At 47.3% G+C, this 144,179-nt stretch overlaps 2 protein-coding genes and 1 long non-coding RNA gene across 5 annotated transcripts; 1 reads left to right on the top strand and 2 right to left on the bottom strand.

Annotated features, from left to right (window-relative positions):
* Positions 1 to 51,901: 51,901 nt before the first annotated feature.
* Positions 51,902 to 113,231, bottom strand: LOC138350749 (BRCA2-interacting transcriptional repressor EMSY-like). The gene is made up of 15 exons (XM_069301961.1): positions 113,154 to 113,231; positions 108,063 to 108,150; positions 102,735 to 102,909; positions 101,588 to 101,772; positions 98,285 to 98,438; positions 95,584 to 95,803; positions 94,281 to 94,397; positions 92,597 to 92,759; positions 88,180 to 88,266; positions 84,445 to 84,558; positions 71,897 to 72,057; positions 68,213 to 68,273; positions 64,255 to 64,506; positions 56,770 to 57,017; positions 51,902 to 52,703 (listed from the first exon to the last, which is right to left on the bottom strand). The coding sequence occupies exons 1-15, from the start codon at positions 113,154 to 113,156 to the stop codon at positions 52,101 to 52,103; spliced, it is 2,631 nt and encodes an 876-aa protein (XP_069158062.1). The 5' UTR covers positions 113,157 to 113,231; the 3' UTR covers positions 51,902 to 52,100.
* On the top strand, positions 64,370 to 87,101 carry LOC138350750 (uncharacterized). The gene is made up of 2 exons (XR_011222250.1): positions 64,370 to 64,509; positions 85,414 to 87,101. It is a non-coding gene; the product is annotated as an uncharacterized lncRNA (long non-coding RNA).
* A 3,359-nt stretch (positions 113,232 to 116,590) lies between the features above and the next one.
* Positions 116,591 to 141,530, bottom strand: LOC123774170 (uncharacterized). 3 transcript variants are annotated; one of them, XM_045768299.2, is made up of 3 exons: positions 141,375 to 141,530; positions 135,194 to 135,269; positions 116,591 to 119,861 (listed from the first exon to the last, which is right to left on the bottom strand). In XM_045768299.2, exon 3 carries the CDS (start codon positions 119,808 to 119,810, stop codon positions 117,066 to 117,068), a length of 2,745 nt encoding a protein of 914 aa, XP_045624255.1. In that variant the 5' UTR covers positions 119,811 to 119,861; positions 135,194 to 135,269; positions 141,375 to 141,530; the 3' UTR covers positions 116,591 to 117,065. The 3 variants fall into 3 exon arrangements, with proteins under 3 accessions (XP_045624255.1, XP_069158060.1, XP_069158061.1); XM_069301959.1 differs by having other exon boundaries at positions 135,053 to 135,269; positions 141,375 to 141,529; XM_069301960.1 differs by lacking the exons at positions 135,194 to 135,269; positions 141,375 to 141,530 and adding an exon at positions 127,745 to 128,153.
* Between the last annotated feature and the right edge of the window lie 2,649 nt (positions 141,531 to 144,179).

The raw sequence follows: 144,179 nt of genomic DNA, 5'->3' as shown, positions 1-144,179 counted from the left end.
TCTGGGGTGTGAGTTTTCAGTTGCATATTGTCCTGGGGACCATTCAGGCTTGTTCGCATATATATATATATATATATATATATATATATATATATATATATATATATATATATATATAATTTATATATATTGTGACGATAATCTCCTTCAAGAGATTGAGCCTGCTCTTCCCTCCAAAAATACGTTGTTACAAATATATAAAACTACTATGGAAGAAATGTCCAACAACGACAACAACATCTCCAAGGTTTGCCAGAGAGCAAAACGTATGCAGCCAGGAACACCTGCTCAGCCTCAAACCGCCAAACTACCTGTCTTGTTGCCGGCTCCTCGCTGATTGGCCGCCGGTCTGGCTGCAACTGCACTCCACCCACCATACTACTTGATGTCTGGGGCCGCCACGACCTCAGTCCTCAGAATATTCAGTGCTTTCATACGGTTAACACTTCTTCCTGGTAGACTAAGCTTTGGCTTACGTGTACTAAGAGAGGTGATAGCTTAAAGCCAATATTCCTGCACCTCTCATTTTATTGTATATTGCACAGCTTGTTATTTCTCACTTGTCTTAACGTAACTTTTCATTTTGTCATTTACTTATTCTTATTATTTTGATTGATTGATTTTATTATACGAATTTGTATGTCCATTTTATTCATGTTTTGTTTATCAAACGTAATTAAAATTCCATTGTTAAAATTTACTTGTGTTTTGTGTGTCTTCTCCTTACCTTACCACAGACGAAGTTCCAGATTTTCTATTTTTTTTTTATTCTATGTGACGAGGCCATACCCCTAGCTTTGAACAGCCGAACACCAACGCGTTACCGACACATATTATATGGGGGCCTGTCCTAGGAGCTTCACTCAGGTACTGGTGCCAAGTGGTAATTAATGGTAAGCGTATTTAACTTTGTTAACGTAGCTTTTACTATTTCTCATATTCAATTTCATTTTTTATATGGTGCGGAGTATTGTGCATTACGAGAGTAACATATGGTGAAGGTGAGACAACTTTGGATTACGTGGTGACTGTAGGCCTCAGTCATACTCTTAATTGGTCATCTCTCCCTCCGTGTTATTACTCGTGTTTACCATCTTTGTCCCTTGGATATTTCTCATTTTGACAGATCATCATGTTGGTACCCTGGTACTGTGGTCTGCCCCGGGTCAAGAGCACCCAATCTTCTGCAATCTGACTGTAGGAGGACAAAGAGGGCCATAGTTCCTCTAGCTCGAACTTTAGTTGCTGAATTGGGACCTCAGCAGCAGTTCTCGTCACCAGTTGATACCTCGCACCCCTACACGTCAGTCAGAGATGATGATACATACAACGGTAGGGAATTAGCTTACTTTTTCAGAGCACAAAAGTTCGCTAATTCTGTAAGTATCATATTAAATTCAGTAGGAAAAACTTGCTTTATGTCCTATAGAGACTTGGCAAGGTATGCCTACATCCTTGGACTACCAATTTTACTTTTGAGGCAATTAACTGTTTCATTTGTTTTCGAAACTCTTGTTTCATTTGTTAGTAGGATTTTCTTGCCCTTATCCTCTTACATGAGTACCGGGTACAAGATTTCCTGCGCCCTTGATTTAAATTAATCATTTAACATCTTTTACTTAACTTTAATTGTTAAAGATCCCACAGGATAGGTACCAGTTGCCACGTTGTCCTGTTTCTGACATTCACTATAACTGAATATTCGTTATACATTTATTTGCTAATTTCACCATGTTTCGTCTCCAAGCTTTCCGTGCAAATCCAGCAGGTGAAATAGGGACTTTAAGTCGTGCCAAGAGGACTGAATTACAAACTCTTGCACATGAGTATCAACTAGAAGTTCCCTACCAAGCCAACAAAAATGACCTACACAACCTGTTGCTGGATTACTATTTAGAGCAAGGTAAGATAGACTCTGAAACTCATGAAACTTACTATATTGCAGATAAAACTGATTTGGCAACGATGAAACTCAAATTGGAGCTGGCCAAGATTGAACGTGAACAGCAAAGGGAAGCAGCTGCCATACGAAGGGAAGAACACGAACGTGAGACTGCTTTGAGGAGAGAAGAACACGAACGTGAGGTCGCATTACTCCGTGAACGTGAACGAGTACAGCTTGAAACCAAACAACGCGAGTTGGAGATGCAACGTGAACATGACAAGCAACAAGCAACTCTGGCTCTAGAGTGTCGTCAACGAGAATACACGTTGGAAACTTCACACCTCGCTCAACGCCAGCAAGCTACTGCCAATCTTCCCGTCAGTTTTAATATATCACATGCAAGTAAGTTAATGCCATCCTTTGTAGAAGCAGAAGTTGATGTGTTTTTTACCACCTTTGAAACCCTTGCTAATCAACTCAGTTGGCCTGTCGACCAATGGGCCACACTTCTCAGAGTCCATCTTACAGGTAGAGCTGCAGTCACACTCAGTACTTTGGCGTCTGAGAATGACTACCACACTCTGAAACAAGCAGTGTTGGACGCCTACCTCCTCTCTACGGAAAGTTATAGAAGGAAATTCCGTGACCACCTGAAGACAAGTACCACTTCCTTCCTCGAGTTTGCTAACACAAAACGGAGATATTTCATGAAATGGCTGGAAGCAGCACATGTCTCTACTTTTACAGAACTCGTCAACCTGATGCTAGTTGAAGAATTCTTGAGGCGTGTGCCGCCTCCTGTCCGTCTCTACTTAGCAGATAAAGAAGAAACCGACTACCTGAAGTGTGCTAAGTCGGCTGACACTTACAGCCTCATCCACAGGCTGACACCCCGAACCATCCTCCAGTAAGAAGTCGTGGTACAGTTACGAGAAAGTGAGCCCCGATCAAGCTGGTTCGCAACTGTACTGCAAGTATTGTAGACTCTATGGACATACCATAGACAAGTGTGGTAAGTCTCAATACAAGGGAACCACTGACCCACAGAAACCCAAACCAACTCCTCCTAAGTCCGGTAAGCCTGTGATGAATGTTGGTGTTAATGTTAATGATCTTTCTCTTTTCAGTAACCACCTGTATACTGGAACTGTCTCTGCCAACGGTTCAAATCCGGAGGGACGTTTCAAATTGAAGATCTTGAGGGACACAGCGGCTCTTCAATCGATCATCTTGAAGTCGGCTGTGCCCAACATCGTCTACACCGGAGAAACTGTCTTCATCACTGACCTCACTGCTACCACTCCATACCCTCTCGCCAGAGTCCACCTGGATTGTCCCTACGTGAACGGAGAAGTCCAAGTCGCCGTCAGGGAAAAGCCTTTTCCCATGCCTGGAGTGCAACTTCTCCTAGGCAACGACTTGGCAGAAGACCTGCAACCGACCAACCTGATCGTCATGGACAAACCCCAGGTGTGTAACTCTGTGCCAAGTAACCCTATTCTAGCGTATGTTCCAGCAGAGGTTCAAGAGAGTGATGAAGTTTCTACTCCGGTTCTCGTGACCACCCGTGCACAAGCCGCACGTCCACAGCCAGCTGACTCTACTGCTACCGCTGTCCCTCAAGACCCTCAGAAACTACCCCCGCATCTGACCTAGTTGGAGTTCCGTAAGTTGCAGAGGGAAGATCTTACTTTAACACCATTGTTTTTCCAGGCTGAGACTCAACCCGACAGTATTCCTGGGTTCTTCCTAGAGAACGACTTGCTCTACCGCAGATATAGACCCAGTAAACTGAAGGAGGAGGACGATTGGGCCAACATCGAACAACTTGTGATTCCTACCAGCCTGCGGCCCACTATTCTACACCTGGCCCACGGAGCACTCTCACACTACGGCTTAAACAAGACTTACCATGGAATTCGTCAAGACTACTACTGGCCAGGTATGGTAAATAGCGTCAAACAGTACGTAAAACAGTGTCATACATGTCAGATGGCAGGCAAACCGAACATCTCCATTCCCAGAGCGCCACTGATTCCCATACAGGTGCCTGTGGAACCTTTCCACAGACTCATAATAGACTGTGTTGGTCCTTTACCTCGGACCAGTTCGGGTAACGCCTATATCTTAACCATCCTGTGTCCTACCACCAGATTTCCCATAGCAGTTCCAGTGAAGAACATCACGGCTGCTACGGTTGTAAAACATCTATTGAAGATCTTCACTCAATACGGATTTCCCAGGGAGATTCAGAGCGACTGTGGTACCAACTTCACCAGTGATCTCTTCAAAAGGACACTGGAGGAGTTCAACATCAAACAGGTATTGTCCAGCCCCTATCATCCTGCTTCACAGGGTTCTCTTGAGTGTAGTCATCAGACTATCAAAGCACTCTTGAAAAAGTTTTGTAGTGAAACCTCTAAGGATTGGGATAAGCAAATCGACCTTATAATGTGTATTTACAGAAGTCTCCCCAATGAGTCCCTTGGAGTATCTCCTTATGAGATGCTCTACGGCCGTAAGTGCCGTACTCCCCTTAAGGCTTTCAAAGACTCTCTCAGAGATGCCACCCTCAGTGAGCATCAGAATGTGCCCCAGTTTCTTCAAAACCTTCAACACATTCTAGAGAGAGTCCACCGTTTTGCCCATGATAATCTATTGAAAGCCCAGGAGAGGATGAAGACTCATTACGACCAGACCAGCAAAGTACGAAAATTTAAGCCGGGAGACTTCATTCTAGCATACTTCCCTATCCCAGGTTCACCTTTACAAAACAGGTTTTCAGGACCCTACCGCGTCAAAGAGTGCAGAAATAACAACAACTACGTCATAGAGACTCCAGATAGGCGGCGGAAGACCCAGCTGTGCCACGTCAACCTCTTGAAGCAATATAATGGTACTCCTCCCACTGTCCTAATTAATTATTCCACCTTCACAGAACCCTACATCCACACTGAGACCTTCCCAGCTTCTCCTCCCGAAAGCACTGACAAGGAGTCAGCGCTTTCTAATTCCGAAATCCTTAATGATCTTCCCAAATACTTTCAGGATAATAATAGTGCTCCTTTGCCATATTCTAATTCCACTCTCACCTCGTCAGATAAGCCCTTCATCCTCCATGTCGACGCCAGTGGTACCGACGTTGGTGGTGTCGTGATGCAGCAACGAGGCGAGGAGAATACACCTGTCGGCGACTACTGCTACAAGGAACTACGGAACAATTGGCAAGGAACTACTCTTCATCATCCTGAAGCTCCAGCACTTCACTCCACACCGGCAAAGTGCTTGGTCTACCATCAACACGGACCACACCACCCTACACCTCCTGCAGCACGCCCACTTCTCATCTCAACGTCTTCTACTATGGGCTTGCTAACTGCAGAAATTCAACCTGGAGACACGCTATACCAAGATTCCGACAACATCTTAGCCCATGATCTCTCCAGAGTTTATGAAGTAGAAGCGACTCCATCTATTACTCCACCACATAACGACGTACTTCTTCCAGAACCGCAGGCTTCGGGGGAGAGTTGTGACGATAATCTCCTTCAAGAGATTGAGCCTGCTCTTCCCTCCAAAAATACGTCGTTACAAATATATAAAACTACTATGGAAGAAATGTCCAACAACGACAACAACATCTCCAAGGTTTGCCAGAGAGCAAAACGTATGCAGCCAGGAACACCTGCTCAGCCTCAAACCGCCAAACTACCTGTCTTGTTGCCGGCTCCTCGCTGATTGGCCGCCGGTCTGGCTGCAACTGCACTCCACCCACCATACTACTTGATGTCTGGGGCCGCCACGACCTCAGTCCTCATAATATTCAGTGCTTTCATACGGTTAACACTTCTTCCTGGTAGACTAAGCTTTGGCTTACGTGTACTAAGAGAGGTGATAGCTTAAAGCCAATATTCCTGCACCTCTCATTTTATTGTATATTGCACAGCTTGTTATTTCTCACTTGTCTTAACGTAACTTTTCATTTTGTCATTTACTTATTCTTATTATTTTGATTGATTGATTTTATTAAACGAATTTGTATGTCCATTTTATTCATGTTTTGTTTATCTAACATAATTAAAATTCCATTGTTAAAATTTACTTGTGTTTTGTGTGTCTTCTCCTTACCTTACCACAGACGAAGTTCCAGATATTCTATTTTTTTTTTATTCTATGTGACGAGGCCATACCCCTAGCTTTGAACAACCGAACACCAACGCGTTACCATCACAATATACATATATATATATATATATATATATATATATATATATATATATATATATATATATATATATATATATATATATATACATATATATATATATATATATATATATATATATATATATAATATATATATATATATATATATATATATAATATGTATATATATGTATATATATATGTTTATATATATGTATATATATGATCGATTTTCCCTTCGGGAATCTTATAAATAAGAAGTTTCACCCATCGTGTAGGATTACTACAGTGGAAAGGGATCTTAAATATATTAAATTACCATTTTATGGCAGTATTAGCTTTTCTGTAAGGAGTCGTTTGAGGAGACTGTTGCAGCAGTGTTATCCTCAAGTAGACTTTAGATTTATTTTTGTCAACACAAATACCATAGGCTCTTATTTTAAATTTAAAGATAAAGTGCCTACCCCCTTGTGCTCAAATGTCGTATATATGTATAATTGTTCCAGCTGTAATGCTGGATATATCGGGAGTTCCACTCGGAACTTTAAGATTAGGATACTTGAGCACCGGGGATTATCTTTTAGGACTGGATTACCATTGTCTAAACCAGCATTTTCGGAGATTAGAAACCATTGTTATGAGTTTGATCATTCTCTGCTGGAATCTGGTTTTAAAATTCTGGACACTTGTATGAATGGCCAGTCAGATTTGAGAGTAATGGAATCCTTATATATAAAGGAGCTGCAGCCTCTGTTAAATAGCAACCTTTCAGCTGTTCAATTGTACACTGTATAGTGCACAGTAGGCCCTGTAATTTGATTTATTGTTCATTTTGGTAGTTTAATTTTATTATAATTTTGTTTAGTTTACCATGTCTTTGCCCTTTCTTACTTATCTCAAGTCTTGACATTGTACATTAATATAATCTTTTATTTAGGATATATAATACATTTTTTGGTATTTAATTTTATTTAATATTTGAGTTTTTTATAAGATTTTGGTTAGTACTTTATAATTGTCGTTTATTCTGTTTGTATTTTACATATATTTTTTGTAGATTTGTAGTCATTATATAAATATTTGTTATAGTGTTTAGTATCTATGTGTTAGGTATCAAGTTTCACTTTTGATCACTTCACGTAAGTTTAATAGAATGGTTTGTTTTAGTAGTTATAAAATTCATCTTGTAGTTTAATGGATTTTTAAATAAGCTTTAATATATGTGACAGTTAATAAGTTTTATTTGTATTGATCACTTTAAGTGCGCTTAAGTGTTTTGTTTTTTAAGCTTTTTCCTTTCTTTGATAGGCAATTATATTCAGTATGAGTTCTTTGTTTACCAGTTATTTGATTGTGATTTCTGTTTTTCCTTTTAGATCTGATGATGAATACGAGAAGTATTCGAAACGTTATGCATTTTAAAGTAAAGAATCTGAAACAAGATGTTCAGTATATCCCTGGTTTTCCTATATGTATATATATATATGTATTAGTATATTTTGGTAGCAGTCTTTCCTGTAGACATATATTATTAAATATGACCGAAAAAGTAAGATTAATAATTCTAACACGAATTTTCTCTATCTTTCGTACATTTCTTTTCACTGTTGGTGGTAATTCAAAAATCAATTCTCCAATTCATTTTTATTTCTAGTCTGACGCGACACTTGAGCGCGTTTCGTAAAACTTATTACATTTTCAAACACTTTAGTTTACACATACACAACTGAATAGAACTTACACATCTCCAATTTGTTTATATCTACATTTGAGTGAGGTGGATTGGGTGAGGTGGCATTAATAGGGTATTAATTTCATCTACACAAGACAGAACACGAAACAATGGGTATTGAATGGAAGTGATTGTAGAAAGCCTATTGGTCCATATTTCTTGATGCTTCTATATTGGAGCGGAGTCTTGAGGTGGGTAGAATATAGTTGCGCATTAATTGGCTGTTGATTGCTGGTGTTGACTTTTTAATATGTAGTGCCTCGCAAACGTCAAGCCGCCTGCTATTGCTGTATCTATCGATGATTTCTGTGTTGTTTACTAGGATTTCTCTGGCGATGGTTTGGTTGTGGGAAGAGATTATATGTTCCTTAATGGAGCCCTGTTGCTTATGCATCGTTAAACGCCTAGAAAGAGATGTTGTTGTCTTGCCTATATACTGGGTTTTTTGGAGCTTACAGTCCCCAAGAGGGCATTTGAAGGCATAGACGACGTTGGTATCTTTTAAAGTGTTCTGCTTTGTGTCTGGAGAGTTTCTCATGAGTAGGCTGGCTGTTTTTCTAGTTTTATAGTAAATCGTCAGTTGTATCCTCTGATTTTTGTCTGTAGGAATAACGTTTCTATTAACAATATCTTTCAGGACCCTTTCCTCCGTTTTATGAGCTGTGGAAAAGAAGTTTCTGTAAAATAGTCTAATAGGGGGTATAGGTGTTGTGTTAGTTGTCTCTTCAGAGGTTGCATGGCGTTTCACTTTCCTTCTCATGATGTCTTCGACGAAACCATTGGAGAAGCCGTTGTTGACTAGGACCTGCCTTACTCTACAGAGTTCTTCGTCGACTTGCTTCCATTCTGAGCTGTGGCTGAGAGCACGGTCGACATATGCGTTAACAACACTCCTTTTGTACCTGTCTGGGCAGTCGCTGTTGGCATTTAGGCACATTCCTATGTTCGTTTCCTTAGTGTAGACTGCAGTGTGGAAACCTCCGGTCTTTTCCATGACTGTTACATCTAGAAAGGGCAGCTTCCCATCCTTTTCCATCTCGTAAGTGAAACGCAGCACAGAACTCTGCTCAAACGCCTCCCTCAGCTCCTGCAGATGTCTGACATCAGGTACCTGTGTAAAAATGTCGTCAACATACCTGCAGTATATGGCCGGTTTCAAGTTCATGTCGACTAGGCCTTTTTGCTCGATGATACCCATGTAGAAGTTTGCAAACAGGACACCTAGGGGAGAACCCATGGCGACCCCATCTACTTGCTTATACATGTGCCCATCCGGGCTCAAGAAGGGTGCCTCATTAGTACAAGCTTGGAGTAGTTTCCTTAGAATATTTTTTCGTATGTCAAGAGGAGTACAGGCTGGATCACGATACACTCTGTCGGCTATCATCCCGATTGTCTCGTCCACAGGTACGTTGGTGAACAGTGATTCTACGTCCAACGAGGCTCTTATCCCTGTGGCCCGTGTGCCCCGCAGTAAGTCAACAAATTCCTTTGGAGACTTCAGGCTGAAGGCGCAAGGGACATAAGGAGCCAGCAGGCCGTTGAGTCGCTTCGCCAGTCTGTACGTGGGTGTGGGTATCTGGCTAATGATTGGCCGAAGTGGGTTTCCAGGCTTGTGTGTCTTGACATTTCCATACGTATATCCAGGTTTATATTCCCCAATAATCTTTGGCAGGTGGAGTCCAGATTTCTTGGCGTTCACAGTTTCGATCAGTTTGTTGACCAATATGGACCGATAGGCTTTCTACAATCACTTCCATTCAATACCCATTGTTTCGTGTTCTGTCTTGTGTAGATGAAATTAATACCCTATTAATGCCACCTCACCCAATCCACCTCACTCAAATGTAGATATAAACAAATCGGAGATGTGTATGTTCTATTCAGTTGTGTATGTGTAAACTAAAGTCTTTGAAAAAGTAATAAGCTTTACGAAACGCGCTCAAGTTTCGCGTCAGACTAGAAATAAAAATGAATTTTGGAGAATTGATTTTTGAATTACCACCAACAGTGAAAAGAAATGTACGAAAGATAGAGAAAATTCGTGTTAGAATTATTAATCTTACTTTTTCGGTTTCCGGCTCAGTTGAGTTAACTAAGCCTATTTGCCTCGAGAGTGTTGGCAATGGGATAGGCCGCTTTTCGACATCAATGTGCATTGAACTGTCACGAGGGGGGGAGGGGGTGTTGGGTCAACCAGGAAAGCCACAAACCCCGGCTTAGATGCAGATTACAGGTGAATGGTCTGTTGAGTTCTCTGTACAATTTGTAGTTCCATTATCCATGGCTCTACGATTGGATGTGATATTAGCCTAGGGATTAATCTATTTTTTGCACTATTAATACAGTTACTGTTAATCATTTCTCTGTTGTATTTGATATATTTTCTATTATATATTCTGAGTCATTGATCTAGGAGTGCAGTGGACATCATCCAGTGATCTGAGGAGCATTCTTATGAGTAAACATAGTTTCCCCCTTTTTTTAATTCTCCTAAAAAATTCCAGAATTTTCATATCCAGAAAGTATTGAAAGTTTAAAAGTTCCCATCACTCGGTATTAATTGACTGGACTCCTCCCGAGTCACTTAATCTATAATCAAAGTTACAGGAGGAGCGGCGGCTGTATTACTTATTTATGAGTTACCGGATCTTACCATCCAGTGCTGTGAGAACTGTAGAGATGTTTCTAACATCATTGGCCAACCCCCCCCCCCCCCCCCCCCGCCCCCTTCCCCGATTCCCCCATCAAAGCCATCCCACCTTTCTCCCTCCCCCCCCCCCATTCCTCCAACCCCGCCTCCTCCCTATTCCCCCCTTCACGAGATAACTGGATGATAATGTTCTGTTGACATGGGACTCTTCCAGTTCTCTGGGGTTATCTTGAGGTTATCTTGAGATGATTTCGGGACTTTTAGTGTCCTCGCGGCCCGGTCCTCGACCAGGCCTCCACCCCCAGGAAGCAGCCCGTGACAGCTGACTAACACCCAGGTACCTATTTTACTGCTACGTAACAGGGGCATAGGGTTAAAGAAACTTTGCCAAATGTTTCTCGCCGGCGCGTGGGATCGAACCCGGGACCGCAGGATCGCAAGTCCCGACTGCAGTCCGCTCGGCCGACCGGCTTCCCCGATGATGGGTGATGTCAGTTCAATTACTACAGCGTAAAGGGTTACCAGTTATTGGCAACCATTACGGTGAGTGGCTATCAGCAAAGGTTATAGTGGTAACATTGGGCTCACGTTACAAATGTAGCAGCAGTGATAGTCACGGTACAAATGGCAGCAGCATGATGAGAGGCAGTGCTGGGGTGAGAGGCAGAGCTGGGGTGAGAGGCAGAGCTGGGGTGAGAGGCAGAGCTGGGGTGAGAGTCAGAGCTGGGGTGAGTGTCAGAGCTGGGGTGAGAGTCAGAGCTGGGGTGAGAGGCAGAGCTGGGGTGAGAGGCAGAGCTGGGGTGAGAGTCAGAGCTGGGATGAGAGGCAGAGCTGGGGTGAGAGGCAGAGCTGGGGTGAGAGGCAGGGCTGGGGTGAGAGGCAGAGCTGGGGGGAGAGTCAGAGCTGGGGTGAGAGTCAGGGCTGGGGTGAGAGTCAGAGCTGGGGTGAGTGTCAGAGCTGGGGTGAGAGTCAGAGGAGGCAGAGCTGGATTGAGAGTCAGAGCTGGGATGAGAGGCAGAGCTGGGGTGAGAGGCAGAGCTGGGGTGAGAGGCAGAGCTGGGGTGAGAGGCAGAGCTGGGGTGAGAGGCAAAGCTGGGGTGAGAGGCAGAGCTGGGGTGAGAGGCATAGCTGGGGTGAGAGGCAGAGCTGGGGTGAGAGTCAGGGCTGAGGTGAGAGGCAGAGCTGGGGTGAGAGTCGGAGCTGGGGTGAGAGTCAGAGCTGGGGTGAGTGTCAGAGCTGGGGTGAGAGTCAGAGGAGGCAGAGCTGAGGTGAGAGTCAGAGCTGGGGTGAGAGTCAGAGCTGGGAAGAGAGGCAGAGCTGGGGTGAGAGGCAGAGCTGGGGTGAGAGGCAGAGCTGGGGTGAGAGTCAGGGCTGGGGTGAGAGTAAGGGCTGGGGTGAGAGTAAGGGCTGGGGTGAGAGTCAGGGCTGGGGTGAGAGGCACAGCTGTTGTGAGAGTCAGAGCTGGGGTGAGAGTCAGGGCTGGGGTGAGAGTCAGGGCTGGGGTGAGACGCAGGGCTGGGGTGAGAGTCAGAGCTGGGGTGAGAGGCAGAGCTGGGGTGAGAGGCAGAGCTGGGGTGAGAGGCAGAGCTGGGGTGAGAGTCGGAGCTGGGGGTGAGAGTCAGGGCTGGGGTGAGAGGCAGAGCTGGGGTGAGAGGCAGAGCTGGGGTGAGAGTCAGAGCTGGGGTGAGAGTCAGGGCTGGGGTGAGAGTCAGAGCTGGGGTGAGAGTCAGAGCTGGGGTGAGAGGCAGAGCTGGGGTGAGAGGCAGAGCTGGGGTGAGAGTCAGAGCTGGGGTGAGAGTCAGAGCTGGGGTGAGAGGCAGAGCTGGGGTGAGAGGCAGAGCTGGGATGCGAGGCAGAGCTGGGGTGAGAGGCAGAGCTGGGGTGAGAGTCAGAGCTGGGGTGAGAGTCAGAGCTGGGGTGAGAGTCAGAGCTGGGGTGAGAGGCAGAGCTGGGGTGAGAATCAGAGCTGGGGTGAGAGTCAGAGCTGGGGAGAGTCAGAGCTTGGGAGAGAGTCAGTGCTGGGGTGAGAGTCAGAGCTGGGGTGAGAGTGAGACCTGGAGTGAGAGTCAGAGCTGGGGTGAGAGGCAGGGCTGGGGTGAGAGGCAGAGCTGGGGTGAGATTCAGGGATGGGGTGAGAGTCAGAGCTGGGGTGAGAGTCAGAGCTGGGGTGAGAGTCAGAGCTGGGGTGAGAGTCAGAGCTGGGGTGAGAGTCAGGGCTGGGGTGAGAGTCAGAGCTGGGGTGAGAGGCAGAGCTGGGGTGAGAGGCAGAGCTGGGGTGAGAGGCAGAGCTGGGTTGAGAGTCAGGGCTGGGGTGAGAGTCAGGGCTGGGGTGAGAGTCAGAGCTGGGGTGAGATTCAGAGCTGGGGTGAGATTCAGAGCTGGGGTGAGATTCAGAGCTGGGGTGAGATTCAGAGCTGGGCTGAGATTCAGAGCTAGGGTGAGAGGCAGAGCTGGGGTGAGAGGCAGAGCTGGGGTGAGAGGCAGAGCTGGGGTGAGAGGCAGAGCTGGGGTGAGAGTCAGAGGAGGCAGAGCTGGGGTGAGAGCCAGAGCTGGGGTGAGAGGCAGATCAGGGGTTAGAGCCAGAGCTGGGGTGAAAGTCAGAGCTGGGGTGAGAGTCATTGCTGGGGTGAGAGGCAGAGCTGGGGTGAGAGTCAGCGCTGGGGTGAGAGTCAGCGCTGGGGTGAGAGTCAGCGCTGGGGGGAGAGTCAGAGCTGGTGTGAGAGACAGAGCTGGGGTGAGAGGCAGAGCTGGGGTGAGAGACAGAGCTTGGGTGAGAGTCAGAGCTGGAGTGAGAGTCAGAGCTGGGGTGAGAGTCAGAGGAGGCAGAGCTGAGGTGAGAGGCAGAGCAAGGGTGAGAGTCAGGGCTGGGGTGAGAGTCAGGGCTGGGGTGAGAGGCAGGGCTGGGGTGAGAGTCAGAGCTGGGGTGAGAGGCAGAGCTGGGGTGAGAGGCAGAGCTGGTGTAAGAGTCAGAGCTGGGGTGAGAGTCAGAGCTGGGGTGAGAGTCATGGCTGGGGTGAGAGTCAGGGCTGATGTGAGAGTCACGGCTGGGGTGAGAGTCAGAGCTGGGGTGAGAGGCAGAGATGGGGTGAGAGGCAGAGCTGGGGTGAGAGGCGGAGCTGGGGTGAGAGGCAGAGCTGGGGTGAGAATCAGGGCTGGGGTGAGAGTCAGAGCTGGGGTGAGTGTCAGAGCTGGGGTGAGAGTCAGAGCTGGGATGCGAGGCAGAGCTGGGGTGAGAGGCAGAGCTGGGGTGAGAGTCGGAGCTGGGGTGAAAGTCGGAGCAGGGGTGAGAGTCGGAGCTGGGGTGAGAGTCGGAGCTGGGGTGAGAGTCGGAGCTGGGGTGAGAGTCGGAGCTGGGGTGAGAGGCAGAGCTGGGGTGAGAGGCAGCCCTGGTGTGAGAGTCAGGGCTGGGGTGAGAGTCAGAGCTGGGGTGAGAGGCAGAGCTGGGGTGAGAGGCAGAGCTGGGGTGAGAGGCAGACCTGGGGTGAGAGGCAGACCTGGGGTGAGAGTCAGAGCTGGGGTGAGAGTCAGAGCTGGGGTGAGAGGCAGAGCTGGGGTGAGAGTCAGAGCTGGGGTGAGAGGCAGAGCTGGGGTGAGAGGCAGAGCTGGGGTGAGAGGCAGAGCTGGGGTGAGAGTCAGCGCTGGGGTGAGAGTCAGAGCTGGGGTGAGAGGCAGAGCTGGGGTGAGAGGCAGAGCTTGGGTGAGAGTCAGAGGAGGCAGGGCTGGGGTGAGAGTCAGAGCTGGGGTGAGAGTCAGAGCTGGGGTGAGAGTCAGAGCTGGGGTGAGAGGCAGAGCTGGGGTGAGAGTCAGAGGAGGCAGACCTGGGGTGAGAGCCAGAGCTGGGGTGAGGCGCAGAGCTGGGGTTAGAGCCAGAGCTGGGGTGAAAGTCAGAGCTGGGGTGAGAGTCAGTGCTGGGGTGAGAGTCAGCGCTGGGGTGAGAGGCAGAGCTGGGGTGAGAAGCAGAGCTGGGGTGAGAGTCAGCGCTGGGGTGAGAGTCAGGGCTGGGGTGAGAGTAAGGGCTGGGGTGAGAGTCAGGGCTGGGGTGAGAGGCAGAGCTGGAGTGAGAGGCAGAGCTGGGGTTAGAGTCAGAGGTGGGGTTAGAGTCAGAGCCGGGGTTAGAGTCAGAGCCGGGGTTAGAGTCAGAGCTGGGGTGAGAGTCAGGGCAGGGGTGAGAGTCAGGGCTGGGATGCGAGGCAGAGCTGGGGTGAGAGGCAGAGCTGGGGTGAGGGGCAGAGCTGGGGTGAGAGGCAGAGCTGGGGTGAGAGTCGGAGCTGGGGTGAGAGGCAGAGCTGGGGTGATAGTCAGAGCTGGGGTGAGAGGCAGGGCTGGGGTGAGAGTCAGAGCTGGGGTGAGAGTCAGGGCTGGGGTGAGAGGCAGAGGTGGGGTGAGAGTCAGAGCTGGGGTGAGAGTCAGAGCTGGGGTGAGAGGCAGAGCTGGGGTGAGAGGCAGAGCTGGGGTGAGAGTCAGCGCTGGGGTGAGAGTCAGAGCTGGGGGGAGAGTCAGAGCTGGGGTGAGAGGCAGAGCTGGGGTGAGAGGCAGAGAGTGGGTGAGAGTCAGAGGAGGCAGAGCTGGGGTGAGAGACAGAGCTGGGGTGAGAGTCAGAGCTGGGGTGAGAGTCAGAGCTGGGGTGAGAGTCAGGGCTGGGGTGAGAGTCAGGACTGGGGTGAGAGGCAGAGCTGGGGTGGTAGGCAGAGCTGGGGTGAGAGTCAGAGCTGGGGTGAGTGTCAGAGCTGGGGTGAGAGTTAGGGCTGGGGTGAGAGGCAGGGCTGGGGTGAGAGTCAGAGCTGGGGTGAGAGGCAGAGCTAGGGTGAGAGGCAGAGCTGGGGTGAGAGTCAGCGCTGGGGTGAGAGTCAGGGCTGCGGTGACAGTCAGGGCTGGGGTGAGAGTCAGAGCTGGGGTGAGAGGCAGAGCTGGGGTGAGAGGCAAAGCTGGGGTGAGAGTCAGGGCTGGGGTGAGAGTCAGAACTGGGGTGAGTGTCAGAGCTGGGGTGAGAGTCAGAGGAGGTAGAGCTGGGGTGAGAGTCAGAGCTGGGATGCGAGGCAGAGCTGGGGTGAGAGGCAGAGCTGGGGTGAGAGGCAGAGCTGGGGTGAGAGGCAGAGCTGGGGTGAGAGGCAGAGCTGGGGTGAGAGGCAGAGCTGGGGTGAGAGGCAGAGCTGGGGTGAGAGTCAGGGCTGGGGTGAGAGTCAGGGCTGGGGTGAGAGTCAGAGCTGTGGTGAGAGGCAGAGCTGGGGTGAGAGGCAGAGCTGGGGTGAGAGGCAGAGCTGGGGTGAGAGTCAGGGCTGGGGTGAGAGTCAGAGCTGGGGTGAGAGGCAGAGCTGGGGTGAGAGTCAGGGCTGGGGTGAGAGTCAGGGCTGGGGTGAGAGTCAGGACTGCGGTGAGAGTCAGAGCTGGGGTGAGAGGCAGAGCTGGGGTGAGAGTCAGCGCTGGGGTGAGAGTCAGGGCTGGGGTGAGAGTCAGGGCTGGGGTGAGAGTCAGGGCTGGGGTGAGAGTCAGAGCTGGGGTGAGAGGCAGAGCTGGGGTGAGAGTCAGCGCTGGGGTGAGAGTCAGGACTGGGGTGAGAGTCAGAGCTGGGGTGAGAGTCAGGCTGGGGTGAGAGTCAGAGGAGGCCGAGCTGGGGTGAGAGGCAGAGCTGGGGTGAGAGTCAGAGCTGGGGTGAGAGTCAGAGCTGGGGTGAGAGGCAGAGCTGGGGTGAGATTCAGAGCTGGGGTGAGATTCAGAGCTGGGGTGAGATTCAGAGCTGGGGTGAGATTCAGAGCTGGGGTGAGAGGCAGAGCGGGGGTGGGAGGCAGAGCGGGGGTGGGAGGCCGAGCTGGGGTGAGAGGCAGAGCTGGGGTGAGAGTCAGGACTGGGGTGAGAGGCAGAGCTGGAGTGAGAGGTAGAGCTGGAGTGAGAGGTAGAGCTGGAGTGAGAGTCAGAGCTGGGGTGAGAGTCAGAGTTGGGGTGAGAGTCAGGGCTGGGGTGAGAGGCAGGGCTGGGGTGAGAGTCAGACCTGGAGTGAGAGTCAGAGCTGGGGTGAGAGTCAGGGCTGGGGTGAGAGTCAGGACTGGGGTGAGAGGCAGAGCTGGAGTGAGAGTCAGGGCTGGAGTGAGAGTCAGAGCTGGGGTGAGAGTCAGCGCTGGGGTGAGAGGCAGAGCTGGGGTGAGAGGCAGAGCTGGGGTGAGGGGCAGAGCTGGGGTGAGAGGCAGAGCTGGGGTGAGAGTCGGAGCTGGGGTGAGAGTCGGAGCTGGGGAGAGAGGCAGAGCTGGGGTGAGAGGCAGAGCTGGGGTGAGAGTCAGAGATGGTGTGTGAGTCACGGCTGGGGTGAGAGTCAGGGCTGGGGTGAGAGTCAGAGCTGGGGTGAGAGGCAGAGCTGGGGTGATAGTCAGAGCTGGGGTGAGAGTCAGGGATGGGGTGAGAGTCAGAGCTGGGGTGAGAGTCAGAGCTGGGGTGAGAGTCAGAGCTGGGGTGAGAGGCAGAGCTGGGGTGAGAGTCAGAGCTGGGGTGAGAGTCAGAGCTGGGGTGAGAGTCAGAGCTGGTGTGAGAGGCAGAGCTGGGGTGAGAGTCAGCGCTGGGGTGAGAGTCAGAGCTGGGGGGAGAGTCAGAGCAGGGGTGAGAGGCAGAGCTTGGGTGAGAGTCAGAGGAGGCAGAGCTGGGGTGAGAGGCAGAGCTGGGGTGAGAGTCAGAGCTGGGGTGAGAGTCAGAGCTGGGGTGAGAGTCAGGGCTGGGGTGAGAGTCAGGACTGGGGTGAGAGGCAGAGCTGGGGTGGTAGGCAGAGCTGGGGTGAGAGTCAGGGCTGGGGTGAGAGTCAGAGCTGGGGTGAGAGTTAGGGCTGGGGTGAGAGTCAGGGCTGGGGTGAGAGGCAGGGCTAAGGTGAGAGTCAGAGCTGGGGTGAGAGTCAGAGCTAGGGTAAGAGGCAGAGCTGGGGTGAGAGTCAGCGCTGGGGTGAGAGTCAGGGCTGCGGTGAGAGTCAGGACTGGGGTGAGAGTCAGAGCTGGGGTGAGAGTCAGGCTGGGGTGAGAGTCAGAGGAGGCCGAGCTGGGGTGAGAGGCAGAGCTGGGGTGAGAGTCAGAGCTGGGGTGAGAGTCAGAGCTGGGGTGAGAGGCAGAGCTGGGGTGAGATTCAGAGCTGGGGTGAGATTCAGAGCTGGGGTGAGATTCAGAGCTGGGGTGAGAGGCAGAGCGGGGGTGGGAGGCAGAGCGGGGGTGGGAGGCCGAGCTGGGGTGAGAGGCAGAGCTGGGGTGAGAGTCAGGACTGGGGTGAGAGGCAGAGCTGGAGTGAGAGGTAGAGCTGGAGTGAGAGGTAGAGCTGGAGTGAGAGTCAGAGCTGGGGTGAGAGTCAGAGTTGGGGTGAGAGTCAGGGCTGGGGTGAGAGGCAGAGCTGGGGTGAGAGTCAGACCTGGAGTGAGAGTCAGAGCTGGGGTGAGAGTCAGGGCTGGGGTGAGAGTCAGGACTGGGGTGAGAGGCAGAGCTGGAGTGAGAGTCAGGGCTGGAGTGAGAGTCAGAGCTGGGGTGAGAGTCAGCGCTGGGGTGAGAGGCAGAGCTGGGGTGAGAGGCAGAGCTGGGGTGAGGGGCAGAGCTGGGGTGAGAGGCAGAGCTGGGGGTGAGAGTCGGAGCTGGGGTGAGAGTCGGAGCTGGGGAGAGAGGCAGAGCTGGGGTGAGAGGCAGAGCTGGGGTGAGAGTCAGAGCTGGTGTGTGAGTCACGGCTGGGGTGAGAGTCAGGGCTGGGGTGAGAGTCAGAGCTGGGGTGAGAGGCAGAGCTGGGGTGATAGTCAGAGCTGGGGTGAGAGTCAGGGATGGGGTGAGAGTCAGAGCTGGGGTGAGAGTCAGAGCTGGGGTGAGAGTCAGAGCTGGGGTGAGAGGCAGAGCTGGGGTGAGAGTCAGAGCTGGGGTGAGAGTCAAAGCTGGGGTGAGAGTCAGAGCTGGTGTGAGAGGCAGAGCTGGGGTGAGAGTCAGCGCTGGGGTGAGAGTCAGAGCTGGGGGGAGAGTCAGCGCAGGGGTGAGAGGCAGAGCTTGGGTGAGAGTCAGAGGAGGCAGAGCTGGGGTGAGAGGCAGAGCTGGGGTGAGAGTCAGAGCTGGGGTGAGAGTCAGAGCTGGGGTGAGAGTCAGGGCTGGGGTGAGAGTCAGGACTGGGGTGAGAGGCAGAGCTGGGGCGGTAGGCAGAGCTGGGGTGAGAGTCAGGGCTGGGGTGAGAGTCAGAGCTGGGGTGAGAGTTAGGGCTGGGGTGAGAGTCAGGGCTGGGGTGAGAGGCAGGGCTAAGGTGAGAGTCAGAGCTGGGGTGAGAGGCAGAGCTAGGGTAAGAGGCAGAGCTGGGGTGAGAGTCAGCGCTGGGGTGAGAGTCAGGGCTGCGGTGAGAGTCAGGGCTGGGGTGAGAGTCAGAGCTGGGGTGAGATTCAGAGCTGGGGTGAGATTCAGAGCTGGGGTGAGATTCAGAGCTGGGGTGAGAGGCAGAGCGGGGGTGGGAGGCAGAGCGGGGGTGGGAGGCCGAGCTGGGGTGAGAGGCAGAGCTGGGGTGAGAGTCAGGACTGGGGTGAGAGGCAGAGCTGGAGTGAGAGGTAGAGCTCGAGTGAGAGGTAGAGCTGGAGTGAGAGTCAGAGCTGGGGTGAGAGTCAGAGTTGGGGTGAGAGTCAGGGCTGGGGTGAGAGGCAGAGCTGGGGTGAGAGTCAGACCTGGAGTGAGAGTCAGAGCTGGGGTGAGAGTCAGGGCTGGGGTGAGAGTCAGGACTGGGGTGAGAGGCAGAGCTGGAGTGAGAGTCAGGGCTGGAGTGAGAGTCAGAGCTGGGGTGAGAGTCAGCGCTGGGGTGAGAGGCAGAGCTGGGGTGAGAGGCAGAGCTGGGGTGAGGGGCAGAGCTGGGGTGAGAGGCAGAGCTGGGGTGAGAGTCGGAGCTGGGGTGAGAGTCGGAGCTGGGGAGAGAGGCAGAGCTGGGGTGAGAGGCAGAGCTGGGGTGAGAGTCAGAGCTGGTGTGTGAGTCACGGCTGGGGTGAGAGTCAGGGCTGGGGTGAGAGTCAGAGCTGGGGTGAGAGGCAGAGCTGGGGTGATAGTCAGAGCTGGGGTGAGAGTCAGGGATGGGGTGAGAGTCAGAGCTGGGGTGAGAGTCAGAGCTGGGGGGAGAGTCAGAGCAGGGGTGAGAGGCAGAGCTTGGGTGAGAGTCAGAGGAGGCAGAGCTGGGGTGAGAGGCAGAGCTGGGGTGAGAGTCAGAGCTGGGGTGAGAGTCAGAGCTGGGGTGAGAGTCAGGGCTGGGGTGAGAGTCAGGACTGGGGTGAGAGGCAGAGCTGGGGTGGTAGGCAGAGCTGGGGTGAGAGTCAGGACTGGGGTGAGAGTCAGAGCTGGGGTGAGAGTTAGGGCTGGGGTGAGAGTCAGGGCTGGGGTGAGAGGCAGGGCTAAGGTGAGAGTCAGAGCTGGGGTGAGAGGCAGAGCTAGGGTAAGAGGCAGAGCTGGGGTGAGAGTCAGCGCTGGGGTGAGAGTCAGGGCTGCGGTGAGAGTCAGGGCTGGGGTGAGAGTCAGAGCTGGGGTGAGAGGCAGAGCTGGGGTGAGAGGCAAAGCTGGGGCGAGAGTCAGGGCTGGGGTGAGAGTCAGAGCAGGGGTGAGTGTCAGAGCTGGGGTGAGAGTCAGAGGAGGTAGAGCTGGGATGAGAGTCAGAGCTGGGGTGAGAGGCAGAGCTGGGGTGAGAGTCAGGGCTGGGGTGAGAGTCAGAGCTGGGGTGAGAGGCAGAGCTGGGGTGAGAGTCAGGGCTGGGGTGAGAGTCAGGGCTGGGGTGAGAGTCAGGACTGGGGTGAGAGTCAGAGCTGGGGTGAGAGGCAGAGCTGGGGTGAGAGTCAGCGCTGGGGTGAGAGTCAGGACTGGGGTGAGAGTCAGAGCTGGGGTGAGAGTCAGGCTGGGGTGAGAGTCAGAGGAGGCCGAGCTGGGGTGAGAGGCAGAGCTGGGGTGAGAGTCAGAGCTGGGGTGAGAGGCAGAGCAGGGGTGAGAGTCAGAGCTGGGGTGAGATTCAGAGCTGGGGTGAGATTCAGAGCAGGGGTGAGAGGCAGAGCGGGGGTGAGAGGCAGAGCGGGGGTGAGAGGCCGAGCTGGGGTGAGAGGCAGAGCTGGGGTGAGAGTCAGAGCTGGGGTGAGAGTCAGGACTGGGGTGAGAGGCAGAGCTGGAGTGAGAGGTAGAGCTGGAGTGAGAGTCAGCGCTGGGGTGAGAGTCAGAGTTGGGGTGAGAGTCAGGGCTGGGGTGAGAGGCAGAGCTGGGGTGAGAGTCAGACCTGGAGTGAGAGTCAGAGCTGGGGTGAGAGTCAGGGCTGGGGTGAGAGTCAGGACTGGGGTGAGAGGCAGAGCTGGAGTGAGAGTCAGGGCTGGGGTGAGAGTCAGGGCTGGGGTGAGAGTCAGAGCTGGGGTGAGAGTCAGAGCTGGGGTGAGAGGCAGAGCTGGGGTGAGAGTCAGACCTGGAGTGAGAGTCAGGACTGTGGTGAGAGAGCTGGGGTGAGAGGCAGAGCTGGGGTGATAGTCAGAGCTGGGGTGAGAGTCAGGGCTGGGGTGAGAGTCAGAGCTGGGGTGAGAGTCAGAGCTGGGGTGAGAGGCAGAGCTGGGGTGAGAGGCAGAGCTGGGGTGTGAGTCAGCGCTGGGGTGAGAGTCAGAGCTGGGGGGAGAGTCAGAGCTGGGGTGAGAGGCAGAGCTGGGGTGAGAGGCAGAGAGTGGGTGAGAGTCAGAGGAGGCAGAGCTGGGGTGAGAGGCAGAGCTGGGGTGAGAGTCAGAGCTGGGGTGAGAGTCAGAGCTGGGGTGAGAGTCAGGGCTGGGGTGAGAGTCAGGACTGGGGTGAGAGGCAGAGCTGGAGTGAGAGTCAGGGCTGGAGTGAGAGTCAGAGCTGGGGTGAGAGTCAGCGCTGGGGTGAGAGGCAGAGCTGGGGTGAGAGGCAGAGCTGGGGTGAGGGGCAGAGCTGGGGTGAGAGGCAGAGCTGGGGTGAGAGTCAGGGCTGGGGTGAGAGTAAGGTCTGGGGTGAGAGTCAGGGCTGGGGTGAGAGGCAGAGCTGGAGTGAGAGGCAGAGCTGGGGTTAGAGTCAGAGGTGGGGTTAGAGTCAGAGCCGGGGTTAGAGTCAGAGCCGGGGTTAGAGTCAGAGCTGGGGTGAGAGTCAGGGCAGGGGTGAGAGTCAGGGCTGGGATGCGAGGCAGAGCTGGGGTGAGAGGCAGAGCTGGGGTGAGGGGCAGAGCTGGGGTGAGAGGCAGAGCTGGGGTGAGAGTCGGAGCTGGGGTGAGAGGCAGAGCTGGGGTGAGAGGCAGAGCTGGGGTGAGAGTCAGAGCTGGGGTGAGAGTCAGGGCTGGGGTGAGAGGCAGAGCTGGGGTGAGAGTCGGAGCTGGGGTGAGAGTCAGAGCTGGGGTGAGAGGCAGAGCTGGGGTGATAGTCAGAGCTGGGGTGAGAGTCAGGGCTGGGGTGAGAGTCAGAGCTGGGGTGAGAGTCAGGGCTGGGGTGAGAGGCAGAGCTGGGGTGAGAGTCAGAGCTGGGGTGAGAGTCAGAGCTGGGGTGAGAGGCAGAGCTGGGGTGAGAGGCATAGCTGGGGTGAGAGTCAGCGCTGGGGTGAGAGTCAGAGCTGGGGGGAGAGTCAGAGCTGGGGTGAGAGGCAGAGCTGGGGTGAGAGGCAGAGAGTGGGTGAGAGTCAGAGGAGGCAGAGCTGGGGTGAGAGGCAGAGCTGGGGTGAGAGTCAGAGCTGGGGTGAGAGTCAGAGCTGGGGTGAGAGTCAGGGCTTGGGTGAGAGTCAGGACTGGGGTGAGAGGCAGAGCTGGGGTGGTAGGCAGAGCTGGGGTGAGAGTCAGAGCTGGGGTGAGTGTCAGAGCTGGGGTGAGAGTTAGGGCTGGGGTGAGAGGCAGGGCTGGGGTGAGAGTCAGAGCTGGGGTGAGAGGCAGAGCTAGGGTGAGAGGCAGAGCTGGGGTGAGAGTCAGCGCTGGGGTGAGAGTCAGGGCTGCGGTGAGAGTCAGGGCTGGGGTGAGAGTCAGAGCTGGGGTGAGAGGCAGAGCTGGGGTGAGAGGCAAAGCTGGGGTGAGAGTCAGGGCTGGGGTGAGAGTCAGAGCTGGGGTGAGTGTCAGAGCTGGGGTGAGAGTGAGAGGAGGTAGAGCTGGGGTGAGAGTCAGAGCTGGGATGCGAGGCAGAGCTGGGGTGAGAGGCAGAGCTGGGGTGAGAGGCAGAGCTGGGGTGAGAGGCAGAGCTGGGGTGAGAGGCAGAGCTGGGGTGAGAGGCAGAGCTGGGGTGAGAGGCAGAGCTGGGGTGAGAGTCAGGGCTGGGGTGAGAGTCAGAGCTGGGGTGAGAGGCAGAGCTGGGGTGAGAGTCAGGGCTGGGGTGAGAGTCAGGGCTGGGGTGAGAGTCAGGACTGCGGTGAGAGTCAGAGCTGGGGTGAGAGGCAGAGCTGGGGAGAGAGTCAGCGCTGGGGTGAGAGTCAGGGCTGGGGTGAGAGTCAGGGCTGGGGTGAGAGTCAGAGCTGTGGTGAGAGGCAGAGCTGGGGTGAGAGGCAGAGCTGGGGTGAGAGGCAGAGCTGGGGTGAGAGTCAGGGCTGGGGTGAGAGTCAGAGCTGGGGTGAGAGGCAGAGCTGGGGTGAGAGTCAGCGCTGGGGTGAGAGTCAGGACTGGGGTGAGAGTCAGAGCTGGGGTGAGAGTCAGGCTGGGGTGAGAGTCAGAGGAGGCCGAGCTGGGGTGAGAGGCAGAGCTGGGGTGAGAGTCAGAGCTGGGGTGAGAGGCAGAGCTGGGGTGAGATTCAGAGCTGGGGTGAGATTCAGAGCTGGGGTGAGATTCAGAGCTGGGGTGAGAGGCAGAGCGGGGGTGAGAGGCAGAGCGGGGGTGGGAGGCCGAGCTGGGGTGAGAGGCAGAGCTGGGGTGAGAGTCAGGGCTGGGGTGAGAGTCAGGACTGGGTTGAGAGGCAGAGCTGGAGTGAGAGGTAGAGCTGGAGTGAGAGGTAGAGCTGGAGTGAGAGTCAGAGCTGGGGTGAGAGTCAGAGTTGGGGTGAGAGTCAGGGCTGGGGTGAGAGGCAGAGCTGGGGTGAGAGTCAGACCTGGAGTGAGAGTCAGAGCTGGGGTGAGAGTCAGGGCTGGGGTGAGAGTCAGGACTGGGGTGAGAGGCAGAGCTGGAGTGAGAGTCAGGGCTGGAGTGAGAGTCAGAGCTGGGGTGAGAGTCAGCGCTGGGGTGAGAGGCAGAGCTGGGGTGAGAGGCAGAGCTGGGGTGAGGGGCAGAGCTGGGGTGAGAGGCAGAGCTGGGGTGAGAGTCGGAGCTGGGGTGAGAGTCGGAGCTGGGGTGAGAGGCAGAGCTGGGGTGAGAGACAGAGCTGGGGTGAGAGTCAGAGCTGGTGTGTGAGTCAGGGCTGGGGTGAGAGTCAGGGCTGGGGTGAGAGTCAGAGCTGGGGTGCGAGGCAGAGCTGGGGTGATAGTCAGAGCTGGGGTGAGAGTCAGGGATGGGGTGAGAGTCAGAGCTGGGGTGAGAGTCAGAGCTGAGGTGAGAGTCAGAGCTGGGGTGAGAGTCAGAGCTGGGGTGAGAGGCAGAGCTGGGGTGAGAGTCAGAGCTGGGGTGAGAGTCAGAGCTGGTGTGAGAGGCAGAGCTGGGGTGAGAGTCAGAGCTGGGGTGAGAGTCAGAGCTGGGGGGAGAGTCAGAGCAGGGGTGAGAGGCAGAGCTTGGGTGAGAGTCAGAGGAGGCAGAGCTGGGGTGAGAGGCACAGCTGGGGTGAGAGTCAGAGCTGGGGTGAGAGTCAGAGCTGGGGTGAGAGTCAGGGCTGGGGTGAGAGTCAGGACTGGGGTGAGAGGCAGAGCTGGGGTGGTAGGCAGAGCTGGGGTGAGAGTCAGGGCTGGGGTGAGAGTCAGAGCTGGGGTGAGAGTTAGGGCTGGGGTGAGAGTCAGGGCTGGGGTGAGAGGCAGGGCTAAGGTGAGAGTCAGAGCTGGGGTGAGAGGCAGAGCTAGGGTAAGAGGCAGAGCTGGGGTGAGAGTCAGCGCTGGGGTGAGAGTCAGGGCTGCGGTGAGAGTCAGGGCTGGGGTGAGAGTCAGAGCTGGGGTGAGAGGCAGAGCTGGGGTGAGAGGCAAAGCTGGGGTGAGAGTCAGGGCTGGGGTGAGAGTCAGAGCAGGGGTGAGTGTCAGCGCTGGGGTGAGAGTCAGAGGAGGTAGAGCTGGGGTGAGAGTCAGAGCTGGGATGCGAGGCACAGCTGGGGTGAGAGGCAGAGCTGGGGTGAGAGGCAGAGCTGGTGTGAGAGGCAGAGCTGGGGTGAGAGGCAGAGCTGGGGTGAGAGGCAGAGCTGGGGTGAGAGTCAGGGCTGGGGTGAGAGTCAGGGCTGGGGTGAGAGTCAGAGCTGTGGTGAGAGGCAGAGCTGGGGTGAGAGGCAGAGCTGGGGTGAGAGGCAGAGCTGGGGTGAGAGTCAGGGCTGGGGTGAGAGTCAGAGCTGGGGTGAGTGGCAGAGCTGGGGTGAGAGTCAGGGCTGGGGTGAGAGTCAGGGCTGGGGTGAGAGTCAGGACTGGGGTGAGAGTCAGAGCTGGGGTGAGAGGCAGAGCTGGGGTGAGAGTCAGCGCTGGGGTGAGAGTCAGGACTGGGGTGAGAGTCAGAGCTGGGGTGAGAGTCAGGCTGGGGTGAGAGTCAGAGGAGGCCGAGCTGGGGTGAGAGGTAGAGCTGGGGTGAGAGTCAGAGCTGGGGTGAGAGGCAGAGCAGGGGTGAGAGTCAGAGCTGGGGTGAGATTCAGAGCTGGGGTGAGAATCAGAGCAGGGGTGAGAGGCAGAGCGGGGGTGAGAGGCAGAGCGGGGGTGAGAGGCCGAGCTGGGGTGAGAGGCAGAGCTGGGGTGAGAGTCAGAGCTGGGGTGAGAGTCAGGACTGGGGTGAGAGGCAGAGCTGGAGTGAGAGGTAGAGCTGGAGTGAGAGTCAGCGCTGGGGTGAGAGTCAGAGTTGGGGTGAGAGTCAGGGCTGGGGTGAGAGGCAGAGCTGGGGTGAGAGTCAGACCTGGAGTGAGAGTCAGAGCTAGGGTGAGAGTCAGGGCTGGGGTGAGAGTCAGGACTGGGGTGAGAGGCAGAGCTGGAGTGAGAGTCAGGGCTGGAGTGAGAGTCAGGGCTGGGGTGAGAGTCAGAGCTGGGGTGAGAGTCAGAGCTGGGGTGAGAGGCAGAGCTGGGGTGAGAGTCAGACCTGGAGTGAGAGTCAGGACTGTGGTGAGAGAGCTGGGGTGAGAGGCAGAGCTGGGGTGATAGTCAGAGCTGGGGTGAGAGTCAGGGCTGGGGTGAGAGTCAGAGCTGGGGTGAGAGTCAGAGCTGGGGTGAGAGGCAGAGCTGGGGTGAGAGGCAGAGCTGGGGTGTGAGTCAGCGCTGGGGTGAGAGTCAGAGCTGGGGGGAGAGTCAGAGCTGGGGTGAGAGGCAGAGCTGGGGTGAGAGGCAGAGAGTGGGTGAGAGTCAGAGGAGGCAGAGCTGGGGTGAGAGGCAGAGCTGGGGTGAGAGTCAGAGCTGGGGTGAGAGTCAGAGCTGGGGTGAGAGTCAGGGCTGGGGTGAGAGTCAGGACTGGGGTGAGAGGCAGAGCTGGGGTGGTAGGCAGAGCTGGGGTGAGAGTCAGAGCTGGGGTGAGTGTCAGAGCTGGGGTGAGAGTTAGGGCTGGGGTGAAAGGCAGGGCTGGGGTGAGAGTCAGAGCTGTGGTGAGAGCCAGAGCTAGGGTGAGAGGCAGAGCTGGGGTGAGAGTCAGAGCTGGGGTGAGAGGCAGAGCTGGGGTGAGAGGCAAAGCTGGGGTGAGAGTCAGGGCTGGGGTGAGAGTCAGAGCTGGGGTGAGTGTCAGAGCTGGGGTGAGAGTCAGAGGAGGTAGAGCTGGGGTGAGAGTCAGAGCTGGGATGCGAGGCAGAGCTGGGGTGAGAGGCAGAGCTGGGGTGAGAGGCAGAGCTGGGGTGAGAGGCAGAGCTGGGGTGAGAGGCAGAGCTGGGGTGAGAGTCAGGGCTGGGGTGAGAGTCAGGGCTGGGGTGAGAGTCAGAGCTGTGGTGAGAGGCAGAGCTGGGGTGAGAGGCAGAGCTGGGGTGAGAGGCAGAGCTGGGGTGAGAGTCAGGGCAGGGGTGAGAGTCAGAGCTGGGGTGAGAGGCAGGGCTGGGGTGAGAGTCAGGGCTGGGGTGAGAGTCAGGGCTGGGGTGAGAGTCAGGACTGCGGTGAGAGTCAGAGCTGGGGTGAGAGGCAGAGCTGGGGTGAGATTCAGCGCTGGGATGAGAGTCAGGACTGGAGTGAGAGTCAGAGCTGGGGTGAGAGTCAGGCTGTGGTGAGAGTCAGAGGAGGCAGAGCTGGGGTGAGAGTCAGAGCTGGGGTGAGAGGCAGAGCTGGGGTGAGAGGCAGAGCTGGGGTGAGATTCAGAGCTGGGGTGAGATTCAGAGCTGGGGTGAGATTCAGAGCTGGGGTGAGAGGCAGAGCGGGGGTGAGAGGCAGAGCGGGGGTGGGAGGCAGAGCTGGGGTGAGAGGCAGAGCTGGGGTGAAAGTCAGAGCTGGGGTGAGAGTCAGGACTGGGGTGAGAGGCAGAGCTGGAGTGAGAGTCAGAGCTGGGGTGAGAGTCAGAGTTGGGGTGAGAGTCAGGGCTGGGGTGAGAGGCAGAGCTGGGGTGAGTTCAGACCTGGAGTGAGAGTCAGAGCTGGGGTGAGAGTCAGGGCTGGGGTGAGAGTCAGGACTGGGGTGAGAGGCAGAGCTGGGGTGAGGGGCAGAGCTGGGGTGAGAGGCAGAGCTGGGGTGAGAGTCGGAGCTGGGGTGAGAGGCAGAGCTGGGGTGAGAGGCAGAGCTGGGGTGAAAGGCAGAGCTGGGGTGAGAGTCAGAGCTGGTGTGTGAGTCAGGGCTGGGGTGAGAGTCAGGGCTGGGGTGAGAGTCAGAGCTAGGGTGAGAGGCAGAGCTGGGGTGATAGTCAGAGCTGGGGTGAGAGTCAGGGCTGGGGTGAGAGGCAGAGCTGGGGTGAGAGTCAGAGCTGGGGTGAGAGGCAGAGCTGGGGTGAGAGTCAGAGCTGGGGTGAGAGTCAGAGCTGGGGTGAGAGGCAGAGCTGGGGTGAGAGGCAGAGCTGGGATGAGAGTCAGCGCTGGGGTGAGAGTCAGAGCTGGGGGGAGAGTCAAAGCTGGGGTGAGAGGCAGAGCTGGGGTGAGAGGCAGAGCTTGGGTGAGAGTCAGAGGAGGCAGAGCTGGGGTGAGAGGCAGAGCTGGGGTGAGAGTCAGAGCTGGGGTGAGAGTCAGAGCTGGGGTGAGAGTCAGGGCTGGGGTGAGAGTGAGGACTGAGGTGAGAGGCAGAGCTGGGGTGGTTGGCAGAGCTGGGGTGAGAGTCAGGGCTGGGGTGAGAGTCAGAGCTGGGGTGAGAGTTAGGGCTGGGGTGAGAGTCAGGGCTGGGGTGAGAGGCAGGGCTAAGGTGAGAGTCAGAGCTGGGGTGAGAGGCAGAGCTAGGGTGAGAGGCAGAGCTGGGGTGAGAGTCAGCGCTGGGGTGAGAGTCAGGGCTGCGGTGAGAGTCAGGGCTGGGGTGAGAGTCAGAGCTGGGGTGAGAGGCAGAGCTGGGGTGAGAGGCAAAGCTGGGGTGAGAGTCAGGGCTGGGGTGAGAGTCAGAGCTGGGGTGAGTGTCAGAGCTGGGGTGAGAGTCAGAGGAGGTAGAGCTGGGGTGAGAGTCAGAGCTGGGATGCGAGGCAGAACTGGGGTGAGAGGCAGAGCTGGGGTGAGAGGCAGAGCTGGGGTGAGAGGCAGAGCTGGGGTGAGAGGCAGAGCTGGGGTGAGAGGCAGAGCTGGGGTGAGAGTCAGGGCTGGGGTGAGAGTCAGGGCTGGGGTGAGAGTCAGAGCTGTGGTGAGAGGCAGAGCTGGGGTGAGAGGCAGAGCTGGGGTGAGAGGCAGAGCTGGGGTGAGAGTCAGGGCTGGGGTGAGAGTCAGAGCTGGGGTGAGAGGCAGAGCTGGGGTGAGAGTCAGGGCTGGGGTGAGAGTCAGGGCTGGGGTGAGAGTCAGGACTGGGGTGAGAGTCAGAGCTGGGGTGAGAGGCAGAGCTGGGGTGAGAGTCAGCGCTGGGGTGAGAGTCAGGACTGGGGTGAGAGTCAGAGCTGGGGTGAGAGTCAGGCTGGGGTGAGAGTCAGAGGAGGCCGAGCTGGGGTGAGAGGCAGAGCTGGGGTGAGAGTCAGAGCTGGGGTGAGAGGCACAGCTGGGGTGAGATTCAGAGCTGGGGTGAGATTCAGAGCTGGGGTGAGATTCAGAGCTGGGGTGAGAGGCAGAGCGGGGGTGAGAGGCAGAGCGGGGGTGGGAGGCCGAGCTGGGGTGAGAGGCAGAGCTGGGGTGAGAGTCAGAGCTGGGGTGAGAGTCAGGACTGGGGTGAGAGGCAGAGCTGGAGTGAGAGGTAGAGCTGGAGTGAGAGGTAGAGCTGGAGTGAGAGTCAGAGCTGGGGTGAGAGTCAGAGTTTGGGTGAGAGTCAGGGCTGGGGTGAGAGGCAGAGCTGGGGTGAGAGTCAGACCTGGAGTGAGAGTCAGAGCTGGGGTGAGAGTCAGGGCTGGGGTGAGAGTCAGAGCTGGGGTGAGAGGCAGAGCTGGGGTGAGAGTCAGGGCTGGGGTGAGAGTCAGGGCTGGGGTGAGAGTCAGGACTGGGGTGAGAGTCAGAGCTGGGGTGAGAGGCAGAGCTGGGGTGAGAGTCAGCGCTGGGGTGAGAGTCAGGACTGGGGTGAGAGTCAGAGCTGGGGTGAGAGTCAGGCTGGGGTGAGAGTCAGAGGAGGCCGAGCTGGGGTGAGAGGCAGTGCTGGGGTGAGAGTCAGAGCTGGGGTGAGAGGCAGAGCTGGGGTGAGATTCAGAGCTGCGGTGAGATTCAGAGCTGGGGTGAGATTCAGAGCTGGGGTGAGAGGCAGAGCGGGGGTGAGAGGCAGAGCGGGGGTGGGAGGCCGAGCTGGGGTGAGAGGCAGAGCTGGGGTGAGAGTCAGAGCTGGGGTGAGAGTCAGGACTGGGGTGAGAGGCAGAGCTGGAGTGAGAGGTAGAGCTGGAGTGAGAGGTAGAGCTGGAGTGAGAGTCAGAGCTGGGGTGAGAGTCAGAGTTGGGGTGAGAGTCAGGGCTGGGGTGAGAGGCAGAGCTGGGGTGAGAGTCAGACCTGGAGTGAGAGTCAGAGCTGGGGTGAGAGTCAGGGCTGGGGTGAGAGTCAGGACTGGGGTGAGAGGCAGAGCTGGAGTGAGAGTCAGGGCTGGAGTGAGAGTCAGAGCTGGGGTGAGAGTCAGCGCTGGGGTGAGAGGCAGAGCTGGGGTGAGAGGCAGAGCTGGGGTGAGGGGCAGAGCTGGGGTGAGAGGCAGAGCTGGGGTGAGAGTCGGAGCTGGGGTGAGAGGCAGAGCTGGGGTGAGAGGCAGAGCTGGGGTGAGAGGCAGAGCTGGGGTGAGAGTCAGAGCTGGTGTGTGAGTCAGGGCTGGGGTGAGAGTCAGGGCTGGGGTGAGAGTCAGAGCTGGGGTGAGAGGCAGAGCTGGGGTGATAGTCAGAGCTGGGGTGAGAGTCAGGGCTGGGGTGAGAGTCAGAGCTGGGGTGAGAGTCAGAGCTGGGGTGAGAGGCAGAGCTGGGGTGAGAGTCAGAGCTGGGGTGAGAGTCAGAGCTGGGGTGAGAGGCAGAGCTGGGGTGAGAGGCAGAGCTGGGGTGAGAGGCAGAGCTTGGGTGAGAGTCAGAGGAGGCAGAGCTGGGGTGAGAGGCAGAGCTGGGGTGAGAGTCAGAGCTGGGGTGAGAGTCAGAGCTGGGGTGAGAGTCAGGGCTGGGGTGAGAGTTAGGACTGGGGTGAGAGGCAGAGCTGGGGTGGTAGGCAGAGCTGGGGTGAGAGTCAGCGCTGGGGTGAGAGTCAGAGCTGGGGTGAGAGTTAGGGCTGGGGTGAGAGTCAGGGCTGGGGTGAGAGGCAGGGCTAAGGTGAGAGTCAGAACTGGGGTGAGAGGCAGAGCTAGGGTAAGAGGCAGAGCTGGGGTGAGAGTCAGCGCTGGGGTGAGAGTCAGGGCTGCGGTGAGAGTCAGGGCTGGGGTGAGAGTCAGAGCTGGGGTGAGAGGCAGAGCTGGGGTGAGAGGCAAAGCTGGGGTGAGAGTCAGGGCTGGGGTGAGAGTCAGAGCAGGGGTGAGAGTCAGGGCTGGGGTGAGAGTCAGGGCTGGGGTGAGAGTCAGAGGAGGTAGAGTTGGGGAGAGAGTCAGAGCTGGGATGCGAGGCACAGCTGGGGTGAGAGGCAGAGCTGGGGTGAGAGGCAGAGCTGGTGTGAGAGGCAGAGCTGGGGTGAGAGGCAGAGCTGGGGTGAGAGGCAGAGCTGGGGTGAGAGTCAGGGCTGGGGTGAGAGTCAGGGCTGGGGTGAGAGTCAGAGCTGTGGTGAGAGGCAGAGCTGGGGTGAGAGGCAGAGCTGGGGTGAGAGGCAGAGCTGGGGTGAGAGTCAGGGCTGGGGTGAGAGTCAGAGCTGGGGTGAGAGGAAGAGCTGGGGTGAGAGTCAGGGCTGGGGTGAGAGTCAGGGCTGGGGTGAGAGTCAGGACTGGGGTGAGAGTCAGAGCTGGGGTGAGAGGCAGAGCTGGGGTGAGAGTCAGCGCTGGGGTGAGAGTCAGGACTGGGGTGAGAGTCAGAGCTGGGGTGAGAGTCAGGCTGGGGTGAGAGTCAGAGGAGGCCGAGCTGGGGTGAGAGGCAGAGCTGGGGTGAGAGTCAGAGCTGGGGTGAGAGGCAGAGCAGGGGTGAGAGTCAGAGCTGGGGTGAGATTCAGAGCTGGGGTGAGATTCAGAGCAGGGGTGAGAGGCAGAGCGGGGGTGAGAGGCAGAGCGGGGGTGAGAGGCCGAGCTGGGGTGAGAGGCAGAGCTGGGGTGAGAGTCAGAGCTGGGGTGAGAGTCAGGACTGGGGTGAGAGGCAGAGCTGGAGTGAGAGGTAGAGCTGGAGTGAGAGTCAGCGCTGGGGTGAGAGTCAGAGTTGGGGTGAGAGTCAGGGCTGGGGTGAGAGGCAGAGCTGGGGTGAGAGTCAGACCTGGAGTGAGAGTCAGAGCTGGGGTGAGAGTCAGGGCTGGGGTGAGAGTCAGGACTGGGGTGAGAGGCAGAGCTGGAGTGAGAGTCAGGGCTGGAGTGAGAGTCAGAGCTGGGGTGAGAGTCAGAGCTGGGGTGAGAGGCAGAGCTGGGGTGAGAGGCAGAGCTGGGGTGAGAGTCAGACCTGGAGTGAGAGTCAGGACTGTGGTGAGAGAGCTGGGGTGAGAGGCAGAGCTGGGGTGAGAATCAGAGCTGGGGTAAGAGGCAGAGCTGGGGTGAGAGTCAGAGCTGGGGTGAGAGTCAGGGCTGGGGTGAGAGTCAGGGCTGGGGTGAGAGTCAGAGCTTGGGTGAGAGTCAGAGCTGGGGTGAGAGTCAGAGCTTGGGTGAGAGGCAGAGCTGGGGTGAGAGTCAGAGGAGGCAGAGCTGGGGTGAGAGGCAGAGCTGGGGTGAGAGTCAGAGCTCGGGTGAGAGTCAGAGCTGGGGTGAGAGTCAGACCTGGGGTGAGAGGCAGAGCTGGGGTGAGAGTCAGCGCTGGGGTGAGAGTCAGGACTTGGGTGAGAGGCAGAGCTGGGGTGAGAGTCAGCGCTGGGGTGAGAGTCAGCGCTGGGGTGAGAGTCAGCGCTGGGGTGAGAGTCAGAGCTGGGGTGAGAGGCAGAGCTGGGGTGAGAGGCAGAGCTGGGGTGAGAGTCAGAGGAGGCAGAGCTGGGGTGAGAGTCAGAGGAGGCAGAGCTGGGGTGAGAGGCAGAGCTGGGGTGAGAGTCAGGGCTGGGGTGAGAGTCAGAGCTGGGGTGAGAGTCAGAGCTGGGGTGAGAGGCAGAGCTGGGGTGAGAGTCAGCGCTGGGGTGAGAGTCAGAGCTTGGGTGAGAGGCAGAGCTGGGGTGAGAGGCAGAGCTGGGATGAGAGTCAGCGCTGGGGTGAGAGTCAGAGCTGGGGTGAGAGTCAGAGCTGGGGTGAGAGTCAGAGGAGGCAGAGCTGGGGTGAGAGGCAGAGCTGGTGTGAGAGTCAGAGCTGGGGTGAGAGTCATAGCTGGGGTGAGAGTCAGAGCAGGGGTGAGATTCAGAGCGGGGGTGAGAGGCCGAGCTGGGGTGAGAGTCAGAGGAGGCAGAGCTGGGGTGAGAGGCAGAGCTGGTGTGAGAGTCAGCGCTGGGGTGAGAGTCAGAGCTGGGGTGAGAGTCAGAGCAGGGGTGAGATTCAGAGAGGGGGTGAGATGCCGAGCTGGGGTGAGAGGCAGAGCTGGGGTGAGAGGCAGAGCTGGGGTGAGAGTCAGAGCTGGGGTGATAGTCAGGGCTGGGGTGAGAATCAGGACTGGGGTGAGAGTCAGGGCTGAGGTGAGAGTCAGGGCTGGGGTGAGAGTCAAGGCTGGGGTGAGAGGCAGAGCTGGGGTGAGAGGCAGAGCTGGGGTGAGAGGCAGGGCTGGGGTGAGAGTCAGGGCAGGGGTGAGAGTCAGGGCTGGGGTGAGAGTCAGGGCTGGGGCGAGAGGCAGAGCTGGGGTGAGAGGCAGAGCTGGGGTGAGAGGCAGAGCTGGGGTGAGAGTCAGAGCTGGGGTGAGAGTCAGAGCTGGGGTGAGAGTCAGAGCTGGGGTGAGATTCAGAGCTGGGGTGAGAGTCAGAGGAGGCAGAGCTGGGGTGCGAGTCAGAGGAGGCAGGGCTGGGGTGAGAGTCAGAGCTGGGGTGAGAGGCAGAGCTATGGTGAGAGGCAGAGCTGGGGTGAAAGTCAAAGCTGGGGTGAGAGTCAGAGGAGGCAGCGCTGGGGTGAGAGTCAGGGCTGGGGTGAGAATCAGCGCTGGGGTGAGAGGCAGAGCTGGGGTGAGAGGCAGAGCTGGGGTGAAAGTCAGCGCTGGGGTGAGAGGCAGAGCTGGGGTGAGAGGCAGAGCTGGGGTGAGAGTCAGAGCTGGGGTGAGAGGCAGAACTGGGGTGAGAGGCAGAGCTGGGGTGAGAGTCAGCGCTGGGGTGAGAGTCAGAGCTGGGGTGAGAGTCAGAGCTGGAGTGAGAGGCAGCACTGGGGTGAGAGTCAGAGCTGGGGTGAGAGTCAGAGCTGGGATGAGAGTCAGAGCTGGGGTGAGAGTCAGAGGAGGCAGAGCTGGGGTGAGAGTCAGACTTGGGGAGAGAGTCAGGGCTGGGGAGAGAGTCAGGGCTGGGGTGAGAGTAAGGGCTGGGGTGAGAGTCAGGGCTGGGGTGAGAGGCAGAGCTGGGGTGAGAGGCAGAGCTGGGGTTAGAGTCAGAGCTTGGGTTAGAGTCAGAGCTGGGGTGAGAGTCAGAGCTGGGGTGAGAGTCAGGGCTGGGGTGAGAGTCAGGGCTGGGGTGAGAGTCAGGGCTGGGGTGAGAGTCAGAGCTGGGGTGAGAGGCAGAGCTGGGGTGAGAGGCAGAGCTGGGGTGAGAGTCAGAGCTGGGGTGAGAGTCAGAGCTGGGGTGAGAGTCAGCGCTGGGGTGAGAGTCAGGGCTGGGGTGAGAGTCAGGGCTGGGGTGAGAGTCAGAGCTGGGGTGAGAGGCAGAGCTGGGGTGAGAGGCAGAGCTGGGGTGAGAGTCAGGGCTGGGGTGAGAGTCAGAGCTGGGGTGAGTGTCAGGGCTGGGGTGAGAGTCAGAGGAGGCAGAGCTGGGGTGAGAGTCAGAGCTGGGATGCGAGGCAGAGCTGGGATGCGAGGCAGAGCTGGGGTGAGAGGCAGAGCTGGGGTGAGGGGCAGAGCTGGGGTGAGATTCGGAGCTGGGGTGAGAGTCGGAGCTGGGGTGAGAGGCAGAGCTGGGGTGAGAGTCAGAGCTGGGGTGAGAGTCAGGGCTGGGGTGAGAGTCAGAGCTGGGGTGAGAGGCAGAGCTGGGGTGATAGTCAGGGCTGGGGTGAGAGTCAGGGCTGGGGTGAGAGTCAGGGCCTGGGTGAGAGTCAGGGCTGGGGTGAGAGTCAGGGCTGGGGTGAGAGGCAGGGCTGGGGTGAGAGTCAGAGCTGGGGTGAGAGTCAGAGCTGGGGTGAGAGTCAGCGCTGGGGTGAGAGTCAGGGTTGGGGTGAGACGCAGAGCTGGGGTAAGAGGCAGAGCTGGGGTGAGAGGCAGGGCTAGGGTGAGAGTCAGGGCTGGGGTGAGAGGCAGAGCTGGGGTGAGAGGCAGAGCTGGGGTGAGAGGCAGAGCTGGGGTGAGAGGCAGAGCTTGGGTGAGAGGCAGAGCTGGTGTTGTAATCCACAAGTGTTGTAGTAATGATCCTCTAGCTAATAATTCCTACTAACTTGTGAATTACAACCCTGGGGTGAGAGTCAGAGCTGGGGTGAGAGTCAGAGCTGGGGTGAGAGTCAGAGCTGGGGTGAGAGTCAGAGCTGGGGTGAGATTCAAAGCTGGGGTGAGAGGCAGAGCTGGGGTGAGTGGCAGAGCTGGGGTGAGAGGCAGAGCTGGGGTGAGAGTCAGAGGAGGCAGAGCTGGGGTGAGAGTCAGAGGAGGCAGAGCTGGGGTGAGAGTCAGAGGAGGCAGAGCTGGGGTGAGAGTCAGAGCTGGGGTGAGAGGCAGAGCTGGGGTGAGAGGCAGAGCTGGGGTGAGAGTCAGAGCTGGGGTAAGAGTCAGCGCTGGGGTGAGAGTCAGAGCTGGGGTGAGAGTCAGCGCTGGGGTGAGAGTCAGTGCTGGGGTGAGAGTCAGCGCTGGGGTGAGAGGCAGTGCTGGGGTGAGAGGCAAAGCTGGGGTGAAAGTCAGCGCTGGGGTGAGAGGCAGAGCTGGGGTGAGAGTCAGCGCTGGGGTGAGAGTTAGAGCTGGGGTGAGAGTCAGCGCTGGGGTGAGAGTCAGTGCTGGGGTGAGAGCCAGCGCTGGGGTGAGAGGCAGTGCTGGGGTGAGAGGCAAAGCTGGGGTGAAAGTCAGCGCTGGGGTGAGAGGCAGAGCTGGGGTGAGAGTCAGCGCTGGGGTGAGAGGCAGAGCTGGGGTGAGAGGCAGAGCTGGGGTGAAAGTCAGCGCTGGGGTGAGAGGCAGAGCTGAGGTGAGAGGCAGAGCTGGGGTGAGAGGCAGAGCTTGGGTGAGAGGCAGAGCTGGGGTGAGAGGCAGTGCTGGGGTGAGAGGCAGAGCTGGGGTGAGAGTCAGAGCTGGGGTAAGAGACAGGCTCTGGAGAGAGGCAGAGCTCTGGAGAGAGGCAGAGCTCTGGAGAGAGGCAGAGCTCTGGAGAGAATAATAGAGTTCCTCTCTCTCAGTTGAGAGTTCCTCCAAGTTATTTTGTGATTTCTCTTCTCCTCCTGCTTCCATCGTTGCAAAGGACTCCCTTAAGATAGAAAACGTGCCAATTGCCTCTGCCAGGCACAACAGGTGAATAAATCCCAGAGATGTGGTTTTTTACGGCGTTATCTTGTGATAACAGGACCTCACAAGGCGCTAGTCTGGGACAACTCTGCCCTGCCAGCTGTCACCACCGGCAGATTCGGCCACAACGCGAATTTTCTTCACAGAAAACAGTTCTACTCTTCAGAGTTCACGAAATTCCCAGCTTCCAGCGTTGTTGAACACTTCAGTGGCACTCGCTGAGATGTTGGCTCGGAAAATGGGTCGCTAGAACTTGTTTGTCCAACCAAAACGACGCTAAACCGGTCTTATGGTCTTAAGGTCGGTGGGAGCTGGCATATGTGTATGTGGGTGTGTGGGGGGGTTGTGTATGTGTGCGGGGGGGGGGGTGTTTTGTGTTTGTTTGTAAGGGGGGGGGGGATTTTGTGTGTGTGTGTGTGTGTGTATGGGGGGGGGGGTGTGTGAGGTAGGAGGGGTGTTTTCTGTATGGGGAGGGGGTTGTGTTTGTGGGGAGGGGTGATTTGTGTGTGTGGGGGTGTTTTGTGTGTGTGGGGGTGTTTTGTGTGTGTGGGGGTGTTTTGTGTGTGTGGGGGGGGGGGTTGTGTGTGTTGGGGGGTTGTGTGTGTGGGGGGGGTTTGTGTGGGTGTGTGTGGGTGTGTGTGTGTGTGTGTTGATCACTGTGTGGTGACTCCGTTCAGTTGGCCACCGTGTGATTGCTCTGCTCTCTAGACAAACGTCAGCTCTACTACTCTGGCAGCCACATGGCGGCAGTGTTCAAGGAAGGCTCTAAAACAGTAAGCCAACACAGTTGGCCCTCACGTACACCTGTGTTAATCACTGGCCTTAAGCCCAGGGTTTGCTGGGTAAAGCCTGGCGCCCCCAGGAGCTGGCAGTGGGAGAGAGAGGAGTTTGTGGGAGATTACGGAGCTGTGGATGATGGGCTTTGTCAGGGGCTTAGGGATGGGGTGTTGGGCTTAGGGTTGGGGTGTTCTGGACCACTATCCGGGTTGTTGGGCCCCGGCTTAACCCGCCACCGGTCCTCCACCACCAGGGTTGGGGAGGGTTGGGGAGGAGGGGGTTATAAGGGAAGGGGGGGGGGTTAACGATAGCTTTGACTCGAATGGTTTGTTGCTATGCCAGTTATATTTTGTGTGAGTTATTATGTTGTAGTTAATTCACAGGTAAATGAAGTCTTATTATTTGTTTATTGTTTTACTCACAATATATTTAACTCGAAGTGTAGTTTACTCACAACGTATTTTTAAATTTATTTTACTCGCACTATATTTTACACTGTATTTACTCACAATGTATTTTACAATGTATTTTACTCACAATATATTTTACATTGTATTTACGCGCAATGTATTTTACAATGCAATTTGCTCAGTATTTTACAAGGTATTTACTCACATTGTATATTACAATGTATTTACTCACATTGTATTTTACAATGAAGTTTACTCACAATGTATTTCATATAATAGTTTACTCACAATGTATTTCATATAATAGTTTACTCACAATGTATTTACAATGTAGTTTAGTCACAATGTATTTTTACAACGTATTTTACAATGTATTTTGCTCACAATGTTTTTCTACAATGTATTTTATTTACAAAGTATTTTACAGTCTATTTTACTCACAAATGTATTTTACTCACAGTGTAGTTTTACTCACAGTGTAGTTTTACTCACAAGGTAGTTTACTCACAATGTATTTTTACTCTCCACTCATACATTCACCATGTATTTCAAGCCACTTTTGAAACTATGTAACAACGAGCAACTTCCCATACCTCATTATCTCATAAAACCTCAAAATGTCTCATTCTCAAACTTTCTGAGAAAAGCTGGACTTTAATACAGCTGCTAGCAGCAGCATCGAACAGCCTGGTTAATCAGACCAGACCAGACCAACCAGGACGCTCAGGTCAGAGACCGGGCCGCGGGGACGTTGATCCTCGGAAATATCGACAGATAAAGCAGTCTTCACTGAAGCTGTAGAAAATCATCTCCTAGCATCCACAGACTCTGCAACACTTCACAACACTTTCAAATCTCTCACCACACTTCCCTGTATCCTGACACAGGAGGATACAGGAGGATACTTGAGGATACATGTAAGGTCCTTCAGAACTTTCAAGTTCTCCTCCTTCAACGGTGCTATACATTCCGAGGCAGTTTACTAACTAGCAAAGGTGGTTCTTCATATCATTCACGTTAACTTTTAGAGGATGTTGCAACTCTTAATTTACAATGTATATCTTGTACCTCTTGTGTAGTCTACCTCTTTTGTAGAAATTCCGCACTTTACATCTCTTGTAGACCCTCTGGCGTTCTCCCTCTCTTGTAGCACCTCTGGCGTTCTCCCTCTCTTGAAGCACCTCTGGCGTTCTCCCTCTCTTGAAACACCTCTGGAGTTCTTCCTCTCTTGTAGCCCCTCTGGAGTTCTTCCTCTCTTGTAGCACCTCTGTACTCTTCCTTAATTATAAACACAATTACCGTCTATAGGTAGTTTTAGAGCGTCTGCTTCAGCAGACTCAGGTAGTCTGCTGAGCGTCTGCCATCAATTCACAAAAAATAAAATTATTATTCTTCCAAGAATTCCAAACCAGTGTCAGGTGTTGGTTAAATCCTTCACACATTTCTCAGAACTATAAACTCTCTTCCACCCAAACCTCTTCTACTTAAAATTATTTCTCAAATTAGTAATTACCTCCCTAAAAATAAAGCACTCCACCCCAGCAGTTACGTCAAAATCTGTATCTAAATCTATATCTAAAATCTAAATTTGTTCATCGTGATATATTGTTGTAATACAGAAAGACGATCTCTTCATTACTCAACTTCAGGGTTTGCAATATATTTATTGACAAACTTTATTCCTCAAACGCAAAAGCCATTCGTCTTCATCTTGAACACCATAGACTAATAAATGATTCACAACATGGTTTTACTAACGTTCCTGTTTAACAATTTTGCAATCATTCTATTCCAGCATAGTTGAGGCAGTTGATGGTGAAAACGTTTGACGTTGTTTACCTTGACTTTAACAAAGCTTTTGATGCAATGCCTCATGATAGATTGATTACAAATATTGAGGCTCATGGTATTGGGGGTGCTATATTAAGTTGGATTAGGGCATGGCTATACCAAAGGAAACAAAGCGTTAGTATAAATAGGGTTAAGTCAGACTGGGTAAATGTTGTAAGTGGAGTGCCTCAAGGCTCTATCCTGGGACCTCTGTTATTCATAAAATATATAAATGGTTTAGATTCAGGTTTGAGCAGAAATATTTGCAAAAATATTGAGCAGAAATATTTCTAATTTTGTCGACGCGAAAATCGAGAAGGAAATAAACACTAATAACTTATAACACTTGTACATTTATGTCTCTCCTACTTTGACAGGGTAAAATAGTTGCTATAGAAACCAGTGTGTTGTTAAGCACTTAACAACTGAAGGTGGTTAAGATACTTTTGCAAGCTTAGGTCATAGTTACATCACATACTTTATATAACTAATACATTACATAGTCAATCTTGGGTACAAGTCCAATATATCATAAAGTGTTCCAGTATTCATATAGTAGTTACAGAGTTGAACATACCTCAGCTCAGGAGGGCGAAAGTCAGTCAATATGGGACATTCTACAATATAATGTTCAAGGGAGTGAATGTTTTATCTTTCACAAGGTTGACACATGGTGTATTCCGACACTTTCACAAAGTTGACACGTGGTGTATTCCGACACTTTCACAAAGTTGACACATGGTGTATTCCGACATTTTCCCAAAGTTAACACATGGTGTATTTCGACACTTTCACAAAGTTGACACGTGGTGTATTCCGACACTTTCACAAAGTTGACACATGGTGTATTTCGACACTTTCACAAAGTTGACACATGGTGTATTCCGACACTTTCACAAAGTTGACACATTGTGTACTCGACATTTGGGTTGTGAGAAGGCTACCAGATGCGTCTATATCCTAGGCGTATTCTGGCCACTATAACATCTCATTGCTGAGTTCTTGCTCAATTAGTCCAATATGTAAATGTCTCCTCAGGATATTTGTCATAATGTTTAATGCTACAACTCTCAGGTCATTGTGAATTTGTTAGGTCAGTAAGATATTCATTAGATATTTGTTTAAGCATTATCTTTGTCACTGCTAATGAAACACCCATATCAATTTCTACAACTGGTTTTCTACAGGCTGACTTTGCAAGCATATCAACAATTTCATGCTTTGAGATGCCAACATGTGATGGTATCCATAAGAATTTAATTTCAAATCTGTTTTCCTTCGCAGCTAAAACATTCATTCGTATATCACTGACTATTTTCTGGGTGTCACTACTATGTACGTTCAGTGTCAGGAGTGCACTCTGCGAGTATATAAGTCCACTGCCTTTGTCTTTTAAAAATTCAGTGGCAAGGTATATATCTGCAAGTTCGGTTGGAGTTGTACTTGCCCAGTCATTGACGCGCTTCATTGCTGTAGGTACGAGAGAAGATTGTTCAAATATATTACATGTAAATCCGGTACATCGTCCACCTTCTTCTACAGAACCGTCGGTATAGCACTGATACACGTCGTTACCCATACCCTGAGCACTTTCAGTGATGCTGCAGTGTTAACTTTTGTAATAATGTAGAGTGTACACTATCTTTCCTAGGTGCATTTACAAAACCAACTGATAAATTCCAGTTATCCCATGGATTAACTGGTTGATTAATCATTAATTGAGTTGGGTACGTATTTAATATTTTGATAAAGTTGGCGCTTCAGATGAGCTGAGGTAGGATAACAGCTCCTGCTTGCAGTTTCACTATGTAGGTCATTTGGCAGCCCTTAAGAACCCTAGTCTTAGTTAAAAAAAATCATGGAAACTGCAAAAACTATTGGCCCATACGAGGCAGCTCCTATTTATATCAACCCAAACTCATTCATATATATGTCTAACCTACGCATGAAACAATCAAGGGACCCTATTATGTTACCCGGCAATTGGTTCCACAAATCAACAACCCTGTTACCGATCCAGTATTTACCCAGGTCTTTCCTAAATCGAAACTATTCCAAGTTATACCCATTGTTTCCTGTTCTGTTATGTGTTGATACTTTTAATACTCCATTAAGGTGGCAAAAGCCACAACCTCAGCCCTAGATAAATGCACCCCATCCCGTGCAAACATATCATTTATCCCATACAAGTGTTCCCAGTTATCAATAAATGAACTTTCAATTGATTTACGATACGTGTCCAGTCGGCATTTGACACAAAGTGCCCTCGACAACCATTCCATTCCACCTACCCCTTTCTCAGAAGAAGTCCACATATAACACAACTCCCTCCCTCGCTCCTAACTAATTCCATAGTTGCCTTAAAACTCTGCATTAGTACCTCCTAACTCGTCCTATATAGATTCTAATTCTGGTAATACTAATGACTACTTCCTGTGATGATGTTGTACTGACTCTTATACAATGACTCTACTATGATTGGTATGAAAGCTTTCTCAATTACAAATGCATAATTATTTATGAATAAAGTTTTTTATTTAATTCAGGACTAAATTATACTTGTTGTGGTCAGAAAGATCTTGTTGTGGCCTTGAGACGTGTATTGGCCATCGGAAAGTTGCAATAAATGTATAGACGAGACATACAAGCGCAATACCTGTGTGAGTGAGGCACTCCAGTACGATACCTGAATATGTCAAATTCTCAGGCAAGATACTGGTATAGACATCGAGACACTCCAACACGATAACAATACGAAAGTATACAGAATGAAGTCATGACAATCATTCTTGGAGTTCCAAGAACTGCCAAATCGTCTGATCTACGAGAGGAATTTTCCCTCTCCAGTGTTAAAAGCAGAATTAAGAAACTGAATGCTAAGCTTGCAATTAGCATAGCCAGAGATCCCCATTGCAATGATATTGACAAGAAAAACTGAGTTCTGTGTTACTTACAGGAAGAAACAGGAGAAGCAAAAAATGCCATCACAGATCAGTCTGCTACCTCAAAGAACTTCACCTGCTTGAGCAAGCCCGTGAGCTCATGCCTGTAGAGAGGTTACCTCCCTGGGAAGATGACTCGTGCAGGATTATCATCAATGAAATGGCATTGATGATAATAAAAAAAATCCAACATGATACCACAAGAAATGACGCACAAGTATCTCGGGGACATTTATAAAGAAGCCGGAGATGAACTAGATCAAATTTACACTGATGGGTCATCCAATCCAGTCAATGGCAGGGCTGGTGCAGCATACACTGTAATTATGAATTATGCCTTTTAACGCAGAAGTGAAGAAAAAACACGCATTGAAAACTATGCCTCTTCAACGCAAGCGGAGCTAACTGCCATTGTTATCTCGTTAAGATTCCTTGAACGGGACACTAATGGTTCAGTGATCTGCACTGACTCAAAAGCAGTGCTACAAAGCCTAAGTAAAAATCGGCCAGAAAATCATGCGATAGTCGCTAAAATTAAGAGAGCTGTGAGGGTACTAATCAACCAGGGAAGAGTCGTCAAGTTCCTGTGGACCCCCTCCCATGTTGGAATATGTGGGAATGAACGAGCAGATGTGCTGGCTGCTGAAGGCGCTGAAGGAGACCATATTGAATACTTCATACCCAAGAATATACTACAAATTAGAGGTATTGTCAGGCAACATCACCGTGACAAGGTAACTGAGGAAAGGAGAATAGAAGCACAAACCAGTGAATCTGTGCGATGGTACAACAAGGTTGCAGCTGGCAACCCTAATCATTATGGACGAAGAGGAGGTGGCCGTGGGAGAGAACCAGTAATACCGAGAATCCGTCTTGGATACAAATATCCATGGCGATTCGGAATGGAAACAACAGCTAAGCAGTGGAGTTGCAGAATCTGTGATGAGAGTGATGGACACCACCTTGACCACTACCTGAAAGAATGTGAACACCTGAGAGACATTAGAAATATGTATAGAATAATAAACTCCACATTGTTTGAGTTAGGAAAACACTATTTGTCAAATATTGATACTGTTTTTAAAAGATTCCCCCATTTTGCACCCGCAAGTTAATGTAAGCGTTTAAGGGTTGACAGATGTTAATCTTCTTGTTTAAGGAACTGTTCACTTGAGACAGTTAAGCAAGTCCCAGCTGTGTCTGGGTACAAGTGACCGAATGAACTACCCAGCGGGTTTTCTTCCTATTGGGGAGTGTTGTACATGTTGCAATGGCGGCATCTCCATTCACAGGATGAGTGGCGCTGCCCAATAAACTCGCCCTCGGGGCAAAATTTAAAATTTGAATTTAAAATACGTCGAGACACTTCAACACGATAACAATACGTCGAGACACTTCAACACGATAACAATACGTCTAGGCACTTCAACACGATAACAATACGTCGAGACACTTCAATACGTCGAGGCACTCCAACACGATAGCAATACTTATCTCGGTGAATTAGAAGACCATATATTAACCAGGTAAACAATTATGTGGCTTGAATACTCGACAATTTTACCAAGATCTTCATATAATTTTTCAATAAAAACTAGTCAGAAATGAATGTCCGCTAAAATGACTAACTTGTGTGAACTGGTATGCAATAGTTGATATTATTATACGCGAGACCTTACTAGCTTCCTCAGGTATAGCTGGAGCCAAATTAGTGTTTATCTAGTATTCTTGAAATGCCTAGAAATTCAACAGTGGAGGTTACTTAAATGATTATCATATCGTAACTCTTCGCAGGGCCAAATATATATGTCAATATGTTTCTTTTAAAGCTTTTTAAATACTTGTATAGATAAACCTCAAACTGAGACAGAAGAAGTAAACCCTTTTAAAATTCCTAGTTACCAATTCTTCACTTTCCAAGAATAAAAATACAATGTCCAAAGGAACATATTAATTGGTAGAGGTTCAATCAATTTTTGTTATAACATGCTTCTCAAATTATGTCTCCCCTTTCATAACTTGACTAGTCTTTATTTTGAAGACAGGCAATGTCCCATCTACTGACAGGTTTCATTCTGAAAGGCCATTTGTAAAGCTGTTGTTCTTGAGGTTATCTTGACGTTATCTTGCGATGATTTCGGGGCTTTTAGTGTCCCCGCGGCCGGGTCCTCGACCAGGCCTCCACCCCCCAGGAAGCAGCCCGTGACACCTGACTAACACCCAGGTACCTATTTTACTGCTAGGTAACAAGGGCATAGGGTGAAAGAAACTCTGCCCATTGTTTCTCGCCGGCACCCGGGATCGAACCCGGGACCACAGGATCACAAGTCCAGCATGCTGTCTGCTCGGCCGACCGGCTCCCTGTTCGGAATGCGGAACGAGATCCTCAATGTTACAATAGGGATGCATTCTCAGACCGCCAAAAATCCCATTAAAGCAATATTTTGGGGAAACAGTGCAAGAAACGTGGCATATTAGTCATCAGACTGGAAGAATTATCCTGCTTGTAAACGTCAGCTGTTTTTGAAGAGTGAAGAGATCTAATTCCATGAATAAATAAATGAAAATACTGTACCTGAACTGGGATATCCAAACCACACCATCAGAAAATGAAGACATTACAAATTTCAGTCCATCCCGAACCATTATCAAGTAGTGTAATGGAAAGAAGGGTGGAAACGATAAGCAATAAGATCCTTTCTCCTGCCCTCCGTCATCACTTTCCTCCTACTTTCCTCATCTCAAGAAGATCACTCTCAGGACTTCATTGAAAGATTGTGCCTACAGTCCTCCAGTACGAGACTTGATGATGATTCTTTTTTTTTTCACTAATGTTCCCCTTGATGATGATCTCTCTTTCCTTAATCAGAAGGTGACTGAGGGCCTTCTTCATTGCCTGCTTCTTACCGATGTTTTTTCGTGAACTCCCCAGACTGTGCTAACAAGCTGGCTCTTATTAGTTTTTAAGTTTAAAGAGAATCTAATGCTCACTTTTTTGGGGAATCTAATTACTGTAGCTCCTTCCTTTCCTAGACATTCATGTTCACAGCTCTGTCTCGTTTCTCTTTCTGTGTTTACTGCATGCCTATGTACAGTGGTATGTACATTCACTTCTTTTCCTTCCATGCACCTTTCACCCTATGCCCACTGTTACCTAGCAGTAAAATAGGTACCTCGGTGTTAGTCAGCTGTCACGGGCTGCTTCCTGGGGGTGGAGGCCTGGCCGAGGACCGGACCGCAGGGACACTAGAGCCCCGAAATCATCTCATCTCAAGATAACCACCTTCATTTAAGGAAAGTGTTCTTGTCTCTTTTCCTCCAGCTCCTACACATCAGTCACCCTCAGTTTCTTTATTCTCATATTTCTATTATTTACAAGTCTTTCTTTCACCTTGGTTACCCCTTATATGTTGTAAGCTGTGCCTATTCCCAGGATAAAAGAAATTTCCATTATCCCAAACGTGTTTCCAATACTGACACTGCTCTGCTTTCCATTCATATCTGAACTCTAAAATCTCACTAATACTCATGATGCAAAACTCGCCTTTCGACAAACTAACAAACAATGTAGTAATCTGGTTCACACATCTCCTCCTGCTTCCAATGCTGTTGGTGTCTACTCTATTTCCTGTTCATCTTAGTCTCTCCAATACTCTGGTTATCAACAAGCAGAGAAATGAGGTAAACCTTTCTATGGGTGTTCAAGAAACAAGTGTATGCATCTCAGACAACAAACAGATGATAAATGATGATAACCACAGCTTACGATCAGTAGAATCTTGTCCCACAGAGATGAGGGGTCAATCCTACAGCCGAACACCCAAGATAGCCACCAGTGGCAGACTCTGGCTCAGAACTCGTCAGAGTAGCTAACACAACCCAACTACCAACGTTGCTGGTTGACCAGTCCAGCAACGAGGAGGCCTGGTCGACGACTGGCCGCGGAGTCGCTAAGCCCCAAAATCACCTCAAGGTAACCTCAAGGTAATGAGAAACAACCTTACCGGTACTAGGGAAATGAATATATGCGGCCCAAACCACACACACTGATAAGAAACCCAGTTATATAAATGATGCACAGAATACACACTACAAAAACAGATCAACCTTTCACATCAACAGAGAAGGGCAAAGGTGCCACAGGTTAAAGACCACTATGCAGCAATCTAGTGAAACCTCACCAAAGGTGCCGTTCTCCATCCCTATGATGTGATCTCAGTCACTGTACAAGGTTGTGGTCTTATTTGTTCCGAGCAAAAAATTCAGTGGTCACCTCTTATCGGGCCATTACTACATTGACCACCACCTGGTTAAAGATTAATGGCTGTTTGCATCATTAATAGTTTTGTTTGGCGATTCAGCGTTTCCAATTTTTCTTCATATGAGTTTTGAGGAGTTTTTAAATTTGTAAAGATGCTCTTAAACATTTTTGTGGTAGGATACCATGGTAGTGGGTCTCTAATCCTTATGAGCTCCCTGCTCTGTTTGAGGTCAGGATAATTTGTAGGGGTAACTGTTTTCAGCAAGTTAGATAATCACCAGGGGCCAGAGTCACGAAGCAGTTACGCAAGCACTTACGAACCTGTCCATCTTTTCTCATTCTTTGGCAGCTTTGTTTACAATTATTAAACAGTTAATGAGCTCCAAAGCACTAGAAGGCTGTTTATAACAATAACAACAGTTGATTGGAAAGTTTTTCATGCTTGTAAACTTTAATAAATGTAACCAAAGCCGTCCAAGACTGAGGGAAGATGTACACGTTCGTAAGTGCTTGAGTAACTGCTTCGTGAACTTGGCCCCTGGAGCCTGGCATATTCGAGATGTACAGTTTTGTGCTCGTGACATAAGCTCAGATGAGCTGCTGAGGGGGCTTGACAAGAGAAAATAAGTGCATTGAGGCAAGAACTAGTACCAGTTGGGAAAAATATAATTATTGTTCAATTTTTGAATTTACATATTTCTTTAGTCATTTTCCACTTAGGAAGAAGGAAAGGGAGATGCATATAACAGAAGCAATACCCTGACAAGTTGTGATTTGCATCCTGTAAATGATAAAAGATTAATTTACAAATGCTGTCCATCACGTGCAGTGACAACAAAAGTATTAGTAAATTTATGTGCAAAGAAACAAGTAAAAAAACCAGTGTTGAATGTAATGAAACTCCATTTTGTGGGAGAGCCCCGGAGGCTCCCTGGAGCTTATCGGGCTAATGTATGTTATATTAGACCGGGACATTAGCTAAGGAGTTCAGACCTACCAGGGACCAGTGCCAGAATCTGGCCCCTTCAGAGAGGTTTCAGGGAGCAATGGCCCTGGAAAATCCCCTTGTAGTTGGGGTTTTTCTTATCTGCCATCGACCGGGGTCAGGCACCCAGAAAGGTAGGCATAACAAAACAAATCCCACATGGTAAAAAACTAAAACAAAAAACTGAACAGAGAGATAGAAACTCCTTACAATCCCAAGGAAACAAGCAAACATCACACTTTACTGCCGCACCGATCGTCCGCGCAGCCCTTCCCGCCCCAGGAGGGGGAGAGGGGAGCCCCGGACCTACCGCGCCGGCTGCCTAGCATCAGTTCAGAAGCTAAGCTTCAACCAATGCGAAAAAACAACTGACCGGTGGGAGGGAGGGTTGCCAGGGAGCCTCCGGGGCTCACCCAGAAAATGGCGTTTCATTACATTCAACGCTGGTTTTCTGTGGGGAGCCCCTACGGCTCCCTGAAGCTTCATACTCAAAGAGAAGGAAAAGAAAGGGCTGACCCGGGAGGCGGCCGCCACAAACTTTGCAACGCGAAGCCAAGACAATAGGCTGCAACCTGCGACCCAAGTTAACAAGAACGCACAGGAGCACACGCGCATAAAGAATGGCTGGCCAAGAACCTGTGCAACCCTCAAATAACTGCACCCAAAATGAGCCCTAGACATCACCAACACAGCAGCAAAAGCTGCAAACGTCCAAACAGCACGGGCACAAAGACAGACCGCAGGCTGGAAGACTTAAAAAGTCTGCGGACGACCTGGGAGACCCGAGCCCTGAAACAGGGAACAAGGGGAACCGGATCAACCCAAAGCGCATCCCCAGACACGGTACGCAGGTAACGGGAAAAAAGTGCAACCAGACAATACAGGACGCACCCCCCGGCGAACCAATCAAGCATCAATAACCCAAGAACCCCTCCAGAAAGCAGCTGTCTCGACCGTTGCCAGAAGGACGGAGAAAGGCTGCAAACGTACAAACCTACCACCAGTACCAAAGAGCAGAAACCTGAACCGAAAGGGCTACCACAAACTGAGGAGAAGATAAGAAGGCACCCTGATCAAGGACCAGGATGGCTCAAGCGACGCATGAGTAGGCCGGAGGTGAAACAAAACACGAGAAAGCATACGAAACGGGGCAGGTGTGACATCCACCCCGAACACAAGACAGAGCGGCTCCACCAGCGCCGCACAAAACGAGGCGACAGTAAGAAACATCAAAACTGTAATCCTGAAAACCCAAGAAAGGACAAGACAACCCCATGCAAAAGAGAAGACAACCTACGAAGAGCAAGAAAAAGTGCATAGAAACACCAGGAACGTCATACTGTCGCCGAGACGAAGCTCGCAGGTGGGACACCATCAATAAAGCCACCTGATCACCACAGAGATGGTGATACCCGCGTCAAAATACCAGACGCGAAGAGCCGAGGAGAAGTCCGAACCAGTCACGTAAAGGACCGGTCTAACCTGCTGAAAGAGGCGGAGCCGCGGGAAAACGCCCCGGGTTCGGACACCTATCAAGCAGTGTCTGAAAATAAAACTGGGCCGGCTACCAAGGGACCATAAGGAATACTCTCGTGGGAATGAGCTCCAACCGAGCCAGAACCCGAACCAACAGCTGGACCGGGAGAAGAGGAACAGGTACCCCCACCTCAACCAGTCCTGCCGAAAGGCATCCACCGTGAACGCCTCGCAGGTGGGTAAGGGCGTCACATAGAATGGGCGACGCCTAGATCACGTCGACTCGTCCATGGCCAAGAGTCCATACGTCCGGCAGAGCCAACGAAACGAGTCGGCGACGACTGGCCAACCCGCGAACAGAGGAATTAACAGAGATAGCTGTCCACCGGGACGCAGGACACACCCCGGACATGAACCTCACGGTTAGCCAAACCCCAAGAATCCAGCAAACGAGCCACTCTAAGGGACCAACCCCAAAGGTCAGCAACACCTAAGAGAAACCCTGTGGGTCCGGCAAAGAACCGCCAGAGAACAGTCCGAATGGAGCTGAATGGTAGAGCACCGAGTGACCCAAACCCTCCGAAGCGCAAACCAAACAGCCACGAACTCCCGAACCGTGCTGTTAGCCCAACGGACGGACAGACCCTACCATCCCCGACCGACCTGGTGAGCACTGGTCACAAAGCCCCAGCCGAGAGATGACCCGTCCGTGAACACATCGAGCGAAGGCTCTGGGAGGTGCCAAGGCATGGAACCCAGAAAACCCCCAAGAGGAAGCTGGTGACGCAGCACCAACACAAGATCCTCGGAGGAACGAACCCAACGATTGCAAGAGAGGCGGAAGGGAAGTCTCCGAAGGAACCAAACAGACACCGAAGCCAAACCCGACTCTGCGGGCAGACCAGCACGTCGAAGTTCAGACTCCCGCACAACTGCTCGAGCAACCGCCGAGCAACCCGGGACCCCCTCATGAACTGCCGAAGGCTGGACCACAGCCGCAGCAACACTTCTGGAAGGAAAGACAAAGAGTGGCCCAAGAGCCCTAAACAAGACCCAGCCAGGTCCGAACCCGGGACGGAAACAAATGGAACGGCCTCCAGATCACCAGGAAACCAAACCCGGCGATCTGGAAAGAACCACACCCCTGGCGAGCAGACAAGCGGACTGACTGGGAGCCCACACCAGCCAGTCATCGAGGTGGGCCAGACATAGAATCCCAAGCAGACTCAGACAGGGCACTAAGATCTGGTAAAGATGCATAAATACACCAAGTGCCAATTACAAAATAGGGAAGGCAACAAAAGCAGTAAGCCTGAAGCCCCACCACCAACTGTGCCAGTCCTGGAAAACTGGAGAGGAATGTGCCAAGAATTGACCTGGAGGTCCAGGGCCACCATCCAGGCACCCGGCCCTAACAGAAGCCGGACAGGAGACAACAGTCCTCCAATGAGGGAATAGAATCCTGGGCGCAGACTGAAGAAGTTCAGAAGAACCGCAGATTCAACAGGCCCATGTCTGCATACAGCAGACGGGAACCCCAGAAGGATGGGGGCGGATCGACCACGTCCAATGCACCCACGAAGATGACATGACGAAGCACAGGGAAAGAAGCCCACCCCGCCAGCCCTGAACCCCCCAAAGGGCAAGAAGCCGTCCACCGCCGCCACCAGAGGCAGGAAGACAACCAAAAGCGCCCACTAACTGCGGGACCATGCGAGAGTCAGCAGAGCAAGCTGCTCCCCCAGCGCCCCATCAACAGAAGGGAACAGAGCCCCTTCCGAAAGAAAAAGTATACATACACATATACAAATATATACATATATATTATGTATATACACATACACATACATATACACATACACACAAGGTATGTTACACACATGTGCATATGCACACACACAGTATACACATGTACATGCACATGTGTACACACACATACATGTGAAAAGAAAATTACAAGCCGCTGACCAGTGGCCAGAGAGCACCACGCCGGCCAGGCGAAGAAGGCACAAAACTGCAACAAAAGGCCCACCTCGACAACAAAACCCCAAAGTCCCAGCACGACCACAACACGTGCCAAGACCCAAAAAGATCAGTCTGCAAGCCAGGAAGACCCCCAGAACCCCAGAAGGCAGAACTGGGTCACAAACAAGGGCCCAAAGCCCCAGCTGGCCCCAAGGGCAAGGCAAATGCCGAGCAGCAAGAACCTCTACGGGAATGGTTCCCCAATGCCCCAGGGAAGAAAACCCTGTCACGCAGGGGGCACTACACACAGGGCCCTTAGGGAAGGAAGCCCCTAAGTGCATGCAGCCCTGGCACTGATGAAGTACTCCTGGCCACCGCACAACACAACACACGGCAGTGAACGTCACACAAGGCAAACACCGCCTAAGAAACTGAAGCCAGAGAAGCATCTATCCCGGTTGACATTAGCTTACGAACTGATGCTAGGCAGCCTGCGCGGTAGGTCCGGGGCTCCCCCCTCACCCTCCCGGGGCGGGGAAGGCTGCGCGGATGATCGGCGTGGCAGTAAAGTGTGATGTTTGCTTGTTTCCTTGGAATTGTAGGGAGTTTCTATCTCTCTGTTCGGTTTTTTGTTTGTTTTTTACCATGTGGGGTTTGTTTTGTTATGCCTACCTTTCTGGGTGCCTGACCCCGGTCAATAGCAGATAAGGAAAACCCCAATCACAAGGGGGTTTTCCAGGGCCATTGCTCCCCGAAACCTCTCTGAAGGGGCCAGGTTCTGGCACTGGTCCCTGGTAGGTCTGAACTCCTTAGCTGATGTCCCGGTCTAATATAACATACATTAGCCCGATAAGCTCCAGAGAGCCGTAGGGGCTCCCCACAGAAAAGTACCAAGTACTGTATAATTAAGTGGGAGATGATACTGCTGAGAGCATCAACAATTAACTAGTGACAATGGAATATAAAGAAAAGCGTCTTCGTTAAAGCTGTATGGGATGATGGTTCAAATACATTTAGAGTACTAATCAAATGAGAAAAGAAGAATACAAAACATATGGACAGATGTGGAAGAAAGAATTACTACAGTTTAAACCATATCAAGGATACGGAGCGCAGCAGAAGCCTGGATTACCAACCTGTTCTCTTAAAATCACGTCGCTACTTGCCCGTATGCTCGCTATGGCCAAAGATGGATGGAATTTGAGATGAAATCGGCTCGCGAATGTGACGTCCTGTCTCATTTTCTGTTATGGCTCCTTCGGCTTACTTGTTAGGTTAGGAGAGGAAACTTTCGATTAACGGTTTTCTTGATGTTTTGAAACCTTAGGAGAACTTCCTGCTCTCCTAACCTACCAGAGGACCCTTAACTTGCTTTTTTTGGAAACAAAAAATCCAAAATTTATTTTAAATTATTTTTCATTTTCAAATTACTGTAAATCCATTTTCGACCATACAGGCAAATGGCAAAATTAAGGCGTAATTTGCAAGAGAACAGGTTGGGATTACAAGCAGTGTATGGTTAAAAGAGGTTGGGGGACTATCTTCGCAAACGTCAGAGCAGTGGTTTACGTGAGGACAGACATGCGTTTTGTAGTGGAGTACAAAGTAAAGGAAGACCTGATTTTACACTGAACATCAGCGAATATTTATGTGAATTTTCCTCTCAATTTAAAATTTAAAACTGACTCATTTGTGCTTCATGGCATTACCAAAATTACACTGATATATTGACTGTGTGTACAGTAAATGGAATGTCCTTAAAAATTATTCCACGAAGATGTTCAAAATTATGTCCGAGATTTTTACTAGGCATTTGACTGTTGAGGTGATGGTAAAACTATTGAATTCTAATAGAGTAAAATATGATACTTCCAAGATGATCAGGATCTGGAACCTGTTACTGTGCAGAGATTAGATACGTATGCAAATAATGATGCGACTGAATATGCCAGACTACTTTTTGTACTCGTCTTGGTAACTTTGTGTTGCGAGTCATACACTGTTATGCTTCTAGGCATTTCAATGTGAGAAAAAAAATACTGACTGATTGACTGGCAGTGTGAAGTGATGGAAGATTGAGTGGTTGTTGGCACACTCGTGGAAGTGGATACTGTCCGTGACAGAAGAGGAACCGAGCTAGAAGGAGGAGGGAGTCTCGGGGTTGCCCCCTCACTGTTGCCTACTTCACCACCGTCACCACCACCACCAGCACGGATGTTTCCACTATCAACACTACTTGGTCCACCAGTACTCAGAATACCTGTGGCCTGCAGAATGTCAGCCAGAGCATTGTTGTTGCTCACACTGCTGCTCTCAGGACTCAAATCCACCACAATGACATTGCCCTGAGACGTGGGTGTGCTGATTGGAACGACACTCGGAGCTGCGATAGCCCCCCGAGGCGAGGGTAGAGGCTTCTGTAGCATAGTTGTGCTGGAACTCCCACCGAGACTCTTTCCTATGGTGATTTTAGTGGGTCCCTCCTGAGGAAAGTAACAAATATACAATATACTGCTAAGTATTTCCTAAATTGCCACCATGCCATATTAATTAAAATAAAAATTATAACCGTATATTATTAAAAATATTTTCAATTATTTAAACCATTTTAATTAACACTGTACCACAATTCATAGTTTATAAACAAGGGGCACAGCCCATGTAAGAAATAGTCTCACTTTATATTTCATAACATTATGGGAAACAATTGGGAAATGTATTGACTATTTCTAACAGAAATACTTGCAACTAGGCCTAAGCTGGCTGCCAAATTTAAGGTAGAGTGCAACCTCAATTCGGTGAGAAACCAACCACAATTAATTGGAGTGCGGGATTCATTGCATCCTAAGATGCATTCAGGAGTCATTTGTGAGATGTAATTTTCTGGAATCCTCCTCTTGTAGCTCTCTGAAGTTATCTTCATGAAATTGCCTGGTCCCAGCTCCCAGCCGGCTTCCCTCATCAGTTCTGTTTCTGATGTAGGTGTCTCCACACCAACTTAGTGTTTCCAGTCCAATCTGTCCTACAAAGAACATCGTATTTCGCTCGTATGCGTTACATAAGGCCAAAAATTGTCGTACTAGAAAATGAAAGCTGCTCCCAAAAGTGATGTTCTGTCTCGTTTTCTATTTGGATCCTCTAATAGGTCAGAGGAGAGGGAGCCGGTCGGCCGAGCGGACAGCACGCTGGACTTGTGATCCTGTGGTCCCGGGTTCGATCCCAGGCGCCGGCGAGAAACAATGGGCAGAGTTTCTTTCACCCTATGCCCCTGTTACCTAGCAGTAAAATAGGTACCTGGGTGTTAGTTGTCACGGGCTGCTTCCTGGGGGTGGAGGCCTGGTCGAGGACCGGGCCACGGGGACACTAAAAAGCCCCGAAATCATCTCAAGATAACCTCAAGATAGGTTAGGAGAGAACACTTTAAATTGATCATTTTCTTGACGTTGGGAAACCCTAGGAGGACGGGCTCTCCAGTCACGTCAGCATGTGGGTGAACCCCGAAACTTCTAGTCTGTCTGTTGTTTATTCGGGAATCAATGTTCCCACAGCCCAGTCTCTAACTAGGCTTTCTGGCTGTTGGTCTGGTCAACCTGGCTGTTAAATGTTGCTGCTCACATTCTGACTTATGAATCACAGCCCGGTTAATCAGGTATCCTTTGGAGACATTTATCAAGTACAGGGTTCTCTTTTGAATATTGTAATAGGTCAGCTAGTAATGACCCTATGTTTGGAGAGAGAGTGCTGAAAAGTCATGGTCTCTTAACGTTAATAGAATTGTCTTGTAGCATACCTATTGTACCTTTGCTTTTCAATGGGGCTATTTTTGCACTTCCTGTCATGTCTTCTGGTTTAGTAAGGAGTTATTTTAATGTGTAAATTTGGAACCATTAATATTTTCCAAGTGTAAATTATTATATCTCTCTCTTGCTTGTGCTCTAGAGAATACAGTATGGGAAATTTTATTAGTTTTCGGTAATTTAGATGATTTATTAAATAGTTTCGGTCTGTAAAAGAATCCAGCATGTTCTGCAGGTCAGCAATTTCTCCACTTTTGAATGGGGCTGTTAGTATGCAAGAATATTCTTCCCTAGCACACACTAATGCACTAAAAAGTGCCCCTTTTCCACAAGACATGTATCTTCTTGAGGTTATCTTGAGATGATTTCGGGGCTTTAGTGTCCCCGCGGCCCGCTCCTCGACCAGGCCTCCACCCCCCAGGAAGCAGCCCGTGACAGCTGACTAACACCCAGGTACCTATTTTACTGCTAGGTAACAGGGGCATAGGGTGAAAGAAACTGCCCATTGTTTCTCGCCGGCGCCCGGGATCGAACCCGGGACCACAGGATCACAAGTCCAGTGTGCTGTCCGCTCGGCCGACCGGCTCCCTAGTAAGTATATGAATGAGGTTGGGTGGATATTAATAGGAGCTGCCTCTTATGGGCCAATAGGCTTTCTGTAGTTACCTTCATTCTTATTTCCTGTGGCTGCTTCCTCCTGGCGACCCCTTTTGCAACCAGCTGCCTCTCATAGCTGATGCCATTTCCCATCCACTCATCAATGTGCAGCTGCTCTGAGTTTGGTTAGTTCTTGGATGGGTGCTTGCCTTGAAACTCTCATTGTTGCAGGGTTTTCCCTTTCTACGTAGTTTTATCAGTGGTGTGTGGCCCTGCATTGCAGGTGCTGCACTCCATGGAAGTTATAATTAATATGATTAGACTTCTGGCAGCTCTTCTTCTTCCCCTTAATCTGCAGTTGCCATTCTGACCAATGTGTTGGGTAGCTTGCTGTGTTTTTTGACAGTCCTGTTCCATCTCTATCTGGTGTCAAATTTTGGCCATCTTGTGTTCCTCAAGCTGGTTTTGGGGCTGCCTCTTGGCTGTTAATGGCTGCTATTGCCTCTTTTCCATGGCTATTTAATTTCTGCACTTTCCCTTTCCCACTGATGCTGATCATAATATTGGTCTCTCTCTCTTGTCCTCGTTGTCTTTTCTGGCATTATGCTGGTACCTGGAATGTACCTGGATGGGGTTCTGGGAGTTCTTCTATTCTCCAAGCCCGGCAAAGGGCCAGGCTTGACTTATGAGAGCTTGGTCTGACAGGCTGTTGCTTGGAGCAGCCCACAGGCCCACATATCCACCACAGTCCGGTTGGTCCGGCACTTCTCTAAAAAGAAAACTGTCTAGTTTTCTTTTGAAGGTGTCCACGTTTGTTCCGGCAATATTTCTTACACTCACTGGGAGTATGTTGAACAATCATGGACCTCTGATGTTCATGCAGTGTTCTCTGTGTCTATGGCACCCCTGCTCTTCACTCTTCACTTCATTCTTCCATATGCAGGCAATGAGTCACAATAACGTGGCTGAAGTATGTTGACCAGACCACACACTAGAAATTGAAGGGACGACGACGTTTCGGTCCGTCCTGGACCATTCTCACAATCGACTTGAGAATGGTCCAGGACGGACCGAAACGTCGTCGTCCCTTCAATTTCTAGTGTGTGGTCTGGTCAACATTCTTCCATATCATTAACTCCAGTATGTTTTTATTTTACTGTGTAAATTTGGGAAGTACTTTCCTTGTGTGTATTATTTGATATCTCTCTCGTCTCCTTTCTAGCGAGTACATTTGGAGAGCTTTGAGATGATCCCAATAGTTTAGGTGCTTTATCGCCTGGTGTTCGGGGAGGCGACTCTTGGTAGGGCTGGGTAACACTGGCTTTGTGTTCCCTTGGCACTCTGTTCATTGGAAGCAGTGCCCTTCCCTTGCATTCTGCTTGGGATGGTTGAGTGGGTGCTTCATTTTCTTGGACCTGTGCCATTGGCTGCTTGTCTCAGTACCCGACTTTCTTGCTGGCATACTGTGTGGGTTTGCTCACCTTGTTCTACGCATGCCTATTCCATCTGCGGATTGCAGTCTTGTCTGTTTCTTGGCTTTCTGGGCTAAGTCAGTTGTTTGGATTTGTGTTCGTTGATTTTGCTCCCCTTTGCACCACAGTTTCCTCCGTTGATGTTTTCCTTTCTGGGCTAAAATAGCTCAAGGAAGTACAGTGGAAAGCCCTCCCCCAAAAAAGTTAATGCTGCACTATAATGGTGTAGGGTATTTTAGTGGTGGATCAACTTCAAGGTGTCGTATAAAAACAAGTATCAGTGATTTACAAACTGAATAATCGCTAGATTTTTTTTTTTTTTTTTTTTTTTTTTTTTTTTTTTTTTTTTTTTTTGAGATATATACAAGAATTGTTACATTCTTGTAGAGCCACTAGTACGCGTAGCGTTTCGGGCAAGTCCTTAATCCTATGGTCCCTGGAAGGAATACGATCCCCGCCGCGAAGAATCGTTGTTACAACCAAGTACACATTTTACTGTTGCGTTAAACAGAGGCTACAGTTAAGGAATTGCGCCCAGTAAATCCTCCCCGGCCAGGATACGAACCCATGACATAGCGCTCGCGGAACGCCAGGCGAGTGTCTTACCACTACACCACGGAGACTGTTGCATAGATAGGAAGGTTAATAGTCAAATTTTAAATAGCATTACACATGCATCTTACCCTGATTCCCTGAATGCTCATGGGTCTTGTTCCGGGAGAAGGGGCTCCTTTATGCACAACAATCACGTTAGATTTTGTACCACTCAGCACCGGTCGAAGACCAGAAGGACCCTGAGGTGTTACTCGTACTGTTTGTATTGTCTTGGAACCAACAGATACCAGCGTTGCTGGAGCTGGTGTCCGTACTCCACTCACTGAAGCCTTCGGAGCATTTATGGTATTCACAGTTACTACACGTGGACCAGTTCCTGAAAACATGATACTGTATATTGAAAATTACCAGTACTCAAGTACCATACTGTTGAAGCAATGAAAATATTGAAATATCAAGCACCGAAAGTAATGAAACGCTCTTGTTCTGGAGGCGGGCACAGTAGCTCTTAGAGCTGTGTTCGTCCAGCCAAGCCCTAGGGAGATACATCGGGCCATGGCCTGCCAGGACCAGAATGTGCCTCTTTCTATTCCCTGACTTCTAGCCATTTATACCTGGTGCATTAATTACACCTCATAACATTAATGTTTTCATCACATTTCTTTTTAAATTGGTGGATAGAATTGGCTTCAACAACAACGTCCTTTAATGCTTTCCACTGACCAATCATCTGTACAGGGAACAAGAACTTCCTTACATCTCTCTGACTCAACTACAAGTCCAGTTTCCACCGATGTCCCCTAGTCTTGAGGAGCTGGTCAGCCGAGCGGACAGCACGCTGGACTTGTGATCCTGTGGTCCTGGGTTTGATCCCAGGCGCCAGCGAGAAACAATGGGCAGAATTTCTTTCACCCTATGCCCCTGTTACCTAGCAGTAAAATAGGTACCTGGGTGTTAGTCAGCTGTCACGGGCTGCTTCCTGGGGGTGGAGGCCTGGTTGAGGACCGGGCCGCGGGACACTAAAGCCCCGAAATCATCTCAAGATAACCTCAAGATAAGATAGTCCTATTTCTTGAAAAAATTAAGTACCCTAATGTAACCAGATCATTGTAACTTGGTAAACAACCTAACCACAATGTGCCTGACTGCTATTAAGTTGCAGAGTGGGACTCCTGCAAGCCAGGGGTCAGATTCACGAAGCATTTACGCAAGCACTTACGAACCTGGGGTCAGATTCACGAAGCATTTACGCAAGCACTTACGAACCTGGGGTCAGATTCACAAAGCAGTTACGCAAGCACTTACGAACCTGGGGTCAGATTCACAAAGCAGTTACGCAAGCACTTACGAACCTGGGGCCAGATTCACAAAGCAGTTACGCAAGCACTTATGAACCTGGGGTCAGATTCACAAAGCAGTTACGCAAGCACTTACGAACCTGGGGCCAGATTCACAAAGCAGTTACGCGAGTACTGTACTTACGGACCTGGGCCCAGATTTACGAAGCAGTTACGCAAGTACTTACGAACGTGTACATCTTTCCTCAATCTTTGACGGCTTTGGTTACATTTATTAAACAGTTTACAAGCATGAAAACTTGCCAATCAACTGTTGTTATTGTTATAAACAGCCTCCTGGTGCTTCGGAGCTCATTAACTGTTTAATAATTGCAAACAAAGCCGCCAAAGATTGAGAAAAGATGGACAGGTTTGTAAGTGCTTGCGTAACAGCTTCGTGAATCTGGCTCCAGGTTTGCAAGTGCTTGCGTAACTGCTTCGTGAATCTGACCCCAGGTTCTGGCATGGGTCCCTGGTAGGCCTATAGAACTCCACAGCTGATGAGACATGCTAGATGGAATCCATCTCATTGTATAGCTTCAGGGAGGCAGCGAGGTTCATTACAATCATTATAATTGCCGTGTCATTACAATTGCCGTGTCATTACAATTATTACAATTGCCGTGTCATTACAATCAACACTATGCTCTATCGATGGTACAGTATTAAAAAAGAATTCTCCCATTTTCTGTTACAGATTGAACCTTTGGAACCCTGTCTATGGATTAAACAAAGACATTAGCAAAGATATACAATTATTAACCATTGTTCCTCCAGTATTATTGCCTCTATTTCTACATGCACTAGTGAATTTTGAGGATAAAGTTGTATACCTTCATGCCTATCCTAAAGTATATATTTATTAAAAAATCAACAATTATTAACATTTTGAAATGTTCAGATACTGTTACTACCATCCCAGAAATATTTCAAATATTTCAATACTGTTTTTTAAGTTTCTTGAGATTATCTTGAGATGATTTCGGGGCTTTGGTGTCCCCGCGGCCCGGTCCTCGACCAGTCCTCCACCCCCAGGAAGCAGCCCGTGACAGCTGACTAACACCCAGGTACCTATTTACTGCTAGGTAACAGGGGCATTCAGGGTGAAAGAATCTTTGCCCATTTGTTTCTGCCTCGTGCGGGAATCGAACCCGCGCCACAGAATTACGAGTCCTGCGCGCTATCCACCAGGCTACGAGGCCCCTAATTAAGTTAGGGGCCTCGTTAATTAAGTTAACCCTAATTAAGTTAGGGGTAGTTATTATTAACTAAAGTTAATACACAAGATGGTATTACTGTAACATTTTACTATTTAACGAGGCAGAATTTGTTCTACTACTTCATGCTTGAATAAAAAACATACGTCAGGCTGCGAGCAGCCGCGTCCAACAGCCTGGTTGATCAGTCCAGCAACCAGGAGGCCTGGTCGATGACCAGGCCGCGGGGACGCTAAGCCCCGGAAGCACTCAAGGTTAACCTCAAGGTACTAAAATATTGTAAGATCACACCAAAACAATATTTTTTGTGAGTGTAAGTGAATGCAATGTAGGTAGAAAAGAATTCTACCTACATATACATGAATTCGTGAATATATATACTGTACGTGAATTCATAAACACTGGAACTAGGTATAATTAAGGATACCAAACCAAACAAATAAGGCATGAAGTTATCTTCTTCTTGAGGTTATCTTGAGATGATTTCGGGGCTTAGCGTCCCCGTGGCCCAGTCCTCGACCAGGCCTCCTTTTTGTTACACCCCCCCCCCCCCAGGAAGCAGCCCGTAGCAACTGTCTAACTCCCAGGTACCTATTTACTGCTAGGTAACAGGGGCATCAGGGTGAAAGAAACATTTTGCTCATTTGTCTCCGCCTACACCAGGAATCAAACCCGGAACCTCAGGACTACGAATCTGAAGCGCTATCCACCCAGCAGTCATTGGTGCCCGTCATAGCTGAGAGCATTGCAATGTTGGGGCAGTTAGTTCATTTATTATGCACCCCATTCCCATCTTGTGGGCGGTAGTGGAAAGGGTTACAGAGGTACATAATGGGCCTCTGTAACCCTTTCCAGGGCACTAATGCTGCACTTGCTGCACAGGGCACTTGCTGGGGCACTAATACAAATTCTTACATTACATTTAACTTAATTACTAATAGTCTTTATTTAATGATAAGTATACTGCAGCAATGAATCATTCTCAACTATTGCGCAACACTCAATAGATGGTTTTTGAATTCAGCAATATTTTAATGTCTCTCAATTTTTTTTTAACCTTTATTATTTGAAATGAAAATTGTTGAATTTGGCAATATTTTGACATTGTTCTAGTTTTAAAAACTTTTTCAGATAATGTTAATACAGTGGAACCTCGGTTTTCGTATGCCCCCGTTTTCGTATTTTTCGGTACTTGAACTTAATTTCTTCAAAATATTTGATTCGGTACTTGTTGTGTGCCTCAGTTTTCAAAGTTTGTTTATACACGTACGGGTCCACCGAGCACAAGGTGCTTAAGTTTACCTGTCTCCCCCGCCTAGTGAGGATCATGTTTGAATTCTTAGCACAAGGTGCTTAAGTTTACCTGTGTCTCCCGCCTAGTGAGGATCATGCTTGAATTCTTAGCACAAGGTGCTTAAGTTTACCTGTGTCTCCCGCCTAGTGAGGATCATGCTTGAATTCTTAGCACAAGGTGCTGACGTGTACCTGTGTCTCCCGCCTAGTGAGGATCATGCTTGAATTCTTAGCACAAGGTGCTTAAGTTTACCTGTGTCTCCCGCCTAGTGAGATCATGTTTGAATTCTTAGCACAAGGTGCTTAAGTTTACCTGTGTCTCCTGCCTAGTGAGATCATGTTTGAATTCTTAGCACAAGGTGCTTAAGTTTACCTGTGTCTCCCGCCTAGTGAGGATCATGCTTGAATTCTTAGCACAAGGTGCTTAAGTTTACCTGTGTCTCCCGCCTAGTGAGATCATGTTTGAATTCTTAGCACAAGGTGCTTAAGTTTACCTGTGTCTCCCGCCTAGTGAGGATCATGCTTGAATTCTTAGCACAAGGTGCTGACGTTTACTTGTGTCTCCCGCCTAGTGAGATCATGTTTGAATTCTTAGCACAAGGTGCTTAAGTTTACCTGTGTCTCCCGCCTAGTGAGGATCATGCTTGAATTCTTAGCACAAGGTGCTTAAGTTTACCTGTGTCTCCCGCCTAGTGAGATCATGTTTGAATTCTTAGCACAAGGTGCTTAAGTTTACCTGTGTCTCCCGCCTAGTGAGATCATGTTTGAATTCTTAGCACAAGGTGCTTAAGTTTACCTGTGTCTCCCGCCTAGTGAGGATCATGTTTGAATTCTTAGCACAAGGTGCTTAAGTTTACCTGTGTCTCCCGCCTAGTGAGGATCATGTTTGAATTCTTAGCACAAGGTGCTTAAGTTTACCTGTGTCTCCCGCCTAGTGAGATCATGTTTGAATTCTTAGCACAAGGTGCTTAAGTTTACCTGTGTCTCCCGCCTAGTGAGATCATGTTTGAATTCTTAGCACAAGGTGCTTAAGTTTACCTGTGTCTCCCGCCTAGTGAGGATCATGTTTGAATTCTTAGCACAAGGTGCTTAAGTTTACCTGTGTCTCCCGCCTAGTGAGGATCATGTTTGAATTCTTAGCACAAGGTGCTTAAGTTTACCTGTGTCTCCCGCCTAGTGAGATCATGTTTGAATTCTTAGCACAAGGTGCTTAAGTTTACCTGTGTCTCCCGCCTAGTGAGATCATGTTTGAATTCTTAGCACAAGGTGCTTAAGTTTACCTGTGTCTCCCGCCTAGTGAGATCATGTTTGAATTCTTTGTGAAGAATTTCATTACTTTTGTGCTTTTTTTTTTGGTTTCTAAACATAAAAGTTTTATGTTTAGTTTTATGAAACTACAAGGTCTCCTCTGAATACTTTTTATTTTCTTCTCCGAGGCTATGGGTCCCCACATTGGCACCAGAGGTGGTACCCTCACAAAGTTTTATTATATATCATGCCATGAGTTCCAAGAAAGTCAGTGGTAATGTTCAACTTAAGAAAATTGTTGTGGGGATGATGCTAGTGGAATCTCATTCACTTCCTTGCCTAGCAACAAGTCTGTCCAATTATACTCACTAAAAAAATTTCTAAGGTCGCCATAATGTCCTTTCCTGAAGTCAGGTTTTTCAACTGCTTCAACCTCCTAATGTTCTTCCAGATTATAACGCATTGTATACTTTATTCCCAAAAAGACATGGTCACTTTTATCCAAGGGAGGAAGGTACTGAATGCCAAATATCTCTTCCTCCTTCCTGGTAAATATCAAATCTAGCATGGAAGGAATGTCCCCATCCCTCATCCTCGTAGCTTGTTTAACATGTTGATACAAGAATGTTTCCAGGATGAGGTCTACAAATCTACAGGTCCAAAAATCTTCTGTTTTAGCTTCATATGCTTCCCAGTCTATGGATTTCAAGTTGAAGTCACCGACTATCAACAGTCGTGATCTATCGTTATCCGCTCTCGCTATAATCTCTCTCATTATTGTTATAAGACCTTTGCGTTTACTATCCAGCTCCTCCTTTGACCATGTGCTGCTTGGCGGTGGTCTATATGCATTTATTATCATTAGTTTATCATCTTTATGGCAGATCTCTAGTGCTATTATGTCAACTTCTTGTGGATTGGCAGTCATTATTTCCTTCACCTTTAGGTGTTCTTTCACCAGCACAGCAACGCCACCGCCTTTCCTAATTTTTCTGTCCCGTCTCCAAATTGAGTAGCCCCTTGGGAATATGACCTCATTTAAAATAACATCTTCAAGTTTTGTCTCCGTGAGTGCAACAATGTCTGTGGTCTGCAGATGTATTACATCACTTAACTCCAGTATCTTCGATCTCACTCCATCTATGTTGGTGTATGCAATCTTCAGGAACTTGTTCCCCTCTCCTTATTCTTCACTCCCCCTCTCTCTATTGATTTTGTTGGTTTGCCTTTATGTACCACTTTACTGGTCTGCCTACCTCTAACACTTTGTAGAAAAAATAATTGATTTCTTCTTCATTCCTGCTCTCATTTAAACGTTTTGCCTCGGCGAGGTTCAGTTTCAGCTTCTCTCTGTCTTCTTTTGAAAGATCTCGTCTTAACGGCCACACTTTCCCATCCTCATCACTTTGTAATTTTCTAGCATTCCTGAGTACTTCTTCCATCTGTTTGGCACTGTTTAGGGTGATCCTCAAAGGTCGATCTTTCCCTTTTACGTATCTGCCTATTCTCCTGTAGTCGCACACATTCTCTATGGTAGTAACACCTTCTATGAGGCCAACAATTTTATCTACTACTTTCGCATCTTCTATAGCTCTTTCTGACCTAGATGTTATCTCCTTTTCTTTGCAACCAAAAATTATCAAGGACTTACTCCGATCAACTGAGTTTTGCACCAACTTCGGATTAGATGCCAATTCCTTTCTCACTTCCAGCCTAATGTTTGTTTTATCTTGGTTGCTGCAGTGTTTGGCTTCCTTTACAGCTTCTTCAATTTTTTCCTTCTCCTTGGCCACTTGTGCATAGGTGAGTTGCATGTCTTTCTTGCACTGTTCTATTCCCTGTGTAACTTCCTCCATCTGTGCTGACAAAAGCTGTTTCTCCTGTAGAATTTCCTTGCCTAACCTATTGTAATCATTTATGTTTAAATTTACTTTAACTTCTTCCAAAGCTATTTTTAAGTTTATTTTCTTCTTCCATGGCTTTGCAATTTGTTTCCTATTGATTCTTATCCGTGCACAAGTCTTTCACTAAACCCTCAAGACATAAAACTTTGCTATTCAAATGGTCATTACTTTCTTTCAATTTACTAATTATTTCTACATGAGAGTTCACTATAGTATCTAATTTTACCAACTTGTTGTGTAGACTGGTTATATCAATGCTTTCTTCACTGAATCCAGCAAAATCAAGCTCTGTTTTGTTTTTCCTCTTGCCGGCAGCCATCTTGAATGTTCTTCTCTGCACTGGAAACACTAGGGCAACTTTTTCTCATCCAATTTTTCACTTCCCTTAGCACATTCCTGTTATCTCACCTATTCTTCAAAAGCACTATACCTTTATGTTCTCTGGGACACCACTCACTATCATTGTGTGTGTGTGTATGAAAGTTAGGATTAAGAACCTGCCCGAAACGCTATGCGTGCTACTGGCTGTACATGAATGTAACAACTCTTGTATAAATAAATAAATGTATAAAAATAAAATATATTTCCAATATGAACAGACACTGATGCCATACCTTGACCAGCAGCAACAGTGCGCGTTACAACAGTGATGGTGCCGGAGTTGGTGGTGACCACATAGAGTGGTCCACCCGTCCCCTGTGGCGAGTTAGGGGGGATGAGAGGGGTGCGGCCCATCAGTCGGCCCGGACCACTATGACCCAGGCCCACACTACTGCCGGCGCCGACGCTGCTGGGGTTGTTGCTGGAGACGCCAATCCCGCCTCCACTACCACCGACCGAGTGAGTGATGATCTTGGCCCCTGATGCTAGTAAGGAATTACAGAGGTTTTGTTCAAAATGTTCCATCTCATCATGTACATGTACTTATAAACTATAAGAGATTAAAAAATCATTATTTGTACACTAATATTATTAACATTTGTTTTTAATACTGTAATTAAATATATTGTATGTAGTTTCCAGTTCTGTCTGGAAAAATGAGAGCAATAGCTGGTACAAGAGTAGACAAATGGGGTACACTTTTCTCCAGCATTTACAATGAAGCATTATTTCCTGGCATGCAATATTTTCTTCCTTCCACACTGTTCTTCCAACAACTACCTTCTTATTACGTCCTTTACTTTCCCGTAACTTGTGACTTTCAATGGCTCCTTGTACTACAGTATATCATTTGAACCTGCCAAAGAAACCCTTTTCACACTGGGAAGCCGGTCGGCCGTGCGGACAGCACGCTGGACTTATGATCCTGTGGTCCCGGGTTCAATTCCGGGCACCAGCGAGAAACAATGGGCAGAGTTTCTTTCACCCTATGCCCCTGTTACCTAGCAGTAAAATAGGTACCTGGGTGTTAGTCAGCTGTCACGGGCTGCTTCCTGGGGGTGGAGGCCTGGTCGAGGACCGGACTGCGGGGACACTAAAAGCCCCGAAATCATCTCAAGATAACCTCCAGTATATTTATCATTTGAACCTGCCGAGTAAACCCTTTCCGTGCGGTAAATTCTCAGTGCAAGCAATGGGTTTCTGGATTCCCAGAATCAACCTTAACAAGATAGACAAAACAAGATGAGTGTGTGCCTTGTGCACCTTCAACAAATGTTCAGATTTGAAGATGACGATGAAGATGATGATATGTTCAGGTAGGAGTCAAAAGAGAGAACGCTTTTCAGAAGCAACACAAACATCATCGTTCAGAACTTCTCTGGACAACAATATTTTTTAAGCCCGGTTTTGAGTTTTCAGATTTGGACAATTTAAAAAAAAAGATGCCAAGTTAATGCAGAATATTGGAGAAAATTATAACATGTCCCCAGCAGGTTTAATTATTGATGTTATAAATCTCGGAGCTACCAGAGCTGAAATTATTTGGTCTGACCTGTAAAAATCCTTAACTGAACTCATTAGTCAGAGATCGTGGGGTGACCCTTTGGAAATACAGCTGGAAACCTTATTAAAAATAATTGTAAAAAATCTGATAGCAGTGTCTAGGCAGAGATGGGGGAGCAAAACAAGTAATGAAGGGTTCCATTGATAATGGAGCCTGAGAACAGAGCTCCTTTATGCAGTCTATGTGAGAGGAAGGTAAGGGAAGGTGAAAAGACCAGAAAGAGTCTCCTCCTTAAATGTCAATAAATGCAGAATAGATGGGCAGGGTAAGTTCACTTTGAGCTACACAGAGGTGTAGGGTAAGGGAAGACATTACATTAACCACTGCTAACCACTGCTGCGCCACCTAACAAAACATGGGGTATGGTGGAGCGCCATCCGACACGTAAGCGATGTTAGGATATCTTATGGATTCAAAACAAGAGCACAGTAGGTTGGGTATGAGGTGGACGCGTGAGACCTCCAGTGAGCAGCAGCCATCTTGAAAAAAAAATTCCCAGCAAGCCCCAGGGCCACAGGTTGGCTCAGTTCTGAGTGAGCCACCATAGCTGGCACACGCACCTCCGGCTCCCAATGTTGAACGTGGTGTCAAAAGATGGCTCTCTGATGTTGGAATTCAGACCATATTGTTTGAAGAAGATAATGGTAGTGATATTGATGAAGCAAGGCACGATAAAGACCTAATACAAGTGTCATATACAAGTGATGAGCACAATGAGGACAATACAGTGAGTGTATCCAGTACAGGGTGAGCGCCAGGCATGCTGCGGCCTCTCAGATCATCGCCCTTGCCATTATCATCACCACCTGTGTCACCTCCAATTTTTAAAAAAAATGATACTATAGACAAATAGAACAAATCAACAAATCTACAAGAGCCAAAGGGCATAGGTTTGAACCCTCATCAAGGTCCTTGTGGATTTGTTCATAAGATATATCGCGTTATTTTGATTTTTGTGTGTACTGAAGTCAGAGGTAGAACTATTTGGTTGACAGAGTCTGAGTGCACGAGGGGAATTGTGTGAAACCCCGGGTAGTCTTCATTGGAAGCCTCGGGATCCTCATAGGGGCAGCAGCACTCCAGGTTGCAATTCTTTTGACCATGTCATGGTACAGTTGACTAGATCGCATCTGAGAACATCCAGCGCATAGGTTCAAACCCTCAGCAAGGCCCTTGTGAATTTGTTCATTTGACACATCACGTTATTGTGATTTGTGTGTGTACAGATGAATCGTTTCTGAGGTTCAGTGATGCTGCTCCTGATACAAGTAGCATAGATGAACCGAGAGTTAGCGGCTTCCATGGCGGTGTTACTATGGCAGTGGTGGTGATGCCAGTACAAGGAACACGGGTGAATTTGTAAGGGAGGACTGTAACAAATTTTGGACCACACAAACCACAATTTGATGATATTGATGTTGGGGTTGCAGCCACTTTACCATATACAGGTTATCTTGAGTTGATTTTGGGGCTTTAATGTCCCCGCGGCCCGGTCCTCGACCAGGCCTCCACCCCCCAGGAAGCAGCCCGTGACAGCTGACTAACTCCCAGATACCTATTTACTGCTAGGTAACAGGGGCATAGGGTGAAAGAAACTCTGCCCATTGTTTCTCGCCGGCGCCCGGGATCGAACCCGGGACCACAGGATCACGTGTCCAGCGTGCTGTCCTCTCGGCCGGCCGGCTCCCTCCGGCCGATGAAGATACGAGTGAAAGTGAATACTTTATGACTTACAGTATTTTGATTAGTCATTCATGCAATATCTTGTTGACAAAACCATCAGGTGTGCAGTGGAACTTATTGCAGGTGGCTTATTACCTGCTTCACGTACGATACGTTGGAAAGACACCACTGTGGCTGAATTGTGTGTACTTACCTAATTGTACTTACCTAATTGTGCTTGCGGGAGTTGAGCTTTGGCTCTTTGGTCCCGCCTCTCAACTGTCAATCAACTGGTGTACAGATTCCTGAGCCTACTGGGCTCTATCATATCTACACTTGAAACTGTGTATGGAGTCAGCCTCCACCACATCACTGCCTAATGCATTCCATTTATTAACTACTCTGACACTGAAAAAATTCTTTCTAACGTCTCTGTGGCTCATTTGGGTACTAAGCTTCCGCCTGTGTCCCCTTGTTCGTGTCCCACCCGTGCTGAAGAGTTTGTCTTTGTCCACCCTGTCAATTCCCATGAGAATTTTATAGGTGGTTATCATGTCCGTGTGTTCTTAACTCTGTGTCTGCTTAAGAAACGTTCCATGAAACATGTAATACAAGATTATTGGAACAAAGACTGCGCTGTTCTAAGCCCAGTGTTCAACAAGAACATGTGTGAGACAGGTTCCTGATATTTTTACAGTGCCTACACTTTGAAAACATTGCAAATGTTGATAGAAACTATTGACTTTGGAAAGTGCGAAGCGTTCAGTGATATCAGACAAAAATTACTTTAAGAAGATTTGTACGGAAAGATAACCAGATTAAGCATGAACTGCATTTACACTTTGACAATACAAGCAATGATGATTAAAATATGTATCAGAAACCTTAAAACCTTAAACTTTCTACACGTAAATATTTAAAAATAAAGACATATAAAAGTAAACGAACTTCAAAGTTGTCCTTACTGCCTTCCTGTCGAATCTGTATTGCAGCTTTCCCTGCTGCAACAGGTGTACTTGGCCTAACCTGGAAAAAATATATAAAATGTACTTTGAATGTTTATGAGTTTATAAAAACAAAGTATATTAAACTAGAAATTTTAAATAGCCAAAGAGTTCTAAAAAACCCAGCGTTGAATGCAATGAAACTCCTCTTTCTGGCAAAGCCCCAGTGGTTTCGCAAAACACGCTAACATTGTTCCTAGTTACTCGGTCACATCAGTCACGGGAGTTCTAATTGACCTTACGGAAACTGGGGCCAGAATCTGTCCCCTCTAACAGAGGCACTAGAGCGAGTGACATTCCAACACTTCACTGGGAAAGCATCCAGAAAGTTAGTGAAGTATCACAGGCAAATGCAAGTTTCACAGAAAATGAAGCCTATAAAAGGCCAAACAGATCTCCAAAGAAAAGACCAGTCTCCGTGGTGTAGTGGTAAGACACTCGCCTGGCGTTCAGCGAGCGCTTTGTCATGGGTTCGTATCCTGGCTGGGGAGGATTTACTGGGCGCAAATCCTTGGTACCTTAACTGTAGCCTCTGTTTAACGCAACAGTAAAATGTGTACTTGGTTGTAAAAACGATTCTTCGCGGCGGCGGGTCGTATTCCAGGGACCTGCCCGAAACGCTACTCGTACTAGTGGCTATACAAGAATGTAACAACTCTTGTATATATCTAAAAAAAAAAAAATCAAAACTATCTTGAACCCATTAGTATGAATAACCACCCCTAGGTAGCCCAGAGCCCAAGACCCCCTCCTTTCCTAATGCCAACCCTCTCAGGTCAGTTCTGGAGCAGATGAACAAAACACCAACGAACCAACGCAACAGGTAGGGAGGAAGGGAAGTGAGAGAGGGGGGGGGGAATCACCAGGGCTCTACCAGAAAGAGGGGTTTTGTTATATACCAGTCTCTGTGGTGTAGTGGTAAGACACTCGCCTGGCGTTCCGCGAGCGCTTTGTCATGGGTGCGTATCCTGGCCGGGGAGGATTTACTGGGTGCAAATCCTTAACTGTAGCCTCTGTTTAACTCAACAGTAAAATGGGTACTTGGTTGTAAAAACAATTCTTCGCGGCGGGGATCGTATTCCAGGGACCTGCCCGAAACGCTATGCGTACTAGTGGCTCTACAAGAATGTAACAACTCTTGTATATATCTCAAAAAAAAAAATATTCAATGCTGGGTTTCTGAGAAAGCCCCATAATGGTTCCCTAAAGCAAACCATAGAGGGGGAAAACAGGGACTTACCTGTGAGGAGAAAAGATGGCAGGTACAGTACTAAAACAAAAGACAGGTGAAAAACACAAACCAAAGCAATACAGGAATGACAGGGGGGGAGCAGGATAGCGGCCAAATATCAGGCTGCCATGACTTATTAGACTAGCAAAACCCCGAGCCCAAAAACTGATCCAAGATATCTTGGAAAAACTGCAGCAAGAACAGCATATTTACAAATATCATGGGGCCCAAGGGTAGCCAGCAGGCTGGCTAAGCTTAATAACAATGTAGAGAACTTGGGAAATGCGAGCCATGGAACAGAAAACCAACGAAACAGAATCGATCCATAAAGCATACACCGAGGCAGAATCAGTGGTATGCAGCTAGCGGCAAAAAGCCACCACTGGACACAAAAAATTATGCACCCTTCAGTTGAACCAACCATCAATAACTCAAGGACCCCTTATGGAAGCTTCCCAGCTCATGCTTCCCCAGAAAAAAGTAGGCAGCTGCAAGTGAAGAAACTGCTCACCAAGGCCAAAAGAACAGAACTTCCACCTCTGGAGAAAAGCATGAAGCTCCTCAATCTGTAAGCCAGAGGCAAGAGCCTCGAACACGGTCGAACCAATCTCGTCCCATCGGTGGGTGTCTTGGCCGTTTCTGATCCTGAAACAGGATTAGGATGAATTAAAGGTCAGCCCAATATTTTGCATAACCACTTTGGCCCCCCTTAAGACTTAAGACCCCCTTAAGACTTAAGACCCCCCTTAAGTCCAGAGTTCACAGATTCGTGGGAAAGTTGCCATCCATCATATGATAATTTCACTCGGTGAAATTAGCCTACAGAGCTTGGGAAATATTAAGGTACGAATGGTAACTTTATTAATAATGCTAAAATTATGTTTCTAATGATTTTCATAGATGGATGCAACACTAAAAGAAAGCATTGGAGCCTTGGGAAAGCTATCAAGGATATTTTTTTAAACAAAATTCTTTGGTTCGTTTTCATTTCCAGTTGTAGCGATTTTTATTCGCTAAAATATGGGCATTCTCGTTCCCCATCCAAATCCTCTTCAAGAATTTCAACTCCTTATTCCCCCTCCCCTCTCCCCTCTTCCCTGCCTTCTCCCAACTTTTTGGATATTGACCAGACCACACACTAGAAGGTGAAGGGACGACGATGTTTTGGTCCGTCCTGGACCATTCTCAAGTCGACTGACCATTCACAATCAACTTGAGAATGGTCCAGGACGGACCAAAACGTCGTCGTCCCTTCACCTTCTAGCGTGTGGTCTGGTCAACTTACTTTAGCCACGTTATTGTGACTCATCGCCTGTTTTTGGACATTGATTGCAATTGGGCATTCTTCCTGTTGAAATGAGATTTCAAAGTTGGAGCTTGAGATATATGCAAGATGTGATGAAATCACATATTACACAAGTTTCCTTGGTTTTCCCATAAAAAACTTCCTTTGAAAATGAAATTTCAGGAATGGGGGCATGGGAAATATGTTACATGTCGTGAAATCTCTCTACAGGTTCTCTTGGTAGTGGTCCTTCATATATTGGTTTTAAAAATTTCTTTCACTGAAACCAGCCCATAGAGCATCGGAAATATTAGGGTATGAATGGTAACCCTCTTAATATGGCTCCAATTACATTTTTAAGCATTTTTATATATGGGAGCAACATTTGAAGAACAAGACACGGCAGAAACAAGGTTATCTTGAGGTTATCTTGAGATGATTTCGGGGCTTTTTAGTGTCCCCGCGGCCCGGCCCTCGACCAGGCCTCCATCCCCAGGAAGCAGCCCGTGACAGCTGACCAACACCCAGGTACCTATTTTACTGCTAGGTAACAGGGGCATAGAGTGAAAGAAACTCTGCCCATTGTTTCTCGCCGGCGCCTGAGATCGAACCCAGGACCACAGGTTCACAAGTCCAGCATGCTGTCCGCTCGGCCGACCGGCTCCCCGGTCATACCGGCAAGGTACTTTTGTCTTAAAAATTATCTCTTAATTGCCTCCAGAAGGTATCTCCTTTTTGCCTCGAATCCATCACTTCAACGAATCAGGGTTGGTTTCATAAAGTTCGCTAAATCAAGGTTACACTATACTGTATTTAAAGGTCTTATCACCTTGAGTGTAAATTTGTAATACCTGTACGGTAAAGTACACTTATCAAATCATTTTCTCCTCAAATCAAATAAAAAAAAATCAAAATGTTTATTCAGGTAAAAGTACATACATACAAGATGAGTTACAAACATAATGTTGGAATTATAGATAGAGCTAGTACACACAATACCTAAAGCCACTAATACGCACAGCATTTCGGGCAAACTTCCTGTTGAAATTTGTAAAATATGTTCACTACAGAAGAATTGATTAAAGTCATATCTGAACCTCGTATAAAAATTCCATGTGACGCTACTCACCTGGATGGTCTGATGAGTCATCATATGACCAGGAGGCATGACATGAGGAACGGTGGATGGTGGCACCATGCCAGATACACTGCCAGAATATGACGGCACAGAGCTCATGTGGCCACCAGCACCAATGCTGCTGCCTCCGCTACCTCCGCCTCCTTCCATACCTGACAAAATTACACAACCAATAAACTTTTGAATAAATCAGACCAATAACTGAAGTGCAGGCGATGAGTCACAATAACGTGGCTAAAGTATGTTGACCAGACCACACATTAGAAGGTGAAGGGACGACGACGTTTCAGTCCATCCTGGACCATTCTCAAGTCGATAGTCCTGGACCATTCTCACAATCGACTTGAGAATGGTCCAGGACGGACCGAAACGTCGTCGTCCCTTCACCTTAGAGTGTGTGATCTGGTCAATAACTGAAGTTTTTGGTCTTTTTTTTATAAAGACCGATATTATGATGGTTATTTATAAAGACCATATACGTACATCATTATGTAGCTCCTACCAAGAATAAGCACTCAGCGGTTCAAGACACTGTGAAAGTGCGAGTGTTGAGGGAGTTTAGGCACTCCACTTAAGCCCCATTCCATGGGCCAGATTCACGAAGCAGTTACGCAAGTACTTAAGAACGTGTACATCTTTCCTCATTTGGTAACATTTACTAAACAGTTTGCAAGCATGAAAACTTCCCAATCAACTGTTGTTGTTATAATAAACAGCCTCCTGGTGCTTCAGAGCTCATTAACTGTTTAATAATTGTAAACAAAGTAACCAAAGATCGAGAAAAGATGTACAGGTTTGTAAGTGCTTGCGTAACTGCTTCGTGAACCTGGCCCCAGGTTACCAAGGCCTGGCGGATGGCTGTGTGGTGGTGTTGGAAGCCAATTTACACTTATACTATGAAGACATTTCCTTTATGGTGGTGTTCATAAAGGTTTATGGTTCTTATTTATAAACATCATTTAATACGTTATAACTCTTTATAACCTACCTATATTTCACTACACTGTATTCCAAAAAATAACATACATATTACAGTAAAGTATTTAAACGCAACAAGCTCGAGAAGATTTGCTATAATAATGTCAGTCAAATTGTATGACATCTCTGATGCTCTGTATCTGATGGAAATTTCCGTCTCTGGTAAGAGCCTAAAACTGTACTCCCTTGAGCGCAGGCGGGAGAGGTACATAATAATTTACACGTGGAAAATATTAGAGGGGCTGGTCCCAAACCTGCACACAGAAATAACATCACATGAGACCAGAAGACATGGCAGGATGTGCAGAATACCCCCATTGAAAAGCAGAGGTGCAACAGGTACTCTGAGACAGAACTCTATCAACATCAGAGGCCCGAGACTGTTCAACACGTTTCCACTACACATAAGGGGCATAACTGGCCAACCCCTCACAGTGTTCAAGAGAGATCTGGATAAGCACCTCCAAAGGATACCTGATCAACCAGGCTGTGACTCATACGTCTGGCTGCGAGCAGCCGCGTCCAACAGCCTGGTTGATCAGTCCGGCTACCAGGAGGCCTGGTCGACGACCGGGCCGAGGGGCTGCTAAGCCCCGGAAGCACCTCAAGGTAACCTCAAGGTAACCTCAAGGTAACCTCAAGGTAACCTCAAGGTAACCTCAAGGTAACTTCAAGGTAACCTCAAGGTAACCTCAAGGTAACCTCAAGGTAACCTCAAGGTAACCTCAAGGTAAGGGTGATCAAATATATCGTCATATTTGTTAATATTTCTAATGCTTTTGAGTGATGAGGACTTTTGAAGAGACAGTTAATACATTTACCAAAAATTTTAACTGCTACAAGTGATGCAGTCATGTTTTTGCTACAATTGGGAAACGTAAACGCATGGTGAAAACGAGAATTGCCTCGACAAACACACATATACGAGCAGTGTGGAAACTAGCTCACACAAACTCTGGTCCAATAAGAATTTTCACAATACAATGCTAATTGGAGAAACTACAATGCTGCAGTGCTTAAATGAAGGTGATGGAGAGACCCAAAATATGTGAAAGTGTACTAAAAATAAAATCTTCGGATAAAACCTACATCTTTTCTCAAGGTGCTGTATACAATGTTCTAAAAAAAGATTCTAGGAGCTTGCACAATAACAGATGCAGGGGCTTGACAACTGAGTGGACAGCGCTTCGGATTCGTAGTCCTTAGATTCCAGGTTTGATCCCCGGCGGAGACAGAAACAAATGGGCAGAGTTTCTTTCACCCTGATGCCCCCTGTTCACCTAGCAGTAAATAGGTACCTGGGAGTTAGATAGCTGCTACAGGCTGCTTCCTAGGAATGTGTAACAAAAAGGAGGCCTGGTCGAGGATTGGGCCACGAGGACGCTAAGCCCCGAAATCATCTCAAGATAACCTCAAGCAATAGTGATTGTTGCATCTGTCATTGTGGACATCATGTGTTCATCCTCCAGGCTACTGAACTATTTAAACCACTTGCTCATATATACTGTATGTAAAAACTTTAAAACGAACTCAAAGCTGACAAATTGTTATACAAATAATCACGAGGAAAGTAGCCAGAAAGTAGAAGAGACAACACACACACAACTGCACGGTTCACTCAAAACGAAGCACCAGTACAGACAACAGACTCGGAAAAAGATTCACTCGAAACTCTCTTGTTCACTTGAAACTAGGTATGAAACACTTCCTAGTGCAGAGCACCACCAAAAAGAGATGTCCTGGGTTCAAGGCCAATGACTGCTTAGTTTCGAGTCTATAGACCATGATGCAACGTACCTAGTAGCAGCAAATTAGTCAGGGAGCCACGAGGGTTTATCCAATGAGGAGCATTTCATTACATTCAATGTTAGTTTTTTAGGTGGAGCCCATTGGTGGCTCCCTGACAGCTAAGGAGCCTGACAGCTGAGTGGACAGCACTTTGGATTCGTAGTTCTGAGGTTCCGGGTTCGATCCCCGGTGAAGGTGGAAACAAATGGGCAGAGTTTCTTTCACCCCTGATGCCCCTGTTACCTAGCAGTATATAGGTACCTGGGAGTTAGATAGCTGCTACCAGCTGCTTCTTGGGGGTGTGTAACAAAAAGGAGGCCTGGTCGAGGACTGGGCCGCGGAGACGCTAAGCCCCGAAATCATCTCAAGATAACCTCTCTGAAATTAACTAACAACAGAGGAAGTAAACTTGATTATTACCAGGGAGGAAAGGCAGCATCTCATAGAAGAGATGCCGGGCCAGGAAATCCAGCCAAGGGCAACACAAGCCCGATTGGGACCAGGAATATTGACCTAATACCGGGCTGTCAATACCCTGTGAGAACTCCAGAATCCCCAAGCCGAAACATCACTCCTCGATTCAAAAGGTGACACCCCTAGGGTCAACACTTGCAGCAGAGGAGCTCCAGCATATTTCAACAATCCTAAGTATTGTAGTACAGGTTGATGATAGTAAGTGGTGTCCCAGAGAACATTAAGGTATAGTGCTTTTGAAGAATAGGTGAGATAACTGGAATGTGTTAAGGGAAGTGAAATAGTGGATGAGAAAAAGTTGCCCTAGTGTTTCCAGTGCAGAGAAGAACATTCAAGATGGCCACCGGCAAGAGGAAAAACAAAACAGAGCTTGATTTTGTAGGATTCAATGAAGAAAGCGTTGATATAAGCAGTCTACACAACAAGTTGGTAAAATTAGATACTATAGTGAACTCTCATGTAGAAATAATTAGTAAATTGAAAGAAAATAATGACCATTTGAATAGCAAAGTTTTATGTCTTGAGGGTTTAGTGAAAGACTTGTGCAAGGATAAGAATCAATTGGAAACAAATTGCAAAGTCATGGAAGAAGAAAATAAACTCTTAAAAATAGCTTTGGAAGAAGTTAAAGTAAATTTAAACATAAATGACTACAATAGGTTAGGTAAGGAAATTCAACAGGAGAAACAGCTTTTGTCAGCACAGATGGAGGAAGTTACACAGGGAATAGAACAGTGCAAGAAAGACATGCAACTCACCTATGCACAAGTGGCCAAGGAGAAGGAAAAAATAGAAGAAGCAGTAAAGGAAGCCAAACACTGCAGCAACCAACATAAAAAAAAACATTAGGCGGGAAGTGAGAAAGGAATTGGCATCAAATCTGAAGTTGGTGCAAAACTCAGTTGATCGGAGTAAGTCCTTGATAATTTTTGGTTGCAAAGAAAAGGAGATAACATCTAGGTCAGAAAGAGCTATAGAAGAAGCGAAAGTAATAGATAAAATTGTTAGCCTCATAGAAGGTCTTACTACCATAGAGAATGTGTGCGACTTCAGGAGAATAGGCAGATACGTAAAAGGGAAAGATCGACCTTTGAGGTCGATCAAAGGTCGTGCCAATGATCTGTTTGACACCCTAAACGGTGCCAAACAGATGGAAGAAGTACTAAGGAATTCTAGAAAATTACAAAATGATGAGGATGGGAAAGTGTGTTCATTAAGACGAGATTTTTCAAAAGAAGACAGAGAGAAGCTCAAACTGAACCTCGCCGTGGCAAAACGTTTAAATGAGAGCAGGAATGAAGAAGAAATCAATTCTTTTTTCTACAAAGTGTTAGGGGTAGGCAGACCAGTAAAGTGGTACATAAAGGCAAACCAACAAAATCATTAGAGAGAGGGGGAGTGAAGAATAAGGAGAGGGAGAACAAGTTCCTGAAGATTGCATACACCAACATAGATGGAGTGAGATTAAAGATACTGGAGTTAAGTGATGTAATACAGCTGCACACACCAGACATTGTTGCACTCACAGAGACAAAACTTGACGTTATTTTAAATGAGGTCATATTCCCAAGGGGCTACTCAATTTGGAGACGGGACAGAAAAATTAGGAAAGGTGGTGGCGTTGCTGTGCTGGTGAAAGAACACCTAAAGGTGAACGAAATAATGACTGCCAATCCACAAGATGTTGACATCATAGCACTAGAGATTTGCCATGAAGATGATAAACTAATGATCATAAATGCATATAGTCTACCGCCAAGCAGCACATGGTCAAAGGAGGAGCTAGATAGTAAACGAGAAGGTCTTATAACAATAATGAGAGAGATTATAGCGAGAGCAGATAAAGATAAATCACGGCTGTTGACAGTTGGTGACTTCAACTTGAAATCCATAGACTGGAAAGCATATGAAGCTAAAACAGAAGATTTTTGGTCCTGTAGATTTGTAGACCTTATCCTGGAAACATTCTTGTATCAACAAGAATGCCATGTTATGGAATGTGGAATAGGAGACTATAGACCCCACGCAACCTATATATTATGTGAGAAATCTTTAAAGAATTCTGATAAAGAAAGAGATCTAGGGGTGGTTCTAGATAGAAAACCATCACCTGAGGACCACATAAAGAATATTGGGGAGCCGGTCGGCCGAGCGGACAGCACGCTGGACTTGTGATCCTGTGGTCCTGGGTTCGATCCCAGGCGCCGGCGAGAAACATTGGGCAGAGTTTCTTTCACCCTATGCCCCTGTTACCTAGCAGTAAAATAGGTACCTGAGTGTTAGTCAGCTGTCACGGGCTGCTTCCTGGGGGTGGAGGCTTGGTCGAGGACCGGGCCGCGGGGACACTAAAAAGCCCCGAAATCATCTCAAGATAACTCAAGATATAACATGTTAAACAAGCTACGAGGATGAGGGAAGGGGACGTTCCCTCCATGCTAGATTTGATATTTACCAGGAAGGAGGAAGAGATATTTGACATTCAGTACCTTCCTCCCTTGGGTAAAAGTGATTTTTCAGACATCCCTGTGTACAGGAGTTGTAGCTGACGTGTGGAAAAAGGATAACATAGTTCCAATCTACAAAAGTGGCAGCAGGGAAGACCCCCTTAATTATAGACCTGTATCATTGACAAGTGTAACAGTCAAAATATTGGAAAAAATAATTAAAACTAAATGGGTAGAACACCTGGAGGAAAATGAGATAATATCAGACAGACAGTATGGTTTTCGATCTGGAAGATCCTGTGTAACGAACTTACTCAGTTTTTATGATCGAGCCACAGAGATTTTACAGGAAAGAGATGGTTGGGTTGATTGCATCTATCTGAACCTAAAAAAGGCTTTCGACAGAGTTCCCCATAAGAGGTTGTTCTGGAAACTGAAACATATTGTCGGGGTAACAGGTAAGCTACTAACATGGCTGAAAATTTCCTGACTGATAGAAAAATGAGGGCAGTAATCAGAGGCAATGTATCGGACTGGAGAAATGTCACAAGTGGGGTACCACAGGGTTCAGTTCTTGCACCAGTGATGTTTATTGTCTACATAAATGATCTACCAGTTGGTATGCAAAATTATATGAACATGTTTGCTGATGATGCTAAGATAGTAGGAAGGATAAGAAACTTAGATGATTGTCATGCCCTTCAAGATGACCTGGACAAAATAAGTATATGGAGCACCACTTGGCAAATGGAATTTAATGTTAATAAATGCCATGTTATGGAATGTGGAATAGGAGACTATAGACTCCACGCAACCTATATATTATGTGAGAAATCTTTAAAGAATTCTGATAAAGAAAGAGATCTAGGGGTGGTTCTAGATAGAAAACCATCACCTGAGGACCACATAAAGAATATTGTGTGAGGAGCCTATGCCATGCTTTCTAACTTCAGAATTGCTTTTAAATACATGGATGGCAATACTGTAACCCCGCGATTATCCGGGATTCGAACATCCGAAAAACGCCCTTATACGGCCAAAATCGTGAACGGATAAAGTTATCACAATATCCGGCCAAAATAGCCACAGGGACCGGATTAAAGCAGGTTTAGTCGGATAAAATGTTGGGGCCCGGTTAATTTTCTGCAGAAATTACACTATCCGGTCAGTCCCCCGGATAATCGTGCCTTTGTCCGTATATGAAAACATGAGGCGGGCCATACGGTATTAATCCCGTCTGCCCGAGACTCGAGGCGCATGGTGTAGGTGGGGGTGGAGTGGGTGGGTGGTGTCCGGAGAGAGGGGAGCGTTGGGAGGGACCACCTGGGGGGATTAGGGGGGGATGGGGAGTGGCCTATACACTACAGTACAGTAATTACTATCAATTTTAGAACAATTCATCATAGCCAAAATCAAAAGAAATACTAGTAATTATGTAATAAAAAATTCCATACAAGTTTCCTAAAAACAATTTGCACAGGCTGAAGTTTCCTTCAAAAATATATATTTTTTTTCTTCCTGGCGGCCTACGTAACGTGCCTCCTCCCTGCCCCGACTGGACCCGTCCAGGCCCGGTCAAGCCATGTGCTCTCTAGCCTCGTGTTACACCACAGTGCCGCGCCATTAGTGAAATATTTTTTTAAATAACTTTTTTATTTTCATAGTAACTTTGAACATTTTTGGCCAAGACTATGTCTGGTAGCAGCATGAATCGTTCTGGAGGTGTTAAGAGGAAGAAGGTTGTCCTAACACTTAAGGACAAGCTACGTGTTATACAACTTTGTGAACATGGCCGGTCGACCTCAAGTGTTGCCAAGGAATTTAATATAGGCACTAGTACTGTTTCTGATATAAGGAAACAAAAAGAGAAACTTATGCAATTCATTTCAACCTGTGAAAGTGAAGGTGCAAGCACTAGCAGAGGTTGTGGTAGAAAAACTATGAAAACTTCGACGCATGTGCAGTTGGATGAGGCTGTGTACAAGTGGTTTGCTCAGCACCGCACAGCTGGCGTGACAATTCGCGGCCCAGAAATACAAAATGCTGCAAGCAGATTTGCTGAAAGCCTTGGAATAAAGAATTTTGAAGCGAGTGAAGGGTGGGTTGCAAGGTTCAAGGGTAGGCACAATATTGTGAAGAGGAAAATTGTCGGTGAAAAACTGAGTGCAGATGAAAGCAGTGTAGAACCATTTAAACGTAAATTACGAGAATATATTGTGGCAAATAATATTTATTCGTATCAAATTTATAATGCAGATGAAACTGGGTTGTATTGGAGGAGTTTACCAGAAAAAACTCTAGCAATGAGGAGTGAGGGTTGTGTGCCAGGACGTAAGGTTTGCAAGGACAGGCTCTCAGCCATGATGTGTGCGGATGCTGACGGCACAGACAGAATCACGTGTGCAATTGTTGGCAAATCTAAGAAACCAAGAGCCTTGCAACATTGCATGGACAGACTGCCAGTGAAATATTATGACTCAAAAAATGCATGGTTTACACAGGAGATCTTTCTTTCCTGGTTTCATGACGTGTTCTGCAGGGAAGTTCGTGCCTATCAAATTAAGAAACTCAAAATAAGGCCAAGCGAAGTTCGGGCTTTACTGTTGCTTGATAATGCGCCTGCCCACCCCAGAATTAACACGTTAACCTCACATGATGGCAAGATAACGTGTATGGCACTTCCTCCTAACACAACCTCTCTCATTCAGCCTATGGATCAGGGAGTTATCTGTGCTACGAAGAGGTTGTACACCAAAAAAATGCTAAACGAAGTTTTGGTGGTTTTGCCTCTTCCGGAAGATATTGAACTCGGTGTGGATAACAGGGCTAAAAAAACCCTTCAGAATTTGAAGAACTATACAATCAAGGAAGCCGTCTATAACTGGGCCAAGGTATGGAGTGAATTAAAGGAATCGACTTTGAAAAATTCCTGGAAAAAACTCCTCACGTCTACGGTCAGAAATGATGAAGAAATGGATTTTGAAGGATTTACAGATGAAATCCATGGAATGTTTAGAAATGCCGGCGAAAACTTAGAAAGACAGGATGTGGTTGATTGGCTTGAATAAGATGCCAATGATCCAGGATATGGTGTGATGAGTGAAGACGAGATTCTACAGTCTGTTACTGGTGAGGTGGACGAAGAGGATGAAGAAGGCAGTGAAGAACCAACACCAATGACCACGAAATACAGTACACTCATGACGTATGTTGACGGATTAATAAATTTTTCATCAAATTGTGCTCATCCAGAGGTTGGAAACATGTATCCGTACCTTAGGCGAACAAAAGAGCTGATCATACAACTGGCCAGTGAACACAGAAGGCAAGCAACACTTGATTCATATATGGTACGAAAATCAAACCAAGCGCCTTCAACAAGTGAGGCGGCACGCGCAACCCAAGCGCCTTCAACAAGTGAGGCTGCACGCGCAACCCAAGCGCCTTCAACAAGTGAGGCGGCACACGCAACCCAAGTGCCTTCAACCAGTGAGGCATCCTCAGCAGACAGTGAGAACTAACTTTGCCTAATGAACTGTACAGTAATTTTAAGTGTTAATTTTAGTGTTGTGTTACTATAAGTTACGTAAATTGTCAAGAATTTTTAACTTCAAGATGAGTCATCAATCAAGAAGACGAACAACAAAAAGGTAAGTTGAGGTTTCTAGTTGAATATTTAATAATTATATGTGGCATGTCTATTCAAATTATGTTATTTGTAGTATAAAAATAGTTGGAAATGGTTAGTTTTGGACTCGTAGGTGAAAAAGTACCATTATCCGAAAAACGTGCTAATCCGGCTGGGGGTCCTTCCCATATAGTCCGGATGATCGAGTGGAGACAGTATACTAAAGAAATTGTTCATGACTTTTGTTAGGCCAAAGCTAGAATATGCCGCGGTTGAGTGGTGCCCATATCTTAAGAAGCACATCAACAAACTGGAAAAGGTGCAAAGACATGCTACTAAGTGGCTCCCAGAACTGAAGGGCAAGAGCTACGAGGAGAGGTTAGAGGCATTAAATATACCAAAACTAGAAGACAGAAGAAAAAGAGGTGATATGATCACTACATACAAAATAGTAACCGGAATTGATAAAATCGATAGGGAAGATTTTCCCGAGACCTGGAACTTTAAGAAGAAGAGGTCATAGATTTAAACTAGCTAAACACAGATGCCGAAGAAATATAAGAAAATTCACCTTCGCAAATAGAGTGGTAGACGGTTGGAACAAGTTAAGTGAGAAGGTGGTGGAGGCCAAGACCGTCAGTAGTTTCAAAGCGTTATATGACAGAGTGCTGGGAAGATGGGGCACCACGAGCGTGGCTCTCATCCTTTAACTACACTTAGGTAATTACACACACACACACGCACGCACAAAAAAAAAAAAAAAAAAAAAGAGTTCCAGGACACTTCATACCATCTCCTTGATGAAAACACAGGGTGGGACAAGAACAAATCAGCCACCAGCACCACATACAAACAGTGGTACACTTGAGACCAAAACTTACAGACATGAAAATCAGCAGAGCACAAACCAGTAAGATAAGTCACTGGGCCGATCTGCTGCAAGATTCAGAGCCATGGAAAACCATGGATCGGACTCCGAGTCCGAAGAACCAGGCTCGGGGCAGCCTGGTCCACTTAGAATCTAAGGCAGAGCTGGCCACCAAAGAGCCTGAAGGATTACCTTTCCCGACAAATGTCTCCAACCTTAACAATACACAGAGCAACAGCTGAACCTGGGGAAAGAGGCCAATGAAAGCCCACCTCGACCAGTCCAGCCACAAAGCATCCACTATGCGAGCCTTGAGATCTAGGAATGAAGTCACGTGGGAGGGAAGCAGCCGGTTCCAAGCCAACGTGAAGAAGTCCACCATGGGAACACCGAATGCCTCGCAGAGCCATCAGAAGGATATATCGTTGACGGTCCACGCCAAGGAAACGAGCCAGAACCAATATAAACTATCTACGAGAACTTTGGACACACCTTGTACAGGAATTGCACGGAGAACTTAAACCCCTAGAAGCCAAGCCATACTAAGAGCCCATCCACAAAAAAAAGAATTAAGTGACTTCCCTGCAGCAAAAGAACCACCTGGGAGCCATCTGAATGGAATTAGAGAAAGGAGCCTGGAGGAAGAGGACCTCCTAGGAGGGCATGCCACAAGGAAGCAACCCACATCCCTGAAAATCAGCCCAAAGGTCTGAACCTCACCAACAACCCTGGGAGATGAAGCAAGCACAGGGCACAAAGCATCAACCAAAATCAAAGGCATCTGAGAGCAATCTGACGGGCAAGGTTATCTTGAGATGATTTCGGGGCTTTAATGTCCCCGCGGCCCGGTCCTCGACCAGGCCTCCACCCCCAGGAAGCAGCCCATGACAGCTGACTAACACCCAGGTACCTATTTTACTGCTAGGTAACAGGGGCATAGCATGAAAGAAACTCTGCCCTTTGTTTCTCGCCGGCGCCCGGGATCGAACCCGGGACCACAGGATCACAAGTCCAGCATACTGTCCGCTCGGCCGACCGGCTCCCCCGAGATAGGAGGGCATGACAGAGTCGAGTCCTTAAAAGCCCGAAGAGGAAACCAGCGAAATAAGATCCGATGAAATTGGATGACGGGCCAAATCCATCAGCCCAGACAGTGACAAAACTGGTGGAACCAGAGAACCATGAAAGTGCCCAGAGCCAAACTCGGCTCACAGGACCCACCCCACAGGCAAGGAGAAGGCTGAACAACTGCTGAGCCGCCTGGGGCAAGTTCAGTAACAAACAACAGATGCCTCAGCAGATGGAACAGCAATGCTTAAGGTGGAGCAGGAGGAACCAACCCGTGTCCCAATCCAGAACGGAATGAACTGAACCTTCCCCCAGGCCACATGGAACCCAACCTAGGTTATCTTCTTGAGATGATTTCGGGGCTTTATTGTCCCCGCGGCCCGGTCCTAGACCAGGCCTCCACCCCCAGGAAGCAGCCCGTGACAGCTGACTAACACCCAGGTATCTATTTTACTGTTAGGTAACAGGGGCATAGGGTGAAAGAAACTCTGCCCATTGTTTCTCGCCGGCGCCTGGGATCGAACCTAGGACCACAGGATCACAAGTCCAGCATGCTGTCCGCTCGGCCGACCGACTCCTATCTCATAGACACGGACTGGCTCAGAGCCCAAACCAGCCACTCATCAAGATAGGCCAAGACCACAAAGGAAGCAGCCAAGCCACAGAGAACCAGCCAGAGAACAATCAAGAAACCCAATGCCAGCCCCTGGTGCAGGGGGGGCTGTGCAGCCTAGGCCCATGGAGCTGCTATTTGCCCATATCCTTGGGAAGCGCTGGAGTAAACAGGCAATACTGAAGTGGGGCAAATTTAGCCCTGCTCAGAAACACCTGAAAAATGGAGCTCACCTCCCACCAGTCAAGCATGTGGGGGAATGACAGAACCCGTGCCAAGACCCAAGGAAAGGATGGATTGTCTGCCAGCCAGGATGACAATCCATCATCCTGATGGGGGTTCTGGGAGTTCTTCTACTCGCCAAGCCCGGCCCGAGGCCAGGCTTGACTAATATCCCAAACTGCAACCCAGAAGCAAAGAGGACTGGCTTCAACAGAGGCCTCCAAACATCCAGTAGATTCAGTGGAATCCCAGGTTTTATCATTTATACCATGTTGTGGTCCAGAGGTAAGGCGCACGGCTTGGTGTTCGAGCTCCCTCGTTGCTCCAGTTCATTTTCTCACCGACACAACGTTAGTGGGGTTTCCTTGTGAGTTATTATTATCCCACTACATATGACTTAATCACTAATATCAATGGGATTTTAAAGATTAAAAAAGCTAACAATAAGTATTTTACCTCTTTGTGGTATCCCCGCTTCAGCCTGAAGAACAAGAGAATTGGATCGCTGTCGAGGCCTCGGTGGAAGAGCACCAGAAGGCACTCTTGGCCTCATTCTGTTCACGTACGTTCCTGTTTTGCCAAAAAAAAATTATTGTATATTTGTGATTAAAACATGTAAATCTTATGTCATTGTAAAAATATGACAATGAAAATTAAAGCACCATTCTGGGTCAGATTATCATCTACGGGCTCACCATAGCCCGTGCTACTTGGGACTTTTTGTTCCAGGTAGCGAATCTTTAACAACAACAACAACCATTCTGGTAGCCCTACTAAGGTATGATCAGCTGTATCGTCTGGACAATAATCATAAATTATCAGGAAGGAGATACGACACATAGGGAACTTTTTAAATAGGATAGGATCTGATTATAGCCCTTATAGGATCACTGAAGGTGCTATGGGTCACTTAACAAAAGCTCAATGACATGTGCACTCTACATAAACCAATGTGATCACATATGACCATCAAACAAGTTTTCCACCTAACAGCATGCAACCAGGTATTTTCAGCCCCACAATATGGCATCATCATCACCACAACACTTAGGAACCTGTACACCTGTTGACTGACGGTTGAGAGGCGGGACCAAAGAGCCAGAGCTCAATCCCCGCAAGCACAACTAGGCGAGTACAACTAGGTGAGTACAATCCCACCAGGAAACCAGACAGGCAGGTCATCAGTAGTCAAGTCAGTTATCAAAAGTCAGTCAGTTACATCATTTGTCAGTTGTCAAATTATTAAGCAGTCAGACAGTCAATTCCAGTCAGCGGAGACAGACAGTCAGTCACGTTGATTAAGTATTTTGATCAATTATAATAATAGCCTTCAAAATTAAATGTACTGCCATAAAGGAAGCTATAAATGTAATGTATATATTGTACAAGCATATTGACGTTTGCCTTTCCATTGGAACATTTCAGCATCGTGGAGAGGGGGGGGGAGGAGACCTGCTGCATGGGTAACAGCTTCTCCTCCATATTACCTACCCAAGCTTTGTGCCTTGGCGAGGACACTCCAGCCTCAACAACCAGAGTGCAATTCCATAGTCTCCTAAGACTGCAGGATGCCTACTACTACTACTACTACTGTACAGGTCCCCAACATGTGTGTCTGTAGGTCCACCAAAGGCATGTGCAGCCCGGGAAGATGCTTGCTGGAAGTATCAGGAACTAAAAATGAATATGATCGAGGAGCTCAGACAGCCTGTGCATATAGCACTTTTGTACGTTTTTAACATTTATAACTTATTAACTTTCACACATTCTTACACAAAAATGATCACTCACAAATCACACGTAAACTTTTGGGGGCAAGCCCCTTGTAGCCACGTGAAGAATCAGAGAGTCACAGGGGCTCACCCAGAAAGAGGCATCTCATTACATCCAATGCTGGATTTCTGGGGAGGAAGCCCCTTATGGTTCACAGACGTTATCTTGCCAAGATGACTCCAAGCTACTAGGTCACATAAGCAATGGCATTATGTTTGGCCTATCTGAAACCAGCAGTAGAATCTGGGGCTAGATTCACAAAAAAGTTACGCAAACACTTACGAACCTGTACATCTTTTCTCAATCTTTGGCGGCTTTGTTTGCAATTATTAAACAGTTAAGGAGCTTCGAAGCACCAGGAAGATGTTTATAACAAAAACAAACTTTTGATTGGCAAGTTTTCATTCCTGTAAACTGTTTATTAAATCTAACCAAAGTCGTCAAAGACTGAGGAAATATGTACACGTTCGTAAGTACTTACGTAACTGCTTCGTGAATCTGGCCTCTGGCTCCCCTTCCAGAGGTGCAAAAAGCAGGTGACATTCTGCCACCCCCAACAAGAAAGCATTCAGAAATTCAACGAACCAATACAAACCACTGCTGGGATCCATGAGACTAAAGCCTCAAAACTGCCACATGAGCTTCTCAACAATGCAAACAAATTATCAAATCTCTTGAAACAACACAGGCTCGTAAGCTCTACCCACCCCCTACAGTTGTGGAAGGCAGTGGAGCTCCTGGTGCCCACTGGTCTAACAAGCAAGTTCTGCTGTTTATGTAGACTGTAGTGGACATCTGCTGTAGGGAGCCGGTCGGCCGAGCCGACAGCACACTGGACTTGTGATCCTGTGGTCTCGGGTTCGATCCCAGGTGCCAGCGAGAAACAATGGGCAGAGTTTCTTTCACCCTATGCCCCTGTTACCTAGCAGTAAAATAGGTACCTGGGTGTTAGTCAGCTGTCACGGGCTGCTTCCTGGGGGTGGAGGCCTGGTCGAGGAGCACAAGGTGAGGTGACTATGGAAACCAAATACATGATGTGAACAGATGTATCGTGCATGTTCTTGAAGCGTAAATTGCATTTACAGCAACCCAAAATGCAGGACCCAAAAGTTCAAGAAACTGCGAGAAAATTTGGCTCTATTGCCAAAATCCGTCTCTTGACATTTTGTAACAAATGCCAGGTGAAGAATAAGGGTGGGACTATCATTGAATCTGATCATTGTTCAGCTGCCACTTTTTGGTAGACGGAGGGAGCCCCTGGGATCTCTGGTTTAGTAGTCGTAACTTTTTGTTTAGCAAATTAGGTAGTTTGACACTTTACGAAATAAATTTTAAGGGAATTTGAGTGTACTGCACCTTCCTTTTATTGCATTTAACCCTTGCACTGCTCACCTATTTTCGGCAAAAACGTCTTGGTGCAATTGTCAAGGACATATTTTTGTCATTTTCATAAATGTTCAAGTAAAGTTAATGTCAAAGTGTTTCCAAAGTCAACTATTTCCATTTCAAAACACAAAGAGTAATGAAAACATTAAAAAACATTAATTTATAGCCTAATTAAAAAACAAAAAGCACAACTCTCAGAGCGCCTAAAGGCGCTTTGCGCAGTGCAGTGGTTTTAAGGTAGTTTACCTCATATGGCTTGATTACCAATCATTATATGATCCCACTACCTAATTGGAACAAGAGGAGTTTGCAAGAGCCCTTGGACCAGATTCACAAAGCAGTTACACACGTACTTACAAACATGTACATCGTTCTTCAATCTTTGGCGGCTTTGTTTACAATTATTAAACAGATAATGAGATCCGAAGCACCAGGAGGCCATTTATAACAATAACAACAGTTGATTGGGAAGTTTTCATCCTTGTAAACTGTTTAATAAATGTAACCAAAGCTGTCAAAGATTGAGGAAAGATGTACACATTTGTAAGTGCTTGTGTAACTGCTTCGTGAATCTGGCCCCTTGTCCCTAATAGCCATTAGACTTTTTGAATCCCTGGCAATATCCAAATGTAACCAGTAATGGCAAGCAATCAAGCTATGGATTGTGGGGCCACGAAAGCCTGGTGGATAGCGCGCAGGACTCGTAATTCTGTGGCTCGGGTTCGATTCCCGCACGAGGCAGAAACAAATGGGCAAAGTTTCTTTCACCCTGAATGCCCCTGTTACCTAGCAGTAAATAGGTACTCAGGAGTTAGTCAGCTGTCACGGGCTGCTTCCTGGGGGTGGAGGCCTGGTCGAGGACCGGGCCGCGGGGACACTAAAAAGCCCCGAAATCATCTCAAGATAACCTCAAGATGGAAGCTACTGAGTGAGCTGCCCAGAAACAACATACCGTGTATATAAAAATATATTCGAGATGATATTGAAATAATAATTGATTTTTGAATAGGAAGAATTGGGTTCCTCACTAACCAGATGGAGGCATCACGCCAGACACCAGTGATCCACCGCCAGAGTATGTGGACGGAACGATCATACTTCCTGAGCCCATACCGCCTCCTGAAGAGATCAACATATTTAGTAATTGCCAGTATATAATAGACACAAAAAATAAAAAAAATATTATATAGAAATTGTAATTGTTTACAGAAAATTATTATTATTATTTTAGGTGTCCGGGACAATATTATTATATAGAAATTGTAATTAAAAATTAAGCTGTTTATTTTCTCTGAGAATGCAATGTACACAAGTTATTATTAGCCATCAAGACACTATTAAGCTGGTCATGTACATGACTATACAGCCATATACATGAGCATATACATGAGCATATACATAGTACCTAATAACAGGCTTCATGTTGCTAGCTACCTGGATACATCCAACCAATTCAGTCCATTTACACCAGATCTTTGAAATTCATTACATGCCTACCAGGGACCAGACAACAAAATTTGGCCCCTATATAGAGGCAAACGGATCAGGAAATATCTCTATGATCCCTATAGACCAGGGATCACTCTAGCCAAGAGTGATCCCTCTAGCTCCCTGGGAGCCGAGCGGATAGCACGCTGGACGTGTGATCCTGTGGTCCTGGGTTCGATCCCAGGCGCCGGCGAGAAACAATGGGCAGAGTTTCTTTCACCCTATGCCCCTGTTACCTAGCAGTAAATAGGTACCTGGGTGTTAGTCAGCTGTCACAGGCTGCTTCCCGGGGGTGGAGGCCTGGTCGAGGACCGGGCCGCGGGGACACTAAAGCCCCGAAATCATCAAGATAACCTCAAGATAAGAGAGGACCAACATAAAGATGAGCGAGCCAAACCAGAACCTCTTGGGTGAGATCCAGTGGCCCTCTCAAGTTATCTCACAAAGATGATTCCCATCTACTAGGTCACATCAGTTGGGATGCCATTAAAAACAACCAAGAAAGGAAAGTACAGTAAAGATCGAACAAATAGAGACCAAAGATTAACAATGAAGGCAAAGAAAGTTGCAAAAAAAAGCATCAAGAAACTCATACTGCAGCTGACAAATGCAGGTGGGACACCATCAATTTAGTCATCCACTCGCCATAGAGATGGCAATAAGGATATATAAAAAACAGACCAGACTCTCAGAACCAAGGGGAAGTTCAAACTAGTGAAGTAGGTCCCTGGGACGATCTTTTGAAAGAGACAGAGTCGCGAAAAATTCCTGGGTTCAGACACCAAGCAAGCAGGGCCACAAACCAAGGCTGAGCTGGCCACCAAAGAGCCTGAAGGGCCACCTTTCCCTGGTACGACTCCACCTGGCCAAGACCCAGAGCAACAGCTGGACCAGGGGAAAGAGGTACGGAAGCCCCCAACCATGACCAGTCCAGTTGAAAGGTATCCACTGGAAAGGTCTATCAATTGGAGGAATGAAGCCATATAACGAGGAAGACGGTGTTCAACGTCAACACACAGATCCATGTAAGGGCGTTTGAATGTCTCACAAAGGCACTAAAATGAGACAGATTCAATGGTCCGTTCCATGGAGATGAGGAGGAATTGGGACAGACCAATGGAATGAAGGGAGGGGCCCACTTTCCCCAAAGTCCAAACAATGACCCACTGGGAAACAGTCTGAATGAAGCCAGAGCATGGAGCCCAGAGTAATCTGAATCCTCCTTAAGACATGCCGCCTGGCCACAAACTCCCACACCATACTGTGCACCTAATGGAACGGAATCAGCCAATGCCCCTGGCCGGGTCATCACAACCCAACCCAGAACCAACACATCCGTAGAAACATTGAGTGAGGGCAGAGGAAGGTGCCAAAGTAATTGAACCCCGAAAAACCCAAAGAGGAAGTAGATGACACAGTAATTGACAAAGGTAGATTGGGGTGTGAACCCATCAAATATGGCAGTGGCAGAAAAGGCGGAACCAGAGATATCAGAACAGCCCCTGAAGCCACACCCTATCTTGAGGTTATCTTGAGATGATTTCGGGGCTTTAGTGTCCCCGCGGCCCGGTCCTCGACCAGGCCTCCATCCCCAGGAAGCAGCCCGTGACAGCTGGCTAACACCCAGGTACCTATTTTACTGCTAGGTAACAGCGGCATAGGGTGAAAAACTCTGCCCATTGTTTCTCGCTGGTGCCTGGGATCGAACCCTTAACCACAGGATCACAAGTCCAGCGTGCTGTCCACTCGGCCGACCGGCTCCCAGCAGTAAAGCAGCAATGATAGACCAATGGTTCTAACATCACACATCATAAAGTTTTGGAATCACAGTGTCTCCATAACTCCGGGCAGCATGGGTTCAGGACAGGGTTCCTGCCTTTCACAACTGCTAGACCACTATGACATGGCCATTGATGCCATGGAAGACGAGCAAAGCTCATTTCGCAAAAGTCTTCGACACATTTGACCATGGTCAGGGAGCCGATCGGCCAAGTGGACAGCACGCTGGACTTCTGATCCTGTGGTCCTGGGTTCGATCCTGGGCGCCGGTAAGAAAGAATGGGCAGAGTTTCTTTCACCCTATGCCCCTGTTACCTAGCAGTAAAATAGGTACCTGGGTGTTAGTCAGCTGTGACATCAAAAGCCCTGAAATCATCTCAAGATAACCTCAAGAAGATGGTGATATTGCACACAAAATGTGTACAAAAAAGAATTACTGGCAAAGCGGGAAGAAGGATGTTTAACTTCCTAATGAACAGAACCCAGAGTGTAATAGTCAACAATGTAAAATCCATATAAATCACTGTGATAAGCTCCGGTACTTTTTCTCATCCTTATATCAGACATAGACAAGGATACATACATAGTATGTATCATAGTACTGTATGCAAACAATGAGTCACAATAACGTGGCCGAAGAAATGTTGACCAAACCCCACACCAGAAGATGAAGAGACGATGACATTTCAGTTCGTCCTGGACCATTATCAAGTCGATTGTAGACCATTATCATTATTATTCTGGACCATTATCAATCGATTTGATAATAGTCCAGGATGGACCGAAACGTCATTGTTTCCATCTTCTAGTGTTGTTTGGTCAATATAGTACTGTATCATCCTTCATAGATGGAAAGAGGATTTTTATGAGAGTAGATGATATAGAGGACACAGTAAACTGCCAATCTGATGTTAATCGAGTCTTTCAATGGGCCACAGAAAATAATATGATATTTAATGAGGATAAGTTCCAGTTACTGCGCTATGGAAAAAACAAAATACCTAAACAGAAGCCACACATAAAATCCGGTGAAACCACATTATTGAAAGAGAAAACAAAGTAAAAGATTGAGGAGTAATCACGTCGGAAGATGAACAAATCCACAAGGGCCGTGTTCACTTGATGCATCACACTATTGTGATTTCTGTGTGTAATGTCAGAAGATCTTACTTTTAAAGAACACGACAAAGTAGCTGTCATAACTGCAATAAAAATTACAGGTTGGATAACAAGTGTTTTTCAAACATGGGATGTCATATCAATGATATTTTTTATGACAATAGCGCTCGCTAGAGTGGAATATTGTTGCACACTAACAGCCCCATTCCAAGCTGGTGAAATTGCTGATCTGGAGAGTATGTAAAGATCTTTTACTGCTAGAATCTACTCAATAAAACATGTAAATTACTGGGACTGCTTAAAAATGTTAAATCTATTCCCTAGACCACAGGCGGGAGAGATACATAATAATTTACACATGGAAAATACTAGAGGGACTGGTTCCAAACCTGCACACAGAAATAACATCACATGAGCCCAGGAGGCATGGCAGGATGTGCAAAACAGCCCTACTGAAAAGCAAAGGTGAAATAAGCACACTAAGAGAACTTGATCATCATCAAAGGCCCTAGATTTTTTAACACTCTCCCTCTACACATGTGGGACACAACTGACTGACCTCTCACAATGTTCCAAAGAGAACTTGACAAACACCTTGAAAGTATACCTGATCAACTAGGCTGTGAGCAGCCATATTGAACAGCCTGGTTGACCAGACCACACACTAGAAGGTGAAGGGACGACGACGTTTCGGTCCATCCTGGACCATTCTCAAGTCGAATCGACTTGAGAATGGTCCAGGACGGACCGAAACGTCGTCGTCGCTTCACCTTCTAGTGTGTGGTCTGGTCAACTTACTTAAGCCACGTTATTGTGACTCATCGCCTGCACCTAACAGAAGGTCTGGTCAGAGACTGGTCCATGTGGGACATTGGTCTTGAAATCATCAACTGGTACAGTATATAACCGATATAGATACATACATGTATGTTATGAACTCAAAGAATTAAGTACTGCAATCGGAATAATGGCTCAGAATAAAACAAACTGGTTTCAATATCAAGTATCCATTCTTAAAAAAACATAAATTATTGTAGATTGAAAATAACAATAAATTGCTAACCTGACTGCATTTGACTCGCAGGCACTGTGCCACCTGCAGATGGAACACCACGCATTACACTGGGTGCTGCCCCGGTGCCACTTTTCATGACAGGAACACTGAGAGAACGCTGATACACACCGCTTCCGACCCCACTGGCTCCAGAGGTTGATACCAGAATTACCTAACAATCATGGAATTATCATTACATTATCATTAAAAAAACAGAAACTAGACATTTTTTTTAATCATGTATATTTCAACAAGAAAAAAACAGAAGCAGAGGTGAATACAAAAAGTTTGAAGAGGCTCAATTAAATAGCTGAAGAGTACTAGGGTGCAATTTGCAATACACATTTAATTGCAATATCTACACAATGTAAGATATTGTGGGTTTTGAGTAGAATGCATCTGACGCAATGCAAGATATTGCGGGTTTAGAGTAGACTACATCTGCCGCAATGCAAGGTATTGTGGGTTTTGAGTAGACTGCATCTGCCACAATGCAAGATATTGTGGGTTTTGAGTAGACTGCATCTGCCACAATGCAAGATATTGCGGGTTTTGAGTAGACTGCATCTGCCACAATGCAAGATATTGTGGGTTCTGAGTAGACTGCATCTGCCACAATGCAAGATATTGTGGGTTTTGAGCAGACTGCATCTGCCACAATGCAAGATATTGTGGGTTTTGAGCAGACTGCATCTGCCACAATGCAAGATATTGTGGGTTTTGAATAGACTGCATGTGGATCTCAGATCCACTTGTTAGATAAATTTTGTGAAGATAAATTTTCAACTTCCTAACAAACTGAACCCAAACACTAATAATGAAACAAGTTAAAGAAGAGGTCTCTACCATAAGAAGCTCTGTCCAATATTCTTTCTTGTCTCCTATCTGACCTAATTAAAAAAATTATAGTAACATATTCTTCACAGAGAATACAAGAATTCATGAAAGTAACACTCATTAACCACTGCACTGCGCAAAGCGCCTTTAGGCGCTCAGAGAGTTGTGCTTTTTGTTTTTTAATTTGGCTATATTTTAATGTTTTTTAATGTTTTCATTACTATTTGTGTTTTGAAATGGAAATATTTGACTTTGGAAACATTTTGACATTAAATTTACCTGAACATTTGTAAAAATAACAAAAATATGTCCTTGTCAATTGCACCAAGACGTTTTTGCCGAAAATAGGTGAGCAGTGCAAGGGTTAAGGACACTATAAGCCTACATGCAGGTGTAAATCACATGATCCAATGGAATTACAATGAACAAGAGGATGTTCGATAAATCTCGACATTTCTACCGTGGAGGACAAGAGACTTAGAGGACCGATCATATCACGGGATCATACTTTTCAGGACCACACTATAGTATTCTCACAGCCGAATATGCAGCTCCAGCCTGGAGTCAATACCTAGTTAAACACAAGACTAAGAGAAGATTCAGAGGTATGCCACCAGACAAGCCCCAGAATTGAGAGGCATGAGTTACAAGGAAAGGCTATGGGAACTAAACTAAATGAATGTCCATGAATATTGCATGAAATATGTTAAAAATTCCCCCTGCTAGGGTTTCTTTAAAATTTGACAAATTCAGAAGGTCTTGGTAGATTTTAGAGTGTTATTTCATAAAGAGAACAACATTTCGAATGAAGAACTTCCACATCATTTACCCTCTAGAGTTACCGATTAAAATGTACCTTTTGGGTGTGACCACCTAGAGTGGATATCGGTGTCCCGGGTGTTCCTCGGGCCACATTCCCTGTCACGGTGATCTTCATGGGCGGTCCAGGCAATGGACGACTCATGCCACTCATCTGCTTAAGTCAGTCAAGATTTTAGCCAAAATTTGTGATCACAAAATTTTATGCAAACAGATAAATATGATAAATGTGAGTTCAGTTCAGTTTAGTTCAGACTTCAGTTCAGTTTAATTCCTGAACTGAAATCATAACAGAAAACAGTAACTAATATCACATTACACACCAAAGAAATGATAAAAGATGAAGAACAGTTAAGTTTTACCTGTAAGAAGCTAGCTATTGATATGGCCAGATAATTTTCAAGTAATTATAATAAATTAATGTTAAAATTAAATTGTTTATATGCCTATCTTGAGAGGTTATCTTGAGATGATTTCGGGGCTTTAGTGTCCCCGCGGCCCGGTCCTCGACCAGGCCTCCACCCCCAGGAAGCAGCCCGTGACAGCTGACTAACACCCAGGTACCTATTTTACTGCTAGGTAACAGGGGCATAGGGTGAAAGAAGCTCTGCCCATTGTTTCTCGCCGGCGCCTGGGATTGAACCCAGGACCACAGGATCACAAGTCCAGCGTGCTGTCCGCTCGGCCGACCGGCTCCCTTACATCTAGAATCAGTACAACACATGGACTAAACATGAGGAGGACACGGTCACATTCAGTCGATGTACCATAACTATGGAGAGCATCTGAATGAACAGATTGAAAAATTGAACTAATGTACTGGAATTTAATACAAATTAGTGATAACAAATCCACAAAGGCCGTGTTGAGGGTTTGAACTAGCACTACCGGTTCCAATTTTTTATCATGTCGTGGCGCAATCGACTAAGGCAGCATCTGGGATCATCCCGGACGAAAGTTCGAATCCTTGTCACGGCCCTTGTGGATTTGTTCATTTGATGTATCACGCTATTGTGATTTCTGTGTGTATATTAGTGATGTTTTCAAATATTGTATAACTGATTTGCCCAATGGATTGGGGCTCAGTCCAAATTAATATATTGGTGGGAGATTTAACTACATTTACAAAAACAATGGTCAATAAATGTAATGATTATGACATTGATGACCTAATAAAGATATTTAAGTGTATTAGTACTACAAGTTTTGCCAACAATGAGTCACAATAACGTGGCTGAAGATGTGATGACCAAACCACACACAAGAAGATGAGGAGACGACGATGTTTCGAGTCATCCTGGACCATTATTAAGTTATCTTACAAGTTTTCATGATCTGACCTGCTTTGTGGGTGTCCCTGCCGCTGGAGGTAGTTCCCGAGGGGCTGGGGGAGGGGGCGGAGGAGGAGGTAGAGGGTGTTCGGTTGAAGACGATCTCTTTCGTTTTCGTTTATCGATGCTCCCACCACCGCTACTGCTCCCGAGGCCAACATTCATGGGTCCGCTACTCCCGCCTGATGATGTGGTTGGTGGGGTTTCTCGATTTTCCCGGTTCTCTTTCCTGATGTTAACAAAATTTACCATGGATTAAATCAATTTAATCTTCTTCATTTACCAAAGCTACAAAGGCAACTCAAGGGATGCTCACTATGACTTTAAAAACAAATTAATGATTGCCACATAAAAATCATACTTTTAACCCTTACTTTCTCTTATCTTGAGATGATTTCGGGGCTTAGCGTCCCCGCGGCCCGGTCCTCAACCAGGCCTCCTTTTTGTTACACATCTCCCAGGAAGCAGCCCGTAGCAGCTGTCTAACTCCCAGGTACCTATTTACTGGTAGCTGAACAGAGGCATCAGGGTGAAAGAAACTTTGCCCATTTGTTTCTGCCTCCACCGGGGATCGAACCCAGAACCTTAGGACTACAAATCCGAACCGCTGTCCACTCAGCTGTCAGGCCCCTTTGCAGGCTCTGCAGCATTTTTAAGAGCAATTTATGACCATAAATTAAATCCTTGAATGTAATTAAATTCCCTCTTCCAGTGGGCCCCCAAAAGATTATTAAGAGTAGTCCAGGTACTGCCACGCCTTAGCGGAACACACCAGGATTCTTGAGACCCATCCATCACCTTCCGGAGACCAGGACTATATTCTAGCTCACTCTACAAGGCAAAGGGGAGCTTGGGGATCAGAAATTGACCCAAAATACCCACCCAGAAGTACAGGCACAACAAATGAGCATCAACTTGAAGAAAATTAGGCACCTCCCTTCCCACACAAGGCAAACTGACATTATCGAAGAATAAATGCTCTGACCACGATGTATCCTACACCCACCAGATGGCAGCCCAGGTCACCCAGAATCTAAGCTAGCCTCACTCTAGAGCCACTCAAGTAAACTCCTTCAGCCACATGTAGAAGAAAGGAACAAGATGGGAAGCTACTGGGGGCATGCCAGAAATGTTTCATAGCATTCAATGTTTGATTTCAGGGATGGACCCCACGATATTTCTATGAACTCACAATATCATATTAATAGAGGAGATGACATTGTTGATAGAGGCTTCTGGCTTTCCTGGAAAACAGGAAAGACAAACTAGCTTTTGTGACTGACTGGTTGGTGAGGGGGAACACAACAGAAGAATGCACAAGTCCATGGCAGTAAAAGTAGAGTGGGCACATGGGCATGTGCCCACTCAGTGCCCACTATAGTGCCCATGTGCAAATCTCATGGGCACTATACTAAGTTCCCCAAAAAAGCCCTAAAAATATGGGGCAGCCTTCAATCAGTCATGTGCCTACTTATAACAGAAGATCTTTCACTTGCTTAAGGAACACAAATGGCTGTCAGCCAGCTAGGATGAACTTGGGCAGCCCGTCCTCCTAAGGTTTCCCAACATCAAGAAAATGATCAGTTTAATATGCCCTTATCCTAACTTACCAGAGGATCCAAAACAGAAAACGGGACAGTACATTAGTTTCACGAGCCACTTCCATTTTCTAGTACAGTATGACAATTTTTGGCATTAGGTAACACATACTAGCGAAAAGCAACATTCTTTGTAGGAGGACAAGTTGAGCTGGAACATTATGACTCGTGTGTTCGCTTCAGTAAGATTTTGCCCCACGTGTTTAATAACTTCTTCTGCTCTGTTGAATCTATGTTGAAATCTTAATGGGTTTGTAACTGTGCACTGTGTTAGATAATGTTCCAGTGGTCTAAGAGCTGACTATGTTAAAATTAGAAACATGGGTGGAGCCGATACTGCTAATATTTGGATCCACCCTCCCAGTGACAACAGAATTAGTTCTTGATCTGAGGATTTCATGCAGCCTCCACATGCTGGGGCTTGGGGACCGTCCTGCATTGCCAATCATCACTAAAAGAAAACTACAAGGAAAAAGAGAAAGATGTAAATTATGTTGCGTTAGTGTAATCTGCAATAATGAATACAGTTTGAGAGAACAACTGATGCCACCAATCTGTGTTTATTTGTCAAATTCAAATTCTCTTTCACAACGTAAATTCACAAATTCACAAATTCATAATCACAACATGCAAATTATGTTGTGTTAGTGTAATACCTGCCCGAAATGCTTTGCGTAATAGTGGCTTTAGGCATTGTATGTACTAGCTCCATCTATAAATCGATCAATTTATGTAAAATCTCTTGTATGTATGTACCTCACCTGAATAAACATTTTATTTTTATTTATTTTTATTTTAATCTGCAAAAATGAATACAGTTTGAGAGAACAACCGATGCCACCAATCTGTGTTTATTTGTCAAATTCAAATTCAAATTCAAGTTTAGTTTATGAACAAAACAGTAAATGGGTAAATACACCAGGGGTTAAAGTGGCTAATAGCAATACCTCTTAAATGCTCGTTTATCACCCAACACCTGTACCGGGCAGCAAGAACAGCATGGAAAATCTAATTACTATACCATTTTGTGACAGTGGTATAGTAATTCAGTTGGGCAGAAATTCAAGATCTTGAAGACACCGGTAATCTAATATCACATCAAATGTACTTACGGAGGCAGTTTGGATAAACGTGCTTGTGAGAGCGGCAGAGTCGTGTATGATCCCTGATCACTATTGTACTGTTGAGGAACCATGGCACCTTGGATGAATCTTAGACCTTCAGTCTCTTCTTCAGAGTCTGTATCATCAGATTCAGCACCTAGATCTGAAGATAAATAATAATCAGTTCTCATTGACGACCAGACCACACACCAGAGAATGAAGAAATGACAATGTTTCAGTCCATCCTGGACCATTATCAAGTCACATACAACTTAATAATGGTCCAGGACTGACCGAAACGTCGTCATCTCCTCATCTTCTGATGTGTGGTTTGGTCATTATGTGCAGGCGAGGAGTCACAATAATGTGGCTAAAGTATGTTGACCAGACCACACACTAGAAGGTGAAGGGACGACCACGTTTCGGTCCGTCCTGGACCATTCTCAAGTCGATTGTGAATGGTCCAGGACGGACAGAAACGTCTTCGTCCCTTCACCCTCTAGTGTGTGGTCTGGTCAACATACTTTGGTCATCATATCTTCAGCCACGTTATTGTGACTCATCGTCTGCAAATTCTCATTATTTAATTGATTTTTTATTCAGATTTTAATATGTGGAACAAGTTCCTCAGTTTTTGTACATTTTATACTGTAATAATATTATGAGTTAATCAGTTCAAGTACTGAACTTGTGTATATTATACCAAGAATAACAAGACATTTACTCTATGTAAATACTGAGATATTTACTCTATGTAAATACTATACCCTGCTAGATGTGGGCATGTAGCAACTGCATATGTGTTTGATATATCGCTCTCTGTGGCCCCAGGCTGCAGAGGATCACTGGGCTCAGTTCCAGCTTTCCTCTCTTATTGCAAACCTGGGGCCAGATTCACGAAACAGTTACGCAAATACTTACGAACATGTACATCTTTCCTCAATCTTTGACAGCTTTGGTTACATTTATTAAACAGTTTACAAGCATGAAAACTTGCCAATCAACTGTTGTTATTGTTATAAACAGCCTCCTAGTGCTTCGGAGCTCATGAACTGTTTAATAATTGTAAACAAAGCCGCCAAAGATTGAGAAATTATGTATAGATTCGTAAGTGCTTGCGTAACTGCTTTGTGAATTTGGCCCCTGGGTTATTGTGGAGGAGCTACATTCAGTTCCAGGATGGTTCGGATGCACTGCTGGCAAAGCCAGGGGTTTGACGCTTTGTTGCCTGCGGCTGGGACCGAGGAAGCTTTGTCAAAGTTGCTCACTCCTCTCCTTCGGGAGACAGTGGCAGACTTCTTTTCAGCTTGGTGTGCATGTTTTTCAAACATCTGCCGGCAAGTTGTCCTGGTCCATGTTTTAGGCTTTGGTCCCTTCACTTTTGTCTACCATACCATTCTCTTCTTTTTCTTGAAGATGATGATTCATGTATGTTTTTCAGTTATGACTATTGCATTCCATCCTCTTTGTCATATCCTGTTGCAGCAGATTTTTGTCCCTGCTGTCTGGAGCTGCCTTCTAGGATTGCGGCCTTGCTTTTTGTCTGCTGGGGTGCCAGGTTCTCAGGCCAATCTGCCTCTGTCCGCTTTTGTTTCTTTTAGTCAGCGCTATTCATGTGCATCACAAAAGGGGGTGACTGCATACAGTACTCTGCACTGGCCTTTTCAGTGCACCTCTTGACAGCACTGTAGGGGGATGTCTGATTAGTTTTGCCAGCTCCTAGACCCCTCAGTGTACAGTATAGGCATTCCAGGTGATGTCCCAGAGACTGCAGGAGTTATGGCCCTCAGTACCTCATTTAGTTTCAAAGGTCCTGGGCCAGCAGTCTGCTCTGCAGCTTCTTGCGATCTTCACAAAATGGTTGGACTCTATTGTGGTCGAGTTACCCCCTTGTCAAACTTATGGTACACAGTATTCTTGACTTCTTAGATCTGAACGACTCCATTCTTTGTACAACCTCTAATGTGATAACTTTATCATGATTATGCCGGTAGTTCCTGGTTGGTGTCCCTGGGCCTATGGGATTCTTAATGACATGTTCTGATTCTTCTCCAGTTCAGCAACTGGTTAGGGTTTATGGTGGGCATCAGTTTTTCCACTTTTGGGTCTCTCGTTCAGCTTGAATCTGGCTCCTCAGACTGTTACATGGTTGATGCAGGTGGTGGTTTCCTGTCTTCTGTTGTTTAAAGGTTCACATCCATCCCTACCTCAAAGACTGGCTGGCGTGAACTCCCAATCAGTTTGCATGTCTGCACGCTAGGGATTTGGTTCTTTCTCAGCTGGCTGAGTTTAAGTTCTTGGTCAACTGGAAAAGTCCCTTCAGGTCTCGTCGCAGGTTTAGACCTGATTGGCCCTTGTTTGGGATCCTCTGAGTTTCCATTTCCTTGCTGCAGCTGCCTTGTTTTTCATGGAGGCATGACTCTGTCTGATGTTGGAGAGTCCTCAAGTTACTAGAAGGGTGCGTAAGGGAATTATCAGGGGAAAAGCACCAAGCCATTACGACTATATAGCACTGGGAAGGGGTCAGGATAAGGATTTGGGATGGGACGGGGTGAAAGGAATGGTGCCCAACCACTTGTGGACAGTCGGGGATTGAACGCCGACCTGCATGAAGTAAGTCATTATCAAAAGAAGACACCAAGTCGGGAAGGCTATGTAGCACTATCAATCTGCATGAAGCGAGACCGGTGCTCTACCGTCCAGCCCAAATGCTAGAGTGGTTGTACAAGAGCTCAAGCTCTATGTAGTATTTCTTCTGCATTCATGACCTATTAATCAAAACCTATTAATCATGACCTAGGATGTTCAAAAGTTGTGGCTCTGTCCACAAGTTTTGCCATTATGTTGTGGACATTCGGGTTCGAGAGTTCTGGTGCTTTAATAGACAAGCAAGTAACAAAATTTACTACCTTGACTCTGCACCGTGTGTGTGTGTGTGTGTGTGTGATTTATATCTCTATAATCCCATGTTATTCAGCTCACAATGCGAATAATACAATTTTTTTCCAAGCCTAAAATAAATATAATGTACATGCTCTATCAATACATCTGAAAAATTAAAATTTTCAGGAGCAAAATGCAGTTTCTTTATTTTATTTCAATCTGCCAGCTTTCAAATATTCTGAATTCCAACTTTTTCAAACTAATGTCACTACCCGATGTACCAAATACTTCAGAAAATCCACCTACTCTTAACTTTCGTATTTTGCATTTCATATATTTAACCTAATGACTCCAAAATTGGAATAAATTAATCACAGCCATAATTATATAAACATGTGAATATACAAACAAGTGAAATATTTGACTTACCATCCAATTTACCATACAATGCTGTTGTGTTTGGGGGCGGCATTTTTGCATTGATGCCATAATACAAGAGAGCCATTCGTGTAGCTATAGCAGTATATGATGTTTGTGGAGGAACACGAGGCATAAGTGGAACCAAGCGTCGACCTTCTACTGCCCATTCGACTCCTGTGTTGGGTCCAGCCAGGCTAAGAAAAACATATTTATTATTACGAAATTAAAACACAAAACAGTATTAATCATTTTCATCCTTATTGTCCAATTTCACACTCTCATTAGGTAGAGAGGGCACCTAGGTCCCTCTTCACTCGCTGTCAGACAGCAGTAACAACTGGGTCGAAACTCCTGTTCTGAAGGCCAGGGGCCAGATTCACGAAGCAGTTACGCAAGTACTTACGACCCTGTACATCTTTTCTCAATCTTTGGCGGCTTTGTTTACAATTATTAAACAGTAATGAGCTCCGAAGCACCAGGAGGCTGTTTATAACAATAGCAACAGTTGATTGGCAAGTTTTCATGCTTGTAAACTGTTTAATAAATGTAACCAAAGCCGTCAAAGATTAATGAAAGATGTACACTTTCGTAAGTATTTGCGTAACTGCTTCGTGAATCTGGCCCCTGATGTCTGGCGAAATGCTACAGGATGTAGAAACTATTCGAGACACTTGGGAAAATATGCTTTTTGCAGCAAATGATTATTTTACAGTCGTATTATGATTATTTTACAGTCATATCATGACGAATGTTTTACAGTCGTATCATGATCAATGTTTTACAGTCTTATGAGGCAACTATTCCAGCAAAAGGGTTAATGATCTCTGGATCCATCTATAATCCTCAGTTATGCAATAACTGTTCATTGTGATCAACAAAAGTGAGCACATTTTGCATGATTGTACCGTGTTCCTTCAAACTCTTATGACATGAATCAGTAAGATGGCACAGCATAAAACTTAAATTTTAAGCTACTCCTTTTTTCTAATAGAGTACTGCAATTAAAGATTTTCTCTGATATACGTAATAGCATTTTTACCTGTCCACTTACACGGTACAGAATACCAATTTTGGTTCAAACTATGAAAAATGAGATGAAGGTAGCAACTCAAACTTACTGGCTCAAACTGAAGGTAGCAACTTCAAGACAACTTACGAGTCTGCAATCGTGCTGAGTTTCTCGTCATTTACTGCTCTACGAATCTCGGCACGATGTCTTTCAAGGGTGATGGAAAATATAGTTTGAAGGTCATTCAGCAGCTTCCTCTTCTCCTTGGTAAGTTCTCCTTGAGCCCGTAGGACTGACACCACTTGGCTGTATGTTGTCAGCTCTAAAGATGTAAATATAAAATTTAAAATTGCATCAGAGCAATAAACAATACCTAAAACAGCACCCAATAGGTATTTTTCATATCATTTTAATACAACAAGGTTTTCAAGATTAAGTTTATGAAGGAAAATGGAAAAACAAAATCTTAAAAGACACGAGTAGTCTTACACCTACTCAAGATGATTAGGTGTTAAGGTCTTTAAGGTTAAGATGATTAAGTCTTATCAAGATAATAAGACAGGTGTTAACAACACATGGTATGAACAGGTGTTAAAAGATGTTCCAAGGATACAAAGGGCTAAAAAAAAGCTGAGGTCAATGTCACGCTGAAGAGGCTCCTCCAGATCTGTGCAATAGGAAGCCATTGTGTTTGGAACGAACCTGCCTGAAGGTGAAAAGAGCCATATCAGTCAAGACATAACAATTACAGACAAGACAGAAGACTGGCAGGAAGCAAGATACTACTGAAGAAGTCTGTAGATGTTGTAAATGAATCTTTGCCAGGATCTGTATGCTTCCCATGCACACCCTGGGAGACTGGGGCCAGATTCACAAAACAGTTACGCAAGCACTTACCAACCTGGGGCCAGATTCACAAAGCAGTTACACAAGCACTTACGAACCTGGGGCCAGATTCACGAAGCAGTTACACAAGCACTTACGAACCTGGGGCCAGATTCACGAAGCAGTTACACAAGCACTTACGAACCTGTACATCTTTTCTCAATCTTTGGCGGCTTTGTTTACAATTATTAAACAGTTAATGAGCTCCGAAGCACCAGGAGGCTGTTTATAACAATAACAACAGATGATTGGGAAGTTTACATGTTTGTAAACTGTTTAATAAATGTAACCAAGGCTGTCCAAGACTGAAGAACGATGGACACGTTTATAAGTACTTGCATAACTGCTTCGTGAATCTGGCCCCCTGGGCTGAACAGCACCAATGGCCACGACCAAGACGAGGCAGAAGCGACTCATGAGGAGTCAAACTAAGCTGAAGGCATGCTAACCCCATCAGATATAAGAACTCTGAAAGAGGCAAGCCTCTGAGAGTAAACCACGGAAAAGAGATTGTGAAATCATTTTGAAGAGGTAACTGAAGTTCAGAAATAAGCAAATGACGATGTCAGAGCTGGTCGGCCGAGCGGACAGCACGCTGGACTTGTGATCCTGTGGTCCCGGTTTCGATCCCGGGCGCCGACGAGAAACAATGGACAGAGTTTCTTTCACCCTATGCCCCTGTTACCTAGCAGTAAAATAGGTACCTGTTTGTTAGTCAGCTGTCACGGGCTGCTTCCTGGGGGTGGAGGCCTGGTTGAGGACCGGGCCGCGGGGACACTAAAAAGCCCCGAAATCATCTCAAGATAACTAACCTCAAGATAACGTCACCCCACACGAGAATTGAACAGCAAAGCATGAAGCCACCTACACAGACATTGTGGAAGAGGGTGCATTTGGGTCACTGAGAGTCGGTGCTTTTTGGTTTCCAAAACTCTTGCTGTCTCCATCACACTGCCTGTTAGACTCAGGCATTTTTTCACCCAAGGGGGGTGCAATATTTGTTGTTGGGCTTCTGTTATAGCCGAGACATCCTCCCAGTTGATGGACTACCAGGCTACAGCTGCACTGTGGGATTGGACCTCATGGTCCTGTGTTTGGTAGTGTCTTTCGGACTTGGGTGATAAGACAGTGAATACGACTTTGCTCTTTAAGGATGAAGTCGAGTTGTTAGTATTGAACACTGGTTGATACCTGGTTGATGGTTTTGGGAGTTCTTCTACTCCCCAAGCCCGGCCTGAGGCCAGGCTTGACTTGTGAGAGCTTGGTCCACCAGGCTGTTGCTTGGAGCGGCCCGCAGGCCCACATACCCACCACAGCCCGGTTGGTCCGGCACTCCTTGGAGGAATAAATCTAGTTTCCTCTTGAAGATGTCCACGGTTGTTCCGGCAATATTTCTTATGCTTGCTGGGAGGACGTTGAACAACCGCGGACCTCTGATGTTTATACAGTGTTCTCTGATTGTGCCTATGGCACCTCTGCTCTTCACTGGTTCTATTCTGCATTTTCTTCCATATCGTTCACTCCAGTACATTGTTATTTTACTGTGTAGATTTGGTACTTGGCCCTCCAGTATCTTCCAGGTGTATATTATTTGATATCTCTCTCGTCTTCTTTCTAGTGAGTACATTTGGAGGGCTTTGAGACGATCCCAATAATTTAGGTGCTTTATTGAGTCGATGCGTGCCGTATATGTTCTCTGTATTCCCTCTATTTCAGCAATCTCTCCTGCTCTGAAGGGGGAAGTGAGTACTGAACAGTACTCAAGATGGGACAACACAAGTGACTTGAAGAGTACAACCATTGTGATGGGATCCCTGGATTTGAAAGTTCTCGTAATCCATCCTACCATTTTTCTGGCTGTCGCAATATTTGCTTGGTTATGCTCCTTAAACGTTAGGTCGTCAGACATTATTATTCCCAAAACACTTGTGCTAAGTTCCGAGCCTTAGTGCCTGGCATCTGCTTGCTTGGCTGCTCACCCTCCTCTGTTGGTTCATGCACCAGCTTTGCACCAGGGTTCTGCAAGCTCTGACAACTGAAAGGCTGGTCAGGGCATCTTCAGGGGGTTGTTATGTCTGAGTTGCAGAAGGAGGTGGCTGGGCCTTCTATCCCCTCCACATAATTTATGTGGAGTATACAATGGAGCTTGGGGTTCTGGGGCTCAGGGAATTCCATAATATGATGCTTTCCTCACTTCCTGCAGGCTTGCCAGCATCTGGAGATGTTAGCTTCGTCCTGTGGGTAGAGGTTTATGGTGGCTTCAAGCTCCTAGCAAATGATCAATGGTGACACTTCACAACATCCAGGTGTTTCTGCAGCCATTACAAGCCATATGAGCTGGATTCCTGCTCTGTAATCTTCCATCCCCCACAAGTACATTTCTGGGTCTTGATTCTCGTCAAAATCCTACCCCATAGCTGGTTCCCCCCCCCAGGTCCTTGCATCTCATTCAGCTTCAAGGGCCTGCATGACTTTGGTGCCCACCTCGGTGCTAGGGTACCATGTTGCAGCTCTGTTTCTTGGGTTCTTGGTAGCTCTATTCCATGGAGACGGGAGGGATTCTCTCCTCTTCGGTTTGTGTTGAGTTTTTTGGCTGCATGATTTTCTTGCTTTGTTACCCCTCTGTTGTGGTCTTCTGTTTTCTAACTGCTGTTCATCCATTCTTGCCAGTGCCGAACTGTGGTCATTGGGTGTAGTAAGCTTTGCTTGGTTGCTTTTCTCTTCCTTTTCCCCCCTTCTTCGTGTTCGTACAATTTTGTGGGGGCAGGTGGCTGCAAAGTGGTTGGGCATGTCACCTGGAGTTCTGGCACTTCTGGCTTTCTCCCGCTGTGTGCCTGTGTTGATATTGACATGCAGACCAGCCAGAATAATGATTTTATATTTTTATTTTTCATCTTTTCGGCTGCTTTGCCAGTCTATGGCCTCAGCTATTTGTCGTTCCATTTGGTGTACCATAATCATTCTGGGCTAAGGAACTGAATATTCCCCGACTGCATACTGGTACTTTCCCTAGGCTGTGTTTCTGAATGTTTCTGGGCTGTGTATCTGGATTGGTTTTTCCTGTCAGGGTTACACATTTCTCTAAGCTTGCTTTTGCGGCTTTTTGATTTTCTGGTGGGCCTTTTGCTCATTTCTCCATGTTGATCTCTAATTACCAGGTTTCCCTTGATGTCTTTGAGCAGTCAAGATTCTTGTCCCTTTCTCCAGTAGACCCTTGTAGGTTATCTTGAGATCTTATCTTGAGAAGTTATCTTGAGATGATTCCGAGACTTAGCGTGCCCGAGGCCCGGTCTTCGGCCAGGCCTCCTTTTTTGTTACACATCCTTAGGAAGCAGCACGCAGCAGCTGTCTAACTCCCAGGTACCTATTTACTGCTAGGTAACAGGAGTATCAGGGTGAAAGAAACTCTGCCCATTTGTTTCCATCGCCGGGGATCGATCCCCGGACCACAGGACTACAAATCCGTAGCGCTGACCACTCAGCCACAGGGGGGTGGTGGGAGGGTTCCTACAGAAACTGTTAACATAATAAATGTGACTTTTGACACAAATTCATAACTTTTATATTTGTTGAAAATGCCCATGTGAGAATACATAACATTTTCAACTATTTTTTTTTTAATCATGGCCAAACAATTCTAATCTAGTAAAAGACCTACACTTTAAACTTCCATCTTATATTGTGCCGCAATAGACTTCCTTAACCACTGCACTGCGCAAAGCGCCTTTAGGCGCTCTAAGAGTTGTGAGTTTTGTTTTTTAATTAGACTATATTTTTATGTTTTTTAATGTTTTCATTACTCTTTGTGTTCTGAAAGGAAAATAGTTGACTTTGGAAACATTTTGACATTAACTTTACCTGAGCATTTATGAAAACAAAAAAAATATGTCCTTGACAATTGCACCAAGACTTTTTTGCCGAAAATGTGTGAGCAGTGCAGGGGTTAAACAAATAGCCTTATTTGGATACAATAGCCGTTTGATTTCCATCGTAAAATTTATCAGGCATTATATTATCAGGTATTTTGCCTATCCACCTTCAAAATTCTCTGGCAGATGCTAAACAAATGCTACAACACACAAAGGAACAGATGAGACCAAATTATTTGTAAAATTCACATTCAGAATGCAACAGAAAAATTAGTCATGGCTATAGATACAAAATACAGTACGCTTGAATTATTTATTTGTGGGAATATTTAAATGAAGTATTAATAGTATGGAAGTCTGCTCTCATATAATCTGCTTAGAATATAAGTTTTTTTTTTTTTTTTTTTTTTTTTTTTTTGAGATATATACAAGAGTTGTTACATTCTTGTACAGCCACTAGTACGCGTAGCGTTTCGGGCAGGTCCCTGGAATACGATCCCCGCCGCGAAGAATCGTTTTTTCATCCAAGTACACATTTTACTGTTGCGTTAAACAGAGGCTACAGTTAAGGAATTGCGCCCAGTAAATCCTCCCCGGCCAGGATACGAACCCATGACATAGCGCTCGCGGAACGCCAGGCGAGTGTCTTACCACTACACCACGGAGACCATAAAGTCCAAGTCTTAAAAAATATACAAAAAACATACAAAATATATCTTACCTAAAGCACGAAGAGCTTTCCGGCACTCGTCCTTTGTCATATCCAGAAATTTGGGCCATTTGTTTGGCACTTTATTTCCTATATCCATCTAAAACAAAAACGACATTAAATAAAGCTGTATTAACCTGTAAAACGTAAGAGTACAGTATTACTCTTAATACTGTACAATTGTATAGTTGAACATTATTATTTATATATATATACATACACACACACACACACACACACACACACACACAGGAGTTCTTACATCCTTGCAAAGCCACTAACACACATAACATTTCGGGCAAGTCCTTAATCCTAATTTTCCCCGGAATACAGTACTTGCATAATATCTTTTTTTTTGGGGGGGATTCACATATACAAAAGTTCTTACAATCTTGTACAGCCACCAGCACGCATAGCATTTCGGGCAGGTTCTTAATTCTAATTTTCCCCAGAATACAATCCGCCAAATTGTTTAACAACCAGGTACCCATTTACTGCTGGGTGAACAGAGGCTACAGATTGGCGCCCAGTCAATCCTCCCCGGCCAGGATACAAACCCCAGCCAAAGAGTTTGTGAAGCGCTGGGCGAGTGCTTTACCACAGGGGACTGATAATTGTATTGTATAATATACAGTACCATTGTACACTGTACAATATTATACAAGCTGAGCAGCAGGTTGCATATTAAAATATACTGTACAGTACTGCAATTATAGCTATGCATAATTGGGATAGCAGGGTCCAAGCCATACAACCCAAATTAAAAACCTCGTACTCATGACCTCACCTTGCACACACTCTCATTTCATAAAAATTGTCTTAAACAGTTTGTTCATTTAAGAGCCTGTCATGTCTGGACTGAATTTCCTATCCACTTTCACAATTATATAAACATTCACAACCCTGAAGTATTGCCTCAAACACTATATCTTTCATTACTCTTTAAATGCAGTACAGCAAGTGTCCTTATATCTTGAGGTTATCTTGAGATGATTTCGGGTCTTTGCATCCCCGCGGCCCGGCCCTCGACCAGGCCTCCTTTTTGTTACACATCCCCAGGAAGCAGCCCATAGCAGCTGTCTAACTCCCAGGTACCTATTTACTGCTAGCTGAACAGGTGCATCAGGGTGGAAGAAACTCTGCCCATTTGTTTCCGCCTCCACCGGGGGGATCGAACCCGGAACCTCAGGACTACGAATCGGAGCCGGTCGGCCGAGCGGACAGCACGCTCGACTTGTGATCCTGTGGTCCTGGGTTCAATCCCAGGCGCCGGCAAAAAACAATGGGCAGAGTTTCTTTCACCCTATGCCCCTGTTTCCTAGCAGTAAAATAGGTACCTGGGTGTTAATCAGCTGTCACGGGCTGCTTCCTGGGGGTGGAGGCCTGGTCGAGGACTGGGCCGCCGGGACACTAAAGCCCCGAAATCATCTCAAGATAACCTCAAGAATCCCGAGCGCTGTCCACTAAGCGTCAGGCCCCTCGTAACACTGACACTTGTGGTCAGTATTATGATCTACACAGATGCATGGGAATTAATCAGCACCAACAATGTTATGCTAGCCTTCAAAATGCATTGTCTGTTAATTATGATTAATACTGAATGTCATGCAAACTATTAACACAAAGAAGCCAATTTGGATCTGAAGGTATGGCAAGGAACCCGACTCCCCTCTTTAGCAGGGTTCAAGCAGCCTGCAGCCAAGACATGAGCGCCTGGCAGACAAGGAACATGACCACATCTATAAGGTGGGAGGGTGCCTTAAACGTCAGTAGACCAGCAAGTAGGTACTATGAAAAAATCGAGCCTGGAAGTTGGAGTGAGAAAGAGAGAGAGAAAAAAAAAAGTAATGAATGTAATGAAACACGCTAACAAAGAAATAAAAATGGCATGAATTATCAAGCCTAATTATCAATCCTGGCCTCAGGCTGGGCTTGGGGAGTAGAAGAGCTCCCAGAACCCCATCAAGCAGGTATATGTGGGCCTGCGGGCCACTCCAAGCAACAGCCTGGTGGACCAAACTCTCACAAGTCAAGCCTGGCCTCGGGCCGGGCTTGGGGAGTAGAAGAGCTCCCAGAACCCCATCAACCAGGTATATGTGGGCCTGCGGGCCGCTCCAAGCAACAGCCTGGTGGACCAAACTCTCACAAGTCAAGCCTGGCCTCGAGCCGGGCTTGGGGAGTAGAATAACTCCCAGAACCCCATCAAGCAGGTATATGTGGGCCTGCGGGCCGCTCCAAGCAACAGCCTGGTGGACCAAACTCTCACAAGTCAAGCCTGGCCTCGGGCCGGGCTTGGGGAGTAGAAGAGCTCCCAGAACCCCATCAACCAGGTATATGTGGGCCTGCGGGCCGCTCCAAGCAACAGCCTGGTGGACCAAACTCTCACAAGTCAAGCCTGGCCTCGGGCCAGGCTTGGGGAGTAGAAGAGCTCCCAGAACCCTACCAAGCTGGTATCAATGAGAAAATCAGTTGGAGCAATGTGGGAGATCCGAACCAGCATTTTCATGAAATAGCCATTTCTGATGGCCCCTCCCTCAAAGATGAGTTCTAGTTTTGCCAAGCCTTAGCTAATCCCACCAGAATTTGCCTAGCCTTATGAGGCAAGGGTTGTTTACCATGGGGTAAATACCCTAACCATGAAACGCCCAACTATTACCACATGGTATCTCAGAATATCCGGGTCTCAACCAGCCTCCACTACAGTCTAGAGCCCCCTGTGCTGAACCTGCCAACCCCACAATTCAATAGACCTTTTCCACCCTCCAACCCAAAGCAACAGAACCTCAGTAGAAACCAGGTTTTCTGGAAAGGAAAAAGAATTAGGAAAAAAACAAAAAAGGTGGACAGGGCTTACTTTCTAAGAGAATATTTATCTGAGAAAATGGTCCAGGGGCAGAAGCACACCTGCAGCACACCAAATACAACCCCACATCCGATCTCTCGTTCGCTGTCGTCCCTCAATCAACAACAAATACAACACAAGCGAAACGAGACCAAGATACATCTTCTTGAGGTTATCTTGAGATGATTTCGGGGCTTTTTAGTGTCCCCGCGGCCCGGTCCTCGACCAGGCCTCCACCCCCAGGAAGCAGCCCGTGACAGCTGACTAACACCCAGGTACCTATTTTACTGCTAGGTAACAGGTACATCTAATCAGTAATGCAAAACAAAAAACCTTGTTGGATCACAGAAGCCCAAACCACAGATACTAGTTAAAAACATATGATAAAAGAAAGTTGTCAAAGTAGCAAACGACTGCAGAGAATAAGCTAGAGGGTACACACCCAGCTGACAAAATCAAATTTGGAATTTCCAAGTTTGCCAAAAGTTGGGAGCTGAAGAGCTAAATGTCACAAACTTTACAATAAAAGTAGGCAAATATTTTTTTCCCCGATTGATTCGCTTTTCAGAATAAACAGCCCAACTTATTTTAACTGTAGCCGAAAAAGTAGTAAGTAGCGACATACATTACTGGCTCTTTAATTGAATTAGGATAATTGGTAACCCAATTGGGCTACAAGTAGCCCAATCTATCATCCCTGTTTAGAAAGAGGGTTGACAAACAAGGCCTCGACCCCTAACAGTATGACCACAACCCAAGCCACAGGACAAAGCATATGATGCAACTGGCCAGATAAATCAAACGAAGCATTAATAACTACAGGACCCTTCCATATATATAAAAAATCCTATACTAACAATGAACAAGAAGACAGCCGGCAAAGAAACCAATTACCTGTGCCAAAGAAACAAGACCCACGCTACCAGAAAAAAAGCATGAAGCAGGAACAAAAAGGGCCAGAAATAAAGCCGTCTTAAAAAACGGAATATCAGTCGAGGATTTGAATGCGTCTTGCCATCCATCCATACCATTACCTAATGAAAGGTAAAAATAAGACCTAACATCATCAGTGAAATGTCACTAGACACAAATGTGTTTATTTATTTTGGGACCAAATGGATCCAATTAAATTATCCTACATCCAAATAATGCAACACCCCCATTGGCCTTTATCCAGTATATCAACGCCCCTTAACTACGAGAAAGGGTTCTCTATTTCCAAAACATAATTGTGAGGTATAAACACCTATAACAATAGAAGTAGAAAGTCGAGTTATTATGAAGATAAAATGCCAAGCCATTACGACTAAATAGCACTTGGAAAGGGTCAGGATGAGGATTTGGGATGGGACGGAGGGAAAGGAATGGTGCCCAACCACTTGTGGACGGTCGGGGATTGAACGCCGACCTGCATGAAGCGAGACCGTCGCTCTACCATCCACCCCAAGTGGCCAGGCAAAAGATACGAAGGCAAGCCGAGATACAAGGATGGGATGAAGGAACAGTGTCCAACCACACAACTCATCAGGGACCAAATGCTAACCCATATGTGGGTGGAATAGGGTGAGGTATGTATAGTCACAGGATTGACATGGTTGGGTGCATGAAATCACAAGGCTGACGTAGCTGGGTGCATGAAATCGCAGGATTGACGTGGCTGGGTGCATGAAATCGCAGGATTGACATGGTTGGGTGCATGAAATCACAGGGTTGACATGGCAGGGTGCATGAAATCACAGGGTTGACGTGGCAGGGTGCATGAAATCACAGGATTGACATGGTTGGGTGCATGAAATCACAGGGTTGACATGGCTGGGTGCATGAAATCTCACGATTGACATGGTTGGGTGCATGAAATCACAGGGTTGACATGGCTGGGTGCATGAAATCACAGGGTTGACATGGCTGGGTAAATGGCGTCACAGGGTTGACGTAGCTGGGTCATGAAATCACAGTTGACGTGGTTGGGTGCAAGACGTCACAACGTTGACGTGGATAGGTAAATGACGTCCCAGGGTTGACGTAGGTGATCGCAGAGCGTCACAACGTTGACGTGGCTGGGCAAATGGCGTCACAGAGTTGACGTGGAGGGGGAACAGAACCCCAAAGCACCAGACATCCCTTCCTTCCCTCCCTCCTCTCGTAGACCAGCCACATTCACACCACTTAACCACCCACTCCAACCCCAACCACACTACACCCCGCTACCCGCATGTCAAACAACCCTTGGCAAGTCTAGAGACGCTACAAACCATCCTTACCATGATCAAAATAATATTTACAGTGATCGCGGCCTCACATCCCTCAACCCAGCTACTTTGTCAACAAAAGCTTCGGGCTCGGGGGGCTAACTGCCTAATATTGTTTTTATCCAAATCAAATCAAATCAAAATCAAAATGTTTATTAGGAAATGTATATGTTTATCTCTGAGAATGTTTGGTAATATGTTTATTGTTTGTGATGTGTGTTTATGTATGTATTAACACGATGTACTGAACGGGGTGAGAATAGCTTGAGCTACCTCATCCCTTTGTGTGTATTTTACCTCAATAAACTTATTTCAATTTCAATTTCAATTTCAAATGTTTATTCAAGTAAAAGTACATACATAGAAGATGCGTTATAAGCATATTTATTGGATTATATATCCTATAAATATCGATCTATAAAGCCATCTATATTAGATTGATAGATAGAGCTAGTACACACAATACCTAAAGCCACTAATGGATAGATAGAATGCAATTTTTTTTATTAACCAGCTTAGGTATAGACAACAATGTGTTGCTATCCTATTATATATGAAAGAGTATACATTGTAGATCAAAAACTGGCTATAAGTTCATTTAATATTCCCATCTCACAGTCATACATGGAATTAGGGAAGCAAATACCTGCATTAATACGTGATAATTCCTTCCTTAATAACATCTAAAATTTTGAAGGATTATTTAATATTAAAATGGTTAATTTTTAACATATATTTGTATTTATAATTATCTAGTTATTGGGTAGTTATATTAAAAATTGATTGTAAGCAAAGTTTTTTTTTTTTTAGTTCTATTTCCTCAATCATTAATTCGTTTTGTTGTGGGGACAGGCAGCCTGAGTATGTATATACGGTAGGTTCATATCAGGGTACCCACAAAAATCGAACTATTTACTGACCCTCCACACAATAGTCGACCACAACATTTCATTAACTTTCGGGTACCTATTTACTGCTAGGTGAATAGAGACAGAAGGTGAAAGAAAACGTGTCCTGTCATTTCTGTTCCCACCCATGATTCGAACCCTGGATTCCAGATTGTGAGTTGAGAACGAACCCAATTCTACTATAATCTACATATTATCCTACATTATCCTACTATTATCCTACTACATATAATCTACAATTCTACATATAATCTACAAGTGCAATTGAGTTTAGGCTCGTAGTCTTTGTTTATTTGAGTAACAAGTGAACCCATTAGTCGATGCCAATGACAAATAACAATAACAATTACGACATTTATTTAAAAGAATAAATCCATTTAGGGATTCCGGTAATAGTCGGGTTCTATTCGACTCACACTCGAGAATTTCGGGTTCGAATCCCGGGTGGGACAGAAATAGTTGGGCACATTTTCTATCACCTAATAGTCCTGTCTTGGACCTAGGTTCGAATCCTCGTCACGGCCCTTGTGGATTTGTTTACAGTTATTTATATTGTCTCCAGGAATGGAGACTTCCTGCAAGATCCTCACCACCAAATTTGGCTTCAGTTGTTGCTTGCAGCCTCAAATCCAGTAACTCTTGCATTCCTTACATCAATAATCCCTTCCCCTTCCCCTTCAACTTTCTCCACAAAATCCAATCAGGATCAACACTATCATGGAGTAAGAATTGATGTGGGTAACTCGGTTCACAGTGTACAGTATCTAATCTAAATGCTGATCAGACCACACACTAGAAAGTGAAGGGACGACGACGTTTCGGTCCGTTCTCAAATCGATTCTCCAGAGAATGGTTCAGGACGGACCGAAACGTCGTCGTCCCTTCACCTTCTAGTGTGTGTGGTCTGGTCAACATATTTCAGCCACGTTATTGTGACTCCTCGTCTGTATATACATGCTCCAATAGGGATGTTATATTGATCTTCAAACCTATGCTTAGGCAGAACCAACCATCATTCTTGGTGACTATACAATTCTAGTCAGAAGGACATTAAGGAGTCTGCTGATTTTATTGGATGATCCATAGATGAGTGACTCTTCTTGCATGATAGTATGATGATAGATGGAATTACAGTAGATTTCACTGCGCAGCATCTCTACAATGTTCTGTTGAACTTCTTGATGTATTAGTGTCCTCAGTGAGCTTATAGGTTTGGAGGTTATGGTCACTGCTTGATCGCAAGCGGGGATTTTTCTGATGGGGGAGAGAGAAACATTTGCGCAGCGCGTCCCGCGGCGTTGCGCGGGCAGTCTGGGGCGCGTATAAATACGGGCGCACAGATGGGCTCTGCCTTCACTCCGCCTGCCCCGCCGCTGCCCTCATGATATGCAGTCCCTGTGGCACAGTGGTAAGACATGCTCGCCTGGAGTTTCGCGAGCGCTTTGTCCTGAGTTCGTATCCTGGCCGGGGAGGATTGACTGGGCACCAATCCTTAACTGTAGCCTTTGTTTACAAAACAGTAAAATGGCTAATTGGTTGTTAAACGATTTGGCGGGTCGTATTCCGGGGAAAATTAGGATTAAGGACCTGCCCGAAAAGCTACGCGTGCTAGTGGCTGTACAAGAATGTAACAACTCTTGTATATATAATTAAATAACAAAATAAATATATAAAGGTCAGTTGAGAAAAGTATATAGTGCGCACTGGGCGTTATAGAGCTCATTTGAATTGAATTTGAATTTGAATTTGCCCGGGCTGTTGACGGCTTGCTGAGGAAGATGCTTTGTGAAGGTGCGAGACCAACTAAATGTGAAACAGATGAGTGTGAAACAGATGAGTGTGAAACAGATGAGTGTGAAACAGATAAGTGTGAAACAGGTTAGTGTGAAACAGCTGGTTAGAGCTCTCACCACTCTTTCCCGCCACTTTCTGGGGGGGGGGGGGGGCGCTCGGAGACCGATCCTCAACTTTGCTTTGAAATCCGGTTGTATATTGTTCTTCAGAGTGGAACGCGAACATAATTATGATACAGCCGACTATAGTGCTCTCTACATATTGTTTGCACTCTACACAAGTGGAACTGACAGCGGGGTTGTAATTTTCAGTGGCTCCTGATGAATGTTCAGTCTGGTCAAATGCCAGACTTCACTGATAGCAAAGATTGAGTATATGACTCATTTCATGGGACTCGGCTTTGCAGGTAAATTCAGGAGGGAAGAGAGGGTATTATCAGGGGGAAAGCGCCAAGCCATTACGACTATATAGCACTTGGAAGGGGTCAGGATAAGGATTTGGGATGGGACGGGGGAAAGGAATGGTGCCCAATTACTTATGGACGGTCGGGGATTGAACGCCGATCTGCATGAAGCGAGACTGATGCTCTACCGTCCACCCCAAGTGATTCTTGGGCTGGACGGTATTCAGAAGTGGATATAAATTTAAATTGTGTGAGCAATTCTCTTTGGATAGAATGTTTTTTCAGTAAGTTAGTTAAAGCCTTTTTCAAGCACACACCTTCAGCGACAGGAAAAATAAAATGCATTGGTCCAAAAGTATTTTATCTTAAAATATAATATAAAAGAGTTATAAAGGACTTAGCATACATATCTGTCATTAATGGCGCCACACAGGGCCTATATACATGACTTATATAGTAGGCAGAAGGCCCAGCACGCACCACCCTCCCCCCCCCACCCACCCACCACCTGGCTGTGGGTGCGGGTGTCTTAGAAATGGGCGGGCTGAGGTCCCTGTGAGCCTTGGAGCCCAGCTGACTCCCACCCGTCACCACCCCTGAGACTGTAATGTAGCTGACCTTGCAGCTGAGAATGAGAATTTAGTACTACAATCGTACTAAAAATGAAGGCGGAAGTCAGACTCGTGTATTGCAATACATGTATCATGATCCCTTGACATACAGCAAGTTTGGCACACACATATACATTTAAACACACACTCCCTCATTGAAACACATTTTGGGCGCCACACACAGGTGCAGAAAAGACACGTGGAGTTCTTACACTACGGTCTCCAGGTCCTGAAGAAGGTGAGGCAGCGCGGGGTCCTTTTGGCGCGAAGGACGAGGCAAGTGGATGCGAGGACGGCGGTGTTGATGGACCATTAACTCGGGACTGGTGGAGTGGGAGGAATGGTGGACTGCCTGAGGAGGCGCAGGAGGTAAACGAGGTCCTCGGGCTTGCTGGTGACGAAGCCATGCCGTCACATAGTCATGCGAGCCTGGGTGAAGCTGGAGAAGGCGTGCCATGCCTGGTCCACGAGCCACAGGCCAGGTGGTGTAGGTAGAATGCGAGTCAGCCGAAGCGGAACTCAAGGTATCAGCGGTGGCTGTGACTTCCGTATCAGATGGATAATCTGTACTAGATCCGCCACCCAAGCCTACACAAGAACGACTGAACGTGGCTGTGGAACATTGCACCAGTGGCACTCCATGACAGCTAGGGGAAAGTGGTGCCTCGGATGGCAAGGTATGGGCATGGCACAGTGTGAAGAGTGCCTCAGGTTGGCTGGCATGGGCATGGCAGCGCGTGAGCAGTGGGTCATGGGCATGCAGGCAAGCTGCACACACTACTCTGAACCTCTGAATACCTCGCACCATGGCCACCCGAGGGGCTGAATCACACGTAGTTGCTACAAGCTCGGATGAACCAGGCAGCAAGCCGACGCTGTTAGTCCCACCTTGCACCGGGTGATCATTAGTTATCACACCGACGCCTTCCTTTCTACTATCCCTTTCACTGGCAGCTTTCTTTCGATATTTGTTATAATTTTCCCTATCTTCCTCTTCTTCATTCGCATCACAAGAGCCTTCAATACCATCAAACAGTTTACAGTGGCAATATCCGCTCCTGCAAGACGAATGCGAAGCAAATGTCTGTTTAGCGAAGGGAGGCGGAGTTCGTTGAGCTCTGGGGTCATGGGTCACTACGGTTCTCACTGTAGCGTTGGTACGACTGATGGTGCCACAGGATAGTGAGCTGAAGCTATCGGAGAAGGATCCATGAGCTCTGCGGAGGTTATACTCTGGTGGCAACTGTGTTGGCAGCGTATTTGTGTTACGTGAATTAAAGGAGCCGTTGTCAGTGGAGGAACGCTCGGATTTGGCCAATCGCAGTGGCAGGATGTCATGGGAGAAGCTGAACATGGTAGGTGGGAGATGAGCTGTCATGAGACGAGGAGCAAGTGGTATGGGCGTGCGAGGTGTCGAGTGGGCCATGGGTGGTATTGCTTTTTGGGGTGTAACTACCTCTCTGGTAGAATGCTCTTCGTCTCTAGTATCCTTATTAACCTCGAACTCCTCGCCTTCGACTTCCTTAAAGTCCACGTAGCTGTTGCGATCGTGGGTGTCAGTAGAGGGTGGGGCTTGAGGCTTGACACAGGGGGTGACTAGTGAGGCCGTCCTGGTGAGGGCGGAGGTCTTGTTACGAGGCCAAGAGGGCAGGAGCGAAGAGCAGTAGAGGTACGATAATGCCAAGAGTAACAGAGCCACAGCTTGAGCAGCCAGCATGGAGGAGAGAATGGCAATACGGGCCGCAGGTTGCACGGCTCTGCTGGTAGTGTACCAAGTAGCGGTAACCGCTACATTCTGGAGCGCGGTGATCGAGTAGTACGCGGCGGGAAGTCTAGGACGGGCGCACACTGTCATGGCGGAGGCATCATCTCGAAACACATGAAAATCCCATAGCAGGAGATAGGCGAGGAAAGCTCGACGGAGAGCCTTGCGAACTGGACCCAGCGTGGTGGGTTCTAACTCCTGCTGGAGACTGAGCCAGAGGAGCGCCGCCAGCCAGTGAAGAGCCACCAAGACACATGCCCAAGTGACGTGAAGGCAGAAGAGCGCCGCCACCGCTGCCACTCGGCTCCACACGACACAGGACGTAGTCACTGCCACCACACCCCGCACAGCCACATCATGAGACTCATGACTGGTGTCTGTGGCCGCCCCGTGGATGGGGGTATGTGCCACTTGCGTGATGGTGGGCGGAGTGAGGGAGGAAGGGCGGGAACTGTGACTTGCCGTGGTGGCAACAACTATCGTCACCACGATTGACACAACCATGGCAGCTGCCACTATGACACTCACCAACGCAAATCCATCGCTGTCCTTCACCATAATGGTCACATGTAGCACCAAGAAGGGCAACGTGTGCACATGCACTTGCACAAAGCGCAGTGTCCCCAACTCTGCAACATCGCTGGGATCAAAGGCGAGGTGCACCTTGAGGAATCGCCATAAGATAGAGGCTTGCAAGCAATGCAGGAGCCAACACAACATCCGCGCCGTCCTCCTGCCGGAGAAGTCCTGTGCCCTCACCGCCCATACCAGAGATATGGCTGTGATCACTACCAAAGGAGCAATGGCCACCGCTAGCTGAAGAGGCAGACACACATGCCCCCACACACCCACCCTACTCTCCTGCCCGGACTCTGGAGTGACTTCGGAGGTATTCCCAGGCAAAAGACTGAGCTCGGGTGGTGTATATGTGGGCTCAGGCAGCTGGTGAAGAGGGAGGGCATGGGAGAGAATGGCAGCCACCATGGCAGCCAGCTCTACAACATGTGTTAAAAGCAGAACAGCCGCCGCCCACCTCCCACCATCCTCGCGGCCACTGTTGGGGGTAGCGTCAGTTGTGGCGTTGGAGGGGAGCGGCGCCCCATCCCCCAGGTCGATCTCAGATCGACTCGACGGGCCCGGCGCAGCTACGGGACGCGGGTCCCCGGCCGGGGCGGGGGCTACCTTCATCTTCACATCGCCGACGACGGGTCACCCGCTAACCCGCTCCACAACAAGGCCCTGCAAAACAACACCGGATTACCGCCATTGTCTTCCTTCACATACAGGAAAAATCCTCACAGTTATTGTAAATAATAACACAATATATTAACATAAAACTACATTCTAAGCAGACATACTAAGAGTTCTTAGCGTATCTGCTGTGTCTTCTGCTGGAAATCACAGTCTAGATAAGATGACAGGTCGAGTGACCTCTCCCTAGCAACTCAGGGGACTGACCAGAGGAGACATGATAACTAAGTATATAATATCGAGTCAAATAAGCAGGGACAGGTAAAGCCTTTACCAAATGAGGTAAAAGAGGATGACAGATCAAGGGAGGAATTTAGGAACTCAAAAAAGGCCAGAAAGACTTAAGAAGATACTTATATATGCAGTATATGCATATATATATGTAGTATATATACTTATATATGCAGTATGGCCAGACAGAAGTGGAATGCTCCCAGTAGACTGAGTACTGTCTTACACCAACAAAGAGTACTCAGTCTACTGGGAGCATTCCACTTCTGTCTGGCCATACTGGCCATAGGGGGTAAAATACTCACCCGGCGAATTGCTAGCGCTTTGGCCTGGGTTCGTATCCTGACCGGGGAAAGATTGACTAGGCGCCAATCCTTAAGTGTACGCCTCTGTTCACCCAGCAATAAATGGGTAGTTAAACGATTTGGCGGGTCGTATTCCGGGGGAAAATTAAGATTAAGAACCTGGCCCAAACGCTACGCGTACTAATGGCTGTACAAGAATGTAAACACTCTTGTATATATAAATAAAATAAAATAAAAAATAAAGCAGATGTAAAAAAATATATAATAATAATAATAATAATAATAATAATAATTTTTATTTAGGCAAAGGTACATACATAAAGAGATTTTACAAAGTTTGTTGGCTTTATAGATAAGAGCTAGTACATACAATGCCTAAAGCCACTATTACGCAAAGCGTTTCGGGCATTTATATATATATATATATAAATAGCTCTAACATCACTCATCATAAAAATCTTTGAAAGAGAGAAAATAAGTAAGATACATGGAATCTCATGGTCTATATAACCCTGGGAGACATCACACACACAGATCACACTAACGTGATGCATCAAATGAACAAATCCACAAGGGCCGTGACGAGGATTCGAACCTGCGTCCGGGAGCATCCCAGACACTGCCTTAATCGACTGAGCTACGACAGGGTTAAAAGGGTTGAAACCAAAAAAGGTTGAAAAGGGTTTAAACCCTTTTAACCCTGTCGTAGCTCAGTCGATTAAGGCAGTGTCTGGGATGCTCCCGGACGCAGGTTCGAATCCTCGTCACGGCCCTTGTGGATTTGTTCACCTGGGAGACATAGCGGCTAAAATAGGGTGCTCTTGCGTCTCACAACTCACCACGACCAAAGATCACATTCACTTCAAACATCTACCACTAATTTTGCCCAGCCCGTCCTCATAAACAAAGACCCAAAGTCCATTCCATCCACCCGCCAAACCCTCAGCTGTTTATGATTGAAAAACGGTTTACACACGACTCATAACTGATAACGTCCGAACACTTCCGGAACAAGTGCTTCACTGACGACTTGTGTTCGAACCACAACGCTATAAATGCTTCACCCACGTACTACAAATACAGATAATCGCCAATAGAACCTAAACACCTAACCTAACCTGTGCCTAAATATGTACATTATAGTAATATAAAATAATATTAATTTATATTAGGTAATCTTTAATTAATCTCTAATTTATATTAGGTATATTAGATCCAGTAATATAAAATAATATTAATTTATATTAGAGAAAATTCCTGTTTTGAATGAACAGCAAGTTAAAATTTATGAATGCGTATTTGGGGTCGACCGCTGGATGGAATGGACTTGGTCTCAGAACGGGTTGCCTTGCCCGTGTCTCACAACTGATGGACCATTATGACATGGCCTTGAAATCCATGAAACACAAACAAACTGCTACTGTTATACACAGTAAAATATGGTTTATGTACTGTGAAAAGCTCAGTTCCCCAAGGTACTGTGCTTGCTCCAGTACTCTTTCCCACTCACGCCCAACCTGTCTTCCTGCAAAGAACGTCGCTTTTCGCACGTATGCGTTACCTAAGGCCAAAAATTGCCGTACTAAAATAAAAAATAACTCCACACGAGACCAGGAGGCATGGCAGGATGTGAAAAAACAAACTCGTTGAAAAGTAGAGGTGCAATAGGTAGGCTAAAGCATGAAACGCAGCCTGGTTGATCAGGCGTCTTTTGCAAATGTTTATCAAGTTATATCTTGAACATCGTGAGAGGTCGGCCAGTTCTGCCTCTTTATGTGTAGCGGGAGTGTATTGAACAGTCTTGGGGTCTTGATGATAACAGCGTTCTCTCTCAGCGTACCTATTGCACCTCTGCTTTTCAACGAAGGGTATTCTGCATATCCTACCATGCCTCCTGGTCTCACGTGAAGTTATTTCCGTGTACAGATATAGAACCAGTGCTTTCTAGTATTTTCCAAACATAAATTATTATTCATCTCTCCCGCCTGTGCTCTAGAGAACACAAGTTGACATTTTGTAAGCGTTCCCAATAATTTAGATGTAAGCTAGCTAGGTGTGACTCCTGCTAGGTGACCTGTAGGTGACCTGTAGGTTACTTGTAAGATAACCCTACTAGGTAACCTGTGTACGGCTTCAAAAACACATTACGGGCTCACCATAGCCCGTGCTACATGGACATTTCGTTCTGAGTAGCTCAATATAAAACACCCACAACATTCACAAGCACACACGCAATCATAGCTTTACTGACGCCTGAACAAGTAGTTCCACGTAGCTGAAGAACACCACAAATATATATCGTAGATATAGCGAAAGTCTAGCTTAAGTATAGCGTAAATATATAGCATCTAGACTGCGACGAAATTGTGCTAAACCCGGAATTTAAGCGACCCAAACAGCGATGTTAGGCCCGGAGGATAAGCGACCCAAACAGCGATGCTAGACACGGAGGATAAGCGACCCAAACAGCGATGTTAGACCCGGAGGATAAGCGACCCAAACAGCGATGCTAGACCCGGAGGATAAGCGACCCAAACAGCGATGTTAGACCCGGAGGATAAGCGACCCAAACAACGATGTTAGACACGGAGGATAAGCGACCCAAACAGCGATGTTAGACCCGGAGGATAAGCGACCCAAACAACGATGTTAGACACGGAGGATAAGCGACCCAAACAGCGATGTTAGACCCGGAGGATAAGCGACCCAAACAGCGATGTTAGACCCGGAGGATAAGCGACCCAAACAGCGATGCTAGACCCGGAGGATAAGCGACCCAAACAGCGATGTTAGACACGGAGGATAAGCGACCCAAACAGCGATGTTAGACACGGAGGATAAGCGACCCAAACAGCGATGTTAGACACGGAGGATAAGCGACCCAAACAGCGATGTTAGACACGGAGGATAAGCGACCCAAACAGCGATGTTAGACCCGGAGGATAAGCGACCCAAACAGCGATGCTAGACCCGGAGGATAAGCGACCCAAACAGCGATGTTAGACACGGAGGATAAGCGACCCAAACAGCGATGTTAGACACGGAGGATAAGCGACCCAAACAGCGATGTTAGACCCGGAGGATAAGCGACCCAAACAGCGATGTTAGACCCGGAGGATAAGCGACCCAAACAGCGATGTTAGACCCGGAGGATAAGCGACCCAAACAGCGATGCTAGACCCGGAGGATAAGTGACCCAAACAGCGATGTTAGACACGGAGGATAAGCGACCCAAACAGCGATGCTAGACCCGGAGGATAAGCGACCCAAACAGCGATGTTAGACACGGAGGATAAGCGACCCAAACAGCGATGTTAGACACGGAGGATAAGCGACCCAAACAGCGATGTTAGACCCGGAGGATAAGCGACCCAAACAGCGATGTTAGACACGGAGGATAAGCGACCCAAACAGCGATGTTAGACACGGAGGATAAGCGACCCAAACAGCGATGCTAGACACGGAGGATAAGCGACCCAAACAGCGATGCTAGACCTGGAGGATTAGCGACCCAAACAGCGATGTTAGACACGGAGGATAAGAGACCCAAACAGCGATGCTAGACACGGAAGATAAGCGACCCAAACAGCGATGTTAGACCCAGAGGATAAGCGACCCAAACAGCGATGCTAGACACGGAAGATAAGCGACCCAAACAGCGATGTTAGACACGGAGGATAAGCGACCCAAACAGCGATGTTAGACACGAAGGATAAGCGACCCAAACAGCGATGTTAGACATGGAGGATAAGCGACCCAAACAGCGATGCTAGACACGGAAGATAAGCGACCCAAACAGCGATGTTAGACCCGGAGGATAAGCGACCCAAACAGCGATGTTAGACACGGAGGATAAGCGACCCAAACAGCGATGTTAGACACGGAGGATTAGCGACCCAAACAGCGATGTTAGACACGGAGGATAAGCGACCCAAACAGCGATGTTAGACACGGAGGATAAGCGACCCAAACAGCGATGCTAGACACGGAGGATAAGCGACCCAAACAGCGATGTTAGACACGAAGGATAAGCGACCCAAACAACGACGTTAGACACGGAGGATAAGCGACCCAAACAGCGATGTTAGACACGGAGGATAAGCGACCCAAACAGCGATGTTAGACACGGAGGATAAGCGACCCAAACAGCGATGCTAGACACGGAAGATAAGTGACCCAAACAGCGATGTTAGACACGGAGGATAAGGGACCCAAACCGCGATGTTAGACACGGAGGATAAGCGACCCAAACAGCGATGCTAGACACGGAGGATAAGCGACCCAAACAGCGATGCTAGACACGGAAAATAAGCGACCCAAACAACGATGCTAGACACGGAGGATAAGCGACCCAAACAGCGATGTTAGACACGGAGGATAAGCGACCCAAACAGCGATGCTAGACACGGAAGATAAGCGACCCAAACAGCGATGTTAGACACGGAGGATAAGCGACCCAAACAGCGATGCTAGACACGGAAGATAAGCGACCCAAACAGCGATGCTAGACCCGGAGGATAAGCGACCCAAACAGCGATGCTAGACCCGGAAAATAAGCGACCCAAACAACGATGCATGTGATCACGAATGATAGAGTAGAGAGCAGAGGCGGGGTCAGTCTCCAAACCCACGGTGGTGGACCCATTAGCATGCTTGGGCCAAACATGGGTGATGGGGGGGGGGGTGAGGCCTGGGGGGGGGGGCGGTGAGGGGGTGACAATGTGTAAGGGTGACAATGGCACAATGGACTGACATTTGAATAGGCGAGCGAGGCTAGGCCAGGCCGGGGCTGGCCGGTACCTCCCTCCTGTCTACCATCCCCCCTCACTGCTACCTCATCCATCACAAACTGTCATCCATCTCACACACACACACACACACACACACACACACACACACACACACACACACACACACACACACACACACACACACACACACACACACACACAGCCCCAGCATGGAGCCCGCACCTTGTCAAGCACAAGACGAAGCTGCAAAAAGTTCAAAGGTATGCCACTAGACTAGTCCCAAAACTAAGAGGCATGAGTTACGAGGAAAGGCTGCGGGAAATGCACCTTACGACACTGGAAGACAGAAGAGTAGGAGGAGACATGATCACTACCTACAAAATTCTCAGAGGAACTGACAGGGTAGATAAGGATAAACTTTTTAACACGGGTGGTACACGAACAAGGGGACACGGTGGAGACTGAGTACCCAAATGAGCCACAGGGACGTTAGAAGGAACTTTTTCAGTGTCAAGAGTAGTTAACAGATGGAATGCATTAGGCAGTGATGTGGTGGAGGCTGACTCCATACACAGTTTCAAGTGTAGATATGATAGAGCCCAGTAGGCTCAGGAACCTGTACACCAGTTGATTGACAGTTGAGAGGCGGGACCAAAGAGCCAAAGCTCAACCCCCGCAAGCACAACTAGGTGAGTACACACACACACACAGTTTCAAGTGTAGATGTGATAGAGCCCAATAGGCTCAGGAACCTGTACACCTGTTGATTGACAGTTGAGAGGCGGGACCAAAGAGCCAGAGCTCAACCCCCGCAAGCACAACTAGGTGAGGACAATCTGCAAGCATCAATTCAGCACAAAGAAATCCTACTTGACCAACATATTAGACTTCTAAGATGACAACAAATAGCAGACAAAGAGGTCTGGACAGACTGCATTTTCCTGGATTTCCAGAGAGCGTTTGACACTGTTCCACACAAACGACTCATATCAACACTAGGTAGGCTTGATATCGAAAAATTAGGTGAACGAGCATAGTTGAGAATATAAGAAGAGTCACAATTAAAGGTGAGACATTAGAATGGAGAGTCAATGGGTGGAGTTCCGCAAGGGAAGGTACAAGAGCCCATAAAGTTTATAATATATCAACGAACGGTCTAATAGAGAACAAAAAACTCATTCTTAGCAATGTTTGTTGAGGAAGGATAAGCGACCCAAACAGCGATGTTAGACACGGAGGATAAGCGACCCAAACAGCGATGTTAGACACGGAGGATAAGCGACCCAAACAGCGATGTTAGACACGGAGGATAAGCGACCCAAACAGCGATGTTAGACACGGAGGATAAGCGACCCAAACAGCGATGTTAGACCCGGAGGATAAGCGACCCAAACAGCGATGCTAGACACGGAGGATAAGCGACCCAAACAGCGATGTTAGACCCGGAGGATAAGCGACCCAAACAGCGATGCTAGACACGGAGGATAAGCGACCCAAACAGCGATGCTTGACACGGAGGATAAGCGACCCAAACAGCGATGGGTCGCGACACCCCTTGACTATACGACAAGAATCAGTTGATTGATTGATGAAGATTAAGCCACCCAAAAGGTGGCACGGGTATGAATAACCCGTAAGACAAGAATCGAAACTGATATCGAATATACGTCTTGATAAGGGATAGAAACGTCGCCACTCTCCTTTCTCTCCACATATGGGGAGAAAAAAGGGATAGAGAGGGAACATATATATCCCCTCTCCTGGGATATGTTCAACCAGGTTGTTGGGAATGCTTCTCCGTGCTGTAAACTATTGGTTATTGTGGCATACGTCACTTAATGAAATCTTCGGCGAGTCTGATACAATGTCACTCGTCTTCCGTCTTAATTAAATTTTGAATGATATGTAAGAATTGTTTTAATATTCTGTGACCCAAATGGTGGAAAATCCCGGGCTTGGCGCCATTTTTTGAAAATCCCGGGCTTGGCGCCATTTTTTGAAAATCCCGGGTTTGGCGCCATCTTTTGAAAATCCCGGGCTTGGCACCAACTTTTGAAAATCCCGGGCTTGGCGCGAACTTTTGAATATCCCAGGCTTGGCGCCAACTTTTGAATATCCCAGGCTTGGCGCCATCTTTTGAATATCCCGGGCTTGGCGCCAACTTTTGAAAATCCCGGGATTGGCGCCAACTTTTGAATATCCCAGGCTTGGCGCCAACTTTTGAATATCCCGGGCTTGGCGCCATCTTTTGAATATCCCGGACTTGGCGCCTTCTCATTTCCTTGCAATTCATCATAGCTAATTGCACGATACAGACAAGAAAAACTCCCAGAGGCTATGCAAGGAATTAATGAAACACCAATATTAAACGAGAAACGAGAGGTTTCCTGCCCGAAACGCCTTGCGTAATAGTGGCTTTAGGCATTGTATGTACTAGCTCTATCTATAAAGCCAACAAACTTTGTAAATCTCTTTATGTATGTACCTTACCTAAATAAAAATTATTATTATTATTATTATTATTAGATATTGTTATTAGTAGACAAGATACACTAGAGTAAAGACTAGTAACATCTCTCCTTACCAAGAGTCGTAAGTGGACGAACAGTTGAAGCCTGTGCCATCGGCAGAGAGGATCCACATCTCAAATGAATAACCACAGCGGCTCACGGATGAAAGTTCGTTACAGAATTTGATTATGGGTAATCGTCCCAAACGTCAATAGTACGATGCATGTACGATCTCTTCTCCGATACGAAGATCAATCGGGTTGTTGAGTGGCAAAACTTAAATTCGGTAAGAACAGGCTAACTCACCTACCACAAATAAATTAACAGGCTAACTCACCTACCACAAATAAATTACAATAGATTGGCATAATTAACATTAGTATAACAAATCTGATTAACTGACACAATTCTAGATAGATTAAAAAAAAACATACTGTAATTAGGCGTCTACCTTGAGTTGTCATGTCAGCCAATGACATAATATATTATCAAAACATTCGCATGCAAACAGTTAATTATTAGTCAGATAAAAACTTAACAATGCATTAATAAGAGCAATAAAATAATATAACGACAAACCACCGATATACAGCTACTATATCAATAATAGTGATAAATCTATTACTGGCAACTGGCCTGAGCGCGCCGCCATGTTGGGACAGCAGACAGGCGGCATTCGCGCCTCAGCCGCCGTGCTGGAAGGACGTATAGGATGCTCTCTGATCTTCCAGAACATTCCACTTTCTTCCAGAATTGAATTTGTGATAAAAACTAGAGATGTTTAATAGGAACTCACCGATAATGACAAATTGCAGATGGTGGTGTGAGGTATTAGGGCCCCCACACCAGAGAACACTTACACACCTGAAGGGCCCTACACCAGAGGACACCACTACACACCTGGAGGGCCCACACCAGAGGACACTTACAAACCTGAAGGGCCCACACCAGAGGACACTTACAAACCTGAAGGGCCCACACCAGAGGACACCACTACACACCTGGAGGGCCCACACCAGAGGACACCACTACACACCTGGAGGGCCCACACCAGAGGACACTTACAAACCTGAAGGGCCCACACCAGAGGACACTTACAAACCTGAAGGGCCCACACCAGAGGACACCACTACACACCTGGAGGGCCCCCACATCAGAGGACACCACTACACACCTGGAGGATGTGTAGTGGTGGCCAGATTACTTACAAACCTAGGGCCAGATTCACGAAGCAATTACGCAAGCACTTACGAACCTGGGGCCATATTCACGAAGCAGTTACGCAAGCACTTACGAACCTGGGGTCAGATTCACGAAGCAGTTACGCAAGCACTTACGAATCTGGGGGCCAGATTCACGAAGCAGTTACGCAAGCACTTACGAACCTGTACACCTTTCCTCAATCTTTGACGGCTTTGGTAACATTTATTAAACAGTTTACAAGCATGAAAACTTGCCAATCAACTGTTATTGTTATAAACAGCCTCCTGGTGCTTCGGAGCTCATTAACTGTTTAATAATTGTAAACAAAGCCGCCAAAGATTGAGAAAAGATGGACAGGTTCATAAGTGCTTGCGTAACTGCTTCGTGAATCTGGCCCCAGGTTCGTAAGTGCTTGCGTAACTGCTTCGTGAATCTGGCTCCAGGATAGTCAATTTAAATCTTGAATTAAAAATAGGTCGAATTCGACAAAGTTTGAAGCGCTCTGCCCTAGACTACATGAAGGGATTATATAGTGTATGAAGCAAAGTTTATTAGCAGCAAGGTGGCTTTAAATTAGGATTTAGATTAGTGAGATTAGGATCTAAAAGATCCTAATCTCACATGATGCTTAGTGATAGAGGGTCAGGTTATCTTCTTGAGGTTATCTTGAGATGATTTCGGGGCTTAGCGTCCTCGCGGCCCGGTCCTCGACCAGGTCTCCTTTTTGTTACACATCCCCAGGAAGCAGCCCGTAGCAGCTGTCTAACTCCCAGGTACCTATTTACTGCTAGGTAACAGGGGGCATCAGGGTGAAAGAAACTCTACCCATTTGTTTCAACCTCTACCGGGGATCGAACCCCGAACCTTAAGACTATGAATCCCGAGTGCTGTCCACTCAGCCGTCAGGCCCTCATTGGTCATGTGATTTTTGAGTCAAGTGATAAACTCTTGGGAGTTACGACCTAACATTTCGGATATAGTCAATATGAGGAATTATTCTCATTTTTATAATGAGAAAAAACTCGCATCCAGTAATAGGAACCGTGTAAGAAAACTATGAAGATATTAAGATGGGAAATAATATGTTTGATACATTAGTCTATGATGTCCTCACGATGTATGCTGTTATTGTAGACAATCACCCCTCACAACGTGATTGTCTACCACGGGAGACATCTCCCGTCCACTACGGGCTCACCATAGCCCGTGCTACTTGCACTGCTCCTGTGCCAGGTAAGTCCACTACGGGATCACCATAGCCCGTGCTACTTGCCCCGCTCCTGTGCCAGGTAAGTCCACCACGGGCTCGCCATAGCCCGTGCTACTTGCCCCGCTCCTGTGCCAGGTAAGTTACGGTGATCAACCAGGCTGTGCTTCACACGATTCACACGTCAAGCAGCCGCATGCAATAATCTGCTTGATCACACTAACCAGTAAGCCAGTTCAGAGACCGTCGGGCCGCCAGGACGCTGAACTTGGGAACGCTAGCCACGACCTAACCTTATCTTCACGATGTGTGTCCTTACAGACACATGGTCAAACAGAGGAAGCTGGAACACCTAAGAAGCCCCCAAAGAGCTCAGATAGGTGAAGCCATCCATCTTCCCCCCCCCCCCGCCCCATGAGACGATACAGGCTTCTGCTGACTTTTTCACGAAGCAGTTACGCAAGCACTTACGAACCTGGGGTCAGATTCACGAAGCAGTTACGCAAGCACTTACGAATCTGGGGGCCAGATTCAGGAAGCAGTTACGCAAGCACTTACGAACCTGTCCATCTTTCCTCAATCTTTGACGGCTTTGGTTACATTTATTAAACAGTTTACAAGCAGGAAAACTTGCCAATCAACTGTTGTTATTGTTATAAACAGCCTCCTGGTGCTTCGGAGCTCATTAACTGTTTAATAATTGTAAACAAAGCCGCCAAAGATTGAGAAAAGATGGACAGGTTCATAAGTGCTTGCGTAACTGCTTCGTGAATCTGGCCCCAGGATAGTCAATTTAAATCTTGAATTAAAAATCGGTCGAATTCGACAAAGTTTGAAGCGCTCTGCCCTAGACTACATGAAGGGAATATATAGTGTATGAAGCAAAGTTTATTAGCAGCAAGGTGGCTTTAAATTAGGATTTAGATTAGTGAGATTAGGATCTAAGAGATCCTAATCTCACATGGTGCTTAGTGATAGAGGGTCAGGTTATCTTCTTGAGGTTATCTTGAGATGATTTCGGGGCTTAGCGTCCTCGCGGCCCGGTCCTCGACCAGGTCTCCTTTTTGTTACACATCCCCAGGAAGCAGCCCGTAGCAGCTGTCTAACTCCCAGGTACCTATTTACTGCTAGGTAACAGGGGGCATCAGGGTGAAAGAAACTCTACCCATTTGTTTCAACCTCTACCGGGGATCGAACCCCGAACCTTAAGACTATGAATACCGAGTGCTGTCCACTCAGCCGTCAGGCCCTCATTGGTCATGTGATTTTTGAGTCAAGTGATAAACTCTTGGGAGTTACGACCTAACATTTCGGATATAGTCAATATGAGGAATTATTCTCATTTTTATAATGAGAAAAAACTCGCATCCAGTAATAGGAACCGCGTAAGAAAACTATGAAGATATTAAGATGGGAAATAATATGTTTGATACATTAGTCTATGATGTCCTCACGATGTATGCTGTTATTGTAGACAATCACCCCTCACAACGTGATTGTCTACCACGGGAGATATCTCCCGTCCACTACGGGCTCACCATAGCCCGTGCTACTTGCCCCGCTCCTGTGCCAGGTAAGTCCACTACGGGCTCACCATAGCCCGTGCTACTTGCACTGCTCCTGTGCCAGGTAAGTCCACTACGGGCTCACCATAGCCCGTGCTACTTGCCCCGCTCCTGTGCCAGGTAAGTCCACCACGGGCTCGCCATAGCCCGTGCTACTTGCCCCGCTCCTGTGCCAGGTAAGTCCACTACGGGCTCACCATAGCCCGTGCTACTTGCCCCGCTCCTGTGCCAGGTAAGTCCACTACGGGCTCACCATAGCCCGTGCTACTTGCCCCGCTCCTGTGCCAGGTAAGTTACGGTGATCAACCAGGCTGTGCTTCACACGATTCACACGTCAAGCAGCCGCATGCAATAATCTGCTTGATCACACTAACCAGTAAGCCAGTTCAGAGACCGTCGGGCCGCCAGGACGCTGAACTTGGGAACGCTAGCCACGACCTAACCTTATCTTCACGATGTTTATCCTTACAGACACATGGTCAAACAGAGGAAGCTGGAACACCTAAGAAGCCCCCAAGGAGCTCAGATAGGTGAAGCCATCCATCTTCCCCCCCCCCCCGCCCCTTGAGACGATACAGGCTTCTCCTGTCTTTTTCGCGAAGCAGTTACGCAAGCACTTACGAACCTGGGGCCAGATTTGCGAAGCAGTTACGCAAGCACTTACGAACCTGGGGCTAGATTCACGAAGCAGTTACGCAAGCACTTACGAACCTGGGGCCAGATTCACGAAGCAATTACGCAAGCACTTACGAACCTGGGGCCAGATTTGCGAAGCAGTTACGCAAGCACTTACGAACCTGGGGCCAGATTCACGAAGCAGTTACGCAAGCACTTACGAACCTGGGGCCAGATTCACGAAGCAGTTACACAAGCACTTACGAACCTGGGGCCAGATTTGCGAAGCAGTTACGCAAGCATTTACGAACCTGGGGCTAGATTCACGAAGCAGTTACGCAAGCACTAACGAACCTGGGGCCAGATTCACGAAGCAGTTACGCAAGCACTTACGAACCTGGGGCTAGATTCACGAAGCAGTTACGCAAGCACTTACGAACCTGGGGCCAGATTCACGAAGCAGTTACGCAAGCACTTACGAACCTGGGGCCAGATTCACGAAGCAGTTACGCAAGCACATACGAACCTGGGGCCAGATTCACGAAGCAGTTACGCAAGCACTTACGAACCTGGGGCCAGATTTACGAAGCAGTTACGCAAGCACTAACGAATCTGGGGCCAGATTCACGAAGCAGTTACGCCAGCACTTACAAACCTGTACATGTTTTCTCAATCTTTGGCGGCTTTGTTTACAATTATTAAACAGTTAATGAGCTCCGAAGCACCAGGAGGCTGTTTATAACAATAACAACAGTTGATTGGCAAGTTTTCATGCTTGTAAACTGTTTAATAAATGTAACCAAAGCCGTCAAAGATTGAGGAAAGATGTACACGTTCGTAAGTGCTTGCGTAACTGCTTCGTGAATCTGGCCCCAGGTTCGTAAGTACTTAGGTAACTGCTTCGTGAATCTGGCCCCAGGTTCGTAAGTGCTTGCGTAACTGCTTCGTCAATCTGGCACCATGTTCGTAAGTGCTTGTGTAACTGCTTCGTGAATCTGGCTCCAGGTTCGTAAGTGCTTGCGGAACTGCTTCGTGAATCTGGCTCCAGGTTCGTAAGTGCTTGCGGAACTGCTTCGTGAATACAGCCACACAATGGAAGGCCAAATCAATCATCATCCAATATATACATTGAGGAATATGCATAGAGGGCCTGACGGCTGAGTGAAGAGCGCTCGGGATTCGTAGTTCTAAGGTTCCAGGTTCAATCCCGGCGGAGGCGGAAACTAATGGGCATTGTATTTCACCTGATGCCTCTATTCACCTAGCAATAAACAGGTGCAGTAGAAATGACAGAGAAAATTATATCGGAAGACAATTAATTAGACAACCGACGGTTAGAAAGCCGGGGTCCAAGAGCTAAGAGTTCGATCCTGCAGGTGCAAATAGTAAATACATATCAATAATATTAAATATTAAAATCAAAGTGAAGTTGAAAGGGAGTTAAAAGGAAGGAATAAGTGAATGAAATGGTAAATTCAGGTACAAAAAGCCAGTCTGGAGCAGAGAGGTTCAGCGCGACCGGGCTCACCATAGCCTGTGCTACTTGGAACCTTGAGTTCCAAATAGCTGAATCTATTACAACAACAACAACAGCGCGGCAAACATGCATTGTTAAGGCCTAGCCCTGAGGCCTATAGGGGGAGGGGGGGGAGCTATAGGCTAAGACCTGTAGGCCTCCACCGTACAATTCAAATTCAAATTCAAAATTCAACTGTCGCTTTCGCCCCAACAGAAATTTCGCTAACGGCTTAAAGATTACAGATATTGACCTCCAACGCGTCGCCTTTTTTTGACAATTCTCTTGCGAAAATATATAATATGGAGGACAATATAGCGTTGAGGAAGTGGGATATGTTGTAGCGGGTATTTGGCAGTTGGGAACACACCACCTGCTTGAAAATAACTGCGTTCCATCCCAATTATTCCAAGTGAATGCTTGGGTGGAGGAGCTGCTCCCTGCCGCCATCTTTCTGGTCCGTCCAGTCTCTGTCTCTCTCTCTCTGTCTCTCTCTCTCTCTCTCTCTCTCTCTCTCTCTCTCTCTCTCTCTCTCTCTCTCTCTCTCTCTCTCTCTCTCTCTCTCTCTCTCTCTCTCTCTGTCTCTCTCTCTGTCTCTGTCTCTGTCTCTGTCTCTGTCACTGTCTCTGTCTCTCTCTCTGTCTCTGTCTCTGTCTCTCTCTCTGTCTCTCTCTCTGTCTCTGTCTCTCTCTCTCTCTCTGTCTCTGTCTCTCTCTCTGTCTCTGGTCCGTCCAGTCACTGTCTCTGTCTCTCTCTCTCTCTCTCTCTCTCTCTCTCTCTCTCTCTCTGGTCCGTCCAATCTCTGTCTCTCTGCCCTTGTCTCTCTCTCTCACTCTCTCTCTGTATAAATCTTGAAGTTATCTTTATTTGCCAATGTCCATGTCAAGTTATGACGAACACACACACTAGTAGTTATATAAGTATTATTATTAATGTCTCATAAGGTGTTTTTTGACATCTTAAATGGTAGTGAGCAGTAGTTCAACACCATAATCACCCAGACTGAGCTTCTCAAACTCACAAGATGAGAGCTAACAAGTAGTTGACAAGTAGTTGACATCTATCTTTCACATATAAAGTGTGAAAGATAGATGTAATTGTTAATGCAATAATTGCTATAATTCCTCTCAATTGAGATCTGATAAAGACCTTTTGTACCCTCTGTTTTGCGCTACCGCTCACAGGATGAGTATGGGGTGCACAATCAACCAATCTGTAATCTCTCTTTGCTATTAACCAGCAAATAAATATTTGAAGCCATATACTAGATTCGAACCTGCGTTTCAGAGAGAGGAGTCGAAGCCCAAGCACGCACATTCGAGTCCATTGTATGACCTTTCAATCTTCATTGTGAGCAGTGTAAGTAGTACACTTACACAGTATATATATGGTATAACACATATATTCATTAGTTTACCTTCACGTAATGCGGTTTACAGTGATTCCAGAACATTCTTGTTATTCGAACACCATCCTAGTTATTCGAACACCATCTGCAAGAAAGAATATAATCAACATATGATATTATAATAATTTTAATAGGCAAACTAATAATTTTATATATATATATATATATATATATATATATATATATATATATATATATATATATATATATATATATATATATATAGATATATATATATATATTTTATTTAATTCTTCATCTTTATAAACGCACTCCACACAAGTTATTAACGCACTCCACACAGGTGTGTTATGAACGCACTCCACACAAGTGTGTTATGAACGCACTCCACACAAGTGTGTTATGAACGCACTCCACACAAGTGTGTTATGAACGCACTCCACACAAGTGTGTTATGAACGCACTCCACACAAGTGTGTTATGAACGCACTCCACACAAGTGTGTTATGAACGCACTCCTCAAGCTATGAACGCACTCCTCACAACACCTTATGAACGCACTCCACACAAGTGTTTTATGAACGCACTCCTCACAAGTGTTTTATGAACGCACTCCTCAAGCTATGAACGCACTCCTCACAACACCTTATGAACGCACTCCACAAAATAAGTTATGAACGCACTCCACACAAGTGTTTTATGAACGCACTCCTCACAAGTGTGTTATGAACGCACTCCACACAAGTGTGTTATGAACGCACTCCTCACAAGTGTTTTATGAACGCACTCCTCACAACACCTTATGAACGCACTCCACACAAGTGTTTTATGAACGCACTCCTCACAAGTGTGTTATGAACGCACTCCACACAAGTGTGTTATGAACGCACTCCTCACAACACCTTATGAACGCACTCCACAAAATAAGTTATGAACGCACTCAACAAAATAAGCTATGAACGCACTCCTCACAACACCTTATGAACGCACTCCACAAAATAAGTTATGAACGCACTCCACAAAATAAGTTATGAACGCACTCCACACAACACCTTATGAACGCACTCCACACAACACATTATGAACGCACTCCACACAACACCTTATGAACGCACTCCACACAACACCTTATGAACGCACTCCACAAAATAAGTTATGAACGCACTCCACACAACACCTTATGAACGCACTCCACAAAATAAGTTATGAACGCACTCCACACAACACATAATGAACGCACTCCACACAACACCTTATGAACGCACTCCACACAACACCTTATGAACGCACTCCACACAACAACTTATGAACGCACTCCACACAACACCTTATGAACGCACTCCACACAACACATAATGAACGCACTCCACACAACACCTTATGAACGCACTCCACACAACACCTTATGAACGCACTCCACACAACACCTTATGAACGCACTCCACACAACAACTTATGAACGCACTCCACACAAGTGTGTTATGAACGCACTCCACACAAGTGTGTTATGAACGCACTCCACACAAGTGTGTTACGAACGCACTCCACACAAGTGTGTTATGAACGCACTCCACACAAGTGTGTTTTGAACGCACTCCAAACAAGTGTGTTATGAACGCACTCTACACAACACCTTATGAACACACTCCACACAATAAGTTATGAACGCACTCCACACAACAATTTATGAACGCACTCCACACAACACTTTATGAACGCACTCCACACAACACCTTATGAACGCACTCCACACAACACATTATGAACGCACTCCACACAACAAGTTATGAACGCACTCCACACAAGTTATGAACGCACTCCACACAAGTTATGAACGCACTCCACACAACAAGTTATGAACGCACTCCACACAAGTTATGAACGCACTCCACACAACACATTATGAACGCACTCCACACAACACCTTATGAACGCACTCCACACAACACATTATGAACGCACTCCACACAACACATTATGAACGCACTCCACACAACAAGTTATGAACGCACTCCACACAACATATTATGAACGCATTCCACACAACACCTTATGAACGCACTCCACACAACACCTTATGAACGCACTCCACACAACACATTATGAACGCACTCCACACAACACCTTATGAACGCACTCCACACAACACCTTATGAACGCACTCCACACAACACATTATGAACGCACTCCACACAACACATTATGAACGCACTCCACACAACACATTATGAACGCACTCCACACAACACATTATGAACGCACTCCACACAACAAGTTATGAACGCACTCTACACAACACCTTATGAACGCACTCCACACAACAAGTTATGAACGCACTCCACACAACAAGTTATGAACGCACTCTACACAACAAGTTATGAACGCACTCTACACAACAAGTTATGAACGCACTCTACACAACAAGTTATGAACGCACTCCACACAACACATTATGAACGCACTCCACACAACAAGTTATGAACGCACTCCACACAACAAGTTATGAACGCACTCCACACAACAAGTTATGAACGCACTCCACACAACACCTTATGAACGCACTCCACACAACAAGTTATGAACGCACTCCACACAACAAGTTATGAACGCACTCCACACAACAAGTTATGAACGCACTCCACACAACAAGTTATGAACGCACTCTACACAACACATTATGAACGCACTCCACACAACAAGTTATGAACGCACTCCACACAACAAGTTATGAACGCACTCCACACAACAAGTTATGAACGCACTCCACACAACAAGTTATGAACGCACTCCACACAACACATTATGAACGCACTCCACACAACACCTTATGAACGCACTCCACACAACAAGTTATGAACGCATTCCACACAACAAGTTATGAACGCACTCCACACAACAAGTTATGAACGCACTCCACACAACAAGTTATGAACGCACTCCACACAACACCTTATGAACGCACTCCACACAACAAGATATGAACGCACTCCACACAACAAGTTATGAACGCACTCCACACAAGTTATGAACGCACTCCACACAAGTTATGAACGCACTCCACAACACCTTATGAACGCACTCCACAACACATTATGAACGCACTCCACACAAGTTATGAACGCACTCCACACAAGTTATGAACGCACTCCACAACACCTTATGAACGCACTCCACACAACACATTATGAACGCACTCCACACAAGTTATGAACGCACTCCACACAAGTTATGAACGCACTCCACACAAGTTATGAACGCACTCCACAACACCTTATGAACGCACTCCACACAACACCTTATGAACGCACTCCACACAACACATTATGAACGTACTCCACACAACACCTTATGAACGCACTCCACACAACACCTTATGAACGCACTCCACACAGCAAGTTATGAACGCACTCCACACAACAAGTTATGAACGCACTCCACACAACAAGTTATGAACGCACTCCACACAACAAGTTATGAACGCACTCCACACAAGTTATGAACGCACTCCACACAACACATTATGAACGCACTCCACACAACACCTTATGAACGCACTCTACACAACACATTATGAACGCACTCCACACAACAAGTTATGAACGCACTCCACACAAGTTATGAACGCACTCTACACAACACATTATGAACGCACTCCACACAACAAGTTATGAACGCACTCCACACAAGTTATGAACGCACTCTACACAACACATTATGAACGCACTCCACACAACACATTATGAACGCACTCCACACAACACATTATGAACGCACTCCACACAACACATTATGAACGCACTCCACACAACACCTTATGAACGCACTCTACACAACACCTTATGAACGCACTCCACACAACACCTTATGAACGCACTCCACACAACACATTATGAACGCACTCCACACAACACATTATGAACGCACTCTACACAACACGGTATGAACGCACTCCACACAAGTTATGAACGCACTCCACACAACAAGTTATGAACGCACTCCACACAAGTTATGAACGCACTCCACACAAGTTATGAACGCACTCCACACAACAAGTTATGAACGCACTCCACACAACAAGTTATGAACGCACTCTACACAACACATTATGAACGCACTCCACACAACACCTTATGAACGCACTCTACACAACACATTATGAACGCACTCCACACAACACCTTATGAACGCACTCCACACAACACATTATGAACGCACTCCACACAACACCTTATGAACGCACTCCACACAAGTTATGAACGCACTCCACACAACACATTATGAACGCACTCCACACAACACCTTATGAACGCACTCCACACAACACATTATGAACGCACTCCACACAACACATTATGAACGCACTCCACACAACACCTTATGAACGCACGCCACACAACACATTATGAACGCACTCCACACAAGTTATGAACGCACTCCACACAAGTTATGAACGCACTTCACACAACACATTATGAACGCACTCCACACAACACATTATGAACGCACTCTACACAACAAGTTATGAACGCACTCCACACAACAAGTTATGAACGCACTCCACACAACACCTTATGAACGCACTCCACACAACACATTATGAACGCACTCCACACAAGTTATGAACGCACTCCACACAAGTTATGAACGCACTCCACACAACACATTATGAACGCACTCCACACAACAAGTTATGAACGCACTCCACACAACACATTATGAACGCACTCCACACAACACATTATGAACGCACTCCACACAACACATTATGAACGCACTCCACACAACACATTATGAACGCGCTCCACACAACACATTATGAACGCACTCCACACAACACATTATGAACGCACTCCACACAACACATTATGAACGCACTCCACACAACACATTATGAACGCACTCCACACAACACATTATGAACGCACTCCACACAAGTTATGAACGCACTCCACACAACACATTATGAACGCACTCCACACAAGTTATGAACGCACTCCACACAAGTTATGAACGCACTCCACACAAGTTATGAACGCACTCCACACAAGTTATGAACACACTCTACACAACAAGTTATGAACACACTCCACACAACACATTATGAACGCACTCCACACAACACATTATGAACGCACTCCACACAACACATTATGAACGCACTCTACACAACAACTTATGAACGCACTCCACACAACACATTATGAACGCACTCTACACAACAAGTTATGAACGCACTCCACACAACAACTTATGAACGCACTCCACACAACACCTTATGAACGCACTCTACACAACACCTTATGAACGCACTCCACACAACACATTATGAACGCACTCCACACAACAAGTTATGAACGCACTCCACACAACACATTATGAACGCACTCCACACAACACATTATGAACGCACTCCACACAACAAGTTATGAACGCACTCCACACAACAAGTTATGAACGCACTCCACACAACACATTATGAACGCACTCCACACAACACCTTATGAACGCACTCCACACAACAAGTTATGAACGCACTCCACACAAGTTATGAACGCACTCCACACAACACATTATGAACGCACTCCACACAACACCTTATGAACGCACTCCACACACATTATGAACGCACTCCACACAACAAGTTATGAACGCACTCCACACAACACATTATGAACGCACTCCACACAACAAGTTATGAACGCACTCCACACAACACCTTATGAACGCACTCCACACAACACCTTATGAACGCACTCCACACAAGTTATGAACGCACTCCACACAAGTTATGAACGCACTCCACACAAGTTATGAACGCACTCCACAACACCTTATGAACGCACTCCACACAAGTTATGAACGCACTCCACACAACAATTTATGAACGCACTTCACACAAAAGTCTATGAACGCACTCAGCATGATAAGTGCGTTTTGAACTCACTCCACACTTTAGGTTATGAACGCACTTCACAGAACACATTATGAACGCACTTCAACGCATAAGTGCGTTATAAACACACTCCACACAACAAGTTATGAACGCACTCCAACGCATAAGTGCGTTATAAACGCACTCACACAACAAGGTGCCTACAAGCACCTTTAAGTCAATGACTCTATCCCAAAACATTCCTTAGAATGCGTAGCTAACTTGTCATTGCCTAAGCGGCTCGGAAGACTTGCGTCATAAGAGTGCGTATATATATAGCAGGCAGCTTAAACCAACCTGCGTAGGGTCAGGGCGTATAGGATGTAATATACCCGGGTATATGATCTAGCGGTTATACGCGCGATATATCGTCAGTTCTCGGGGTTAACGATGCTCTGAGAGAGAGAGAGAGAGACACGACCTTCCTTCCTTCTCGCCTGTCGGAGCAAGACTGTGATCTCGGGGTGGACTTCTTGGGTCTACCTTCTCCCTCTCTCCCCCCTTACCCTCCCCCTTACCTTCCCCTTACCCTACTAGGTCCTCCCCTCCCCCCCCCATTACCCAACAACAACACCACCTCCCTCCCAGAACGGCCCAAGCCCCCTTACATTCTCCACATCAACCTAACCTAACCTAACCTAACCATCATCATTCTGAGGTTATCTTGAGGTGATTTCGGGGCTTAGGGTCCCCCGCGGCCCGGTCCTCGACCAGGCCTCCACCCCCAGGAAGCAGCCCGTAGCAGCTGTCTAACTCCCAGGTACCTATTTACTGCTGAACAGGGAGGGCATTAGGGTGAAAGAAACTCATTTGTTTCCGTCTCCGCCGTGGATCGAACCCGGAATCTTAGGACTATGAATCACGAACGCTGTCCACTCAGCCGTCAGGCCCACAGGGTACGATTAATTCGTTACACGACATTGACCCTTACGAAGCAGAATGGAATTGATGGATAAATAGATGAATAAATGGAGAAACAGACAGAATGGTGGAGAAATAGACAGATATATAAATAAATAGATGGACAGATGGGTGATAGACAGACATTGACTATTATGAGCATAGATATATATATATATCCCACACTTGTCTGTCTCACACATACATATGTGTTAAATATGATCTATATCCCATATTTCCTTACCTAAACTCTATGTATTCCGTCTATATTACCCCCTTCCATCTCACCCCTAATGTGTAGTGCCTACTTTCCTATCTCTCTTTCACCCCTTTTTTCTACCAATTTCCTCTACACTCCTTTCGTAAGTCTCTCCCTAAGTCGCCCCTTTGTAAACAAGTCTCCTTCTAAAATTCTGCAGTCTCCCCTTGTCGTAGTTTTCTTTCATCACTGAAGATGGGAATTTTGCTCTGGAAAGTATCCGCTCTTGCTTAGATGTAAATAGGGGCCTCACCCCCGATGATAGGCAGCAGGGGTTGTGGCAGCAGGTGTGTGGCAGCAGGGGGTGTAGCAGCAGGTGTGGCAGCAGGTGCTGGAAGCCTGTCCCCCCATGTTAGTGTTACTAAATGAAAACCCAGTATGAGCCCCTCTCTCTCTCCCTCCCTCTCTCTCTCTCTCTCTCTCTCTCTCTCTCTCTCTCTCTCTCTCTCTCTCTCTCTCTCTCTCTCTCTCTCTCTCTCTCTCTCTCTCTCTCTCTAGTCATCTTTCATTCGCCATTTATTGGCTGGCCCTTCCCCTATGTTTACAGTTTCTCTCTGCTTGTTCGTATGACCCTCTCTTCTATCTCTATTCCACATTTCCATCCCTATTCTTCTATCTCTATCCCACACTTCCAACTCCAATCTTCTATTCTTGGTGCCCCGTCAATCATTGTCAGTGCTTGGGACCGTTATTCCCTAAACTGCTGATTCTCGTTATGTCTTATTTCTCACCTTATTCTTCTTCTCTGTGTCTTGTGCGTTCTTCTTAGTGTATCTCCGCTGTTTAAGTAGCTGTCTGTTTAGCCTCATGGCCATGCGGACATGCGCTCTTCATGCTGGTAGCCAAGCTACAACGGAAATATGTAGTGTGCTACATATTTCAAAATAGCGCGGACTCGCACTGGGGAGCCGGTCGGCCGAGCGGACAGCACACTGGGCTTGTGATCCTGTGGTCTTGGGTTCGATCCCAGGCGCCGGTGAGAAACAATGGGCAGAGTTTCTTTCACCCTATGCCCCTGATACCTAGCACTAAATAAGTACCTGGGTGTTAGTCAGCTATCACGGGCTGCTTCCTGGGGGTGGAGGCCTGGTCGAGGACCGGGCCGCGGGGACACTAAAGCCCCGAAATCATCTCAAGATAACCTCAAGATAACTCATATAGCCAGAGACTCTCGCGCTAAAGGCAAAGTGAACTTTGAGGGCGTGTGATAATAGAGTCAGTTAGATGAACTGCTATAATAGGCTATAAACATTTGGCAACACCTAGGGGAAGTCTTGGGTATCGAACCCAAGACTTTTTCCTTATATTTTGGAGTTGAATATCTTACGAGTTATGGAAATGATGCGTGTTTCGTTGACCAGACCACACACTAGAAATTGAAGGGACGACGACGTTTCGGTCCGTCCTGGACCATTCTCAAGTCGATTGTGTCTCGACTTTCGATGCATGTTTCGTAGCGCAGGTAAGCGTGCATTAGTGTCTCTAGGATGCAATTGTTCTGACCATGTTGTGATGTGGTTGTCTAGAACGGGCATCTGGGAATACCCTAGTGCGTAGGTTCGAATCCTCATCGGCCGAATCGTCCCTTCAACTTCTAGTGTGTGGTCTGCTCAACATACTTCAGCCACGTTATTGTGACTCATCGCCTGCTCATCACAGGATTTTATAAGATTTTTCACAAGATCTTCAGCATATGGGAATGTATATACGTGAATGCTTTACACGTATGCAAATGTGTACATCTTGATGCACATACTATGATGTACATAGTATGCTGATCTTATAATGAGGTTATCTTGAGATGATTTCGGGGTTTTAGTGTCCCCGCGGCCCGGTCCTCGAATAGGCCTCCACCCCTAGGAAGCAACCCGTGACAGCTGACTAACACCCAGGTACCTATTTACTGCTAGGTAACAGAGGCCTCAGGGTGAAAGAAACTCTGC

Source organism: Procambarus clarkii, chromosome 47 (assembly GCF_040958095.1).
Source record: "Procambarus clarkii isolate CNS0578487 chromosome 47, FALCON_Pclarkii_2.0, whole genome shotgun sequence".
Lineage (NCBI taxonomy): Eukaryota > Metazoa > Arthropoda > Malacostraca > Decapoda > Cambaridae > Procambarus > Procambarus clarkii.
This window is presented reverse-complemented; position numbering and strand designations above follow the sequence as displayed.

What these genes read in the sequence shown, in the direction of transcription:
- LOC123774170 (XM_045768299.2), bottom strand. Translation starts at nt 119,810, where the DNA reads ATGAAGGTAGCCCCCGCCCCGGCCGGGGACCCGCGTCCCGTAGCTGCG.
- LOC138350749 (XM_069301961.1), bottom strand. An exon ending in TGACTCATCAGACCATCCAG is followed by an intron (nt 68,274 to 71,896) that starts GTGAGTAGCGTC and finishes TATTTTTTCCAG; the next exon opens with GTTAGGCCAAGTACACCTGT. An exon ending in TGAGCATTCAGGGAATCAGG is followed by an intron (nt 52,704 to 56,769) that starts GTAAGATGCATG and finishes TACTTTCCTCAG; the next exon opens with GAGGGACCCACTAAAATCAC.